The sequence below is a fragment of the Grampus griseus genome (assembly GCF_964374135.1).
Source record: "Grampus griseus genome assembly, chromosome: 1".
Classification (NCBI taxonomy): Eukaryota; Metazoa; Chordata; class Mammalia; order Artiodactyla; family Delphinidae; genus Grampus; species Grampus griseus.
Window position 1 is genome coordinate 23512306 of NC_139017.1, and position 143661 is coordinate 23655966.

General features: G+C 50.3%; 1 protein-coding gene across 2 annotated transcripts; it reads right to left on the bottom strand.

Moving 5' to 3' along the window:
• Nucleotides 1–10807: 10807 nt before the first annotated feature.
• Nucleotides 10808–108034, bottom strand: ITPKB (inositol-trisphosphate 3-kinase B). Of its 2 annotated transcripts, XM_082670829.1 has the most exons (8): nucleotides 107762–108034; nucleotides 104266–106388; nucleotides 25463–25562; nucleotides 23915–24128; nucleotides 19401–19605; nucleotides 17183–17284; nucleotides 15452–15523; nucleotides 10808–14077 (listed from the first exon to the last, which is right to left on the bottom strand). In XM_082670829.1, exons 2-8 carry the CDS (start codon nucleotides 106174–106176, stop codon nucleotides 13862–13864), a joined length of 2820 nt encoding a protein of 939 aa, XP_082526955.1. In that variant the 5' UTR covers nucleotides 106177–106388; nucleotides 107762–108034; the 3' UTR covers nucleotides 10808–13861. The 2 variants fall into 2 exon arrangements, with proteins under 2 accessions (XP_082526955.1, XP_082526956.1); XM_082670830.1 differs by lacking the exons at nucleotides 104266–106388; nucleotides 107762–108034 and adding an exon at nucleotides 59819–59895.
• Between the last annotated feature and the right edge of the window lie 35627 nt (nucleotides 108035–143661).

Sequence of the window (143661 nt, forward strand, 5' to 3'; positions counted from 1 at the left end):
CTTGCTGAACTTGTATATTAGTTCAAATAGTTTGTTTAGTAGATACTTAGGATCTTCCATATGCAAGATCATGCTGCTTGTGAAAAGAAATAGTTCTGCTTCTCCCTTCTCCCTGTATTTTTTTGTGAGATAGGTCAGCTAGCAACATATTTTATTGTCTTTATAACTGAGGATGTCTTTATTTCACCTTCATTTTTCAAAGATAGTTTTGCTGGATATAAGACTCTTTTTTTTTTTTTTTCCTTTCATCACTTTGAAATGTCATGCCAGTACCTTCTGGCCTTCATTGTTTCTAATGAGAAGTTAGCTATAATCTCATTGGGATTCCCTTATATGTGACAAGTCATTTTTCTCTTGCTGCTTTCAATATTTTCTCTTTAGCTTTGTCTTCCAGGATTTATTCTATGAAGTGTTTGTGTTTATACTAAGAGTCTGTTGAGCTTCTTGGATGTGTAGATTAGTGATTTTCATCAAATGTTAAAAGTCTGTCTTTCATACATATCTTCTAATGATTTTTTTCCCCTGCTTCTTTCTCTCTCTCCTCTCCTTCTGGTAGTCTACATACATGTATGTTGGTGCATTTAGTAATGTCCCAAATTTCCCAGTCTGACTCAGCCCTGAGCCCCTGGTGCCCTATAGAAGTACAGGTCTTGGAAACTAAAGCCTGAACAGGCCCCCAAATCACAAATCTCTAACACTTTTCTCTAAAGATCCTGGGTGTTTGCCAGCACAAGGCCTGTGTGAATCACAATGCCCACATCCAGCAGCCAGGGGAGCCAGACCTCCTGGGCCTCAGCAGGGTGGGAGGACAGCCTGGAGGGAGACTCCAGGCAGCGTCTAGGGGAAGAATGTTGAGGACCATCTCTCCTTCTGTTTTGTGGAGTCCAACAAAATTCCCACCTGTGAGCCTGGCCCTTCACTTTTAAGGGGCAGCCTGTCCAGCCCTCACCCAGCATCCAGCAAAACCAGGCCCTCAGCACCTTGCCCTGGACCCCTCCTCTCACGCTCTTGTGCTCCTTTGCTTCTTGACCCCACACTGTTTAAAGTCCTACTCACTCTTTGGTCAGTTTCCTGGATACTGACCTCCCACTCCCCTGGGGACCTAGGACACACTCGTTCCCGCTGATCACACCCCAAGCCACCACCTGGCCAATGTCCACCACAGACACTCAGGGGTGGTTCCTGGGGTTCTCCAGTTGGAATAAAGCCCAAAGGCCCAGGTTGTGGGTTCCAGGGAGCACCATTCACAGGAGATCCAAGGGAATGATGCTCTGGGGCTGGATCCAGAGCTTGTATCCTGCTTGGAAGGTGCAGGGGTTTCCCTCCTTTGTGATCCTTTGAGCCTGAGGTGATGCCTATGTCATAGGGAAGGAAACTGAAGCTCAAGCCCACACAGCTCCGAGCAGTAGTTCCCACCTCTGGACCCTGCAAGGTTCTTCTCACACCAGTTAGCAAATGAGAGGGCCAACAACCTCAGGCAGATGAGGGTCAGGGGCTTTTCCACGTATGGCTCCTCCAACCCACCCGCACCTTCCCAGTAGCCCACCACCATCCTCACAGGCCACCTGCAACCTAATCTGCTCCACGTAGCAGCTGGTAGCTCCTTGAATGACCCTTCATGGGACTGGAAGCAAGAAAAGGGCAGAAAAGTCAGATATGGCACATTCAATCTCATTTTAAAATTATTTATTTATTTATTTTCGGCTGCATTGGGTCTTTGTTGCTGCACACGGGCTTTCTCTAGTTGTGGCGAGAGGGGGCTACTCTCTGTTGTGGTGCATGGGCTTCTCATTGCGGTGGCTTCTCTTGTTGTGGAGCACGGGCTCTAGGCATGCGGGCTTCAGTAGTTGTGGCACGCGGGCTCAGTAGTTGTGGCTTGCGAGGTCTAGAGCGCAGGCTCAGTAGTTGTGGTTCACGGGCTTAGTTGCTCCGTGGCATGTGGGATCTTCCCAGACCAGGGCTCGAACCCTTGTCCCCTGCATTGGCAGGTGGATTCTTAACCATTGTGCCACCAGGGAAGCCCCTCAATCTCATTTTCTAAAGAAACAACCAAACCGGTCCTTCATCTAAACTTTTTTCAAGAGAATCTGTTAAGATACATAGGTAGGAGAGTTGCACTGCCTGAAAATGAGAGAGGTTAGTGTTTCTGAGCAGAACTTTGTCTGAAAAGGGGAAAACAAAATACAACACGCTGTGGTTTAAAATATGTGTTTGCTGGGAATTCCCTGGCGGTCCAGTGGTTAGGACTCCATGCTTTCACTGCGGGGGCTGGGGTTCGATCCCTGGTCGGGGAACTAAGATCCCCACAGGCCGTGTGGCACAACCAAAAAAATTAATAGATAAAATAAAATATGTATTTGCTATAGCTTGGTACTGTGCCTCACTAAATATTTATTTATCTTATTTTATTAATTTTTTCATAGGGGGGTACCTAAACATGGTACAAAACTCAAAGTAACAAAAAGACACACTGCAGTGAGAAGAGGCCCCCTCCCACAGGATCCCACCCACAGCTCTCCCCACCCCCGGAAGCAAGTATTGTTGCCAAGGAGTCTACACAATAACGAACACATGTTGTTATCAGCCTAGCTTTTTTCCAATTAACTATATGCTCTGGAGTGGGTTGCCTCTCAGTACTGATAGAGCCGTTTCGTTCTTTGTAACAGCTGCGTTAGAAGGATGCATGTAGACAGTCCCCACAATGACACGGAGGGCGTTTGCAATCTTTTGCTGTCCTGGAATAAATATACTTGTGTCAGTGTCATCGGACATATGGGCTATGGTATCTATAAGGAAACACCTGGACAGTTTTGCTCAGTCAGAGGGTATGTATGTGCTTTAAAAACTTGGGACTATTTACCACCAAATTTTCCCCTATGAAAGTAGCGTTGCTTTTTTTTTTTTTTTTAACAAGAGAAAAACAGACAGAAGTTTATTAATGTGTGCATTGTGCATACATATGGGAGCACCCGGTGATGAGTACCTTGGAGGAGGTGGTTAGAACCTGGGTTTATATGGCATCTTTTTTTTTTACTATATCTTTACTGGAGTATAATTGCTTTACAATGTCGTGTTGGTTTCTGCTGTACAACAAAGTGCATCAGCTATATGTATACATATATCCCCATATCTCCTCCCTCTTGCATCTCCCTCCCTCCCACCCTCCCTATCCCACCCCTCTAGGTGGTCACAAAGCACCGAGCTGATCTCCCTGTGCTATGTGGCTGCTTCCCACTAGCTATCTATTTTACGTTTTATAGTGTGTATATGTCAATGAGTAGCGTTGCTCTTTATGAGCTCATTTCTGAGTTGATATATTATTCATTACTGATCCTTGTTTCATATTAGCATTTCATTAGCATTTACAAATATATCTTTCTTTATAAACAGATTTTGCCAAGGATTCAGAGCTCCGTAAAAAGCAAGCTCCTGTCCCCTGCCCAAGCCTGTGAACCCTGACAAGGGCACTGTCAAGGCTCTGGGGTACATGCTTTGTGGTAGGCCTTTTAGGTTTTATTTTTCCATTCATGCGACATTTATCATGCCACCTCTGCGTGCCAGGTCCTGGGCTGGAGCTGAGGACATTGGGATGACCAGGACTCAGACCCTCCTGCAGTTCAACAAATACAACAGTGTGTGATAAGCACCAGAAGGGCTGGGGGACTCGGAAAGTGGTGCCCACCGCTGCCGGGAGGGTTCCAGATGATCTGGTTACAGAGGTAGTGACTAAAACAAAATTGCTGATTATGGAAGCAAATTATGCTTGCTGGGAAAGTTTTGATTAAATAGAAAACTGTAAGGAAGGAAATTAAAAGCACTCATGATCCCATCACACAAAAAAAACACCGTTAATAATCTGATGGTTTCCTTTTAACTCCAAAAACCCAGGCTAAATTGCACATACAATTCTGAATTCTGCTTTTCTTACTTCTGGTGATATTGTGCATTCTCCCTGCTCCGGCCTCCCTGGGGAAGCCCACAGTCTATCCCGACGACTCCAGAAGCATCGTTTCCCCCCTGGGCCTGGCTCTTGAACTCCAGGCCCGTGTGCCCAGTTGTCCGAGGACGGCTCCACGTGGATGTGCCCCAGGCACCTCTAACTCAGGACGTCCAAACTAAACTCATCATCAGCTCCCCCTAGCCCGACCCCAATCCTGCTTCTCCTCCCCGCCTTTCCCCTGGGGGAGTGGTGTCACCCTGCCCCAATCTACCAGCTGGTCACTCTTGGGCCCCCCAGGCCCAGCCCTCCTGCGGCCACTCATGGAAGGGCACCCACACTGCGTCTCTCACATCTCTGCAGCCCACAGCCTTCATCTCATTTCAGGACCCCAGTATTTCTCTTCTGGCTTATCCTAACCTCCTCCTAATGAATCCCCTCACCTCGTCCGTCCCCCCAGCGCACCCCCAAGGCACAGGCAGCCAGAGACATCCGCCATGTGCCAATGGCGATCTCGTCACATCCTGGTGTAAGAGCCTATAGAACGGCCCCTTATCGGGGGGCAGGGGGGAAGTCCACGCACTGCACTGGGCTCACCAGCCCTGTGATAGGGCCCTGCCCGTCCCCCAGTCCCATCCGCCACCTCAGCCCCGCACAGACCCTGTGCTCCTGCCACCTGAGTGACAGCTGACCCGTGTCCTCCCATGTGCCTCTGTGGCTTTGCAGGTTCTCTTCCCTCTACCTGCCCTCCCCTTCCAGATAATTCCTACTGAGCCTGTCAACCGACCTTGGTTGGCACCTGCTCTGCAAAGACTCTCTCCAGTGGCCTTCTTGTGCCTCTCCTGGATCAGGCACCCTCCTCTGTGCCCCATGGAGCCCCATGTTCACACTGCATTGCACGTGCCTGCTTATTGCCCACCTCCACACCACGCCTGTACACACTGCATCGCACGTGCCTGCTTACTGCCCACCTCCACGCCACGCCTGTACACCTGGGTCCACAGCTGGTATTTACTTGCAGTGCAAGCTTGGTCAAATTACTTAACCTCTTTAAGCCTCAGTTCCCTGATTTAGACAGCACAGGTAGTAATACTAACAATACCTCCCTCAGCTGGGTGTTTTAAGGATTAAATGAGGTAATGTACGTACTGTGCTCACCGCCATGCCTCCCCACCCGACACTGAACCCTCTGTAATGGTAGTTGGTGATTCCTTCATCATTGCCACGGCCACTGCATCCCCGTTAGTTAAAGATGTAGCTAGGCTTGGAGAAGCCATGAGAGGAAGGGAACTTTCTCTTCCCCAGGGCATTCCTGGGGGACAGCAGAAGAAGGAGTCTCGCTGAGCAGCGGGGCTCCCAGACCTGGAAATTCAACGAACTCTCCACCCATCTTCCTTTTCTTCATGTACCTTGTAATGCACATGACTGTCCAGAAGGGGGCACCCTCCCCTGAAGTGGCCGCATTATTTCAGCAGCCTCTGTAGGCTGCAGTCTTGATTTCACTCCAGCATGTGTTCTCGAAAGCATGACTAAAATTGGGCATTTTTTCCCATTGAAATAAAACAGGGCTGCTGTCGACAGCAAATTGTCTCAGTAAGATGCTGGTTGTCCATGATTTGCAGAAACTATTTTTAAAATAACCCAAATACAGGTTGCAAACCACATTGCAAACCACAGAAACTAGTGTTGCACGCCCCAAACCCACCCCCAAACTGCTTTACTAATTCACCAGTTTGGAAGGTACAGGACTGGAAGATGGAGTTGGAAACAGTCCCTGAAGTTAGGTAGCACAGGAGCTGTGTTATGGACTGTGTCTCTCCCTGCCCCATTCATATGTTGAAGCCCTAATCCCCAGAAGTGATTGTATTTGGAGATGGGGTCTGTGAGGGCCTGATAAAGGTTAAGTGAGGTCATAATGGTGGGGCCCTAATCAGATAGAGCTGGTGCCCTTAGAAGAAGAGGAAGAGACACAGGAGCTGACTCTCCCACTCCCGGCCACTGTGCTGTGTGAGGACACAGTGAGAAGGCAGCATCTGCAAGCCAGGAAGAGAGAAACCCTCACCAGAAACCAAGCCCTGCCAGACCTTCATCGGGGACTTCCACCCTCCGGAAGTGGGAGAAAATTAATTTTTGTTGTTTAAGCCACCCAGTCTGTGACTTTGGGTTGTGTTTTGAGACAGGTACCTAGTCAGGGAAGCACTTCCTTTTCTTATATTATTATTGTTGTCAGTATTATATCAAACTAGTTATTTTCTTCTTAAAAAAAACGAAATAACCACAAGCCCTCACCTCTTGCTAAAGTGTGAAAGCCCTCTTCTCACTCAGCACTTTCCACTCCCTTCCTGACTTCTCTGCTGAATTTGTCACCTCAGGCCTGTACACGGCACACGGAAAGCCAGGAGCAGGCCACAGCTGTCACAGTAAAGAGAGAAAAACGACACACGTGCTGTTTCCTGGTGTTTTTGAAAGCTAGAACGCGTCTTCTGTTTTTCTGTGGAAAGGCGTGTGAGTCAGCCTGTGAACTGGCGAGTGAACTTGGCTCTGCACGGTCTGCTGTGGGTGGGGTAGGGGGAGCAGTGTGAGTCTGAGTGTTGGTGTCACGGTGCTGTGCAGGCTGCACTTCCCTGCAGGGTCCCACAGAGTCTAGAACAAACAGTGCCTCATCAGAGAGCACCTGATCCAGGGTCTCCCTCCACCCCCGACTCCCCCAGGCTGGCTGGAGACCAGGTCCAGCCTGTTGGTCTTAGGGCTTCTGCAGCTCATCCCCCAGCCCCAGGAGAAGGCCATGCTTGGGATTAACATTCCCAGGGCCTGGTCAGGTTTACAGTCACCAAAACCAGGACTCCTGGCTTGACAACGGGCCATTCCAGCAATCCTGTGATGCAGCCAGGTGTAGGGACAAGCCCTGCTGCTTGAGGAAACTCAGTCATGCAGGGTCATGGAAAGATCTCGAGTTTTGGTTCAAAACCTGGTCTGTTGCTTATCGGCTGTGTGATCTTAGATAAGTTACTCACCCCCTCTGTGCCTCTTCTTTCTTGTGTACAAAATGGGGTTAACAAATCTCATTTCATGAAGTTTTTATAAGGATTAAACTATGTAGCCTTAAATTACCTGGTATGGTGCCTGACAGGTAGCAATTCTTCATCAGTGGTCACCGTTATTCCATAAGGCAGGGGTTGGAGGACTTTTCGATAAAGGGTCAGATAGTAAATACTTTAGGCTTTGCAGCCGTTCAGTCTCTGGCAACTACTCAATTCTGCTGTTTAATATGAAAGCAGTCAGAAGCAGTACATAAAGGAATGGACATGGTTATTTCCCATAAAGCTTTGCTTAAAAGCAGGTGGGCCGTAGTTCAAAGGTGGTGCCTGTACAGAAGGCTGCGTGGTTAAGGGAGGGGAAACGGGGGTTGCAGAGGCCGGGCAGGTCTCTGATGCACAGAGATGTCCATGCAGCGAGGGGAGGCGGGCACGTGTCCCTAATGTACTATTAGGAAGGGCTATTACAATCCAAGGGTTCTTAAACCAGGGCCCGTAGACCATCTGGGATATTTTCAAGGGACTTTGGGGGGTGTCTAGGAGTCCCTAAATTTGTACATACGTTTGTTTATGTATATGCTTATGCACATTTTTCTGGGAAAAGGGCTCATAGCTCCCTGTAGATTATCTCAGCCATCTGTGATCCTCAAAAGGTGAAAAACCACTGTGTTAAGGCACGTGACTCCCCAGACTTCAGTATTGGGACCGCTCTTCTCAATGAAGTGTTATCTCATAAGCTTTCACCCCGGGTTCCGTGTTTCAGGGAACCCAGCCGAGGTGGCTGGTGCCAGAAGTGGTCCTGGGATGCAGCAGGGTGACTGACCTTCAGGTTCCCCATGATGCAGGACTGTCCCGCACAGTCTGTCACCCTAGAAAGCGGAAACTCCGGGTGGGGTTGAGAAGTCGGCCTGCCCACCGGTCTGGAGGCAGCGAGGCAGCTGTGTCAGCAGGTGGTCCAGTGGAGCGAGGGGCAGGTGGAAGGCGAGCAGGGCAGGCCCCAGTCAGTGGCCGGGCTCTGTGGGCTGCCCTCCTTCTGGGAGGGCCAGCGCTTTCCCTTTGCACCAGCCGTCAGTCTTCCGGGGGTTGTGCTGACAGGGCTGCCTGGCGCCTGAAAGGCCACCCTGGGCCTCTGCTTAGAGAGGGGCTTATAGAGTCCGTGGGATGAAGGAGTTTGGGCCCCTAGCCATCCCACCGCGAGTCCAGTGGGTCCACAGAGCCAGCCTGGTTCCCAGGGGTATAACTGAAATGGCTTTAATCTGCAGCGGATGGAACCTCACTTCAGCGCCTTGACTGGGGTAGATTCTCCCAATGAAGCAGCATGCACTCAGCTGCTTCCGGCTGTTTTGTGCAGACGCCCAGCCAGCTGAGAACCATGGAGGGAAAGAGGTGGCACTCCTCCCTGCCACTGGGACCTCCCTGCTGGCGGGGCCGCGCTGGAAGGACTCAGAACCCCACTCCCCCGCCGATCCCGTCTCTACCCAGGATGGACGGGGCCTGTAGGCAGCAGGCTCCCTGAGCTCCACCGGTTCCCAGGCTGACTCTCCCTTCCCAGGGCAGGCAGAGCTCGACAGGCCACCTTGGCCAGTGAAGTTTGAAGCAGGAAGAAAGACCCAAGATCCCATTAATTGAGCCAGAGAACAGCTCTTCCCCACCCAGGGGCCCACGCCCTGGTGGTGCCCAGGCTCCTCTAAGGGTCTCCCCATGGCCTGGGGTCTGGTCCTTTCTCTGTGGCCAGAGCCTCTAGGGGATGTGTGGCGTCCACTCCAGGTTAGCAGGATGAGGGGTGCAGAAGCTGAGAAGGACCGTCCTCCGGTGGGTGGCCCAAGTCCCAGGGCGGGCGGGAGTGGGGGACAGTGGCACCACCCCTGAAGGGCTGAAGGAGCATCTCCATCAGCCTGTGCACGGGACACAGGAGGCTGAGCAGGGAAACCCAGGCGGGCACAGGAGGCCGGGGTTTCATGGCCACAGGGGCTCCGCATGGGTTGGGGGTGATCACAAAGCCCTGGGACGGGGGTAACCACAGCAGAAAGGATGAGAAGAGGGAGTGTCGCTCACCCATTCCAGAAAGTACTTGTTGAGTGCCTTTACTGGTCAATTACCGGCAACAGCAAGATCTGGAGAGACACTGAGAACGGCTGGCTGAAAGGGGCGCAGATAAGATCGCAGGAGAGGACCGAGCCCAGAGAAGCCACACGACCTGGGAGTTGTTCTCCTGCCTAAGAAGGGGTGTCTGTGTGCCCCACTGCCATGGTCACGCAGGTGCTCAGGGACCCCATCAACATTCCCTAAGCACCTGTACCTGGCACTGCGAGACACTGAAAACAACAGTTAAAAGGTCAAGTCCCCACGCTCAGGGGCAGTGTCGCAATGGAAGAGACAGACCCCAAGTCCTGTAGATGGTTTTGAACCCTGAGCAACAGTGTGGGAGATGAGACAGGGCACTGAGAGTGCGGCTGGGGTACGCTTGCTTTAGCTGGGGGTTCAGAGACCACTCCAAGGAGGCAACATGTGAGCCAAGATCTACACGATGGTGTATCTCTGTTCAGGTTCCCCAGGGAGAAAAGCCTGAGGAGGAGGCTTATTTCCTGCTGCTCTGTCAGAGCGCAAGCCCCACTAAGTGCAGCTGGTTGCTTGATCTCATAGGACCACTTTCGGGGAAGCCAATCAGGATGCATCCGTCAGGGGGGGGGGGGGTGTGTGGTGAAGGGGCAGGGACCTACTGACCTGTTCTCATCTCCCATTGGGGAAAAGTTTGTACCATAGGGGGATTAAATCCCCCAGACTTCAGGGTTACATGGGCACGGGGCTGGGTACCTCCCGGGGCTCTGGGCTGACAGGGGAGGAAGGGCAGGAAGCAGTTTGCGTGAACCTGTGTAGACAATGGTTGGAGCCCACTGAGCCAGCTGTGGGGCAGGAATGAGATACAGGTGTGAGAATCCGGAATGAGCATAGTTACCACGTGATAACCTGGGGAGAGCAGTCCAGGCAGAAGGGACAGAAGGTGCAAAGGCACTGTGGCCTTTTTGTACTTTTGTCCTATAATTTTTCAGAATGGTAAAGGAAGGAGGCACCAGCCCCCAGATACAGAATTCTGAGTTCTGCAAATGAAGCCACTAGCTATCCAGAGCTGGAGAGGCCTGAAGGCAAGTGCACGGAGAACGTTTGATGTGCTGCAGGGGCTCCTGTTCTCAGCTGTCTTCCTTGGCCATCCCAGCCACACGGCCATTCATGAGTCCATCAAACCCTCGCCGGGCAGCTACTACGTGCCAGGCCCAGTGCTTAGCGCCTGGGATGCAGGGTAAAGATAAGCCAAGCTCTCTGCCGTCTAGATGCTCCCTAGGGAGGGAGGAAGACAACTGGTTTTGAAACCAGACACATTCTGGATCTGAATCCCTGCTTCCCACTTATTACCCAGGTCAAGGTGTTGGTTCTAAGCCTCAGTTTCCGCATCTGTAGACTACACAGCCTTAGTCACGGAGTTAATACAGGGATCAAAGGGGACTACGGATGCAAGCACCCAGTGCCTCGTACAGAGCTCCATAAGCAAAAGTTGCTGGCAGCTCGGCCAGCCCGGGGTGGGGAAGGTGGGGAGCAGTTTGTTGCTTCGTCCCTGAGCTGCTATGTAAAAGTTTTCATGGAGAGAGCAGAAAAGAGCAGTTTTGAAGAGTGTTTAAAATCCTTTGCAGATTAAAATATTACCCAAATCTGACCCCCACCCCTGGGGGTTGTCATAGCCCCCACTGGATCCTCCAGCTACCAAAGACCCCCTCACCCCCAGACACTCCTGGAGGGCTTGGGGTGACAAGGACCACACGCAGACAGCACCCAGCACCGTGGTCTCCAGGGCCTTTATTCAGGAAGGTACAGAGCGTCTGCAGTCTGTTTGCCAGGCACTGTGCGGGGGTTTGTAACAGCTCAGTTTTCTCCAAAGGTGTGGCAGGGAGAGGGGTGCAGGAGGAAGGAGGACGCTCAGGGGAGTTCTCTCCTCCAGAAAAAGGCACTGGCAGGGGGTGAGCACCCTGCTTCTTCCCAAGCAACGGCCTGGGTTATGTACACACGGGGGTTGACCAGACGCAGAGAACCTCAAAGCTAAGTACAGCGAAGCGTGGAAAGAGTCCACGGCGGAGGGTGGTGGGGTAGGGTGGGAGGGCGGCCAGGGCTGCATGCGGCTCCTTCCATTGGGTGGGAAAGGAAGTTCGGAAAGAAGGCAAAGCTTTAAAGGAGAAACAGAATCCAGCCTCTCAGACTTAGTGTTTTGTGCAATTAAAAAAACCCGACAAAATAAATATAACTTAAAAACTTCTTACATGACACTAAAGGCACATCTGGGACAAGCAGTTGAGATACCTCCCTCCACTGCTGAGCAGTGCTGAACCCCAAGGGCCCCGGGGCCCCATGGGGACAGGGCAGAAAGGGCGCCCACTCACCTGTGCGCAGGTGTGCACACCACGTCCCACCCTCCTGGCACCTGCACGGCCGGGACCCAGGGAGTCCCTGCCTGGACCAGGCTGGCTGGGGAAGGTTTTCAGACCGCCTGGGCAGGGGTTCTGGGAAATCACATTCCAGGATCCATCTATCCCGCTCGGTCAAGGGAGTGGGGGGACAGAGGGGAGAATGGGTTGAGAGAGAGAGTAGGTGTGCAAGAGAACTAGCATGGGAACTACAAACCCCCCAAACCCCTAATAGCATTAACCCTAGAAAGATGCCACTTTCTACCATTCACATATATACTGTAACTCAAAGCAAAAGATCGCCAGTAAGAGGCCCTATGGGCCTCCTTTAATGAACAAGTCACTGGCATATTAGCACATTGTTTGCAAACAACTGGTGCCTGCCTAAAGTGCTTGGAAAGTTTGTTCTCTTAAATTGGTTAAGTTGGTCCCCTGTAATTTTTGTTCATAGCATTAATTTGCTTTAGCAAACTCTTTTCATAGATAGAATGAGGGTAACTTGGCCAGCCCACAGTCGTAGAATTTTACATCTGAATTAATGCTGTCCCTTCCCTGCAGACAGGAGCAGCCCAGACCCCCGGGGTCCCTTCTGACCCAGCTGACTACAGCTCCCAAGACCCCGGGCTGACTTTGGTGCTTCTGCCTTCTAGGGTCATGTGGTGTCACAAGGTCTCTCGTGCTCAGCCGGGAGGGGGTGTGACCTTTAGCAAGCCAGCCCACACGGGAGCTCACTGCTGTTTTGAACAAGAGCCAGGAAGTTCAAAAGTGATTTCCATTTTTAAACTCTGTACTTATGCATCCTCACGTGTCCCACCTTCTGCCCCCACCAACCATCACTCACCCAGCATGAAAAGGGAAACGAACGTGTCACGTGGGCAAGTTGACAGTTCCCCCAGAGACCCTGCGGTGACAGGGGGCAGCCCAGGAAGGCTTCCCCCTGGATTGGTCCTCCAGGCACACACCCCTGGGGACACATCATCTCCAAGTGTCCCTGGACCAGCTCCCTGCAGAGCAATGGGTCCAACCTCCGACAGCAAAGGTGAACACCTGGGGCCCAGCTCCAAATGGCCAAAGAGCTGGACTTTTGTTCTTTACAACTCACGCAAATTTACATTCTTCTCAATAATGTAGACCTACTTGCTTTACAATTAAAATAAGGCTTATAGTTGGTTCCTTGTGAATCTTCAAGCAACCTAGAGATCCCAGGAAGAGATGCCTGGCACCCTCCACATACTCTGGAAGCTGCTCACACCGTATCTGGGAAGCGGGTCTAAGCCCTTCAGGCCGTTAAGACTTATTTCGGGGGCGGGGTGGGGGGGGGTGGGGGAATGATGGCAGTAAGCCAGCTTCCTGCCTCCTCCCTGCTTAGCGCTGGCCTGGAGCTCTGCCCCATCACTGCTGGGGACCCTGGGCCTCATGAGCATCCTGGGTGTGCAGCAGGTGGACCACCTGGCACCAGGAAGTTGGGAGGTGAGGGGACAGGAGAGGAATGTCCTTGGCAGGTTCTGTCTTTTTTCCCCTGGGGCTGCCTGGGCCCTGGCCCACTGCCCTCCAGCCCTGAGGACCCTGTCACAGCAAGGTGGGGAGTGGCAGGTATAAGTGGCTCTGGGGGTTGGGTGGCATCCCTGGAAGCTCAGGGTTGCAGAATGTCCCTCTGAATTCATGGGCGAAAATCACAGACGGGAGAACGCAGCTCCTGCCTGCCCCCTCCTGGGAAGGCCAGTGTCAGACAGCACAGTCAGGTTGGGTCTGGACTTCTGGCTCCTGGGTCTGTCCCAATGCTGGAGGGTTTCAATACCGGATGGATGGGGTCTCTGCTTTAGCGGCCCTACAAAGGCCACCACGGCATCTCTCGGAGTCCCCAGGCTGCTAGGCAGAGGGTACTTTATTCATGGCCAACATTCTGTTCCCAGTGGTTTTGTGCCCCAAATACCAGAAAGCCTGGCACCAGGCACCTATTTTTACAGCACCAGCCCATCCCCAGGCTGAGAGGATGGGGCAGGAACCGGCTGTGCCTAACAGTGGTGCCAATAGCGCTGGCCACCAGGGGGCAGCAGGCCTCCACAGGTAACCTGCCCAGAGGCTTGGGGTGGGGGGCTCTTCTGTTAGCTGGAGCCAGGAACCCCACGGCTACCTGAACCTCCCTCCAGGTTTAAACCCTACTGACCTCCCTGCAGGCGGCCAAGCCTGGGTTTGGGCATTTCTCTGCCAGTAGGAGATCCTATTGAGAAAGCAAAACGGAAGCCCCAGCTCCAAACCCTTCAATCAGGCAGTAACTAGAAAATCTCATCTCGTCTACAAAGTGTCTTGTAGTGCCGTTCGGGAGGGTCAGTTCTAGGGCTTGCACCCAGGTGGAAGTGAAGGAAAAATTCAGAAGGAGAAGGGAAGCAAGGGGGAGAAGACGCCAGGGTGGCGACGAGGTGGGGCGGAGGGTGGCCTCAGGAGAGGGGGGCGCCCGGGCACATTTCCGTCAGGATGTCGACGAGGTTGTTCAGACCCGACAGGTAGCCGTCCTCCCGGTTCCCTTCCTGCCACGGGATGTCGTGCTGCAGGGTCTGGCCCTCGGGCAGGGGCGTGGTTTTCCCAAAGTCGATCATCCACACCTTGGCCTGTTCCTTCTTGTCGTGGATGAAGAGGAGGGAGCTGCCGATGACCTGGAGGGGAGTAGGCGGGTGAGGCGGGGAAGGGCTGGGGCCCCGCCCTGCCCTCCAGACAACAAGCCGGCACCTTAGGGGGGCTTGGAAAAGCCTGAGACCTCAGGGAAGTGGAGCGAGCTTTGCTCAGCCGATGGGCTCTGTTCCCCATTCTCACCTGAGCGGCAGAGCCTGCCCGAGTGGCCACGCCTTGGACGGGGGACATGGGACCCAGAACAATGACGGCCCACACTGCCAGGGAGGAATGTCCAGGACGACAGACCCCGTCCCCATCCCCCAGTCCCAACCTGCACACTTTCCTCTATTTCTAGACCACAGCTAACCCATCCCTCAGCACCTCTGAGTGCTACCCAACTGCCCGAGGGGGAGACGCCAAGGAGATGCCACACGCCCGTCTGTGGGGAGACCGGAAAGGACCCTGTCCCAAGGCACTCACAGCCCCTCGGGGACGGCGGACCGCCAGGCTCAGGTCACCCCCAGCCCGGGAGCACACCTGCTGCAAGTCCTGGGCAGACAGGGCTTCTGAGGCTGGTCTTTGCTCACGGTCTCTGCCAGGGACAGCGGGCACCCTCCCTGCTGTGGTCAGAGCACCTGCGCGGGGTAAGGCGCCTTCCCAAATATGAACACACCCTCCGACCCCCTGGGTCACCTGTGTGAGGCCCGAAGGAGACGTGGAGGTGTGGCTGAAGTGTCATTCTAGCTCCCAGGGCCCCGGCCGGGGCAGGGAAGACCCCCTGGACGTGCTGAGCTCAGAGAAGGGGGCTTTCTCTTCCCAGATGGAAAAAAGCAGAAGCCCCAGCTCATCTGGCCTCGGTCTGGACCTGAAGTTTCCAAGTGAAACTCCAGAAAGAGTACAGCAAAACGGTTTTTCAGGAAGTAACAGCAAAGTGCTGAAGAAGGGGGGGCAGAGCCGTGAGACGAAGCCTGGGGCTGCCAAGTGGGCAGCCGCGGGTCCTTCCGTCCACGCAGGAGGTCATGGGCGGCTCTGCGGCCTCAGGTCCTTTCAGCCTCGGCCCCAGGCTGTCCTCCAGAGAAAGCAGGCCAGCTGGAGGAAGCTCTGCCGGCTGCACAAAGCTAAGAAGACAGAGAGACCCCAGGAGAAGCCAAGGACCCAGGGACGCTGGGCTTCAGTGAGGACCAAGGGAGAAGAGGGCATTTCCAGGATGGCCGGACCCAGTGCAGCTACACAGGGCAGAGCCAGGCCGAGCCGGCCCTCCGTATGCCCCACTCCTTCCTTACGGGCGGCCCGTCTAGGAGCAAGCAGGTCTGCTAGCACGGGGGTCAGGCGCACAGCTCAGGCGGGCGTGCCCAGGGGTCGTGGCCAGCCACACGGAACACGGCTCTCTGTCCCCGAGGACAAAGCCCCACACCTACCTCATGGCACATGAAGAAGGGAGAGACTTCCAGGGTGGCCCGAATGTCCTTCAGCCGGTCCCGGTAGGCGATCTGGGAACAGAAAAGATGACCAGATTTTTAAACACGTGGGCGTGGGAGGTGGATTTTAGGTGCTAATTGGCCCATTAGAGTCTCTGAGCGTCAGCGTGAGAGGGCCTTACACCCTGCTTATTCCAACCTCCTCATCTAGAAATGAAGAAACTGAGGCCCAAAGAAGGCGGAGCAGCTGGGGCCCTGGTCCCACACTCCCTCCACTACACACTGCTTTGTGACAGGAGGCGCGGTTTGGGGACGGGGGAGCGGGGGACAGTTCCCGAACAGCCCGGAGGCCTCCAGGAGCCCCTCGCACGGGGGTTAAGTCTATCCTGGAACGCCAGCAGTGTGGAGGCAGCACCCAGAGAGCCCGGTTGCCATGGTGCTTGTCTTCCTGATACAAACTTCAGTGCCCTGAACTCCTGAAAAGGACAGAATACGAGAGCCAGAGCCACAAATATCTCTGCCAGTGGCCTCTCCACAGAGCTGCGCTGGCCCTGGGGGTGCCCGCCCTCCCCAGGGGCTGCGAGGGAAGCCTGTCGCACACAGGCTCATAGGGTCCCTTGATGCCCATTTGAAGCAGCGCCAGCCTGGGGCTCAGGACCAGGAATAACCCCTCTCGTCCGGGCGCAGGCAGCACGCGTTCTGTGGCAAACTCTGCTGAGGAGCCGGAATCCTCCCCGGCCGCTGACCCGGCGTCCAGAGGCTCCAGCTATGGAAGAGTTGGGGTGCCTGCACCGTGACTGAAGCCTCAGCTCTTACCATGGGCCAAGCGAAGTCTCCCAGCTGGAAAAGGGGGGTAGGGAAACTCCCCAGTTCCAGCCAGTGCTGAGTCTCCTTGGAGAAAGGCTGTCTGGGTCCAGCCCTCCCCACTCAGCATCCCGGGAGCCTGTGCAGGGGAAGGTGCCTCTCACAGGGGCTCCAGGGCTCAGGTCCCTGGGGTACCCAGGTCTCTGATTGTCACAGGGCGCCCTGTCCTTGGGGTGTGGGGACTCAATACACCCTACCTCAGCTGATCTCAGTGCTCAGAGCCTCTGTCCAGCAGCCTGCCTGCGGCGAATGAAGTCACTTTGTCGTGAACTTCTGCCACCCACACCTCCAGGCTCAGAGAGCCCATCAGTTCTGGCTGGGGAGGGTGACGTGGCACCTCGCCCCGCAACGCCCACACACCTCCCTCACTCAGTCTCAGCCTGGCGGAGGCCCAGCCAGGCCTAGAAGCGCAGGGACCAGCAGGCTGCCGGCCCACCTGGGTGTGAGCTCCAGCTCCCCCTTTCCTAGCTGTGTGCCCTTGACCTCTCAGTCTCCTCATCTGTAAAATGGGGACAAGGATGCCAACCCGCGGCAGAGGGCTGCTACGAGGGTTTGATGAGCACTTGGCACAATACTTGGCCTTAGAGGAATACTGGCATCGGAAAGGGTTGCTCTGAAGGGGATGGAGACGTTTTTGGGAGCTGAGCTGCTGGCTAAGGGAAAGAGTGAGCGCGTGTTCACCCGCTGGACGGGCTGACAACCACACCACCTCCCTCTTCACCTTCCAAGCAGAAGCTTGGGGCCAGGGTTTTCTGTGTGGGAACCTCGGTTCCGTCTCGGGCTGGGCAAGAACCTCCAGAGGGGATGCAGCTACCCCTGCCCGGAGACCACACGGCCCGACCCCTTCACAGGGGGCACCCAACTCACCAGGATGTTCCGGTTTCCTTTAGTGAATTCTCTGAAGGCCTCAATCACCTGCTCCCTCGTTTTGGTCTTCTTGAAGTCCCGGTTCACGGAGCCATCTTCTTTCTGAGAAGGAGAATGACACAGTGCCTCAGAGCCACGAGCCCCAGGCTGACCCCCGGGCAGCCAGGTGCCTACACGGGGCACAAGGAGGCAGGCGCCGCGTGGTCAATCCGACCGCACGGCACGGGGGAGCCTGTCCTGCGCCCTCGCTGAGGAGAACAAAGCAGGTGGCACCAGCATCCCAGGCAGAGTAAACGGCATTAGGGAGGCCCGGAGGCCCGAGGGGCGCTTGGACCAAGACTGGAGGAGCGAGGCTGCGGGGCCCGCACGTCCATCCTGGGGGTCCTGAGTGTGAGCAACTGGGGGCTGAGGGAGATGCATGGGCCTCTGCTTCCACGAGGGGCCACGTCCCTGGAACCGGGGTGCCTGAAGGTCCCTGCTGCCCAGGGACACCCTCCCTCACCACAGGAGAGAGGCGTTCCTCGCCCCAAGCTCAGCTCGATTCCCTTGTAATGGAAGGTCTCTTACTTAGGCTCCCTGAAAGCGAGGATAAAACACAGCCCATCCCGCTCCCTTCCCCACCCAGCGCACGGAATGGCTCCATTTCCTGAGCCCAGTACTACGTCTGTTCCCGGCTGTTCAGGCAGCACGTGGGGCTCAGCATCTCTACGAGGAAAGCTGTTCTTTAAGATCAAAGGGTGAGAAAGGCTGGCTCTACTAGGCCCCCAGACGTGCATCTGTGCACCACCAGGGTGGCGCTGAGCGCTGTCGCTGCGCGCTATCGCTGCCTCTGCAAGAACAGGCAGGACCCTGGGCAGAGGGAGAAAGCCGAGGGCTGGGCCTTCCCCACAGGGGTCTCTGCAGGGCCTTTCCTGGACCAGGGACGGGGGAGGCGGGGGTGTGCTGGTGAAGGCAGCTGGCTTCTTTCGGAGCTGGTGGCCCGCAGCCCGAGAAGATGGGCTGTCGGCCGTTCCTGCAGCTGGACAGTGGACAGAGACCAGGAGATCCAGCGAGAGACGGAGAGAGAGGTCAAGGGGAAAGCAGACTGTTTCAAACAGATACAGAAAGGAAAGGAGCCTTAAGAGGAAGAGGATGAGCATATAATTTACTCTCCCACTGGATCCAAAAATACAGCAAAAGCTGATTTCAGAAGACAGGGGAGGGGCAGATGGCTTTCTCAGCCTGGAGGTCGTAAAGCAGCTGTCACAGGAGAAGGCGAAAACTTTGCCCCACTCGAAACCATCGGCAGCCAGGCACTGCCCCGCAGGAACTTCCAGCCAATGCCATCGGCAAGGAGGCTGTGCTGGCTTCTCTCGCTCGTGAGTCAGGGCTCCCCGCTGCCCTACTCTGACTCGAGGGCTGGCCAACGTGGGCCAAGAATGGGCAGAGAACAGAAACCCGAGTATGCTCGGACTGTCCTCTGCTTGAGAGGGACGGCTGCCCGAGACCGAGGGGCCAGCGCCTCACAGCCCCGCTCCTTGGGGTGAAGCGTGTGTCTGAGCAGAGGCTCTCACATCTAGCAGCAAAGGAGGCGTGTGGGAGCCTGGGTCTAGGGAGAGCGTTCTCAGGCCCTTCCCGGGAGAGTGAGAGGACAGAAAAGACACTGAGGCGGCCCCGACCCTGGGGGTGGCCTCGGTACAGCCTCCCCAGAGGGGCTTGGTGACCGGAGGAGCAGCGCCTCGTTCTGCCTCCCAGGCAGATGGCTCGGACGTCAGAGGCAGCCGGCGCGCTCCCTCCCTTGGCTGTATCTCACTGCCAGTCCCGATTTTCGGGCCCTGGGCAGAAGGAGCCAGCTCTCGGCACTGGCACGCGGCAAGCCGCCTCCTGGGTGGGTGGGGTTCTGTGCTGGGCATGGTCTGGGCTAGATGTAGGGCCCTCGGCGGAGGGCTCAACGCTGGGTGGGGCTAGAAGCCAGCCCTGCTCCGAGGCCCCAGCCCCCTACGTGGCCATCCCACCCGGACCCAGACCAAGGAGCAGGCCAGTTTCCCCAGATGTCTGTCCCTGGGGCCGGCTGCCCATGCCCTGGGCCCATATGGGGAGGAATCTTACAGCCTCCGTAGGGTCTTGAGAGCATCCAGGACCGCTGGGTGAACGCTGCTGGAGCCCCAGGACCCAGTCGCTTCCCCACCCAGGAGCGGGGCGGCTCAGGCAGCCTCAGGCCACCGCAGGTTGTCCTCACCTTGATGCCCTCGATCCTGAACCCGAGGGTGGCCGTGGAGCTGATGGTCTCCCTCCACTGCATGTACCGCGGCTTGGTCACAGCCCGCTGGGCTTTCTCCTCCTCGGTAGGGGCCTCTGGGTCCACCTCTATCATCTTCTGGTACATGTCCTTCCGGAGGCTGGGCTTCTTCCGGGCCTTGGTGAGTTCCTCCTCCAGGTAGGTCCTGGGAGGGAGGGGAAGCCACGTGAGGGCCAGTGGCCGGAGCGCGGCCCACTGGTGCCTTGCCCGAGGGCTGCAGTCAGCTTAGCCAAGTCAGCCTCGTCCCGGACAGGCGCACATCTGCTTGCGCTGGGCCTGGCTGTCGACCGAGCACGGGCCAGCCATGCCTAACGCGAGCAGCTTCGTTCCAAGGGCGCTGGGAAGGCCCGACAAAGCCCAAGGAGCTCTTCCTTCTGGGCACCTCACAGGACCAGCAGAGGAGCGAGGAAGAGGGGCAGCTTGGCGGCTCGTCCTGCTGGCGTGAGGGTGGCGCAGGGGGCTGAGGGCGGGTCCCCCCAGGATCCAGCTGTCCCCCCGGCTGCCTTCCACGAGGCGAGGGCTTCGTAAGCCAGCACCTGTGTGAGTCGCGGAGTGCGTTTCGTCCACATCTCCCTGGTGCCCCGGCAGCCTAAGGGCTCTCTCCGAAGAGGGGGCACCTTCAGGCCAGAAGGCGGCCTCTGAAGGGGCCCCAGTGCTGGAGGGAGAAGCCCGTGATGCGAGGCAAAGCCTCGGGGCTCTTCTTCTACCACAGAGACGTGCTGGGCTCTTCCTGCCCCTCGGACCCCAGGCCTCAAGACAACGTGGCCAAGTAAACTGTTCACCGCCCTGGCCTCCGCACGGGCTGGTAGGGTCCCCTAGGAACTGGCAGAGGTAACAGGACTGGGGACAGTACAGGATCTGGGCAGCCCGAGACTGGCTTCCCGGCCCCAGGCTGCCTCCCTGGCCCCCTTCGCCAACGGGGTGAGTCACCCCTGCTGCACATCACAGACGCCCACCCTCCTCCCTGCTTCTATTTGAAGCTCCCCTTCTCCCCCACAGTGGGCTCAGCGGCTGCCCGTGACCCTTCCTGAAACAGGAATCCGCAACGTCAGTTGAGTGGAGGGAAGTCTTCTCCCTGGGCCTGTGTGCGTGGGCGTTGCCCACACGGCGGCCTGTGACAGCAGGCCCAGCCTCTACTCTCCATCTGTCCCCGGGGCCTTGCTCTACCACTTCCCACCATACCTCTAACCTGCCGGCTTGGGACCCAGGACAGACTGGTCAAATCCTTTAAAAGATAAGTTTCCAGAACCACTGTAGCAACTCTTTCAAGAAAAAAGCAAATCCTTGGTGGTGAACTTGGGTCTGGTCGTTTAGGACCTTCCAGCGGGTGATGCAGACCATACGGAGGTTCTGTCCTTGGTTGCGCCCCTGCACACGCACACACGCACACACACACACACACACATGCACGCATGCACGCACTACTGTAGGCACGCCCATGCACGCACACGCGCATGTACGAACACGACCGCGTGCAGAGCCCGGTCAGTGCCGATAGCGCGACAGTGCAGAGCTACGAGGCAGGCTGCTTTCGCATGGACTTGTGTCATGCTGGCCCGTGTGTGTATTTGTGTGTGTGTGCTGTGTGGTGGGCAAAGGGTTTGCCATCCCCAGTGCTCCTGAGCGTGCTGCAGGGCCTGCGGATGGATGGGTGCTGCACTTCTGCAGAGACTTCTCAGTAGTTCCGTAAGCAGGAGGCAGCCCTCACCGTCAAATCCCTTTCCACACGGGGCTTGCTCCAGAAAGGGCCCGTGCGGCGCAGTCTGGGCAGAGTTGCTCGCCCTCTGGGAGAGGAAAAGGGCCGGGCAGAGATGCCCACAGGGGTCACGAGCCTGGTGGTGGGGTCAGGGATCCACCGGGAGGTGAGCTGCAAAGCCTCCCCAACCCTGGTGGCCCGGCCCACCTTGCCCACCCCAGCAGGAAGGTCGGCCAGCCCATGGGGAGCCAACAGGTGACACACCAAAGCCATCCACTTCCCACCACGCTCTCTCCAGCCTGCTTCCCACCAGGGCACAGGTGCTACAGACAGCTCTGGTCTCCACCTGCCAGCCCTGGTCCAGAGGTCGGGAAGACACTCCTGATTCTCCACGGCAGGCTACGTGACACACAAGAGATACGGGGTCAAACCTAAGAAAACGCCCTAGAGCAACGTGAGCTCATGTCCATGTGGAACCGGGGTCCCCAGACACCCCTCGTTAGGACACTACGGGTGGCTGCATCACCTTTCCCTCAGGCCTCACCATGGCTGGGTCTGCTGACCAGCCAGCCCTTCCACCACTGTGACAAGTCTGTGACAAGCCTCAACCTCTCATGCCCCGGACTCAGGGCTGGTGGTGGCCCTGGGCTGTGGCCTCCTCCCTCTGGCAAGCACAGAACTCTTGGGGAGTGCCGAGCTGCAGCCCAGTCTCGACCTGGTAGTCAGAGCCCTGGTGTAGAGGCAGGCTGTGTGGCTGCGTGGCCCCGGGGAGTCCCTTAGCCTCTGGTGTCAAAGGGACTGCTCAGACTGGATGGTGGCCCATCCGCCAGGGCGGCTGTAAGGAACACCCAGTGCTCGGAGCACAGAAGGGCCTTCACCCCGTCCTCAGGACCCGTGAGACAGGGAAGGGGGTGCTGGGGTGGGACTGGTCCTGGGGAGACCTACTCCTCCCCTCCGTAGGGGATCCTCACACACGTCCTCCCTCAGCCTCCAGGCGGCCCTGCCCAGGACTGGGTTAAACACGTCCCAGGCTTGCTGGTCACTCTGGGTCTCTCCTGAGAGCCCTGGGTGCAGTGGGACAGAAGCTCCAGGCAGCAGGGGGATGGGGCAGCCTTGGTAAGAGAGGGGGCTCCTGTCCCCAGCAGCCTCCCAGGGAACAGACAGGCACCCCGTCAGCCTTTTAGGACTGGCCACACGTTCCACCCACAGGGTGTACTTTTTCTGGCCCTGGTCTGAGTGAATACCGATCAGAATATTTATGTGTCGCCCCCTGAGAGGGCACATCCTGGTGCACCACGGGAAGGCCTTCCAGGGACAGAAATAAGACTCTGGGGAGAGCAGTGGCCGAGGGGTGGCTGGAGGGACATTCTGTCTTCTCCCTGTGGGCTGGAGATGGTGAGACCCCTGGATGGAGGGAGGGAGAGGCTGGGGACAGCGCAGAGAGTGGGGTCTCTACTTCCCCACCCCTTCGTCCCTGCCCTCGGGGCCAAGCCAAGGGAACACAGCGGGTCTGCCTGCAGGGTCAGGGTCTGATTTTACGACACAATTCCCAGGAGGAACGAGGAAGGAAGGAAAACTGACTGGCTTGGCTTCTTTCCTGCGGGCGCGCGCGCGCACACACACACACACACACACACACACACACACACACACACCCCTTTCTCAAACTCCTCTTATAAGAAATAAAACCGCTTAAACCATCCAAGGTAAACGCAGGCTCCAGCTGTGAGCTCTGCGTCTCGGAGCCTGGTCTCCCCGGAGAGCGGCGGGCCGGATGGAGGAGGCCCGCGCCTGGCCGTCCCGTCTGGGCACCTGCAGTCGGCGGCTCTCTGAGGCTTCAGAGGACTTCACCACCCGCTGACCCGCCGGGGAGGACCTACTCCACGACTCCTGAGACGGAATGGTCAGAGTTTGAGAGGAGATGAGAAAACCCTGCTGCCAAAGCAGGGTCCAGAGCACAGGCGCCTGGGGCTCGGGTCCTCCTGGCTCTGCCCCCCATCCTGTCTTCTCCAGCCCACTCCTCCCGCCTCCTTCCCTCCCGGGTCTTCTCTGGGCGGAGCCTGGTGGTGGTGGGGGGAACACACTCATTTCCACACACATGCCCACATACCCATCTGGCCCTGTGCCCTGGACCACGCAGCCACTGGGCTGGGGTCACCGCCAGCCCCAGTCCAGAAGGCGGCAAGCTGGTGACTTGTCAGGGCCTCTCGCACCCCTCTCTCCTCCACTGCACCCTTATGACAGGCGCGAGTCTCTTTTGGCAAATCAACACAATCTGCTAACCGGCTGCCTCTTTGGCCCGGGTGTTGGGGGGCGGGGGGCGGGGGAGGGTGGGATGAGAACAGCCTCTACTCCAGTCTCCCCCTCGCAGCCCACATTAACGGGAAGTCGCCCCCTGCTCTCCCCAGCAATCCCACCTGACCAGATGGGCAGCTCTCTCTGCCCTCTCCCTGGGGAGGCTCCGCATCCACCAGGTCCCCTTTCTGGTCCCACCGGCTACCGGCTACCGGCCCCTCCCCCGCCGGCCCCTGGCTCACCAGAGAAGGGAGGGGGCCGTCCTGAGCAAAGCCAGCACATATGTGAGATGACCAGAGCGGGGTCCAGCCAGACCCCTGGCCCAGCCTTGTCCACATGAGGCCTCAGGGACAGCCCAGAAAGCCCGGCCTCCTGGAAGCCTGGAATGCCATGCCTGGTATCTGCCGCCCGGCCAGCTGGGGGCTGAGGGGCGGGTGTGCCCCATCTGAGGAGCCTGGCTCACCTGACGCCCATCTTGCAGTCCATCACGCACGGCGAGTCGAAGTCGGCCAGCAGGTCGTCCATCTGGTTGTAGCGCTCCCCGTCCTTCACCACGTCCCCGTGGTAGGCAGGCACGTAGGGTCTCAGCACGTCGGCCATCAGCCGGTCCAGGCAGCGCTGCTCCGACTCACAGTGCTTCTTCAGAATCCTGCCATTGGCAGCCGCCTTGAAGCTCCCTGCACAGCAAGGTGGGAGGAGGCCCTGGGTCCCCAGCCTGAGCCCTCCCCGCTCTGACCCCCGCCCCTGCCAGACACGCCCTCCGTCACAGGGCCCGGGCCGCTCGGGGATGCTGTGGAGCTTGCCAAGCACGGGGCTGAAGGTGTGCCCAGGTCTCCACTGGTGGACCGAGCCCTTTAAGCGGAGTGGGTGCAAGTCCCAGTCCCCGCCCCGCCCCGGCCACGCCCCGTGCCCTGACGGTGGCTCCTGGACTTCCCAGACCCCAGGCTCCTCCTCTGAAGATGGAAGTACACCAGTGCTCACCACTGGAGGGTGAGCAAGACGAAGTGAGAGGTCTGTGTCAGGACCTATTCACCCCTCTCTGTGCGACTACCACCTCCCAACCCCACCATCGACCTTGCTTCCCAGCCACGAAAGTGTCTCCGGTCTCAGTGGAGGAGAAGCCTTGATAGAACCGGATTTAGCGCCAGGAGAGGGAGACCAGCTGAGAAGCCGCGGTCCAAGGCTCTGCAGGGCTGGGTGGTGTTCCTTCTGCGCCACACCCTCAGGTAAGTATTGAGGAAGGGTGTCCATCCACCTGCCTTGGGGTCTGGGCCAACGTGGTTAAGGGTGTAAAAAAAAATGTCAGACCCTGTGCTGGCCTGAAATCCACGGGCGGCCACTGAATTGTCCCCTGGGGACGATGCCCACCAAAGGACCACCATGGTGGGCTAGACAGCTCTAGACATCCTCCCCTGTCACTGAGGGGCCACCTGGAGACCTCATGGCTAGCCCAGGGCATGGCCACTGCAGCCGGTACTCCACTACGTCTTAACACTCTTGGGGCGACCTGCCTGCCTCTCCCACCAGCTACGAGCTCCTTCGGGGCTGACACTATATCTACATACGTATTGTCACCCAGAGGAGCACCCTGATGAGGGGATACAACAGGCACTCAGGGAAACACTTAGCTTTGTCTCTTTGTCCCAGGTGACAAATGGCAGGCAAGCTATAAAGACTGATGACTTCAACTGTTTTATTGAGTTAAAATGGAAGAGAGATTGAAAGAAAGAGATTGAAAGAGACACAGAGACTGAGGGGGGAATGTGTGTGATTTGTGGAGAGGTGGCACAGACTGTGGAGAGGGCGGGTGTCCATGTGCATTTTTGAGGCAGTGTTAAGGCCCGTCTCTCAAGTACGCCTGCGACTGCAGACCATGAAGCCTCTCGGGGAGCACCTGTTCAGATGCTTCATCCCCAGGAGCATCCAGGGCCAGGCCCGTCCCCCACACGCGCTGGACGCCTCCCCAGAGAGCCGGACATCCTGTCAGAAAGTCCGGGAGAGCTGTGGCTACCTGCGTGTCCTGCCAGCTGGATCCAGGGGTACTTCTTCTTGAAGGACATGACAAAGGGAGACCAATGCACCATGTTTTTTATTTTCCTCCATGATTTGCTCTAGAAACAAGCAAACGAAAAGCTCTACATTAGAAACACAACTACTACTTTCTGGTTAGGATGAATTCAAAACCAGGGAACCCCCTGCCTGTGGCACAGGACAAGAGGTGAGTCTGAGGACTTCACCTCCATCAACTACGTGGCATGCATCTATGGGCTTTGTCCCATGCTACAAACAGGCTGAGCAAAACACCCAGAATCAAAGGGACAAGGATCTGACAGGCTCTGGGAACAGAGGAAGGGAAGGACAGAGCGTTCTCCATCCAGGGCTGACCCCATCCCACCCCACTTCCCCATCAGGGGACAGCTAAACCCGCACTGCCTTTCTTTGTGTCCCCTCTCAGTTTCCTCATCTGTCTAGTGAGGGATGGACAGCTGGTCCCCCATGCTCTTTGGATCAGCGGACACTCTAGGACTCTGGAAAATGACCTCTTGCATCCCAACAGCAAGGGCCCCTCAGAGGAAGACCAGAGAGGCCACGATCACCCAGCTGCAGCGTGTCACCTCCTACTGCACTTGCAGATGCGATGCCAGCAGAGGCACCTCTTGCCTGTGAGAGGTTTGAGGAGACTTTAAAGGGAACTCCCCGGGGACAGCAGAGCCTCCAAGGCTTTGGTGCACACAGGGGTGAGCCAGCCCGCAGGACTCTCTCTCCACTGCACTTCTCCTTCTCAAGACATTTCTTAAGTAAAAACTCTGTGTGTGTGTGTGTGTGTGTGTGTGTGTGTGTGTGTGTAGGAGGGGCTCCTTGGACAGAAAGGAGAACTAACATTTATTGAGCACCTTCTTATTTTATTTTCACAGCAAGGATGCAAGGTAATCATTATTTCCATTTGCAGAACCCAAGCCTCAGACAAGCAAGTGATAAAGCCGCGTTTAAACCTTCACCTATATGACTACTTTAAAGAAAATCCTTTTTATCCCCAGCTATAAACATTTCTCTCTATAAAAATATCCCTAAGTTACTTTAATAAGAACGGGCTGTAGACATGAAGATCAAGTGTCCCCAGACATGAGCCCCTGAAGGGAGTGATGAGAAGTGAAGCATTTCAAGCTCCTGAGAACAAAACCAGACAGTAAACCCCCAAGGCTCTGCGCTGGGAAGGAGAAGCTGGGAATTCTACAGAAGAGGGAGGTGAGAGGTGGTCCTGCCTGGACAGTGGACCCCAGGAGAGGCGGGTCCTCATTCTCTGTCCTGCAGCGTCCGCTAGCAGCCACGCTGAGGGTTGCTGGACTGACTCCAGCTGCTGGAGCCTGAGGTTAAATCAGTCTCCTTTGTTTTTTTCTCTCTGGTGAGACTCAGCTGCTTCTGTCATCAAGGTTTCAAGTTAAAATCTGTTTAAGGAGAAGAATTCTTCCCTACCGAGCCTGGCAATGTTTACCCCACCCCAGAAACCCTCACTCCACCGCCAAGACCTAGTCTAAAGCGAGGGCAGCGCTCTGCCAGGCCACGTGACAAAGGACCGGCCTCACCGACAAGGGTGTTTTTCCTAGATCCTTCTGATGCAGATCTCCGAAGAAGGCTAAGGAAAGCCAGCTTTTCTTATCTAAGCACCCAGAAGGCTGCACAAACACTCAGGACAGACAATGCACGGGGGCAGCAATGGGAAAACCTAATTACGTGAGATGACCAACCAAGTGATGGTCTGTCCAGAAGAGAAGCGCACAGCTCTCACCACCTGCTGGTCATACCCCTGCAACAGAGCTCAGAGGGGACGAGGGTCCGACGGGTTCAGAGTGGGGTGGGAGGAGGGGGAGGGCAGAGCGTTTTCCATCCAGGGCGGACCCCATCCCACACCACTCCCCCATCAGGGGACCACTAAACCCACACTGCCCTTCTCCATGCCCCCTTCTCAGGGCCTCAGCTTCCTCATCTGTCTAGTGAGGGATGGACAACTGGTCCCCCCAATGCTCTCTGGATCAGTGGACACTCTAGGACTCTGAAAAATGACCTCTCACATCCCAAGAGCAAGGGCCCCTCAGAGGAAGACCAGAGAGGCCACGATCACCCAGCTGCAGCGTGTCACCTCCTACTGCACTTGCAGATGCGATGCCAGCAGAGGACCCAGGGAGGATGTGTCCCGCTGCCGGGGTCGGGGGCCTGCAAAGTTGGATGCCTGCCGGGGAGGAAGGTCATCACAGAGGCTGACCCCACAGACGCAGGCTGGGGGCACAATCGACGGAGCAGAAGAAGACTACTGCGGGCAGCGGGGCCTGTGGGAACAGAGGTCCGGGACTGGGCTTTGGAGCAGTTGGGCCGGATGTGCTGGGAATGGGAGCCGGAAGCAGTGGCTGATAAGGGTTAGAGGGCGAGGCCAGCTCTGCACGCGGGGCCGAGACGCTGGGACTCTGGGGAGTGTGGTGTTGGGGAGGCAGGCTGCCCTGGGCCTGAGTCCTGGCTGCGTCTGCGAGCCCCAGAGGTAAAGCCATCAGAAGTTCATGGGCACCGGGGTGTTTGTGGAAGAGTCTTAGTGGTCTGAGTTCAAGGAGGGGTGCCCCTGAAGTCATCCCAGGAACAGTCAGTCCGGAGCCAAGTGGCGGTGTTGCCATAGTTACTCAGGAATAAAGGTCACGGAGCCTGCGGCTGGACCAAACCCACCCTGTCAGGATGCAGCTCTCTGGGGATCCACGGGGACACACTGGGCAGTGGGCCTGGGACCCGGGAGGCAGGAGGGAAAAGAGCTGGGCGAGAACAGCCGGGTTCGAGTCCAGCAGGGTCATCTGAGCTGCGAAACCTCTAGTTCCCGGACCGCTCTTCAGGGGTCCAGAAAGGAGAGGGGTGCTCCAGGGCGGGGTCCTCTGATGGCTCGCGGGACCCGAGAGCCTCCCAACACGGCTGAGCTCTGAGTAAATGGGGCATTTTCCCGCGTAGCTTCCTCTTTCCCACACCTCCTCCACAAGGGAGCATTTCTTCAACATGAAAATTGGGCCCCACATGGCCAAGGCCAGAGAGTCCCCCTGCTTCCAAGGTGGAATATTCCACTGGGGCGGGTTTGCACACCACGGGATTTCTCGACTGTGCTGGCAGCAGCAAGCAGGGGGTTTTCCTGTGGTTTTTAAATAGCGGCACCCAGGCAGTGCCTAGAGTCGCTGCCAAACATTAAACAGAAACGCAGGTCCAGGAAAGGCCCAGGAAAGACGGCGGCAGGGTGACCATCGCCCCTACCCCCGGCCACGGGAGTGGAGAGAAACAGAAGGGCAGGAGATGACAGAGAATCGACTTCCTTACGATGCCCGGGAGACCACAGCACCCATTTAAGAACCACCAACTCTAGGCAGAAGCCGCTTCCAGGTGGTCGGTCCCAGAGGGTCAGTTGGGCTAACAGTCTCCCTGCAAGCCCCTCGCTGGAGGAAGACGCAGTCCTCAGGAATGGATACCAGGCCTCTTCCCCACCAAAGACAGCTGACGAGGCAAGAAAGGAGGGCAGCCCAACAACCTGGAAGAATCCCATCCAGAGGAATTGATCCCCTTTTCTCTCCTGGGAGAGTCTCAATTAGCCTCAGTCACTTCTCTGCAATCAGACTACAGTCCCAGGTCTCGAATTTCTCGAGCTGAGCTGTGTCAGACACACAGGCAGCTCTCAAATGCCGTGAACACGGTGTGGCAAAGGGCACCTGGTCCCTCCCCCTCGGCAGCGCTGGCTGCCGGATGATTTCACTGGCCCCGTCCCTCCATCACCTCCCAATCACCAGGGTCATCTGAACACCCTCTGCTGACCCTTCCTGGAACGCCCCCCAGAGCTCCACATGCCTGCCAGGCCCCCTGGCCTCTCTGGGTGGCGGGGTCCTCCTGTGTAAATCTGACGAGTCGGCCAGCTGACTCCGCCAAGCTCTACCCTGGCACGCTCCTTACACGCGGATCTGATAGATAAAATGGCCCACCTAATGGATACGCTGGGGTGTTCTTCCTAAGTCCACTGGGCATGACAGAGCAAAGGGAATGGCTCTTAGAAACTCCCTGCAAGCTGGCATCAGTGGTCATCTCACCGGCAGGGCTCTTTTCCCTAGATGTGCAACAGGACGGATGGATGGCCAGCCTCCCCCAGCACTGGGCCTGGCGTGAGCGTTCACGACTCATCACTACGGGCTCTCACTGTGTGACAGGAGCTGGACCGGGCTCCTTATGGCCTCGTTTCTCATCTTCAAACAACCTGGTGGTAGATAGGATTCTTTTCTCTGTAAGATGAAGAATCTTACAAGCTGAGTTGCTTCCCCAAAGTCATTCCATTCTCCTCCCCGCCAGTAGGTTGCCACATCACCCTGGGAACCTCAAAGCGATTCACCAACTGCTGTGCCTATCAACAAGCAGGGGTCCTTCCAGCCCAGAGCACGCTGGGCAAGGGGATGGGGACAGAAGATCGGGCAGGAAGGACCAGGAGATTCCTTCAAGGAGGTTCCCCTGGGCAGCCAGGCCGCTGGGCCGGCAGGACAGTGCTCCGGGGCAGGGGGTCTTCCGGCTGCTTCTTCAGCAGAGGAGCCCAGAGCCTTCGGGAGAGGCTCCACAGCTGGCCATCAAAACCCCAGATAGGTCTCATTCCAGGGCTGGGCAGGTGCCACTTCCAGCTTAGCTACCAGGTGACACAAGGCTCTACCATGAGTCAGATCAGACCAGCTAATCGCCCCTAGACTGTGGCTGGAATGTTACACTTGGGATGTTCTCGGGCAGCACTTCAAGGGAAAGGCAAGCCCCACACAGCCGATTGCCTCCTGTGCAGGGAAGGAGCCACAGGGCGGGCTGACGACACACAGCCCTCACCTTGATTCTGTGCTGGGTGTAAGCCAACTGCAGACCAGAAGTGAGGTTTTTCAGGTGACACCTCAGGCTCCTGGGCTTGGATGACCCAGCTCCACAAATCCCTAGACGCCTGCACTCCTGGGTGAAATAAGCACTGGTTTTGTTTCGCTGTTTTCTACTTGAGTGAAGGCAGGGCCTTTTTGTTACAGCCCTGACCTCGCTCTGTAAGAGGTGGGGTCATGTTCTCTGCTTCGGCTGCACAGGAAAAGGTAGGGCCCTCATTCACACAGAGGAGCTCAAAAGGATCAGAAAAGAGCCAGGCCTGGGGAGTGGAGGCTGGTCCTTTACGACTCAGAGCGGTTGGAGACTGCCTGGGGCTCTGAAGCCGCTCTGGGCAGTTCCCTCCCTTCATACCTGACTTGACAGGAGCTGAAATATTCAGAGAATGTGGAGAGGGATTTGTAGCAGGAGAAAAAGCCTAGTAACAACAAAACCCCACCCCTCTTTAAGCTTGAGGTGACAGAAGTCACCTGGAAAGGGAGTTTCAGAACCCCAGCTGAGCCCTCTGCAGCCACTGGTGCCCTTGGAAGGCTCGGGGGCTCTCACTTTTCCCTCCTCCTCTTTGCCCGAAGACTTCTGGTCTCACAGCAGACATGCATCTACTCCCTAACGGCCCATACCCCCGTGTGGCGACCTCTCCCCTCAGCACGCAGAGCCTCAGGGCGCCCGGGGCAGCCCTGGCGAGGAAGGGCAGCTTCTCATCCCTCTGGCCTGGACTCACCCAGAGCCCTTGAGAGCCCAGCGTGGAAACGGTCCACTGGCCAGTGGGGCCCAAGGGAGGAAGCCTGGGCAGCGTCTCGGACTCTGTGTTTATCTAAACCGGACTCCAAGCCTCCCAGGGATGCTAATGGCTCCTGGGTAAACGCCACCCTCTGGCTGGTTCCCCCAGCCAGTCATCCGCCTCGTGCTGCAGGGAACACTGCCTTAAATAAAAAGGCTAAGTGGATGACCTCAGAGGCAGGCCTTTCTTTGACTTCCATCAAACAGGCCAAAAGGACTGGTGGAGATGAGGAGAGGAAGGCGGGGAAGCAGGGACCCAGAGCCAAGGCTGGGGGCTGAGGGGGCCTCTAGGCACCCCACTCACAGGACACTTTAGCTGTCATCAGGATCAGCTTCATGATATGCACGGCCCAGAAGGGGTGGTGACGTGGGGGCCAGCTGTTCCTTTGCTGGAGGACTGCCTCACATGCCCTAGGATGTCTGCAGGCCTAGCTCTCCTCCCCCATCCACACACGGAGGTATCTGCAGTTCAGGAAACACATGTTCTCTCAGGCCCAGGAGATTCTGCAGGCGACCCCTGGCTCGCCGCATGTACCCCTGCTCACCCACCCTCAGACACCGCAAGGGTGACACCTTCCGCCACCAGGAATTTTTTGCAAGCAATGGAGTGGAGGCAAAGGACTCCGCTAACCCCCAGGCAGCTCAGAGACCCCGGAGGCCCTTCCTCTGCTCGAGCTGTCCCTCCTGGGTGCTCCCACAGTGCCCGGGGCACGCCTGCACCCCAGCTCTCCTCTGGGCGAGTGTACCCTCCCGACAGCCAGGATCCCCAGCAGCTGGCTCCGCCAGATACTTGGCAACCCCCTGCCGCAGGTCCAGGAGAGGCCACCAGGGCCAGTCAGCTAGGCCTGCAGGCGGGAACCTGGTCAGAGCCTCTGGAAGTAAGCTGAAGTTTCCAGGGCCCTGCGGGCTCTGCTGCCCTCTTGTCGGCCCCAGCAGTGCCTGCACTGTCTCCTGTCCGGAGAAGCAGGCCTCCTGAAGACAGCTCCTGACAAAGCCTCTTTACCCAAGGCAGCCGGCCCTTCCTGCAGCTTCCCTTCCCGCTGGCTTTGCCAGGCTTGCCGCTGTTTCCGCCCTGCAAACTCAGGCTGAAGCGACGCACTCTTCCCCTCCGTCTCGAGTGTGTTTAAAATCCTCTGCCTCTGAGGCAGGCCACAGTGTTGGATTTTGTTTCCAGAAGACAGCACACGACCCAGGCTTTGGAGCTAGAACGATCCCTGGCTCTGCCACCTCCCGGCTGCAGCTGTGAGCAAGCCTTTGAACCTCTCCGACCTCAGCGTTCTCACCTGTAAACTGCGCACGATAACATCACACTTGCCCTGAGGCACACTCTACCTGATCAGTTCTGAGAGAACTGATGAGGTGGTACACATGTACACGGGTGCTCTGTATACCGTCATTGGACAGGTGAACCTTAGATGTTCACTTTGTTTGTACTTCTGTGTCTATTTTGTTTTGTTTTGTTTTAATTGAAACAGTTTTCTCCTCCAAGGCATAGGAGACTGGCAAAAATCCGCTGGGCACTTCCATAGGGTCAGTCATTGCCGGTGGCAAGAAGATGAGCTAATTGTGTGGTTAATTGCTTACAAAACTTCCCTTTGGATGTTCATGGCAACTGCGAACACACAGGGCAGCTCCTGGGGCCTCGAGCTCTGTGACTCAGGGAGAGCAGAGCCGGCCGGCGTCCAGGTGCCTCGACACCAGTTTCTGGTTCAGAAGGTCAGTAAAGTTGCTAAAAGGATAAAGAAGAGTTCCCCAAAGAACGCCATTTCACACGTGTGGAACTCTGCTAGGCACCAGCGAAGTACATAATAAACAGTGAGACTGCTGAACGGATTTCATTTTATACAGAGGGTTTACACACTCTTCTTAACCCCTTTCCCATCTGAGCTGTTCCCCTAATATTCTGCTCTTTCCTCCAGTACTTCCCTTTTTATGTAAATAGTTAGAGCACTTGCCAAACTTTTATTTTTAGATAATTATAAAGAGTATCCTTTTTTTTTTTTTTTGAGTGGAAGAGATGAAGGGAAATCTCTAAAATATCAGAAAAGGGAAATTATCTCTGGACCCTATGACTCTTCCAAGCAATATTGCCAGAATCCTTTGCCTTGCTGCACATGTGTGCATGTGTCTATGATGCCTGTGCATACGTGCTGGTTAGTGGTGATAACCTGGCTTGTCCAGGGAAAGAGGCAGAGAAATCACATATTAAATGCCTAACATGTTGCTAGGTACTATGCTAATATTTCATGTAATCCTCACTCACAGCACTGATGCTTATCTACATTCTGCAAATGATGAAACATGTTCAGAGAGGTTAAGTAACTTGCTCAAGGTCACACAGCTTCCTGGTTTGCTCCGAGGATTTTGTTTTGTTTCAGCCAACAGGGTAACTGGGCCCCCATCGTCTCTCCTCCAGTTAAAAAATAGCCTCAGATAAACAGCAAGTGCTTTGTCAAAAGAGTGACCTTTCAGATGGGGCAGGCTTGAATAATGACCCGCCTTGCCCTCCTTTCCAAGTGGTTCCCAGAACAGCCTCACTGACACCCACTTTGGGAAGACACATTAACAAAGTGCTGAAAGTGGGTGAAGACGCCCGTGCCCGGGAAGGTTCATTCTGTGTCAGTGCCTTTGTTCTGGCCTTGCAGAAGTCTGAGCAAAAGGCACTGAGTTGTCCATGTTTGGAAAAAATGCTTTTTTCTTCCTTCTTTTCTTCTTTTGGTCTTTCTAAAAAAGCAGTTTGGGTTTCCCTAGTGATCGTTCTTTCCTTCGCTGGGGAAAAGGCTGTGCTTCTCCCAGGAGGCAGAGCCAGGGCAAGACAACTTTGTTCATTGTATTCGCCCTGGCAGGGCCCTCCTGTGACGGCAGCTGGGTGCAAGCCCAGGCAGGTAGGGGCCCCTGGCTCAATAGCTCCGTCCTGGAGGCCTGGTTAGAAACCTGGCTGGGGCCAAACCCACCCCTGCCAAAGTGAGCTGGGAGCCTGGAGCGGAGGAGGGAAGGCCTTTCAAAACCAAGACACCAAGGGTAGGAGAAACAAAGCCCAAGGACTTGGCAGGGCAGGTAGCTCTGGCTAAAAATAAGCATCTGGATTTTAAGACTAACCGTCTTTCCCCTTTAACAGACAAGGAAACTCCCCTAAAAACCGAATGCAGAAACACTCTTTGAGAAAGACCTGAGTAACGTTGAATTTCATCCCTACGTCTCTCCCCGCCCCACACGGTGCTCCCACAAGATGAGTGGTTCAGGGTCTACGGCTGGCACAGCGTTTCCTCACCTGTCCTGCACGGAACCCACCCACAGATCACGCTGAGGGCAGTGGGGTGGGCGACGTACCTCCCACAGCATCAGCGGCTGCTCTAGGGCAGGAGGATGAGGACGGCTGGGCCCTCACCAGCCCCTGCAGGCCCGGACCCCTTGGCTACTGAGGGCCTGAGAGGCAGGGACCAGCTCTGTGGTCTCAGGGTGGGTGCTCTGTCCTCTCCACTGCTGGTCGGATCAGAGGGCTGCTCTGCTCCGGGTTTGGAGCGTAGGACCCGGGCAGGGCCCAGAGCGCCTGTTGAAAAATGGGAGCTCCTGATGCAAGTGTTCGGCTCGGGCTGGCCCTTCCTGAGGGCCAGGAAAACCCTGAGCAGCTGCCTTCTTCCTGTCGCAACCAGAGGCCCAGTTTCTGGGACAAGGGTAGCACCCAGATTGGCACACAGGGGTCCATCCCTCATTGCCATTCTCCCTCCCCTACCATCCTCCAGAATCCCTGCCTGAGGAGTCCACCCAGGCCCAGCTGGCCCGACTGGCCACCAAGAGTTCCCTGACCACCTACAGGCGGGATCAAGGCCCCCACCAGGGACAGAGGGCCGCCCCAGACACCTGCCCACCCTCCTCTCCTACGCTCACGCTCTCGGACGCCCCCTCTGATCCTGCAGGGCTGGCCACCTTCTTGTCCCATGCCCACCCCACCTCTAGGTCCCCGCTCCCGCAGGTGTTCTACCTGCAGTGTTCTCCCCCCTCCTTTTCTTCATCCACACCCCAGCTGTCCCCACAGCTGATGGTGCTGGAGTCCGTGACCTGGCCCTACCGTCCCCATAAAGCTTCTCAGACCAGCCACAGGCCATTCCAAGAACCCTCCCCGCTGGCAGGAGAGGCTTTGAGAACTTCGTGATCCCTGTGTCCTGTGCTGTGTCTCCCATCAGAGGGTAAGCTTCTGGAGAACCGGAATTTGTCCAGAATTTGTTCTGGACTCCCCTCCAGGCTGGACACACAGTGGGGGCACAATACTACCAGCTGCGTGACCGACGAGAAAATTTTACGGGTCCGTCACACGGCCGGGGCTCAGGCCCTGCTGCGTGCCATCTCCTGGGAATTGATTCCACCTCCTGGAATCTCCACCAGCTCGTACCTCTTTATGCTGGCACGCTCAAGCTTGGAGCTTTCCAGAGACATCTCCAGGGGGAAGACTTGGGGGGATTTCCTGTCCAATCTGCCTGGGGCTCACTGCACACCACCAGCCTCCAGGACAGTGGGCCCCGGCCCCAGGGCCTTTGCACATGCACACATAAGGGTCTGGAGGACACTCGTTCACTCTGGTTAGTCAACCCAGCAAAGAAAGCACTTCTCCCAATGACTGTTCCAGATCCGCCCTCCTCCCCTCTTCCTAACTTTACAGGAGCTGGCAACAAAGGGGCTCACAGTCTTGCCAAACCAGCCTTTTTTTCTGGTTACCAAGGAATGGAGGTATCCTTCACCCAAAATGGAAATGCTCCAAATGCCCCCACCAGGAGGGCCCGGCAAATGCTCCATCTCTGATCTAGAAGGTCACAGGCTTGGCTTCTCCTTCCTCCTCCCTCCTGGACTTCATCTCCTTAAGAACTAAAAATAATGGAGCGCTAGAAGAAAGAGGCCAGGGAGGGGAAGCAGCTGAAAGCAAAGGAAATGCTTTGGTGCGCAGGGGCCTAGCCTACCTCTCACACCAGGAGCCTGCCGGGGCCGCTGGAGCCGAGGCTGGGGGGGAGGCAACAATTGCAGGAAACAGGGAGTGGCCAGGGGGCTGAGGAAGAGCCCTGGGGGATGGGGAATGGCAGCCTCTAGCAGCTGACTTCCTAACGGACAAAGCTCACAGGACAGAAAGGCTCAGCCTTTCCTCTGGGAAAGGGCATCTAGAGCCCTGCCCAGCTGGTGGAGGCGGCCCCTGCGACACACACCAGGTCCCTTCCCTCCCTCCGCTTCGTCCACCCCTCCCCAGAGATTTTATTTTTACTTTGGTTAAAATGCAAAAAACAAGGCCGAGTTACAGAGGGTGGAAATTTACTGAAGGTCTTCACTGGTCAACAGACAATTGGCACCGAAGGCCTGGAACGGCTGAGCACCCCCAGTGCCCCTCCTGGGCGACTTCCTCACAGGGGCCGGTCATGACACCCCCAGCCCCAACACAGCTCCTGCAGCTCAATCTCTCCTTCTCAGCTCGCAAGACGTAAGGCCAGGCGGGCAGTGCGGTGGAGCCAATAGCACTGTGGGCTGTTCTAGTAATAAATAGGTGACATGTCTCGACTGTTTTCTAGAGCCAGACACGATGCCAAGTGCTTGATAAGTATTATGTATGCATGATACAAATATCTCAACCTGTCACACAGGTCATCTCATTAGCCCATTTTACAGGTGGGGACACTGAGGCACAGAGACATTAAGCAACTTGCCCAAGGTTCTACACATGATAAGTGGCAAAGCCAAGATTTGAACCCAGGCAGTCTGGCTCCAGGGTCCAAGCTCTCCATCACTCTGCTAGGCTGCCTCATTGGTCATTTGTAACATGTAAACTTATAGCCGGATAAACCTAGGTTTAGATCCTGTTATTCTTGGCTGGTGGTATTAGGCAAGTTACCAAACCTCTCCGAGTTTCAGTTTCCTCCTTATCTGTAAAATGGGAACACCACCTACCCTACAAACCTCTCATGTGTCCAGTCTGGTCTGTAAGCCCCCTGAGGGCATGAGACTGTCTGTGGGATGAAACACACAGGAGGAGACTGCGTTGGCTCAGCAGAATTAGCAGCAGGGTCTGATCACCTCCTCCTCTATCCCAGCCCTGGCCTTCAGGGGCCACTTTTCCAAGAGGAAAGGGCAGAGGGTGAAGGCCACAGACGGCAGGCAGTGGGTCCCCAGGAACTAGCCGATTCCTTGCCATGAAATGAACCCTGGAGGAGCTGGGGGCTGGCCTTAAACAGAGACTTTCTGGAAGTCCAGAATGCCCAGGAGCCCTTCTAGGATGGGTGTGAGAGGCGGCACATAAGGAGGCGGCCTTGCACGGAAGCCACCAGCGGTCCTTCTGTTTCCTGCAGACCCTCCCCTCCCACCGCCCCAGTCCACCCCACGGACCCGAAGTCTGAAGGAAGTAACTCTGCCTGTTCCCAGGGAGGCTCAACCCAGCAACAGGACTCATGGGCTCTGACAGGTGGCCCATGTGGAAACAGACTGCTTCATCCCATGCTGGAAGATGACATTTAAATTAAGCCAGCAATCTGAAATGAAGTTTTCTGCAAAATGAGGCAGAATCAGAAAAGTCCTCTTCTCTGCCCCCAGCTCTTACAAGCACAGCCCTGCTTACGGAAACAAGCTTCTCCTGTGTTAGCAGCTCCTGTATTTTCTCCGAGATTCTCTGAGATTGAAAATCTTCTGGTTGTAAATTTGAGAACCTAAGGATCCTACTGTGTACATAGTAGAAGGGACAAGATTTCCTCAATCTCCAGTTTGCTGAAAGCTTACTTCTCCGGGCCAAGAACATTCACAGACAAAATACTACCTTTTAAGTAGTTTCGGAGAACCCAGAAAGCACTTGTAAGGGATTTGGTAAGGGGCTTACTCTGGACTAACTCCAAAGTCAGATTTGGGGGGAACTCCCACCAAAGGAATTTCTAACAAGGAAACTTTTCAGGAAGAGCATGAATACCACATGAGAACAAATCATGTGCAGTATCAAATATTTAGCTATATTTAGAAAATATTTCCCAGCAAGACATACTGGTGCAATTCATATTTCTGACAGATTACACTGATTTGCCTGTGGCTAAACGGCGCTCAGCAAATGGGAAGGCAGACTCGCAGAGGCTCAGAAACCCAGCTGCTGCAGCCCTGCCCACCAGAGGCTGAGGAACAACTCTAATGCCGGCTCTGAGTCACCCGGCCTCCCTCTCCGGACCAGGGCTGTTCAGGGCACAGGTCTGTTTCAGCGAGGCGGCCATGCATCTGTTCACGTGTAGACTGCTGGAGGCCAAAAAGACACACCAGTGAACCCCCAAGTATAAGCAAGACTTGTCAGCTCTCAGCACAGCTGTGAGATGACCCCGGGGGCGGGGGTGGTCATCCTGACGTCTGTGTCAATATGTGTGATTTTCATAAACAGATTGACTCATCGCCCGTCCCCGTGCACCTCTGTCAACTGGGGCCCTGAGTGCTTACTTAGCACTTTCCTGTGTAGCAGGAGCCTCCCGGGGCCCTGAGAAACAGGCAGCGGACTCACCTCTCATTCCCTGAGCAGCAGGGGCCAAGGGGCTCAGCCAGGCTTGGGTCCCAATCAGGGGACAGACCTGGGGCTCCCGCCCCAAGCCCTATCCCTGGCAGCCTGCATGCCCAACTGCAAGGGGGTCTCCCACACCCTGGCACCCTGGAAGCAAGGACACCCCATCCCTGTCTCCATCACCTTTTGGCTTTAGGCTACGATGCATTAACATCTAATTCATACTGAGGTATTCTACAGCAGCTCCTGGGGTAACTACATGGGGGACGGACCTTCACAGCACTGTGGTGGGGTCTCCTGTGTTAGAGATGGGCAAAGCCGGCTTCCGCTGCAGTCCCTCCTGTCCTCTCCCTCGGATTTAAAGAGAAGCTAACCCACAACCCAGCATCAGCACCTGCGTATGGGTGGTACCTTTTCTATCTAAGGTACACACCACCCTCTACCTCACAGCTTGACCCACAGAAGTCCCCCTCTTGCCTGTGCAGCTTATGGAATGCTTCTGCTTCTCTTAGACGTGTTTCATCCCCTTCCTACTGAGTTAGAGGAAGTGAAACATTATTGAGAGATGCGAGTGGGTTGTCTGGAAAATGTATTCTGGAATGGGAGGGGCTGAGGTAGGGGCTTAATGACTGAGGGTCCTTCCGGCCAGTGGCCCTGAACCAAAGGAACTGGAGAGACCCTTTGGAGGACTGGACTGCTCGAGACAGACTGGGTTTAGGTGTCACCAAGCTCCGGGACTCTGGGCACAGGGAAAAGGCAGGAGCTGAGTGAGAGCTTTGTCTGCCAATCTGTGACAAGTGCAAACCACCTTTGCGATGTCCACCTGCCGTGTGCCGGCAGACCGGGAGCTAAGCTGGAAGCCCGGACGAGACGTGAGCGCTGCCCTCCTGGGTGAACAGAGCCGCAGGGACTCTGTCCCAGAGGGAGGGACACTCCGGAGTCTCACAATGACCGTGGCCCTGTCGCAGGCTCCGCCCGCACCCCTGGGTCTCTGGGGATGGCCCACATTTAGGAACTGTAAGATCACTTCTAGGGAACAGAACCAGCTGGCTGATTTATTCCCTTCAACTTTCAATGCTATTATTAGGGCACATCTGTCTCTGAATGAGGTCACCAAGGAAAAACCCAAATGAAGAAAATATTTTCAAGCCATCGTCATTTCAATCTTTGGAAAAGGAAGTGAGGCGATAAACCTCCAAAGAACCCCAGAATTCAGGGTGACCCAAGAGGAAAATGCAAAGTATTTGCCCTGCGAACGCAGGCGGCTGAGCTGTTTACACGGTGCTTGGACAGCATGACGCGAAGGCACCGGCAGCTCCTGGGACCGTTTCCTCTTCCCTTACTTCCCAAGTTCAGTTCTCCCCTGCCCTTCACCAGGGAAGTCAGTCAGTGGAGTTCCCCCTCAACCCTGAATCAGACCCAGAGGAAAGCCACTTAGTGACCAATGATGCAGGGCTGAGTTTCCGGCCAGTGGCCAGCAGACTTATTTTCTTTGGCAACAATTTTTTTTTGTTGTTCTAAATTAGTTGCCAACACTTAAAAATCGGGACATTTCACAGAAACATCCACATCTCCAGAGTTCTTTGAAATGCTGGGCCCACATTCCCGGTAGCGACCGTCTGTGGGCTGGAGCTAAACTGCACACCTTGAGACATGCCTTCCGCCCCTGTCACCAGGCCCTGTTCATGTGCGTCACCTGCCCGGCCCCCGACGGCATTCGAGGACAGATGAAGGGGACGGAGTGCCAAGGACAGCCTTAGGACCCCAACTGGTCGTAAGCAGGCTACTCACTGCCATGTAACATGGACAAGTCGCCTCCTTCCCTGAGCTTCTGTTTCTCCAGCTGCAGACAGTGCTCAGAACCTCCCCCCACCTCTCAGACCATAGGGAGGATGACGTGGGGAAACAAAAGGAGTGCTTTGAACACCTGCCCACCCCACAGGCAAGGTGAGATGGCCATTTAGGTCTAAAGGATAAAATAAAACACTCAGAGAAAGTTGGCCTCTATGAATGGATTAGTAGCCGGGGAGGGGGAGACAACAGGTGACTCAGTGGTCGCTTACAGGAGCTGAAATAGAACCGGGGGCTTCTGAACCCCTGCCTGCTCACCAGAGAGGTGGGACATCGCGCGGTCACGGCCGAACAGAACAGGCTCTGATGGGCCTCGAGTCAGTTAGAGCAGAATTTAGAACTGGGGGTGCCTGGCCCTTGGGATTGGCAGCTGTGGCCAAGCCTTGGAGAGGTGACACGCACCATGGCATCTGAAGCGGGTCAGGAGGAACCCTCACATCCTGGCTATGAAACTTAACACTCAAATGCTAGGGGAAAACCAGAGGGTCCCACGGCCTCTGAGTATTTCACAGGACAGTCGCCACGCCAGAGCCAGAGCCCCTGCCCCATCCTCTCTCTTCCCCCAAACCTGCCGAAAATAAGAACGAAATGACAGACTCGAAGGTAGAGGGCTAGCCGCCAAAGGGCTTCTCCCAGGCGAGGAGAGCTCTCAGTGGTAAATGCCCTGGTCCCACCTCCATCCTTTAGTCCTCCCGAAGGCAACGCACGAGGGAAGGCTGGGGAGAGAGCGACTGTGAAACGAGAAGAGCAGGGAGCACGGGATGGGATCCCATGGCTTGCGTGCCTGTGGCTAGGGGCTGGGGACTCGGCGATGGGCCACCCAATCAGGGCGCCTCCCCAAAAGCCAGAGGCGCTCAGAGGGCGGGGCCCAAGTGCTCACTGCTCCTGGCATTACCAGCTCCTTCCCAGAGCATCCAGAGGGGAGGAGCCCCACTGCTTGTCCTCACCCCCAACCGGTTTCCTGGTGGCTGGGGGCTCTAGGGGCTCTGGGGGCTCTAGGGGCTCCTGCTCCAATGCCCGGCCTTGTCGCTCCCGCCCAGCAGGCCTGATGCAACTATGAGAATCACAACTTACGTGGGGGACCCTGGAATCTCCCCTCAGGGGAGCTAAGGAGACCCTGGTACTGTGTTTCCAGGACATCCAGGAGATGGCCAAAGGCCCCCGATTCTACCACACTGACACCTCTCCCGTCCCTACCTGGGCCACCCCTTTGCTCCTCCCATCTCTCCTGGATCTGACAGCCTTCCCGTTCGTTCTCCAGGTGTGCCCTCCTGCAGGCCCCGCTCCACACCTCTGCCTTGGAGATCTTTCTAAAATGTAAAGCTCATCACACCAATTCCAGCAGACCCATCCCTGCTGTTTTGTTTGTTTTTTTTTGCGGTACGCGGGTCTTTCACCGTTGTGGCCCCTCCCACCGCAGAGCACAAGCTCCGGACGCGCAGGCTCAGCGGCCAGGGCCCACGGGCCCAGCCGCTCCGCGGCATGTGGGATCTTCCCGGACCGGGGCACGAACCCGTGTCCCCTGCATCGGCAGGCGGACTCTCAACCACTGCGCCACCAGGGAAGCCCACCCCGCCCTGCTTTAAACCTTCATTCAATAGCTTCCCCAAAGCCTTCAGGACAAAGACCAAACTCTTTCAGATGGACTCTCAAGCGCTCCTGCCCAGCCAGGCCCTTTACCCCCTATGCTGAAGAAAAACTGACCGATCCTCCAAGACACATCCTGCTGCTTCACGCTTCTGAGCCTTTTGTGCGGTTCCCTCTGGCTGGAGAGCCCTCCGCTAACCTGCCCAGAGAGTTCTCCTCCATTCTCTCAAACCATGCTCACTTATCACCTGCTCCTTGCCCTTCCCCAGACCCCACTTCCCCTTGCCCAGCGCATGAAAAAGCTCACTGCTTCCTCCTCTGCAGACCTGCTACTCCGTACCTTGTACATGCATTCGCTGCTCCTCTTAGAGTGTATTCAACTCACCTGATTGTACCCCGGCTCTCACCCCCACTACAGAGAGCCATCCTTGAGGGCAGCGAACAGCTGAACCCCTAGGCCCTAGCACACTACTTTCCCAGGGTCAGGAAGCAGTACGTGCCCGTAACACTAAACTGCTGGGAGCCCCCTAGACTCAGAGCCTGGGTGGGAAGGCAGGAGGGAGATGTGCCCGGAATCCCCAGCCCTCACTAAGGAGTCTGGCTGAAGGCTGGAGGTTCCTAAACCAGGAAGGGGCGCCTGACACTCACGCAGAGGTCAAGAACTAGAGGCAGCAGCCTCTGAGGCCTGCTTGAGGTCCCGCCACCAGGGCCAGCCCCTCAGGGAGAGCCCCAGACCCCGGAACCAGGCAGGTATCCCTGGGTGGGCCCCCAGGCCTCCCCGCTGTCAGAGGCTGGTCCTGGCCTGCACACAACACACTGTGGTCGGCTTCCTCCCGCAGACCTAGGGCAGGGCCGCCTGGGGACTAGGACACACAAGGAAAGCAGATCCCCCAAAGGCACCTTGTGTGATGCTCTGACCATTGGAGCAAGAAGCAGCCACCGTTCAGGCCACCCTGTGCAGGTCCATCACGCAGAGGATGCCCAGAGGGAAGGGACCTGCCCAGATCACAAGCTCAGCAGAGAAGAATCCAGGTCTCTCCGTACCCAGGCCAAAGCTGGTTCCACAAGTATGTCTGTCACCTCTCTTTGTCAGCCCTCCTCTCCAGAAGGGTCTATCCTTACTGAGAGCAAACAGTCCAGCTGTGCTCCCTCCACTACTAATCCCCAGCCCCCCACCAAACACACAGCTTTTATTTACTGCCATGATCATATACACAAAATTCAGTAAGAGAAAAGTTTCACTGTCTGCAATTCTTTTCTAGCCATTTTCATTATTTGTTTTCTCTCTTAATTATCACTGAAAATAACTCTGTCATACAGAAGAGAGGAGTGTTAAAAAAAAATCATCCACGCCAGGTGCCAAATATGCTAGATATGCGACTGATTCAGCTTCCTGACAAGAAGGTGTCAAGAAGAGAGCAGAAGGTGAGGCTTTGGCATAGGAGAACGAAGCCAAGATCACCAAGGCCTGGACTGCCAGGCTAATGAACTTGGACGACAGTCTCTAGGGAAATAGGTAGAACCGATGGAGGAAATTAACAAGAGCTTTGACTATCCAAACTGTAAGATTTCTAAGTATCAAGGGCAAAGAAACCCCCAAATCAAAATAAAAGTCAAATCAACTGGAAAAAATATTTTACAAAATACATTATGGTGGAAGGGTTAACACATTTTGTCCATAAAGAACTTAAAGAAATGGGTGAAAAAAACCCTCTTAGATGCCAACAGATAACTTGGCAACATACACAAAATTCAACAAACACATAATGAAAAGAACAATATACGATTTCCCTATGAAATGAGCAAAAAAACAGAAAAATAATCAATACGAGTGATTGTGAAGACCAGGACACCACAGAAGTCTGCTGGAGACATCCCAAGTGCACAGGACCCTCGGGGAAAGCAACCCTCGAATATGTTTCAAAGGCAATAGAAATGTCTGAACTTTGCATTAATTATTTTACCTCTGGAAATCTCCTTAAGGAAATACTCTAAAATATGGAAAAACTTACAAGCACAAAGATGTTAATTAGGCCATTGTTATTTAACAATAGCATTGAAAATAACCCAAGATCCAACAATAGAGGAATGATTAAATAAATTAGGGGTCTGTCCTTGGGAGTTATCATTCAGTCCTGAACAATAAGACTTAGAAGAAAACATGGAAAATTTGGTAAAATGTTAAGCGGGGGCGAAAGCAGAAGAGACTGTGAAGAATGTGCACATTTAAAAGGCCAGGAGGGGGAAAATTTCCTGGCGGTCCAGTGGTTAGGACTCTGCGCTCTCACTGCTGAGGGCACGGGTTCGATCTCAGTTGGGGAACTAAGATCCCGCAAGCCGTGTGGTGCGCCAAAAATAAAAAAAAAAAAAACAAAAAAGGCCAGGAAGAACTATACCAATTTATATGAATAGTTGCATTCGTACGCATTTCTGCATATTAAATTTATACTGACTTCTATAAACGTATTTAACCCTTTGATTTCTTAGCTATTTATTATATTCTATTGCACTACATATGTTTGTAAGCATCCTCAAACCTTTTTGAATTAAGATGGAATATAAAGTAACCAATTAATAATCAACAGAATCAATAGATTTAGTTAAGATTTTAGGGTTATGATGATAGTACGGTTATAGGCCCTTTTGCTTTATTTTTTAAATGTCTGCGTGTGGTTAGTCTGCTTTTATAATTTAAAAAAGTGTACGGATCAAACACACACACACACACACACACACACACACACACACACACACACACACACACTAAACAGGCGACATGAATACGCTGCTGCTATATCTCCTCCAGCACCTTCAGTGCTTCTCCCTGCATTTGATCTGAGAACACAGCTCCCTCCAAAACGCCTCTTCATCTGAGCGAGAAGCAGCCTTCCTTCCCCTCTGGGTAGGCTCCTCAAGGTCGAGACTGAACACAGTTCCCTGAATGGGACCCCGTGGAACTCTGGAAGCCCAGGAACATTAGCAGAGGATAACAAACAGCTAGAAGCACATGGTGAGTGGCCTTCCCAATATTCAAAAAGCACAGGCAAGAACAGGAATGGGGAACAGAATTATGTGTGAAACCCTCCCACAGAGAAGAGATCAAGGTTGTGCAACGAGCAGGGCTATGAGATTCATCCTTGCGCCCCTTGCTACAAACACGACGCCCAAGCAAGAGCTCCATAAATGCTACAGCTTGTGGGTGCATTTCTTTGCTGGCCTTTGGACAAATATTTATAGAGTACCTACCACATGCAGGGCCCTAGGCATGGGGGACGCAGCAGTGGACACAGCAAAGCCCCTCCCTTCCAAGTAGAAAAAGGCATAAATATATAAATAGTACATCATGTAAATACATACACAGTACCTTGGATGGCAGCAAGTGTTTTGAAGAAAGAGAACGGGAGGTGGAGGAAAGGGTATGGCGGAGGGCAGGGGGAGGGTGTGCCATCTGGGCTGGACGCTGAGGAAGCCCTTCCTGCAGGAAGTGAGGGGCTGAGCCCTGCACACCTCCTGGTCCTGGCCAAGGGAACAGCCAAGTACAGAGGCCTGGGACAGGGCGTGCTGGGCAGGTTCAAAGGCCAGCAAGAGCAACAGAGTGGCCGAATGGAGTGAGCAAAGGGGGGTGTGGAATGAAACCAGGTCCACTCAGGCAGAGCTCTTCAGGCTGCATTGAGGATCTTGGATTTTATGTGAGTGAGACAGGAAGGCACTGGAGGGTTTTGGGAGAGGAGTGTCAAAATCAGGCTCAGGGGCTTCCCTGGTGGTGCAGTGGTTGAGAGTCCGCCTGCCGATGCAGGGGACACGGGTTCGTGCCCCGGTCTGGGAAGATCTCACGTGCCGCGGAGCGGCTGGGCCCGTGAGCCATGGCCGCTGAGCCTGCGCGTCCGGAGCCTGTGCTCCGCAACGGGAGAGGCCACAACAGTGAGAGGCCCGCGTACCGCAAAAAAAAAAAAAAAAAAAAAAAATCAGGCTCACTCAGCCTGTGAAGAGCAGACCTGGGGAATAGAAAGAAGGGCAGAGAAGAGAGATCAGTTTTGAGGCTGCTGTAATCGTCCAGGTAAGAGAGGAAGACAGACTTTTAAGAAAACCAACAGCTCTCTGCTTTGGACCATGACTGTTGGTCTCTGGGTGTGAGAGCACAGCTCCTTCACATGCCCACTCTAGCCTGGAGGCGAGATCCCTGTTCAAAGTAGGTGCTTCCAAAGACCTTGGGATCCTGACAACAGGGAAGTGGGAAGGAATCCTGTGCCAGAGATATGAGCCTGTCTGTGGGCAGGTGAGGGGTGCTGCCCTGGGTGGGCATCGGTGGGAGGTGAAGCCTGGAAGGAATTCCATGTTTGATTAGGGGCGCAGTAATCTCACTCCAGACTTCAGCTCCTAAGAGAGGTGTGAACTTGGGCAGACAAACAGGAAGTAGGTCCCAGGTGCAGAACCTGCACTTGGTTTCTGTCCCCCAATTCCAGGGATGAGAAATCCCCACCACGTTCAGAACACTGGCCCTTCCTAACCAGAATCCTGCTTCTGACAAGTGGAGAACATGCTTTAAACTGTACCAAGTGTAACGACAAGAATCTTCTTCTAGATATTCCCATGTTTAAAAAAAGGGATGCATGGGAGAAATTGTGGAAACAGGTTCGGTTTTGCTCAGGAGCGGAGATGATGTGAAGAAGGCCAACACAGACGTCTCGGTCCGTCTAAACACAAGCACAGCAACCAGGGGCGGTACTAGTAACGAGTTCAGCCGACACCCAACCCGTAGCCAGTCTCAACTCCTACCTATCAGGGGACCCTCCTAAATTCTCTAGACATACGGAAATATTTGATAGGTCTTCTGGAGCCTGTAGAGTACACAGTATAGCGTAGCTATAGATGGATACATAATACATCATATACATTAGATATACGTCATATATTTTTGTTTCTTGGCCTTTCAGCCTTATTATCTATCTGCGCGAAGTGAGAAACGTTACAAGCCTGTGTGCAATTTAAGTTTCTATATCTGGACTGCCCTGCGACCCTGCCAGAGTTGCAGGAAGCTCCTTCTTGTTCTGTCGAGAGATCTCTCGGAGATCTGCTCTTGTACTGTTCCATTTAATAACGCATAAAGATTAAGCACAAACTACACAAAGAGTGGCTTTACTTGTTTTCCCCCTCCTTTGGCTCAGTGACCGCATAACTGGAGGACAGAGTCAGGAGGTTTTACAGCCCATACATGCCTCAAACTCCTCCACTTCCTCGTCGACCTCAGTTGCCACCCTCCAAAGGGTGATCTACATCATAAGCATTTTCTGGTGATGGGATTTCACGGTCTTCAAGGCTCTAAGAAAGACGGGTGGGTTCAGAAGTTCTTGTAACCCCAAACCAGCAATTACAATTTTTTTTTCATTATTAAAGTACTTGAAAAATATCTAAAATCAACAGTATCTTCAGACATTTTACTCATCCTTTACTGACCCTTTCCTTATATTCCCCACACCCTTTTAATTTCTCTAGAATCCCTATTTGCTTCCTTTTCATCATTACCTAACCACCAAGTCCTGCTCTGCTCCCCTTGCCAATTTCAAAAGAACCACTGTTCCTTATCCTCTCTAACAACCTGACCATCAAGTCTGCGATGTGATGCAGTGTGTCCCCCTCCACCCCTGATAATTAACGGCTCCGTATTCCTACTAAGTTGCCTCCAACCCAGTTCCCTCCAACATGAAGCAGGATGACAAAGCACCTCGGCAGACCTGCACCTGACTTGTGTGTGGGTTTTCTGTGTTCCGAAAACCCTACACCCGAGGGGAAAGGGACCTATCCTTCACAGCCCTGTGTGTGTATTTAAAGACAAAAGGAAAAAAAGGAACCCGATGAGGCTCTCAGAAGGGAATACTCTTCTGTAACTGGTGTTTACCATGTTCCACTGGGTGCTGAGGAGGAAGTGGTTACTATAACCCCAAGGGGGAAATGCTCGCTTGAAACAGGAAAATGGAACTCTTACTACTTTCCACTAGCAGCGTGCAAGAAACCGGCCACACCTGGAAACGCTTGCACAGCACTCTCCAGCGCTGAGTGTCTAAGACTCAGTCCTATTACCCTAAACCTTAAAAAGCACAGATCAGGACACAGATACAGCTCCACTTTTTTCCAGAAACATCTCAGCACTGGAAAAATTCTCACGATCACTTCCCTTACCTCTAAGCAGAGGGATGGCCAGGACCCCCTGGGCAGCTGAGGGGAGGAGAAGGGGAAGAAGCCTGGAAAGCGGATTGGAAAGAACACTCAAGAAAGCAAGGGTCGGAAGACCCGGGTTTAGTCCCAGCTCTGCCATTTACTAGCTGTGGAACCTTCGGCAAGTTACTCAGCCTCCCTGCTTCTCGGTTTCTACTTCCTCTATAAAACGGGGATATTATTAACTCCTCTGCTCACATCCTTGGCTGTTGTGAGATTGATATGGCATAAGGCATAAAGGTGAAAGCATAAAGGACGCTCCAACGTGCTATGCCCATGCAGGCTGTTACCATCAACAAGATTCAAGTCTTTACAAAGCTTTCCTGAGTGCTGAGCTTCGGCTCCTCCAGTCCATCCCCTCAGCTACATTTCCACTTGAGTACCTGCCCAACTCATCCTTTTGAGCCTTGTTTAATATTCTGCCCACAGTTCTTTAGAGTTTTGGTAGAATACCCTATAGAGTCTCGTCAGGGGATCTAAGCAAGACCAAACAGAAAAAGTGGGGAGAAAGAAACAAAACTACCTAACTCTGGGCCCCTGCTCCCACATCTTCTACAATCAATCCAAAGACAAAGACTTCATCCTCAATGGCTAATTTGCCTGCTTGGTGGGTCAGGGTGGCCCCAGTTCAGAGTCATATTTTCCATTTATTAAAATGAACATCTGGCTGCTGCCTGATGCCTTTGTGTATGGCCTTTTAACTCACGATTACCTGCAGAGCAATTCTGATGTGTAAAGCAATGCAGAGAAAAGAATCATGGACACCCCCATGCTAATCCACGCCACTGTGCATGGTGCGAAAGCAGGCTGGGTCTGGCACAGAAGTCAGCCATCTTTGTTTACGTGCAAATTCTAATGAAGAAAAGCCACAACCAGCAGGTCCACACACTCATAAAGAACTGTGGGGACTTCTCTGGTGGCGCAGTGGTTAAGAATCCGCCTGCCAATACAGGGGACAAGGGTTCAAGCCCTGGTACGGGAAGATCCCGCATGCGGCGGAGCAACTAAGCCCGTGCACCACAACTACTGAGCCTGCGCTCTAGAGCCCGCGAGCCACAACTACTGAAGCCCGTGCGCCTAGAGCCCGTGCTCCGCAACAAGAGAAGCCACCGCAGTGAGAAGCCTGCGCACCACAACGAAGAGTAGCCCCCGCTCGCCGCAACCAAAGAAAGCCCGCGCACATTAACAAAGACCCAATGCAGCCAAAAATAAATTTATTTTTGAAAGAACTGTGAATTAATTTAATCCAAGAACACCCCCACCCCACCCCCAGATCTTGGGTCCCAGGAACCATCCTGCTGTTTCATCTCAGTGGGAGGCAGGCCAGTTAAGGAAAGCCTGGGCTCCAGGGCCCTCTCCGCTCCCCGTGTGACCTTGAGCAGGCCACTGAACCCTCCAAAACCTTGGCTTCCTTATCTGTGAAACAGGGATGATAACAAGACATGCCCTGCCTGGCTCCCAAGGTTATTGTGACAACTAAGTGAGAAAACAGATGTGAAAGTGCTTTGCAAACCACAAAACATCATCCAAGTGCGAGGTATTACCTAGCAGAAGTGCCTGGAGAATAACCCCCAAATCTGGAAGTGTTTTATTGAATCCATTAATGGACATATATCCTGCATTCATTTAACAAGAATTTAAGGTAGTTGCCCGGAGGGATGCTTAAACAATTTCTAAAGGAGTTCATACAAGCAAGTTACAAAAACCACCACATGAACTGGACAGTAGGCTTCGGGGATTTTTTTTAATAGGAAAACTGGAAATCTTTTACTTTTCTTCTTTCACTCTGATTTCTGCTTTAGAGCCTTGAAAAGGACTACCATAAGCATATTGTGTTGCCTTTTAGGTAGAACTATGCAGCGTAGCCGCCTCACATTTACACACACACACACACACACACACGCACACGCACACACACACACACACACACCGCCTTCCCACTTCTTCCCCCAGCACCTGGGGCAGCAATTTGGCCAAACCTGCAAGCCCTCCCTTCCCAGACCCCAGCTGGGTTGGAAGTCTAGGGCTATTTGAAACTAGGTTTCCCTAAGATCTCCAGGCCAAAGGCATCCCCATCACACTTCCAGGAGGGTGTTGCCCTCAGGGAGGGACAGCACGAGTTTCCAGGACACACAAAGGCTTATTCTGCTCACAAAGGCTATTTACCAAGTCAGCCCAGCAAGTTTGCCAGAGCAGAGCTGGGACAGCCTCCTGAATACACTGCCTGGCAAGATACCCCTCTCTATTATTAGCACCAGGCAAGATGCCACCGGGCTGGGGAGAGACCTGTGTGTCAAGGTGGAGAAGGCAGGAAGAGGTGTGTGTGCAGGGGAGTAGCATGAAGAGCTGCTTGAGGTTTGAGGGGGAGGGAGGGGGCATTAAGGCTGTCTCTCCTTCCTCCTCAGTTCTCTAACCTCATCTGAACCTCAGACAAGCCCAGGCCCAGGATCAGAAGGCCTGGAACTCAGACCCAGACCCAGACCCACTCTGGCTGGAGTGGAGAGGTGAGCTCCCACCCGCCTTCTGGGCCTCGCTGGGAGTCACCAGCCGCCGCTGCCCACTCCCCCCGAGCTCCGGGCTGTGCCAGAGGCTGCGAGACGGAGGAGCCTGGAAAAACAGAGCGAGTGGGAAAGCTAGCGAGCCCCTCTTTCCACGGCAAAAACGCAACTTACTGCAGCCTAACGGACATATGTTCCCACTGCGTAACAACTACCATTTTATTTATTTATTTTTATTGAAGTATAGTTGCTTACAATGTTTCAGGTGTATAGAAAAGTGATTCAGGTATACATATATATATCTATTCTTTTTCAGACTCTTTTCCATTATAGGTTATTACAAGATAGTGAATATAGTTCCCTGTGCTCTACAGTAGGCCCTTGTTGTTTACCTATTTTATATACAGTAGTGTCTATCTGTTAATCCCAAACTCCTAATTTATCCCCCTTCCCACCCCCGCTTTCCCCTGTGGTAACCATAAGTTTGTTTTCTGTGTCTGTGAATCTGTTTCTGTTTTGTAAATAAATTCCTTCATATCTTTTTTTTGGGGGTTCCACAAACAACTACCATTTGAAGAGAACCTTCTAGGGACTTCCCTGGCAGTCCAGTGGTTAAGACTTCACCTTCCAATGCAGGGGGTGCGGGTTCGATCCCTGGTCGGGGAGCTAAGATCCCACACGCCTCACAGCCAAAAAATCAAAACATAAAACAGAAGCAATATCATAACAAATTCAATACAGACTTGAAAAATGGTCCACATCAAAAAAATCTTAAATAAATAAAGATGACCTTCTACATAAATCACGCTCAGTCCTTCACAAAGTGGGGCATCATGCTCACATTATAGACAAGAAAACAAGCTTGGAGAGGCTAAGTAAATTGCCCAGGAGAAGAAAGTGTCTAACACTGATGAAGACGGACAGCGTTGAAGGGGGAGATGACTAACTTCACTTCTATACATCTTGTAATGTATTATCCCGCCTGTACGGGTATTTCACTTATATTATTTCACTTGCTGTATCAAGCTTGTATAGGCATTACTTGAACATCAAATGAAGGAATTTTTTTAGAAGATATGTTGCCAGTCAGTGGTGATCTATATTTAAACAGATTTGTCCAATTCCAGAATATGATCTCTGGTCACACATCTACACTTGTCCAAACCCAAACCAGGACATGGAAGCTGACCAAGATTATTTTTCTAACATTATTGCTATGAAAAATTTTACAAAAGAACCAGTTACTAAATGACAATTTGTTATTAAACATGACAAAAATGGCCTGGTGGAAAGAAAAGAAAATGACACAAAATGAAAACTGGTTGCCATGCAAACTTAGGACAGAGCATAGGAACCAAGGCTTCTACCTAGTGTTCAAGACCTCAGACTCTGGCTCAGGAGAGAAGAAAATAAAATCCCTGCGTAGCTGGCTGCAGACCTCTTATAGTATGCTGTCACACAGGCAAAGGGCTGAGCCCCTGTAGGAAACCAATTAGTCTAGTCTAGTGGTTAGAAACATGATCTCTGGAGCCAGGCCAAGTGTGAATTCTGGCTCTGCCATCTACTAGCCCTATGACTCCCGGTAAGCTTGTCTGTGCCCCATCCGTTTCCTCATCTGTGAAATGAGCATGGGACACAGTGAGATAGCATTAAATGCTCTCTAGGTGTTGTAGGAAAAAATGGGGTGCGAGAGGATGGTCACGTCCCAGGTATCGCGTGAGTCCCCGGGATGGGCCGCCAAGTGAGGGTCCTTGGCTTCGTGCAGGAAAGAATTCAAGAGCAAGCCATAGTTAAGTGAAAACAGGTTTATTTAGAGAGATACCTACTCCACAGACAGAGTGCAGGCCGTCCCAGGGCATGGGGTTGGAAAGGGCACTAGGAGAAACACATTCCACAGACAGAATGCATTCTGGTCTATCTCAAAAGGCCCCGAGGTGTGGGGTGGTTAGTTTTCACGGGTGGGGTAATTTCATAGGCTAATGAGGGGGAGGAATATTCTAACTATACTGGAGAAGGGGTGGGAATTTCTAGGAATTGGGCACCACCCACTTTTTGGCCTTTTATGGTCGGCCTTGGAACTGTCAAGGCACCTGTGGGTGTGTCATTTAGCATATGCTGATGTATTACAATGAGTGTATAATGAGGCTCAAGGTCTACTGGAAGTCAAGTCTTCTGCCATTTTGGGCCTAGTAGGTTCTAACCAGTTTTTGTGGTATCCTGTTCTTTTTAATGGTTGTGTCATTCTTTTAATGATTGTGCCCTGCCCCCTTCCTTCCTGTCTCATAGGTGTCCATTTTTATTATCATTACCGTCCCAGTCAGAGAGAAAAAGAGTGAATTATCTATTCCAAAAAGAGCCAAGCTGCGCTAAGGCTTTGGTTGGGATTTTACATGGTCTTGACAACCCTGTTCACAAGAGGCTTACTCTAGGCTGCTCTCAGGAAAGAGGTTTCCTGTGTGAAGAGAGAGGCCTCCCAGGAAGTGACAAGGAGTGTCAATGAATTCTCCCAGGAAGAGAAACAGGGCAGGCACAGAGCGGATGCCAGGAAGTGGAGCATCCCCAAGGGGCAGGCCCCAGAGAAGGTGCTAGTAATGGGCGAATGGAGAATGGTGGCAGCCCAGAGGACAGACCAGCAGGAGAAAGCACACAGCCTCCAGGATTTTGGCTAGAGGATTTGGGGGCTGACTTCTTCATAGATACGGCCATGTATCCCAAAGAAATGGGTGCCTCTCTAAGACAGAGACCTCTGTCTCTCTATGTATCCATCTCCTTGCTGGTGTTTTCTTCCAATGGGGACAGCATCTATTTACAATTTTAGAAAACGTCATTTTATTTCCATTTGTGAAAAGAAATTAGAATGTATCAAAATTCCAAAGAAAATTGTCTCTCTCTAACTTGACTGCCTACTTCCCCTGTACCCTTCTCTGCCGTTCTTAGTTTAGATTTCCAACCTGAAAATGAGTTGCCATATTCCGTGTTCTTGGAGTTTGGGGAGATCTGCAGCTAAATCGGCAACCCCAAGCTTGTCATGTCACTTCTGAGTCTCAGTCCACAAAACGGAAGGGTTAACCACATAAACTGAAAAACAATAGCTGGCTCTGAAATTCCGTGGTCTTGGGATAATCTCAAAAAAGGCCAAATTGTGGTTACTGACCTGCATTAATATTCTGCTTCCCTTTTGAAGTGATTTTTAAGAGAGAAAGCAGATAAGAGAATGGAAAATTTGTACTTTATCAGAGTAACCCAAGAGTATACTTAAAATTGCATTTTGACAGTATGAAAGCAATTTTTTAAAAAAATGCTTAAAAATGTCTAACACGATAAATATAGGTGATTTTCATTTCTTTATAGTTTTCTGGATTTATCCAATTGTCTACAACGGACGTATAACGTTTTCAAGAAACTTAAACGTTCCTGTTCCATATTATATTTCCTGAGACAGGGTTAAGAAAGAATCTGACTTCAGAAATATCCCTCTTCACCACTGTGAACTGCCCTCACTCCCAACCAGGCAGAAACCTGACAAGAGTTAACGCGATGCCGGGCGTGGGAGAAAGTGAAATGCGAAAAGCCCCTGACAACCTGTTGTTTTCCTACTGATGTGGGCACCTTGGCCCCGCGTCTACGCCTCTAACCTGCTTACGGAGACCACCTCCAAGCCTAAGACACATCTCTGGGCGGGTAGTGAATTTCCCGGGACGCCCCGGCCCCAGCAGGGGGTTGAAACTTAACCCAAAAGTCAGAAGGCCGAGCCTCCCAGCCTCACGCCGACCACGTGACCGCGGCCCCGCCCCTGCCTTGAAGAGTCGCGGCGCTGGAGGGCGGGGCCGGAGCGCAGGGACCGGCGCACTGGGCTCACGAGCCGCCCAAATCAGCGCGACCCGGAAAGAGCGCCACGCTTTTGGAAATTTAATTCGCATTCCTTTGAGATTTGAGGTTCTAAATCCCTTTTGGCCGCGAGGTGGAAGGCAGGAAAGCGCGAGGGCAGCTGAGTACCGACAGGAGGAACGGAAACTCTTCCCCTAAAGAGATAAGACTGAACGTTTCAGGGTCCTTGTCTAAGAACAGCGGGTGGACGAGTTACTGGACAGTTGACTTTACCGTGATTAATTGTATTAAGTTAGCCACGATTTGTATTAAAAAGGAAAGCAAAGTCTCGCAATCTGGGGAGGAAGCAAGGGGACCCTGGCTTTTCAGCTTAGCTGGGATGCAACTCAAGCCAAAGAAAAGTCAGATCAAGGGAACTTAAGCCAAGAACTGTTGTCCAGGAGACATTTTAAATGCCTTCTGTCATCACAGGGATTTATGCTACCCTCTTGCCTTGAAGCCCACTGGACATAAGAGCGCTAGCCTGTCCCTGCGATAAACAGGGAAGAATGTTCCACCTCATGCTGGGTGAATGTGAGGCCACACCACACTCCAACACACACACACACACACTCCAACACACACACACACACACACACACACACACACACACACACACACACGCCTTGTGATGGCTAGGTGGGTGTGCTTCTTCATATGCTGAGAAAATGTCCCCAAATGGGAAATGGTCAGCCTGTGAGGTGAAGTCCTTGTGCCTGACAGTGCCTTTGAGAGGTACTGTCCTCTGAAACCAAAATTCACCAGGGATGGCAGAATCATTAGTGCCACCTCCGGTGGCCTTTCAGCTGAGCACCTTGGTCAGAAAGTTAACCATCCGCTTTCTTCTACCATGTCAGACCGGGTGGTCTTGAGAGAAGATCTAACACTGTGTGGTGGGCTGTTGCCAGTTCCCACGGAGAAGCCAAATAGCTCCTTTCTTCCCAGCCTGTGGATCCTGCCTAGACCAGGCCTTCGGCTCTTGAGGGGTTTTACTTCACTTAACATTGGGTTGACCGGCAGGTTCACTACTGCAGAGCAGCAGACATCCCCGTCTTTAAAATGGGGCAGAGAAGGAAGGGGAAAGGATTCATATGCATCGGGTGTGCGTTCCATGCCTGGCACTGTGTGAGAGAGACTGTGTCCGTTCTCTCAGGCTTATCCGCCACGCTGGCAAGGGCACAGAGTGAGTAAGTGTAGAAATTTTGATAAATCCAGAGCCCAGATCTAACCCAGGTCTGCTAGATGTCAGGCTGCCTTCCTGCAATTGCCTGGGGCACCTACATCAAGGTAGAAGATTTGATTTAAAAATTAAATATAGTATTTTATTTTAAAACCCAATTTGCATATTTTTGCATTGTACAGATTTGGATCTGTGCTTAGCGTTTCCCACCTGCAACATTTACATGCCTCAACCCGAGTGCTGAAAAAGGGAGTGAATGCAGGTCTACTAGCTGGCCATCTTTTTGGCATCCCTGCAGGACACAGTTCTCCTGACAATACCTCACCTCCCTCTTCAAAACAAATACCTTCATTCCCACATCTGTCTTGAGAAACCCAGACTAGGAGTTTTCATGCTGCTTATAAAGCTTATAGGCTGGGACTTCCCTGGCAGCTCAGTGGTTAAGAATCAGCCTGCCAGTGCAGGGTACACAGGTTTGAGCCCTGGTCCGGGAAGATCCCACATGCCGCGGAGCAACTAAGCCTGTGCACCACAACTACTGAGCCTGCGCTCTAGAGCCCGCGAGCCACAACTACTGAAGCCCGCATGCCACAACCACTGAAGCCTGTGCACCTAGAGCCTGTGGTCCGCAACAAGAGAAGCCACCGCAATGAGACGTCCGCGTGCAGCGCAACGAAGACCCAACGCAGCCAAAAATAAATAAATTAAAAAAAAAAAGCTTATAGGCTGTCTGACACCATTAAATGAAAAGTCAGTGGCAGAGCTATCTGGAAAGAGTGTAGCAGCCGTGGAGGTGGGCCACCTAAAGGGCGGGCTGAAGAACTTCTTGGCCTCCTGAAGGATCCCAGGCAGCTGCCACCACCTAACTTCCGTTACTCAGAGGAGCACCGCCGGCTAGAGGCCTGGTGGGCGAGTGCAGTGGTCCTTACTCCTGGCTGCACAGCACCACCTGGGAGCATTACAGCCATTGTTGCCTGGGTCCCACTCCCAGAGAGTCTGACTTATTTGGTTTGGACTGCAGTCTGGCATCGGGATTGCTTAACGCTCCCACGTTTCCAGTGTGCAGCCTAGGGAAGAACCATTGGGCTAGTGTTTGGTCATAGTGGCCCCAAAGAGCTGGGAAAACAGAAGTAACATTCAGCAAGCCATTCGGGGTTCCTGAGGACTTCTGTTGACCAGCAGTGAAGGTGAGTTGGCAAGGTAGAGCATAGGTTTCAGAGCCAAGCAAGCCGAAATCAGAACCCTAGCTCCAGCATGTTGCCCACTGTGTGACCCAGGCCAAGCCACTGAATGGTTCTGAGCCTTAGTTTCCTGGTCTGTAAAGTGGAGGTGTTAATAATAATACTTCCCTCACGGGGCTGTTTTAAGGACTAGCTGTACTAGGACATTGCCTGGCACGTATTAGGTCCTCGGTAGGTGATGCCCTGTTAACAAACCACCTAGGATTAACTCGCACTTGGTATGAAGAGAAGGGATGCTGTGGGCTGATGGCAGTCTTCAGCGGAGCCCCCTTGAGTGAGTGAGATTCATACCTCTTTGGGGAGGAGATCCATGAAGCTCTGAAGTGGCATGGGAGACAGGCAGGGCAGCCCTCCAAGCCTCCAGGACACCTCCCACTTTGGTTCCCCACCTCCAGTCCCCTTTTCACTTCCAAATTCAGCCTCAGGAGGAGGTGTGTACTCAGGGGAGAATCCAAATGCATCTGGCTACAGCTCTACCTCCCAAAGTGCGTGGCCATCAGACTGGATTGTGTCACCCTGGGTTATGTCACCCGAGGCAGCTCTGCCCAGGACAAGTCTGTCCGCCCAGGGACCCACGCCTGCTCCCTCCCTCCTACTTGATGCCATGACGTCATGACGCTCCGAGGGGAGCCAGGCCCCAGGGGGGCGGCCACACCACAGCAAACTGTCACCTGTCCTGTACAGACGTGTGCAGACCTGGGTGGAAGAGACAGAGCTTGGGAATCTGTGACAGGTGTCCGAAGGCAGAGAGGAAGGGGGGAATCCCACTCCGGAACAACAGTTCCCCATTCATGCTCTGAGCAGCCCAGCATAAAAGACCCTGCTGCCAACATGGTGATGTCTCCTTTTCCTCTCCTCTCCTTCCTCCACATCCGCAGAGTTGATGGAGCTCTTCTGCATATACTATGTCACTTGATGCTCAAAACAGACCTGTGAGGCAGGCAACGCAGGGACTAAATTACCCTTGTTCATCAATAAGAAAACAGAAGCTCAGCAGATCCCATGATTTGCTCAAGGTCACAGAACTCATCAGGGGGCATAACCAGGACTTGAGTCCATGTCTGTGTACTGAGAACCCATTTCTCTCCACCACGCTATGTCCCCTTGCCCCTACCCATTTCAAAATCCCTCCCACTAGCTGTGTAGTGTAAGTCAATTGTGAAATATGGGGGGCAGGGGATAAGGAGAGGTGGCAGGCTTGATTTTCAATTCCAAAACTGTAAATGTGGGCAACACATCATTCCTTGTTTTCTATGCCTGTCTCCTATCTTCAACTGACAAATGGCCAAGCCACCTACCCAAGGCCAGGTTATAGGAGGACTAAAAAACCAGTCACCAAGCCCCTTACAAGATCTATGCCCCAGAGCAGAGCTTTAATCTTACCAAACTTCATTTTAAAAAATTAAGGAAATAAGGATAGTGCAAGGTATTTTGCAAAGAGAGTTTATTAGTTGCTGATCCCAAGTGGGAAATGTTAAGTTCCAGCCAAAGAAGGCACAGATATCCTGCTAATTCCCCAAGGCGTGCTCCATACTGACAAACCATCTGGCTTGATGGGTCTCAGGGAAATGTCCAATACAAACAGTAAATGAACTTGAAACAGTAGAAAAATAGCCCCTGTACAGCACCCAATTCTCACCAACAGAATTCTCTCCTGCCCTTAGCGTGAAGTAGTGATGTGGCGCTATTAGGAACAAAACCGAGGGGAATGAGATGGAACCCGCACAAGCGTTACCAGAAGGGAATGTGGGAGAAGTACAGACTCATCCCCAAAGGACTCAGGGCAGGAGAAACTCCTGCTCACCTGTTACCAGGCCCTCTCCAACCGGCCCGCCTGGCACAAGGCTTCCAGTAGGAAATGAGCACCACCCAGGCAGCAGAGCAGCCAGCCCTTAGACCCCACCAACCTCCTTCAAAAGCCTGTGCGGAATGCCTACACTTGGATTCACGGAGCAGCCCTTTTGTCGGTGAGCGGGGAGGGGTGGACGAAAGGTAGCTCTTTTTTTTTTAAAACCAAAAAGGGACATGCACAGGTACAGTCCCTACAAACCCGAAATCACACGTGACCCAGACTGGGGTCTCTAAGAGCCCTTCTCCTCAGGCAGAAAGTCGTTTCCACAATGGAGGAAGCCAGTGAAAGCCCTTGCGGGGGCCAGGTACAGGACCACAAATGCACGCATGCAGGGTTATCATTTGCCATTCAGGGAGAATCCAGAAAGTGTGCAGTCATTCACATCTACAGATAAGAACACCCAGGCACAGGGGCCTAAATGACTCGCCCAGAGGGACACAGGGGGGTTCAGAGGCCACTGTGCTGTCCTCTCCATCCTGGCACCCTGCCTCCTGCCCTCCGCCACTCATGCCCAGGGGTCAGCATTCCCGGGGCAGCAGAATATAGAACTCAGGATCAGACTGATCGACCGGTCCATCGAAAGAAACCAAGGTGGGGAATGAAGGAGGTAGCCTTCCATGCACCAGGAGGGAAACAGTCCATCAACGGGAACAACATGGTCGGAGAGTCATCCCAAAGTCCCTGTCGTCGGAGTTGCCTCTCCACACCTAGATGTGTTGTTGCCGTTTTCAAACCTCGACATGTCCTCTTGTCACTCACAGGATATCTGAATCTGCTGAGAGTGATGCCCGTCAAAATTCAGCCTCCGTTGAGCTCAATGTTCAGTACCCTCGGTACAGACACTCCAGCACTTCCCCACCCCCGCCCCACAGTCCTGGGACGCCGCTCACTCACCATTTCCCGGTCCCACCACACTCTCTCAAGTCTCTTGGTTGCTGGCTCTTTTGACATGGACTCTTCCCTCCCTGTCCAGCCACCGATGTCCAGCTCACCAGTGAAGACGTGGCTCCACTGACCCCGCGTCCGGGAAGCCTTCACGGATGGCTCTGGGCTGGAGGCTTCCCAGTGTGCCCCACGGCCCTGCCCTGCCCCTCCCAGGCTCTGGATCTGATTGCACCCCTGTGACCAGCTACACCTCCAGCTCCTCCAGGGCAGGCACTGGGTCTCGCTCAGCTGGAATGCTTAGCATGTGACAAGTGTTTAGTTCAGTGTTTATAAAATGAACTAATGAAAAGTCCAAACACACTGCAGAAGGAAAAAGAAAAATCCCCTTTCTTGATTACAAAGCTCTTGATCTGGGGAAGTGAAGTGGCTTCTGAGTGCCAGGAGGGCAGGGGACTGACTGATGGGCAGTCTTTGGGAAGAGGCCTTCCCTGAGCAGATAAACGTGGAGCAACACAGGAGCTGCTGATGGGTGTAAGCAGCTGAGTGAAGAGTCGGGGGAGGATGACGATACCCACCCCCGATTAACGGGACAAGTTGCCACAGGAAAGTGAATAGCTCGTCCAGCATGGTAGATAAGGTCCATGCCCACAGGACTCCCAGGGAACTTCAGGAGAACCCAGTGGAAAGCCATGTGGGCTAGCAGGCTTCCCAACTGGTTTTGTCTGCTGCAAGGAAGCAGTGGAGGTGAGTAAGCTGGGGGCAGGTCACAGAAACATTTGCCCTTAGATCAGCAGCGAGGCTCTGATTGGCTGGAGAACGTCTCCAATCCCTTAGCCGCCCAGTGAGCCTAATTCCACTTCTGGGCATGCCTGGTATTGACTGAAAAGGAGGGCATGGTTAGTTACCAAAGGACATGGAAAAATTCCCTCGGGTTCACACAGATACCATTACTGGACTCGGGTCCCCTCCAGCATTTTGCAGTCCAGAGCTGGGAATCCACCTTGGGCTTTGGGAAAATGGGATAAATTCAGAAGGATCGGACCATTCAAGCAAGGCTCCTTGGGAAAACACACCCAGTGGGAAAACACGAAGCTCCTGCACCGCCCCTCCCCAGCCTCTGAGAGGCCCCGCCTCCTCCAGCCTGAGCTGTGAGCGCCCTCCACCCAGCACAGACCAACCCAGCGCTAAAAGTGCCTCCTGCCCACCTAGGATTCCCTTCTGTAGCATTAGCTACGCACAGTGTTGGAAAAGGGCACCCAAAGGGTTTGGGTGTATGTGCCTGGGGGCTACTTGGGGCTGGTTTATGGCGATGGACGGGGCTGGAGCAGAACATGAGGTGCAGGAGGACGCGTGGGGAGAGGAAAGGTGCCGCTGGGGAGGATCTGACTGTGACAACAAAAGCCCCCAGAGGGCTCGCCTGGCTGGGTGCACGGCCCGAACCTCCAGGGAGTGCTGCGGCCCTGGACCAACCCCTGCCTCACTGATGTGGTACAAGTCATCTGCTGCCTTGAGTTTCGAGTTCTGTAGTTGGTGAGCAAAAAGGAATACCTAAAAAAGGAATCTTTCTATAGCGTCATTTACACGTGGGCTGAAGTTAAGTTCAGGGTGGAGCAAAGTAAACTCCGGTTAAGAGGAGAAAGCAGAAACAGAGCATAGGGATAGGAAATAGGAATGCTGCCGAATATCTAGCCCATGAGGGACGGAACCATAAATTATTCGTGAAGAGAGCTCTTTCAGGGTCATGGGTCCACGGCTCTCATCCTTGGATGGAAACAAAAACCTCACCCACTGCCCACACAGAACCGCCAAAAGTGGGCCTTTTTAGGGGCCACCGGAGGGTTTCAGCTGCCGTCTGCTGCGTTCCATGTCCCCCAAAGCTCCCTGGTTTCTGTTCTCCAGCCCAGGGGTCAGCCTGGAAAAGAGCCTCTGCCTTTTGTCCCTGTAAACTGCTTCCTCCAGCATAAAGGAACGTGAGCGAGCTCTGACACAAAGTCTGCTTCTGAGCCTGCAGACTTGAAGCCAGTGAAACCGAGGAGTTCCCTGAAATCCTGGTCCTAGCAGCTCCACTCCCGTGGAGGCGCAGTGCCTCCTGCCCTCCTTCGGCCCTGCATGGAGCAGAGACAGCCAAGCAGATGCCGCTGAGGGCCAGGGCAGCTCCGTGATCGATCCGCACCTTCAAGGGCCCCTTACACGTGGCCCTCTGCGAGGCAACAGAGGCTGAGGTCAAAAGACAGCATCCCACACCTCCTCAGGGAGCTCACCAGCTCCTGCAGGCATCTGGGGAGAGGGTAGAGCTGCCCCTGGGAACCAGGACCAGCCAAGGGTGTCTGCAACAACCTTTTCCCCCTGTTTTTTTTTTTTTTAAACAAGAAACAGGAGAAAGCACCCAATCTTCCTAAATTTTCCTTAGGATAAGGAAAAGTGGAAGCTTATATACCAAGTCTGGCCCAAATCCAAGGCAAGGGAAAAAAACCCTGGGCCTAACCCGTCTTATAGAGCTAAGCACCGATTGCAAGTCCCTCTGAAATGACAAACTAGACTAGTGATATTACTGTAAAGAAGATCCCTGCAGCCCTGAAGGGCTCAGAAGAGAAGAGTGCTCCCTTGATCACCGCAGCCCTCTATGGGACAGCTGCCATGTTGGGCAGAGCTGTTCCTGGAGACCCAGAATGTAAACCCCCGGCTCTGCCAGGACGGCCCCATCTGTTTAGCGTCTCCTGTAAGACAAAGAGAAGAGCCACCCCCATCCCGCTATATTTGGCATTAGGTAATCATGAAGGTCACGAGGAGAAAGGAGGAAGGGAGGCCTCGTCACCAAAGCAACCCTGACGGCAGACACACTGCTGGGCCCATGGCCCGATGCTAACGAGGCCCATGGCAATTAGGGGGAGGCTCAGAGCCACGGGATCTCAGAGCCAGTGCAACATTCCCATGTGTGGGAGGAGCCCATCCAGCCCAGGACAGAGCTTTTATGCCAGAACTTTCTCCTCTGCCTTCCACCTGGCGTCTGGAACACCACCAACAATCCCTGCATCCTCCTCTCTGCCCAAGTCACCAACTACCCACGGAGGCTGGTATGATTCACTGGTCAAACCAAAGACACACACCCTTGGTGGGGGGAGGGGAGGGTGGTGGTCGGATTTGGACCCTTTATGCTCCAGTCACCCATCCTTCGGCCCCCAACGCCAACACACAAGCCTTCCCCACTTTACTGATATCCAGATTCCACGCCACTAGCTTGGGACAGACGGAGTTTGTTCTCCCACTTCCTCAGGGTATTCAGTGATCCTTCATCCAAAGAGCTCTCTCCAAGGAGAGATGTTTAGCTTTACGAAAATACCTAAAGCTACTGTGGTATGTTTTCTTGCCAAGATATCTGACAACTGGCCTATTTTTAAAGTCCCAACCAATAATCTTTGAGAGGCACCCTACACACAGACAAGGAGGCGATGAGCAAAAAAGTCATGAGACCAGTATCAGGTTTTTGTTTTTCAATCAAGCCAGAATCTACCCAACCAAATAAACAATATTTTCTTCAAAGGGGTCTCCTTAGGGGGCCCTGCCCTCATTGCACTGATGCTTTGTTTGTTCAGAACACTTTTGGGAAGTCCTGTCGTAGCAGAGCCTCTGTTTTGCATATAGTCCAGCATAATATTACAAGCACTGAACTAGCGCTGCTACTGTGAGCCAGGCACTGTTTAGGCCCCGAGGCCATCCAGGTAAATAAAACAAGGCCCGTCCCAGCAAGGTGCTCACTACCTGGTGGAGAAGGGAGGAGAAAGGGAACAAAGATTTTGGGGGGAATGCACACCATAAGCCAGGTACTGGGCTAACAGCTTTTGCTACGTTGCCTTTAATACACGCACACCAAAAACAAGGTCCTCTTAAATGCAAAGACTGAGACTGAGTGAGGTTCAGCGATTTAGCCAAAGTCACACAACCCGGGAATTACAGGACCGGTGCTGGCCCCAGGCTGCCAGGCTCCCAGCTGGATCTCCCACCACTGCAGCACCCGGCAGTAAACAGGCCATCCTAGTACAGGAGGTGAGGTGGGGCTGGTCAGAAGAGGCTGCTCAGAGCAGGGAAACTCCACCTGGGCCCAGGGGAGGAGCTTGCCACGCGTGTCTCCTCTCGTGTCGAGAGCTTGCCTTGCACGCGCCTACTGTTTATCCTCTCGTCAGGACTCTGTGACAAGCCAGGTGGGCAGGGAGAGTTTCTCCAGATATTAAACAGGACTCTTATACCCTAATAATGTATGTACACGTAGACAGACAGACGGACACTCAGGCACATCCAGATGTGCCTCACTCACTCACACAGAGTACCATCCACGCAACTTGTCAACCTCACAGGGAGGCAGGGAAAGCAGGCCTTCGTCCCAACATGTCAAAACTAGTTTCTCACAATAGCCAAAAGGTGGAAACCACCCAAGTATCCATCAATGGATGAATGCATGAACGAAACGTGCGCTACACTCACAATGGAATGTTATTCAGCCCTGAACAGGAAGGAAATTCTGACTCGTGGATGAACCTTGAAGATATTATGCTAAGTGAAATAAGTCAGTCACAAAAAGACAAATACTACATGTCTCCACTGATATGAGGGACCTAGAGTGGTCCAATTCCTAGAGACAGAAAGTGGGATGGTGGCTGCCGGGGGCTGGGAGGGAGGGATGGGGAGTTAGTGTTTAATGGGTATGGAGTTTCAGTTCGGGAAGGTGAAAAGGTTCTGGAGATGGAAGGCTCTGGTGTTGGTTACACAACAATGTGAATGTACTTAGTGCCACAGAAATGCACACTTAGAAACGGTTAAAATGGTAAATTTTATGCTGGAGAGGATGTGGAGAAAAGGGAACCCTCCTACACTTTTGGTGGTAATGTAAACTGATGCAGTCTCTATGGCAAACAGTATGGAAGTTCCTCAAAAAACTAAAAATAGAGTTACCATATGATCCAGCAATCCCACTCCTGGGCATATATCTGGAGAAAACTCTAATTCGAAAAGATACATGCACACCAATGTTCATAGCAGCACTATTTACAATAGCCAAGACATGGAAGCAACCTAAATGTCCACCTATGTATGAATGGATACAGAAGATGTGGTGTGTATATATAATGGAATACTACTCAGCCATAAAAAAGAATGAAACAATGCCATTTGCAGCAACATGGATGGACCTAGAGATTATCACACTAAGTGAGGTAAGTCAGACAGAGAAAGACAAATATATCACTTATATGTGGAATCTAAAATATGACACAAATGGACTTATTTACAAAACAGAAACAGACTCACAGACATAGAAAACAAACTTATGGTTACCAAAGGGGAAAGGGGGTGGTGGAGGGATAAATTAGGATTTGGGATTAGCAGGTACAAACTACTCTATATCAAATAGATAAACAACAAGGTCCTACAGTATAGCACAGGAAACTATATTCAATATCTTGTAATAACCTATAATGAAAAAGGATATATATATATCTGAATCACTGTGCTGTATACCGGAATCTAACACAACATTGTAAATCAGCTATACTTCAATTTTTTTTTTTAAAAAAGTAAATTTTCCACACTTAAAAAAAAATTTGTTTATTCTCCTTGGGAGTAAGATGCATATTCTTTTCCTCAAATTAACCACAGACACATTCATAAGATCAGTTTCTTCTATTCTCTTCCCAACCTCAGGCCGTAAGGCTTCCAGTGTCAGCAGCAGGCAGGGGCCGAATGCAACTGCACACACAGTAAGCAGACGTTCTAGAATGAGCCCCAGAAAAAGCCCCCAAATGTATATAAATGCCTTAGCTCGAGCCTGAATCAACAGGAGGAAACGGAGGACCTAGAATTCGCAGACACATGCCCCCTCCCAATTTGCAAAACAGTATTTTGGCTCGTGTGGTTGGCCCAATACAGAGCACAGCAAATAATTTTGATGCAGGAACAATAAAAAGAGACTTCTGGTACTAAGACTGATGTGTTAAGGAAAACTTTGTTCTCTGACCAATTTCAACTTTCCCTGATAAATAATAATGTTGTAATGCCCAGGAGTCTGTCCTGTCACCTCAACAGCTGTGTACTCTGCTTCCAAATATTTCTTCTGTGTTGCTTCCATCTCTCCCCATGGAGTCTTTGTACGTGATGAGTTCAATTTTAAATGACCCCAAACTAAAAATAAACACAGAAGAGCTCTGGGAGCAGTTCTAGATTGTATCAGCCCTAATCCCCAAGGCAAGTTGCAGTGGGTCCCGGGAGGCCCAACCACGACCCACCCAGAGTCCATAGCGGCTACTTTTTGTCCTGGGCTCCCAGGTACCGGCTGGAGTCCACACGGTGACTTATGAAGGGCCAGTAATGAAACATAACAGCTCTGGGAAAACAAGGATAAAAGGCCTGGGGTGGGAAGATGGGGGGGTGGGGTCAGTATTTATCAGGGGCCTACTATGAGCACGATGCTAGACCTTAATTTTTCATGAGCCTTCACAACCGTATAGTTGTCCAGTTTAATGAAGGAGAAGAAATTCAGCAATCTGCCCAAAAAGAAGGGCTAGAATTCAACTCCAAGTCATCTGACTCCGCAGTTTACACTCTTTCCATTACGCTCAGCTGCCTCTCACAATGCCTTTTATATATTTTTTTAAATCTCACTTGTCTGTATTCTAAGCTTTCCCAAGTTTTCTGTAGGCCCCAGCCCAGTCCAACTTTCCATTTGAGTTAAAAGAACATCTTCCCAGCTGCTGTGTCCCAAGTCACGTGAAATGGCGGGAAGAGGTTTCAAAAACCCAAGTCCAAAAGCCTCTTCAAATAAATAGGAAACTGGAACTTATTTTTAAAGGGGTAAGCTTCTAAAGAAAGCACCCTCATTCTGCAGCCCTGAAATCCTCCACAGAAACCAGGGCCGATCTCCACTCTACCCGGCCCCAAAGGAGCTGAGGCTGAACTTGGCCTCTAGAGAGCCTGGGGGTCTGGGCCACGCTGGCTAGTTCTGAGCCACCGCTTTAAGGAAAAGTCACATCACACCACCACCCGGCTGAACCCCAAAGAAAGAGCTGGAGGGCATATGGTGTTCCAGAGACTTAGCTCCACCTGCATAACTATTAATGTCCAGAATATAAATACTGAAGTTTGAGGAACACGCCAACTTCTTAAGAGATGGAAAGAACGAAAGAGACAGGCCAACTCACCATGCAACAGCACCTTGTGGAAGTATTTTTGCCAATGCGAACGCTGTCTCTCATTTCTCCTCCTCCTCTTTTCCTAACACGTACCAACAACCAGCAGACAATAAAATCTCAACATCTGGCCCTAAGTCCACAGCTTTGGTCTCCTGGCCCGGCTACTTCGGACCCGACTGGAACAGAGCTCGCTGGTCAGGGAACAAAGCAGGCATTTCGGTCCAGTTCTGCTTTTGTCCGAGGACCAAAGAGCCCTTCAAGGCCACACCGTTACAACAGACCTTCTGGTCAACTGCTGGGAGCAGACAGCACAGAGCTTTTCCAGAAGCTGGATTAAAGTTACTGCGTGGAATGGGAGGCCCAGGAGCCCAAAAGCAGAGTGCGGAAGACACTGAGCTAAGTTTGCCTCGGGCTTCCGGAAGGAGTCAGGGCCCTCCATCACCCCCTTCCACCTCTCCTGCCTTTTCCTGGCTGGTCTAAACCGAATACCATCAAGCAATGCTGAGAACCTCTTTACACACAGAGATTAGGGAAACGCTTGTCTAAGAGTCATGGTTTTAAGAACTTAATTTCTAGACTTTAGAACCACTTTCTATGTCCATAGCAGGCAGTCCTCCCATTCTGAGTTCACATCACGTGCTGACACCATGGGTCAGACGGAAGGGCTACGTCGGGGGCTGATGTGTATCTTATTCCCCTTTCCTGGATGACCCCAATTTCCCCACAAAGCCTCATGTGGTTCTTTTAAGAGAACTCAAGTTATCCAAGGGCCCCAGCCACAGGGGATCTCCCAGCGCACTTTGCTTACTATACTTGTCTTCAGGGACAGCCCAAAAGAACTCCACTGCGCGTTCACAGAACCGCTACCAGTAACCCTTAAGATAGCACAGAGAGTATGAGAAGGCTCAGAGGACTACAGACAGGTCAATATGTATTTGCCTAATGTTCTGCCAACCTGGATTCTGGAAGCTGCCAACTGGCAAACAAAGGGCTGGATTATAGAACAAGTGATTTGTGAACAAACAGAGAAAAGTAGACATTGCTAACAGTCTAATGCATTCAGTAAGAAAAAAATCTCAACAAACCACTCTCATTTCTTCTTTGGATGCAGGCTACAAAACCAGGAAGAATGCCACAGAGAATGTGTTTATATCTCACCAAGTTGCATGAAGAAGCAGAGAAATAAAATCTGCACGAGAGCGTGGTTGAATAGTTTTGAAGCTGTTTGAACTACATCCTGGGGACTATTGACAACAGACCTTTAAGAACCTTGAGGGGTGCTTCTGTTAGGACCCCACAGTGTTCTTTCCTGAGTCTAACCCTAGACGACCTTTTCACTGATATCAATGACTTCTTATAACTGGTGAATACAGCAGGACTAACTGGTCTGGAATGCCTTCCATCATAACTGACCAGATGAACTGGACGCCCATATTGCATATCACAGTTTTATCAAGTACTTTCACGTATCTTATCTCATTTGAGCCTCCCAAGTGAGGGAGCCTGGGATCAGGACACTCATTTTGCAGCTGAAGAAACTCAGACTCAGTCATCAGGGTTTCTCAACCTCTACCATACTGACAGTTCGGATGGAGTAACTCTTTGTTCTGCTGTGCGTGTAGGTTGTTGAGCAGCGTTCATGACCTCTACCCATAAAATACCAGTAGCACCCCCTCCCTTGTAGTTGTGACAGACAAAAAATGTCTCTAGGTCCAGAGTTAAAAAGTTGCCAGGGCTGTATTTGCATTCAAGTCTCCTTATTCTTCCTACCCTTGCAAAAAGTTGGGCGGGACAGTGAATAGGATAAATCACAGAAATTCACAGGAGTCAGAATTACCTTGAGTGAAATGTTAGGCCAAAATCAATAATAAAAGAGAATGGAGTCCGTATTTTGGTGTTAAAAATACCCATTGTGCAGTAAGGCTGATGCCGGTTTAACAGCAGTTATATGCGGCAGACCAGGGGCGGGGGCCGAGCTCGTGAAGTGCAGGTGTCTCCCGCCCTTCAGTCCAGCTCCGCTGCCCCAGCACCGCCCCGTGGTCCTGTCTCCCCTCCCCACCCATGGCAGAGGACCCTGAGACACTGCAGAGCCCCCGCTGCCCCTGGAGAACTTGCCTCCACCCCATCCTCACCCTGCCCTTCCGAGGAGTTCGGCGTGCCGTAAAACTGGCAGACAGACAGCAAGAAGGAAGGGAGGTGGGGGAAATGGCTAGAAGTGGAGGAGGGCAATGGAGAAAATATGGCAAGGCCCACACCACCAATGGAACCCCCAGTGCGGGGGCATTGCAGGAGGATGCGGGCAGGGAGAGGGCAGAAGGGCCCTAGGCCCAGGACCAAGAAGAAAAGAGAAAAAGGCGGAGCAGGGGAAAAGACTCATGGTCCCCAGGCCTCCTCCCCAGCCCTCCAACTGTCATTCCCACTTTCATTTTCCCTCGTCCCTCCAGCTCCTGCCTGCCCCTCACCTAGGACACCCAGCTTCGCCCACTACCCACTCACTAATGCCCTACCTGAGAGTCTTTGGAATTCAATATAATTGGTTAAAATCCTGGCTTTACCAATTACTAGCTGTATGATTTGGTCCAATTATTTAATCTCTCTAAGCCTCAGTTGCCTTATCTGTGAAATGGGGATAATAGTTTTGCTCATAGTTTTGCTATGGGATTAAATGAGAATTAGGTTGGCCCACAAAAAGTGCTCCTGGTACCTAGAATTAGATGTAATGGACAACCCTGGCAGGTAGATAGTAACCTTATTCTACTACCCCAAATGCCAGCTCCCACCTCTGACGAGGCCACAGCTGAGAGAGGAAACGGTGGTGGGCCAGGCCCTGCACCTTCTCCTCCGTTTCCTGAGGACATCGTCTTCCAGTTGGAGCATTAGCTGCTCCTGTTTCTCAGGGTCCCTTCAGAGACAAAGTGACCACTAAGATGACCGATTTTCTCCGGAGAAGTCACTGCTGGCATTAGCAGTGAGAAAAACAACACGCAACGCCTTGACATCCAGTGAGGGCTCTGCATAGTTTCTAAGTGCTTCATCACACTTAGTAAGGTCACAGAATCTCAGAGCTGAGACACTGCAGAGGTGACACGGTCCCAGCCTCCCCCTTAGGCTTGAGTCCCCCGTAGGGATTGCAGGGAGCTCGGCACAACCCTTCCCCACTCCCAGGAAACATCCCCAGCACGGATCACACTCAGGGACGCCAGCTTCCTACATAAGGACAGGTGGAGTGTCCCTAATTAAAAAGAGGACACACCCTGACGTTCATTCATCCAGGCTTCTTGGGAACAAACCATACCAGGAACCACTAAACAAACTGGTTCGCTTGAATTTGGAGTGGTAATCATCTGAGAATAATAACCATATAGTTCACTGAACCAGAAAACATGGGCAAGCGTCGACTACAAGTTGGTAGGTCCAGGAGGAAATCCACTGATTCAGGCTACGTGCCTGTCGCAGGGTGGTTAACCTTTCTGCATCTGTTTCTTTGGCTGAGAGATGGCGGAAATAATCACTGTGGGGTGTGATGAAGGATTAACGCATTTAAGGGCACGGTGCAGTGTTTGGCGAATATTCAACAGAGGTGAACTTTCTTTCCCTTTTCTCCACCAGTAAGCAAATCTGAAAAGATCACGAACACACAGTACAGCGAACACGAGAAACAGAATCCCCGCCTTGGAGATGAGCGAGCACAGGAGACAGAGCTCTGGCACGAGCCCGTGAAGGCACCGGTTCCTCTTCTTGGCACCCTCCCTGCTCGGACATCGGGTCCGGGATCCCTTTGCTCCGGTTCTCCAACTCTGCAATTGACATCTAGCCACTTCCACGCTGAGGGGGAAGCTGAAATGGAGCACATCTTACATGAAGACGGGCTGCACGTGGTTCCCAGCACTCTAATCAGGGCTCAGTCACTTCTCAGCACAACTGCCGGGGCTGGAGGGTGGGTGATTACAGGGGAAGACGCCGGCACCCCGCTCCGGGTGGCATGAGTGAGAGAGACAGAACTCTCAGCATCTTTGCCCAGAACCCTGAGCTCTCCCAGCAAGGGCTGCCCCAGCGAGGCCACGGGTCTCCGGCCTCGCCTGGCACATTGGGCCCCAGCCACGCCCCAGGCCAGGGCCCTTAGCTAGGATTGGTGGTGTCTCCTGGGAGACCACACAGAGGTGGGTGAGGGCCTGAGGGGTTAGGACTGAGGGGCAACGGGCTCTCGAGCCTTCCTTTCCCAAGCCAAGCCCTCAAAGGGAAAAGTAACTTCCAAAGCCGAACCCTAAAAGGAGGGCAGAATTTGGTGATGTGGCCGGTTCTCTGCTACACGTTATCCCCCAAAAGTGCCTTTCCACGTGCATGAAGGCTGAAGCAGCTCCTCAGAGATCATTCCAGGGAAGGGCCCTGTCAGAGTGGGCAAGGACAGCCAGCAACACAAAGGGCCCCAGAGAGGAGCAAACAGCCTCTTGGGACAGTGCTGGTCAAAGCTACCAGGCCCAGAGGCACATGTGTCACACTGCCCCCTCCAGACAGATGGTGTGGCACTGTCCCGCGGCAGGACAGCACCACAGGCTGAAGGGCAGCTTTGGGTTTCTCTGCCCAACCCGTTCAAACCTTGTTTTCTGTTCCCTAAATGTCATGGATGTGACTGTCAAGGGGCCAAGAGGAATCACTCATACTGGACAGTTTCCTAAGGGCAGAAGATCTGTTGAATTTCTGCTTCTGCAGCACCTAGCATGGTGTCTGGCATGGCGTGGATGTTCAGGAAATCTCTGTTGATGTGAAAGATGAGAAAGGTCACTGACTCCTTAAGGCTTCTAAAGCAGCGGTTACAGCTCATTTCTGGACTGCACACGGCTGGCCTCAGGGCAGAGGGGCAGGGCTCGGGATGCTGAATGCATGGGTGACGAGAAACCTCGCTTAACTGAGAATGTGGACGCTCTGAGCTAATTAGAGGAGGAGCGCCTTTCAGAATCATAAGGCTGGAAAGTGCGTGTCTTTTCACTTCATTTTGCCTCTCCCCAAGCTCAGAGCAGGGCCCAACCAAACCACACCTGGAAAGACAGAGGCTCGGGGACAGGTACTGTTCACTCACGTTTGAATGGGTCATAACTCCATAACTCCAGCAGCTGGAGACAAACAGAAAAGACAGACTCCTCCTGCACGTGGCTGATCCCGAAGCTCGGGAGCTGCTGACTGAGGCCAGAGCATCAGGAAGAGGAGAGGCATCATCTGCAGGAGGTTCTGGAAGGCTGCATCCTGGATGGGGCAACCCTCTCCCCGCCAGGCCACTGAGCTCGAGCTCAGCCCTGCACCTGGCTTCTCCTCCCCTGCTGCTGACTCAGCACTCACAGATCTGCTGATGAGCTCCAGGAAGAGCCCTGGGCACCACCCGCTCTGCTATGCTGGTCACAGCTCAGGCCTCTCCAACCTGCTGCACTTACTTGCTTAAAATGAAGAAGATTGAAGCCTGGCAGCTCAAGAAAGAGCTGGAAAACTCATATCAAACCAGGGTCATCTGGAAACCCCAACAAACTGCTGGGGAGGACCCAGGGAGCAGCTGATGGCCAAGGAACAATGCTTTAAGTTTCCCTCGGGTTTCTTGAACTCTCCATGGCCCTGTGGCCTCCTCTCCCCCCGTGGCCTCCTCTCCCCCCAACCATCTTCCATAAAGAACAGGCTTGACTTTCTAACACATTGATAATAAGGGTCTATCAGGCCAAGAGAGAGGGAAAGGTCTCAGCCAAAAGGGAAGCATTCAGTGGGCCATTTGTTTAGTAGGAAAGCTGAGTAGGCGGCCTCCCAGTCACAGTGGCACTGGGACAGAGTAAGGAAAGGTTCAAGGGCAGGATGCCTGGAGGATGACCTCTGAGGGTCTCAGCACCACCAGGCACCCACTGGCTGCTGACCACACTGGTTCCCTAGTCTAACAGCCTATACTGAGAGGCAGGGGAGAGCAGAGTGGTTCAGAGCCCAGACCCCAGAGCCAGGCTGCCTATTTTCACATACTAGAACTTTCTCTGAGACTTGGGAAGTTACTTAACCTGTGTCTCAGTTTCATCATCTGCAAAACAGATATATTAACAGCCTTACCTCCCAGGGCCATCATGAGGATTAAATAAGCCAAGAGACTGAAAACGCCAAGAACAACGCCTGGCCCATAGTAAACCCACAGTAGTTAACTATTATCATCTTTACCGTCAGCTTTCTGAGAACAGTCCTCACTCAGATAGTCTCCGCAGTGCCCAGTGTAGCACGGCCTCATCAATGTAAAACAAAAACAATTAGTACCATTTACCACGTATGCACCATGGAGACTTACATCACTCACTCCCCACATAAGCCCAATGCAGGAAGTATTTTCACAGAAGGTAAATATCTTGCCTAAGATGAAACCAGTAACTGTCCAGGCTGGGATTGAAACTCAGCCTCTGACTACAGAGCCTGCTTCTTCTTCCCACAGGCTACACTGCCTGAATGCTAACCACCACCTGCTCAGCACAGAGCAAGACGGGAACGGAAGCCCAAACAGAAGTCTAGCAAGAGAAGAAGAGAATATAAAAAGAGATGCTGTGGACCTCAGAAGAAATTCACTGTCTCGTAAAGGTCTGTGTCTTTCTCTGGACCTAGGTTTGTCATCATTTGAGCTTTCCCTTGGACTCTGGATTTCAGATCACACAGGGCATTGCACGGCAGTACACAGTGCCTTCCATTCTTCGTGTGAACACACTTCCAAGAGTTTCAGATACTCTTGGCACTCTGATCAGAAGCCAGCCATGCAGGGTCAGTGTGAGCTCCAGGTGAGGCTCGCTGCTATATTAGCCGGGAACTTCCTGCTTTTGGAAGTACCATTTCTACAGAACAGAAAGTACAATCCCAACAGGAGAATTCCTGTAAGGCTCTGAGGACACTAACATCTTCTAACAAGAGCCCTACTTCGAAAACTTGACTTTCCCCATCTCCTCTAAGGACCTCATCTTTTAAGCGCCACGGAAACATGGGAGACCTGCTCAGTGAACTGTCAGCACGGCAGGGAGTAGAAGAGGTGGGGATTCCGCCCACTGCTGACTGGGCCTGAAATGAGCACACTTCAGGGACCCTCACTAACGTACCCGCTTGTGATGAGAAGGCTCCTGGTCATGAACTGAATGCTTCTCACTGACCTCACAGCATCAGCACCATAGACACTCCCTACTTCTGCAGAACACCCAGTACCAAATAGCCATTTCCTGCTCACCAGCTGCTCCCTTATCAGAAATCTTCCTCCTCCTTCCTCCTCTAACACCCCTGCACACACACTGAGAGGATCAGAAAAAGCAGGAAATGCTTGCCTAAGGCCAGAGAAAATACCAGAGAACAGAAAGAGACAAGAAAACTGCACCAGGTATTTGTTGAGCAGGGCAACTAGTTCCCTAACAGAAAGATCAACTTGAGACTCCCCCTCTATCTCGTGACAGTGAGGTACCACGAGTTACCTTCTGCCGTGCTGCCTGTCATCTTCCTGGGGCCTCACTGTATCTCTGTTAAAAAGGCAGGAAACAACAGGCACTATGCCTAGAGAGAGAAGAGCTGAGGCAGCGACTACACTTACACATAGATAAGAGCATAGATTTAATTCCCATCATTTGGCTCTAAGAAACCCATGGAACAACTGCTCAGTCTCTTTACTGGGCAGGTGGTAATGCAGACCCATTAACAGGGCGCCTTCCCACTTCATCGGTCTAGAACTCTCTAAGACTCGAGCGGAGTAAGAACAGGGAAACCCAGAGCCAGGGAACCTGGGGCCACGTGCTGTGAGCCAGAAAGCAAAGTTAAGGCGAGTCCATCACCAGGAGCCAACAGACGTTGCATTTCAACAGGGGTTTCTTTAGTCCCTGGTATGTTTTGTACTCATCTGTGTAACTGCTCCTTGCCTTAGCTCCCCCCAGTCTCAAGGAACCAGGAGTTAGAATAATTTCATTCCTTTCTAATTAAACATTTTTTCCTCCAGTAGATAATCTACATTGACCCTAACGAGGAAAAATCTGAGCTGGTGAGACTGCAGGAGGTGGTTTATTTTCACAACAGTAAAATATCTAAACCAAATATGCCCTGCGTTTCAGCAGCTTAAACATTGAGGTCTGACAAGGACCCAAGATTCCACTTCGCTTGCCAAGGGCTAAGTGTGTATGTTTAAGTAGGAGAAAGTGATTATGAAGAAACACGGGAATGTCTGAGTAGGTGAAGGGGAAAAGAGGTGCAGACATCTCTAGAAAAATGAGATTGCACACAAAGTCCTATCGCCTAAGCATGAGAAAAAGCGAGGGGCAGCGCCCCTGGGTGTGAAGGTCTGAGCTTCCCTTGAAACCAGCGAAGCCTGCACCAGGGACCCAGGGGGCCAAGCCTGACTTCATTTCCCACTCGAGCTGTTTACAATTAAGCGACGGAGCGCCGGGCCTTCCGCCCTCCGCTCTGGTTCGCCCTGCCAGGGAGGTCGGAAGAGAGCCGGCACTCGGAGGGGCTTGGCCGCCCAGCGGCTCCTCCTCGCGCCCGGCCCCAACCACCCAGCGCGCGCTCCTCCGGGGCGCGCCGCCCGCCGCCCACTCGCGGAAGCCCGCGGCCTGGAAGGGGCCACCGTCTCCCGGCATGCTCGGCGGCGGGGCGCGCGCCCGCGGCGGTCACGTGACGGCAGGGGCGGGTCCGCGCTTCTGCCCGCAGCCGGGTTAAGGGGACCTAACAGGCTCTCCTGGGCGTTTGCTTGGTGCCCTGGCGGTGGGAAAGTCTGGGGTCCGCCACTGCACCGTTTGGGAAGGAATCTCAGTGCCGCTATCTGCCAGCTCCGTGGTCTTGGGAGGATTTATCGAAGTCTCGGTTTCCGCATTTGTAAAATGGGTAGAATAGCTCTTTTGTAGGGATTTTGTGAGAACCGAAAGGGACAATCTAGGTCTGCTGACCTAATTTACTGAGTTAGCAATAACTTGTAATTGGTATTTTATGGCACGCTAAACAGGTTTTTCTAAAGTGTTTGTACTGTTACTATTTATATGACTCATTAGTTGAGCAGTCCCCGTTTTTCATACCGCCAAGTATGTTGAATTCAGCCCACACTGAATTACCGAACTTACCGGCTCTTATGTCTTCCCCATCCCTCTCACACCCCAGGAGCAACAACTTCTGGTCTCACTGTTGGTTAACTTTTGTGTAAGGGCTGATACCCCAAAACCCACAAAGAAACAAAACCCTTCATTTATTCATAAAACACTGTGCCCAACGCCACGGACAGCTTGCGAAGGGTACTGACCGGTTGCGAAGGGTACTAACCAGTTCCGCAAACGAAACCGACAGACTTAAGCTTGTATTTCCCTAGACCTCAAACACTGAGAGGGTCAGGCTCTAATACTATTTATTCACAGCCCAGAGAACCTGGGATAATTCAGTCTTAGGCTGAATTCAATATGTATGAAAAAAGAGGGCTGCTAAACTAAGAGTTTAGAGCAGAATAAACATTAACAGTACAAGCACTTAAGAAAAATCTATTTAGCATGCCATAAAATATCATTTACAAATTATTAACTGTTACAAAATTAGGTCCCCGATGTAATTGTACATGACTAAGAAAGTAATAAAAATGACTTATCTTTTTAAAAATTGTTATATGATCCAGGCTAGCCACACACCCACCCCGCAACAGCCAACATAACTGGTCAAAGTTGTGAGAATTTCCTGTATAAAACTTGTGTGTGCTGATGAAAATGTATGAGACTGGAGAAAAACCCAGCTAGTTTCTTTCCTGGGTCATTATGAAGAACTGAACTGAGCAGGCAACAATGAAAACTGTCTTTCTGGGAGATTTTCTTGGGGAATGCAACATTTTCTCACTCCGCAGAAACAAACAGAAAAAGACCTTGACCAAAGCACTGGAGATAAAAATGACATGGGGAAAGAGAGTTTACAGTGGCTTGAAACAAAGCAGTGCATCATTTTGGCAACTCTACAGGAAGGCTTTTTTCAGGGATCACTGGCTACTTAAACAGTAAGTGATGGACGTTCAACAATGCAGTGCCCAGTCTAGGAGTAAGAGGCTTTCGCCTCCTCAGCTGATACGGGAAGAACTGTGACTTCACACAATTTCAGCTTCATTTGAAATCTTGTGCTGGAATGAACTTTCTTAAAGTTATAGGCTCTCTTGCACTGTGAAAAAACTCCTCAAAACTTAGAACTGGAAGGGAGAACTACTGGCAAAATCGTGTGTGTGCTTTTTAGAAGAATCACAGCATTGCTCCTGCTTGGTTAAAAGTGCTAAATGTTCAGAGGTGAGTTCCAGAATACGCAGGAAACAAAAAAAGTACCAGTAACTATGGTAGAACCAGGTCCATAGGTTCCCCACACTCAGGCCACTCTCCCACACAGCAAAATCATCCTAAAATTTTGTAAAATATTTAGGGGCTGATTCCTTTATCACTTGCCCCACATTTTACGTAAACATTCTGACGGCCAGTGGGAGGGAAGAGATCCCAGAAACATAAAATCGGGGTTGAAGATTCTGATTCTCTCCCTCCTGCCCCAAGTCCTGTCAATTTCCTGGGTCGAATCCAAATACTGAGAAGCAGCTGTGTGCACACGTATGCACACATACCTTCAACCTCCAACCAGAAAGACTTGTATCTGTGACTGTCTCCGTCCCACTGCAGGAGGCTGGGCTGGCCTGGACAGTTGGAGGCCCAGCTGGTGACTGTGGGCATCTCCCCTCCAGCTAACACCAAATTACACTGGGACTTTTCTCCTGACCCCTGAGAACAGATCTCTGAGACCCGAGTCATTCCCTTCAGCTCCCTCTCAGGCAGGTCATTTGAGGAATTAGAAAAGTCCCTGGGAACTGAAGCAAAGCCTCTTAACCAAGCAGGCCCAGAGGTGCTGGGAAAGCACTCTGATGAACCCGAAGAAATTTTCCTCCCCCTCTTCCAACTCCCAAGGACCCATCTGCTCACAAAAACATCAATGCAACCAGCCCGTTCTCTCATGTCCCAAGCTGCTAAAGGCGAAGGGTCAGCAGGCAAAGGCTAATAGCTGCTGGGAGTTGCCAGGAACATCTGGGCAGATGTTCCCCTCCCCCTTCCTGTGATAGGAATGTCAAAAAGCATTCGGAACCCATCTCCACCCCCAAAACCCTAAAAGATTTCAATAGTTTCAGAGGCACTACAAAATTTTGAAAGAATAAGATAAAAGAACATGGTATCACAAAGTTGAACTCAACCCTGGAAAATAACAAACAACACAAAACAAACAAACCAACAAACCAGATAGTAAAACCCTTCGGGCTGGACAGTTGCTTCCTCCAAGTACATACAAGAGGCTCTCCTTTGCCCACTTCAAATCCCAGGTTCCTTGACCGGAAACTTTCTGGAACTTGGACTTTCTGAGCTAAAAAGGGACCTCAGAGATCAACAAGTCTTTGGGTTCTAAACCTGCAGACTGTGGAATGAAGTTGAGGTGGGCTTCTAGCTGCACACGTCCTTAAAGAGCATGCAAAATGGTTTTTGAAATGTGCATTTTTCCAGGGAAAGGGTACACTGCTTTCAACCACTTTCCAAAAGCACAAGACGCAAAAAGGGGTTAAAAACCACCGATTTAGTCCAACTCCTGGACTTCAAAGACCCAGAAACTCAACTGAGTGCTCCAGGTGACAGAGCAAATTACAAGCCACCTTCTAAAGCTGGTTGGGCCTGTGGGAGGGGAGGACACCACATGCGCTAACAGGCTCTTTCCCTTTCTAATTACAAGGATTCCGTGAAGTCTCCAGCCGCCACTCTGTCTGGCTTTCTGGGCCTGGGTGTGTCGGTCGCCACTCGGTTGCCAAGGTGTACAGATGGCCCGGGGGGCTGGGGATGGCTGGATATGGCCAGCCGCCAGCTAGCCAGCACCCAGGCACCAGCTCTCCACCAAAATGCCTCCTGGGAGTTCAAAAGGGGGTTTTCAAAAAACGGGGTGAGACACAGTTCAGTCCTCCAAGGACCCATCACCAAGGTTGGCTGCATAAGAAAAATCAGTAAAAATCATTGCCCTCAAGTACCACATGGTCCCTATTTCCAGACCAGGACAATTAAGAACAGTTTCACACGGGGGAAAAAAAAGAGAGATTAGAATAAATCGGAATGAAACACTGTTGCAAAATAAAGTATGCTTTTCAGAGAAAACCACAGAATAGAAAGACATTTGTAAATAATATACTGATCACTTACTATAGAAAAATGCTATCAACACGGGCCATTAATACCGCAATTCAATTACATGGTTGCTCAATGGGGACAAGCAGCCAGTTTGCATAATTAAAGGCATCATCACAAGGAAACATGTAGGGTCTCACTTTAACTAAAGAATTACAAATTAAAATTTTAGGGGAAAAAAAATTTTAAGGGACAATTAGACAATACCAAACTAGAAAGAAAACCCACTGGTGACAGGGAAGCCAGAGCATTTAGACCTTGCAGATGACCCTGAATTGGTTCAGTTTTTCCAGAGGGTAAGGCGGAAAGATGACACAGCCATATGTTCTTGGGCTCTGACCGACAATACCACTAAGAGGAACATTTTCCAAATTAGTTACTAAAGGGAGTAGACAGAGGGTAATTTTTACGAAAATGCTCATTGCTGCTACATTAAAGGCATGACCGTGTAAATTACATAGCGGTTCAAAGCTGAGACTCAGGAATCAGGCTGCAGTACCTTTCTAGATACTGTGTGCCTCAGTTTCCTCATCTGAAAATAGGCTGCTATGAGGATTAAGTAAAATAATCCATAGAAAACACTTAGAACAGTGCCTGCTCTACAGTAAGTACTTGATAAAAGTTAGGTGCTATCACTATTATATTCACTTAAAATGACAAGCAGATGACCCCATGTCAATTCATGAAAATGAAAATGTGAGATGACATTAAAATGATAAAATCGAAAGATAAAACTATCAATACTACAATCAGATTACACGTATGTAAAACAAAACTATGCAGCTTATCGAAGTACACTCAGAATGAGTGAAATCACTCGTTTGATCATGGTTATCATTAGAGTCTTTCTCCCTAATGTTTATGTTAAAAATAAAAAAGAACAAAGGAAATAATCAACACTGCCTCAAACGCTTTGCAGGATGAGGCAGGGAACAGAGCAAGGGACCTGATATTGTTTGGGTGTCTACATCCGCCCTGAAGGAACCCAGCAAAACGTGTGCTGGGTGAAGCTTTCCAAGAGTAAACACGTACTAATGGTTTTAAGTCACTTCCAGGCCACAGGCGGACTTGGGCACAAGCTTGTGACACATTCTGTTCAGCGAGACGGGGCTATCTGCCAGCCATCTTCTGAGAAAGATGCCTCAGACACAAGGAAGAGTCATCCCCCTTTTCCCTCCACACAGGACACTTGGACCTGCACCAGCCGTCCTGCCACCCAGAGAAGAGGGGCATCACCGTGCTGTGGGGACGGAGCAGATCGATGTAAAGGACATGAGTGACTCTGCTGCTCTAGTGAATTACCCAGCACTGCAGCTGCCTATGCTGGAGCTAATTAATTAAGGTGAAACGTTGTATTTTCCTTACTGTTCAAGCCCGCAGAATTGCAGTTTTCTGATACTTGCAGCGAGAGCATCTTAACTAATGAGGCAGGGAGCCTGTGCAGCCCCCTCGAAGCCCCGGGCCCTGCGGATTCTGCCAGGAGGCCTCATTGTAGCCCATCCAGGGAGAGAGGTCAGGGGAGGTGGAAGAAGAGAAGACACTGGCTTTTCTATCCCCATCTTACAAAAGAGGCCTAAGGACAACTCCAGGTGGCACAGTAAGCAGGTGACAGCACTGGGCAGCAGAGCCCCAGACGTCTGGCCCCTTAAGAGGGGACCTCCAGAGGCCTCCTGGCCTCCAACGCTCATTTCTGGATTCACACATTTCACAAAGCCTAGGACAAAACTGCCCTCTGGAGTAGGGCTGCCAGGAAAAGTACAGGACATCCAGCTAAGTTTGAGTCAGATAAAGAACGGTAACTTTTTAGTATAAGTATATCCCATATGTGAGGCTTCCATGCCTCTGCTCCAGCTCTCCCCCCTCTTCCAGGCATCAGATTAGGAACAAAGGCCTTCGTCTGCACACTGGACATGGAGATGGCCCCCCTGACCCCCGGTCGTCATCTGGGCTGCCCTGGGTGTGTCTGGCCCATGGGTAGGAGGATGGTCTGCGTCTGGCCTCACGAGGTCTCCGATGAGTCTGGGAAGGTCTGATGAGCATGATATAGTAACAGACAAGAAGCGGCTGAGCTTCAAATGCAGGGATGGGGCAGGCGTTGCTATGGTCCTGGGAGGTCTGGCAGCTATGCAGCAGGCGGTAGAGGACCTGGAGAAACACAGAGGCTCCTGACCTCCAGCTTCCCCCAGAAGAGCTTCACTGATGAAGCAGAAACTTCCCTGAGCCTGCCCTGTCTGAATATGACTCCCCTGCCTCTGGGCAGCGCCGGTACACTGTCTATAGACTCACCTCATCTGTGGTCACGTCGGCCGCATGGTCTCTCTCCAGCAGGCCATGTCTTACGGCACAGTCCCCCAGGCCGAGCACGAGGTGTGTGTAATTTGCTTGGTGCGACACTATCTACACCTGCTCACAGACAATCCCTTAATACAGCTTGCCGATGAGAGGGGAGCCTCATTTCCTGGAACCTGGCTTTATGGTTCCTGTCTGGTATCCCTCCAGTGTCCTGCCCAGGCCAGTACTGGCCCAGAACTGGCACACAGTAAGAGCCTGTGAAGAAACAGCTCACCGACTAAGGAAGATCTGACTGACTGATTGAAAACTCCAGCCACGTTCCAGCGACAGACAGATCTCCCTTCCCCTCCCCTCTCTCTTCTCTTCCCCGTTTGCTGCTTCCTGTAGAAGCTGCTGTGCCAACAGGTATTGTTAGAAAAGTTTGAGGCTGGTGACCATGACCTTCAGAAGGACAGAGGGAGAAAACACATGGAATCTCCTACATTCACAGTGATCCCTTTTAATTACTTGTCTTTTTTCCTTCCAGAAACGGGAAGGAGAGCTAAACAGAAGTGGCAGGTAAGAATGCTATATAATTTGCAGGGCCCAGGGCAAAGTGAAAACAGTAGCACCTGTTGTTCAAAATGCAGGGAAAAGGGCCAGGAAAGGTAGTAAAATATAAAACTTTTTTTCTTTCTTCCACAGTCTCTCTTTCTCTACCGGAGGTAGTGTTGATTCTCTGCTGTTTAACATCTCTGGGCTAATGCAGACCCTCACGGGACCCAGGCGTCTCACCCCATGACTCTGGCCACTCAAGGGGGCTGCTGGGTCCCCTCCCACCAGCCGCCAGGTCAGGGGCAGAGAGGTCTCCTCTCCCCACAGGCTCGCCTGCCCCAGGATGGGAGCACCCAAAGGATCACAACCTCCGTGTGGGACACTCTTGGTACCTGGATGGGGAGGGAGAGTGAGGCTCGACCCAATAAGTTGTCGCTTTGCGGCGTTGCCAGCCTGGAGTGGGGATGGCCACCACGCCCCACCTTGCGACACCAGTGGCATAGACCCTGGCCCTCCCTGACCCCTCCCCCAGACCCCTGGTGCGACGTCAGCAATTGCTGGGGGGTGGGGAAAGGAGGCAGGTGGTGCCCCAGCCCAGGGGACCCAGGCTCCATTGTCTCACAGGACTTCATTTACAAAACACAACTCAAAGACAGAATTATTAAGCATTTCAAGATGGTGACTGCAGAGCATTAAGCCCAAGGGTGGGGACTTTGCAGGGACCACGGGGCCCTGTGTGACTGCACCGCTCACGCACCCATGAAGCCGGCCCTGAGGTAACAGTGCTGATTCAGAGAAGATGGAATGAAAATGTAAAATAGATAGCTAGTGGGAAGCAGCCGCATAGCACAGGGAGATCAGCGCGGTGCTTTGTGACCACCTAGAGGGGTGGGATAGGGAGGGTGGGAGGGAGATGCAAGAGGGAGGGGATATGGGGATATATGTATATGTATAGCTGATTCACTTTGTTATACAGCGGAAACTAACACAACATTGTAAAGCAATTATACTCCAATAAAGATGTTAAAAAATAAATAAATGACCAAAACCAAAAAATATATATATGAGGCCCATAGCCGGCTCAAGCTAGCAAGGTGTTTGCCTAATATCCCACCCCTGTCTTCTCCCCACCTCTCCAAAATCCTTTGGCTGTGACTGGTGTCCTTCTGAGATGCTGCCCAAGTAACTAATTCCTTGTAGTGGTTCCTAACCAGACACAGTATGTGGCCTGGCCCCAGGGGGTGTCTGGAAGGGGAGGTGCACAGTGGACAGGGGAGTTACTACTGGCAAATACTGCCCAGTGGTGGAAAATACTAGATGGCCAGCAGTGTGCTGGCAGTCCCAAACTATGAGACGGGTCCTACCCAGCATATGCCAGCAACGCCCCAGGAAGAAAAACCACGCAGGGGAATTTCGAGTCACCGAAGCTTCAGTGGAAACCTGCCCTTCCGGACCTCCTCTCCCTTGTCATGGAGGCGACAACAGAAATAGCTCAGGAGTCCGTTGTCTCTTCCAGGTTTGAGCTGAACTGCTGGGGTGTCTGCCAGTACTTAGCATCCCTCACACACCACGCCGGTCCCTGGCCTCAAGGCCCCACGTGAAGGGCGAGAAAGAGGGGTTTCACAGCAGGCTGGGGCCATGTGGGGCCCCAAGTCAGTTAGCAGGAGCTTGAGCGTGAGGTTAATCATTCTTCTAGATGCCCTTCGTTCCCTTCCACTCTCCTCCCAAGCAAACCCTGCAATGCCCTCGCGGGGAGAGTCCCCCAGCCCCTGGGACTGGGAGGAGGGCTTCAGGAAATCTCCCTGCGGTGGCTACAGTGAGCCAAGCCAGGGTGGAAACTTAGCAAGAGTGAGATAATCGCTGAGTTTTATATATAGCACCTGTGTCTTCCGGAGACCTCAGAGCGGGGAAGGACAGGTTTAACCACCTTCCACCTCCCCAGGGGTGGGTAGGGCTCACCAGGAAGCAGCCCTTCTCGGAGCCCTGCTGGGAGGGGTCGGGCCCTTGTGGGGTCCACAGCAGTCTGGGTCCCCTGCACTCTTGATCTCTGTGGGCACAGTGCCAATCCGAGGATGAGTGAAGGGTTAGCAAGAGTTCACAGCTTCCCCACACTAAGTGGGCAACTGAGAAAGACGGCAAAGGCAGCTGGGCTACAGGCCTCCTCTGCCCAAACAGGTCCCCAGAGCCCGTGCACTTGCAAACAGCTCCTGCTTGGCTACCTGCAGCATGCCCACTTTACAGCCGAGAAAAAGGTGTTGAAGGGACGCTGGTCCTGACTGGGGAGGCCTGGCCTGGGCGGAGGGGGAGCTGGCCTGGCCCTGGCCCTGCACCCCACAGGCCCACCTGTCTGTTCCCGTCTGGTCCTGCATAACCTGCTGAGGGGCACCATCGGCTTTGATGCTCTCAGAGGGAGAAAGCACAGGACAGGCTGGGGGTGTGAAAAATGGAAGGGAGCCACCGTGCATCACGGAGCACCCTGGGGTATCCGACAGCAGAGGGAGGAAGCCCGTGCAACCCAGGTTAGGCAGCTGTCAGCAAACCGCAGGACGGTCAGGAACGCTACCCCACTGCACACCTGGCATCGCAGCCCTCCCTTGGGTACAGGCAGCCCACGCGCCCCTACAGCTGCACACACGGGCGCACACACACTCACACTCACGCTCACACTCACACACGCTCCAGCAAGACCCCAGAGGTAAGGAGACTCTGGACCTAGCTTGCTGTTCTCAGCTCTTCTGGTGCCTGGAGTCCCTACCTCCAAGTTCCCAGATTGTGACTCATCCTGTCTCCCTGTGGGTCGATGCCTGTGTGTCGCCCCCGCCCTCCCCATTTCTGTCCACCTCACTTGCCCTGTCTCCCTACACGCCACGGGGAGAAACAGTTTGGAAACAGAGTGGAAACCAGGTTTGGAGAGAGCACTTCATTGGGGAGGGAAGTGGCCAACGATTGCTATCTTTATTTCTATTTTTCTAAGACCTCTGTGCCCCCTCTGCCTAGGGGTGACAAGGACTGCATCCTCCCCACAGGTTTCCGGTTTTTTCCCATTTTAGATCCACTGCAGCCAGTCTCTGTCTCTATCTCCTCACCCCAGGGCCTGGGACAGAGGCGCGGTCTGAGCGAGTTTCCAGCAAGGAAAATGCTCCTGGGTTATTTATAAGGCATCGGTTGAGACTTTCTAAAATCATCCCAAATGCTCTCAGTGGCTCCTGCTCTCATCCAGGGCTTCCTTTTGTCTCTGAACAGCCCCATAAATTTACAGTCCACAAAGGACACCATCTTGCTACTTGGCTCGGGCTTGAAAGCTGTTCTACTTACTACAGGACCAGCCAGGGAAAGCCTCCTGGGTGGGTGTTGAGATAACTACCAGTGTCCTGAACAACTACACCCACTTCCATAAAACAACCTACGGCATCCAGGTCTTATTTTCTCCACTCCTTCCTCCCACTCCCACCCCCAACGTCCAAACTCTAAAATGAGGGCCTGTGACTTGGTCCTAACCCACAAGGACCTCTCTGGCTTATTCAGAGTATTAAAATTTTTTGGAATCTTAATAGTTTAATTTTCTCTTTTTGCTCAGCGATTTCACACTGGCTTTGGCAATAGGCCATCACTGAAAGCCAAGCTAGGAGGCCCTCAAAGAGAGGATGAGGTGTCCGTGGTCGCGCATCCCAGGTGAAGACCTTTGACACCTGTGGTAGACGTGAGTGCTGTCTCCAGCACACTTCCGGTTCTTTCCCCGGGCACGTGGTAGGACCCGAATCCCCTGCCGCCTTAAAGTTGAGGACATGAGACTCGCTTGGCCAATTAAATATGAGCAGAAGTGATAGATGCTACTTCTGGGCTGAAGCTCTACGAGCCAGGATGGGATACGCCACATTCTCGTTCCCTCTGCCCTGGTGCCCAGCAGTGTTCCAGACAGTGGCTGCACCACCAGCCTGGGTCACAGTGAAGACGACAAGCAGTAGAGCCCACAGCTGACCCAGATCAGGCAGGAGGCATGAGCAAGAAACAAACGTTTGATGTTTTAAACCGCTGACTGCGAGGTTGTTATGCAACAAAACCTAGCTCATCCTGACTGATACAACACCTTGGATTGAAAGTAAGAATTATACGGCTGCTGTGAACACAGCCTGATGCTGAGGAAACAAGACAACATCAAGAGAGGGAAGTGAAGGGTCTAGAGTGAACGGTCATCCCTTAAACCCGCCTTGTCTTCTCACGCTTTCATGCTTTTGTGCCTGTGGGTCCTTCTACTACGAATATCCTTCCCCTTTCTCCACCTAAGTGAATTCCTCCAAAATTGAACTCAAACAGCACTATCTTGGAGACTTCTCTTCCCGATGACCCCAGACAGAGTGGCATCTGTCCTCTGCTTCCGACAGGACTCTGCATGGACTTATCGTTCTAAACACATGGATACTGTGCTAAGCACTTATTACCTGGGTAGGCAGTATAGAGCCATGGTTACTAGGACAAGCTCTAGAGCAGTGGCTCAACCAGAGGTGATTTGCCCCTCGGAGGACATTTGGCAATGGCTGAAGATATTTTGGGTTGACACAACCTGAGGGAGTGCTATTGGTCAGGGATACTGTTAAACACCCTACAGTGCACAGAACAGTCCCCCAAACTATATATATATATATCTGGCCCCAAATGTCAATAGTGCCAAAGTTGAGAAAACTTATTCTAGAATAAGAATGTCTGGATTCATACTCTGACTCTTCTACTACTGTGATTTTAGGCAGGTCACTTAAGTCCTCATTCAATGCCCACCACATAATAAATGCGTAATAGGGACTTCCCTGGCGGTCCAGTGGTTAAGACTCCGAGCTTCCACTGCAGGGAGCACGGGTTCGATCCCTGGTCAGGGAACTAAGTTCCCACATGCTGCGTGGCATGGCCATAAAAACCAAAAGACAAAACAAAACAAAAAAATGAAATAAATAAACGCATGATAGATGTTAGGTATTGTCAATTGCCTCCTCGATTGAACTGAAAATTCCTAGAGGGTAGGAACTAAGCTTCACTAATATACAGATCCCTACCTGTCAGCACAACTTGGATGCAGTCAGCACACAATAAATGTTTGTGGGCCGTAGGAATAAAGAGTTAGTTCACCCTTCCCTGAAAGTTAGCTAGTTGCAAATAGTAGATAAAACCCTCCGCCTGGTCCCAAGAAAACCAAGTCTCTGCATTTAGCAAAACCTCTGCTGGTTTTAATGTTAAGTATTTTATTACTTCTAGTTCATTGCAAAGTACTAATGCAAGTATAGTAACTCTCATTATCCAGAATATTTAAGAAATGAGGTCAACACACACACCATCCTGGAAGAATGCAAGTTCATGGGAAATGAGTTTTATAACAGTGATGCTATCTGGAGAAGTGACTTGAATCAAAATGAACTTCTCACCAATAGCCATAATACGTTTGATTTATTCAACCTCAAACCAAGTGCAAATATAAAATTTTAATTTGAACGAGGAACGTAACAAGAGAGTTTTTTTTTCTTTCTTAACTCTATTGAACAAGTTCAAACCAGAAATAAACCTAGATTTTCAAAAAGTACCAAACCAGAAAAGTATTCTGAACCAAACCGTCATGTGATTCAGCTCTATGTTTGGTCTTGGACCCAATCAAATGACCACTACAATGTGCTGGAATATTCTAACGGGCCACGGGGAAAAGCCCGTGACCATCTACGTTCAGGAGACTATCTCCACCGCCCGGGCCGGGCTCAAGGGACACTCCTCTGCTCTTTTTCTGAAACTCCTCTAAGCCCACACAGAAAACAAGTCGTTCTTTATGATAGATTGTTTGTACAATTTCACCAAAGGAGATTTTGCAAATATTATACTTCATTATACCGAGGGAGAAACAACCATGTCTTTTCATTTATGACTCACTGACGCTAAGATCAAGGATGCTTATTTCACGCGCTGTAAAGTCCCATATACATCATTAGGCAGAAGAACAAAAATAAATACATTCTTAAGCAGATGTCATCTACCCTGCTTCCCAGTGGAGACCAAACCCTCCAGCAGGCCCTCAAACTGGTAGCAATTCCATTAACACTCAAGACCACTTCCGGCTGCCCCTACTCCTGACACAGGAGGCAAGAGGAGAAAAATCAACAACACTGCCAAGCAGCGGAGGCTGAGAGGGTGCGAGTCAGTGCACCCTGAAAAGTGACTTCAGTGCACCCTGAAAAGTGACTTCAGCCACCACTGTCCTTAGCCGTTTTAAATGACACAGACACATTTTTTGTTTAATTAACATAAAAAGGGAAGCACTGCTGGGACCTTCAGCATGACCCTGTTGCAAAACTAAACCGCACAGCACAGGCCCCGCTGAGGAGACGCAGAGGAAAGGAGCATCGGGGGGCCGGGGGCCTGCTGGGCCGCAGCCTTCCAGGAGGCCCAGAGGGGGCACGGAGACACTCGACAGTTCTTCCTTTGTTTTTCCTTTTATTTCCAGGCCCAACGACACCTTTCCTTAAATATAGCACCCATGAGTCAGCCTGGGCGGGATCCTGAGGACACAAGAGCTGACGGTGTGTGGGTGCGGACGCCCGGGACCTCCCTCCTGCACACCGCGGTCCCGCCAAGGAGGCGCTGCTCTAGGTCACCACGCTATTTTGGAGTCAGAGAAGCTTGGGGGCATGAAGGGACCTCAGAGACGACCAATCACCCCCAACCTGAAGCCCTGAGAGGGGAAGCTCATGCGGGGGCAGGGTACCAATGCCCAAGGCTTTTGACCCCTGCCCATGGTTTCACAGCAGCTCTGTGGAATTTTTTTATTTTTCTAAGTCAGGTGATTTCACCAAAGAGGGTATACAGATGGCAAATAAGCACATGGGAAGATGTTGAACACCATCAGGCCACAAAGAGACAGCCCTGCATAGCTATCAGAGTGGCTAGAATAAAAACTAGTACCACCACCACGTGCTGGCGAGGATGCGGGGAAACGGCATCACTGCTGGTGGGAACGTACAAGGGTGTGGGCACTCTGGAAACAGCTTTGCAGTTTCTTTTAAAAACGTAATAAATATGCAACAGCCTATGGCCCAGCGCCTGCATTCCTGGACATTCAGCTCAGAGAAATGAGAGCTTATGGTCTCATAAACACCTGTACGTGAAGGTTCGCAGCAACTCTATCTAAAGAACCAAAAACTGGAAACCACCTAGATGTCCCCTCCTAAAAGTGAGACTTTCTTCAGAGTCTCAGAAGGCCACGCCGAGGCTGAGAATCCCAACTGACAAGCTGAGGGACCCCGTGAGAGGCTGGCGGTCCCTCCGCCCCGGCCTGCCTTTGCCCTGTGGCACTGCTCGCTGCCCCACGTGGCCCCTACATGGTGCTCAGCGGAGGTCACCTTCACGTGGTGACGGTGCTGTGCTCCTCTCTAAGGAGACGCACGGCATCCTCGGAGCTCACACCCTCAGGTCTCAGCTCTGCCCACTGAGGCTATGCACAGAAAAGTCTCTTCTTGTAGGTCAGGAGCCCCAAGGCAACCATCCTATGGGAAGCCTGGGCCTCCCGGCCACCTGCCCCTTTGGAATAAACTTCCTCCCTTAGCTCATCCAGTGTCTCCTAATTTATCTGAAGTCTGTAGGCAGGTGATGCAACCTGATGCACCCACTTCCAAGTGAGGTGCTAATACTGTGTTTGAAATATAAACCCAGGACAGGCTTTCACCTGTGCCATTTGAAAGGAGCCAGAATGCCTGGGGCTGTGCCGTATAACTGAATCCAGGGACCCATGAAACGAAGAGACCCGTGATGCCCCTCTGGGTGGCCTGAGGAAACGGGACACGTACAAATCATTGCTCTGCGGAGACCCCTGTCCTCGGGCGTCACTGCTCTCTCTCTCCTATGGGAGGGGGCAGGCGAGTCCCCAGGGCCCCTGGGGGCTGCAGGACGAATGCCTGATGCCCTCCCCTCCCGCCACGGTGAGGGGCTCACAGCCCAGCTCTGTCCGAGCAGTGAGGAGCTTTCACTTTTCACTGCCCTTTTGGGTTAGGAGTTCTCCACTTTTCCACTCCACCAGGCCGGGGGCCGAGAGGCAGCTCCAGAAGCTCGCTTCTGCTGCGGTTCCATCTGCCGATCTGTGTTTCCGTACAAAGGCCCATTGATTTAGAAGGAAAAGAATCCCCTCTCAGTTCCACCCCTGTGAACAGAAAACTGATCTTGCACCAGACTAAAATGCTACTCCAAGGCAACCATGTGAAGGCAACTCTCCTGCCCCCCTCCAGATGTAATATGTCCACGGCAACAAGCAACTCTAGTTCCCTCAACCATCTCCAAGGCCTGTGGTGCAGACCGCTCGTCAGCCCAGCATCTTCCTCTGCACTCAGTACAATTAGTCCCCATATTCCTAAAGCACGGAGCCCAGAACTACACTCAGCATCCCTCTGCGCAGAGCTCCATCCCCTTCCTCTCTCCTCCAGGTGACAGACAACGGAAGGAGCAGGGAGCTGGGAGATACCCATGAGCTCAGATTGCAGCCCTGCCGATGCCCAGCTGTGCCCCTGGGACTGGCAACCTCATCTGCCTGATCCCTAGTCTGCTCGCTGTAAAAGGAGGAAGGTAATATACACCTTACAGAAATTGAATGACGTAACTTATGGAACGTGCCTGGCACAGAACAGATACTTCTGAAATCCTAGCCACTGTTATTTGATTATTGTTGTGCGGCCTAAAACTGCTGGGCGTTTGTAACAGCTGCACCGCCAGCTAATGCACGCTGAATTTTTGTTAACATTATAACTCGAATTTCATAAGAAATTCATAAGAAATTTCATAAGAATTATTGCTGAATTTCATAAGAAATATTGCTGAGCTGGATCCCCTCCATCCCATCCTTCGTGCAGCTGACTTTGCAAAACCTCTACTCAGGACTTACATCCTCTTTTACAATACCTGGTCATGGAGTCATACTGAACTATTTTCTGAAATTCTTGAAATCTTATGTCCAAAGTCAGTGTAACAGGTCTGCAAACCACGGTCGGAGGTCAAGCTAATGATCCCCAGCAGTGTGCCACCTGGGACATTCAGGGCACTTCCCGCCAGGCTCACCCCCATCGACCCTTAGGGCCAGCTCCCTTCCTCTGCAGCTCCTGGTGAGACACTCCTGCCTTCCCCTGGGGATGTGGTACTTGAGGCCAATGGTGACAGATCAGAAAATCTAGGCCAGTGCAGAATGCCAAAGAAAGGATGCCAGGAAGAACCTCTGACCTGCAAGACTGTTCAGCTTCTCAGCGTGAACCAGCAGCCGGCCCACAGTGAGGGGGCAGGCGGCTCTCCGGAGGGAGCGGGCTGATTTTTGATGTGCAGCGTGATACTGCAATGTAAACAGCATCCCAGATGCTGCTCCATATGGCTTTAGCCTGGGATGGAAACTAATTACCGTCCTGTGTATATTTCCAGGTCCGGGCAATAGGGAGTTACTGTCCTGTGCACTCACTCTCCAGACCGCCTCTGAGGTTGAGGCTGCCACATACTAACAAGTTCCTTTCGTGGTTTCATTCCTTCCAGACATCAGCCCCTCCATCCCTGCAAAGGACAGGAGGAGACTGGGGCTCGGGGGAGGGGGGATGTTAGCACAGGCCAGCCCTGAGACCCATCTCTCCAGAAAGGTGCGTGGCCCAGTAACGTCACGTGAAGGACCCAACAGTTTAGGGCCTGGAAACTCTGCCCGGATGCCTAGTGGCCGTCTTGGGGTGGGAAGGTGAGCGTGGACCAGCGGCAGACAGGAAGGATGCGAACCCCAAGGGTGCACACCACAGGCTGCCACCCCATATTACAGCCAAGAAGGAAAGAGGGATTTCCACATCACACATCGAGTGTGCAGCAAAGTAGAAGCCCGTGTTTGGCAGGCAGGGCGCCCAAGACTATGGTGATGTCTGGCCCCGGAACAGTCTGTGCTGCTCGGCGGGGACTTGTGGCCACAGAGCCCCAGCTCCCGCCAGGGTCTGCACAGACTCCCACAGGCCCTCCTGGAACTCCGAAGCATGCTGGTATGCCCAGGTCAGCCCAGCTGAGCCCGGCCGCCTGACTGCGTTCTCCCTCCGTACCACCGTCCACCCTCCCAGCCCTGAGAACAGGCCAGCAGGCCGGGTCTGCTCAGCCAGGACAAAGGCAAAAAGCAGCCGTGTGGCTAGGAAGCGCTGCGCAGGCTCTCCTTTGCTCACTCTCCTTTGGGGTGTGCAAAGCGTGCTGCGGAGACCACCAGCCTCAAGACCTCAACTGGGTCTGCAGTGGAAGAAAGCAACTCCTTATCCTAAGAAAGAGAATAAGAAACATCTTCATAAGCCTGTGTCCAGCCCGCCACCAGACACGGCACAGGAAAGCAATGAAGGCCAGTGAAATCACGTACAAGTTCAAAGACCTCCCTGGCAGGAAGAGCCACAGCTACACAAAGCGGTGATGTTTCTCATACACATGTATATATATTTCATTCTCTCTCTTAAGAGCAATGGTGACTCTAAAAGACACACCAAGAAAGCAGAGGCGTGAGGGGAGGGGAGAGAAGAGATGGAGGCTTCCTCACCTGCAAAGGCTGGGCCTCCCGGGCCTGGGTGACCTCAGCCAGTTTCCACCTCCAAAACAGAATAAAAAGAGGCTGGTCCCCGGTGAGTAACCTGACACCTCTTGCCAAGCTACTGAATAAAATGGATTGTTTTTTAAACATTAAGCTCTGAGCCCTGGTGACAAAGTGAGGCCTCTCCTGCAACTGAGAAACCTTCTTGGAAAAATAAGTCCTGCTGCCTATTTTGTCATCATCCTTGACAAGTAACTGCACTTTGGGATGAGGTGGTTGAGGCCACTCAGTGAAGGCAAGTTAGCGTCACAACTGGGGGGTGCAGGTGCAGAAGAAGGGCTGCCTCTATCCCTGCCTGTTCTGTGCCAGGTCCTCGGGCCGCACGGTCTCAGTTCATCTTCACAACAGCGCGTGACAGAGGGTTGTCACCCTCACATGGGAAATGAAGAAACCAAGGCTCAAAGAACTGAAGTCCCTGCCGAGGTCTGGGACGGAGTGAGGGCGTGGCTTCAGGTGTGGCTGGCCGGAGCCCCCTCTCCAGCAGACCCTCTCACTTCCTCCCCACTCTAGCACAGACCTCCTACTAACCTCAGCATCAAAGAGCCCCCAGGCCCCATTTTTTCTGCTAGGGGAAGAAGGGCACCAGCAAGCAATACTCCCTTGGTTACCCTCGTCACTTTCACCTAAACAAAGAGAACGGTGGCCATTGCAGGTTCAGCATAATACGCTCAGCAACGAGAGCATGGCTGCCTCTAAGTCCTCGTAGTTGCTGTTTATTGAGCATTTATAGTATGTCCAGTCGCTGTGCCAGGCACTTCACACATGACCTCGTTTAAGGCTCACAACCTTACGGCTGGTATTAGCCCCACTGCACGGATGGTGAAACTGAGGGACAGAAAGGTAAAACCTTTCTCTAGGGTCACACAGTCAGGAAGTGGCAGAGCTTAGACTCAAACCCAGGACTGTCCTGACGCCACGCCAGGGTTCTCTCCCTGGAAGGGTCTACACAACCCCCAGCCCAGCCACCCCCAGGGCTCTTCCAAAGCTTCAGACTGAGGAGACACTCACTGAGCAGAAGTCCTTCCCAAGTTTTCCTGACCATGTCCCTCTGGTCGATTGGGGTGGGGATGGGGGTTCTCCCGAGGCCCCATTTTAGCCGTCCAAGCACTACATCCTTTATCTGCTGAGCATCAATTTGTGTGGTGTTCAACGCAGGGCGTTAAGGCTTGCGGAGGGAGGGGCGTGCCCTCTTCCCTTCCAACCTCGCAGAGTCTTTGGATCCAGAATAGTCCCTTTGCTTGACCACTTCTAACAGAGGCAGCAAACCCCTCAAGGCCTTGACTGTCTTCAGTGGCTGTCGCCCAAATTCAATTCCCCTACTCCCTGTTCCACGACACGCACTGAAGCCTCCTGCGTTTCCCACGCCAACACTGGTTCATTATTTATCAACTCATATTTAATGAATGTGCTCGTTTAATGGCTAGACAACTTGTTCTTGAGTTTCACAAATCTCAAGTCTGTCTGTTGGCATCCACTCTGCCTTAGAGGGTACATCCCCAAGGACAGGGATAGCATCAATTAAGCCATTCTCCGATGCACAGGTATCTGCAGACGGTGGATAAATGCCTGCTGCTTGGCAGCCACGGGGGTGCCACGTCCGCCTCTCAACGTGGGCAGCCACCAGAAGGGAGGTCCAGCCCTGTGAAAGGGTTTCGGGATCTAGCCCAGGGCCCGGCCATACTTAGGAAGTGCCCAGGAAACAGCTGCTGAATGTAATGTCTGCTTTAAAAAAACCCAAGACTGCCGAATTCCTCCCTTTCACTTTCCAGGACACGGAAGGGAAAACCACAACTCGGTATTGGAAAAATCAATGCTCCCGTTAAGCATCCTCGGACTCTGGATGGAGCGGAGTCTGCTCTCAATTATTCAGGAGCTGACAGACCTGCTCCAGGAACATCAGACCCCTGCTCTGTGGCCCCTCCTCGCTCCCTCCAGCCTTTCCTCAGGTCCATCACATTCGCATCTCCATGGACCAGTTAGCAAACCACAGGGGCATGAAGCTTCGTCCACAGTCAGCACTGGCTTCGATGGTCCCTTGGGCAGGAGGCGGCGCTACTGAGCAGCTGCAGTGTGGAAATAGGATGTAATTCCGAACGTCTACTCATCCCTGCTCCCCGGGCCCACTGCCACGCCCACGTCAGAACTGGCTCTGCTGTGGACATAGAGGTTGTTTCTGACAGAGTCCTTAGCAATTTCTCTTTCAGCAACACAGATGTGGGAATATCTTGCACTGGTGCAGTGATTGCCCTGGTCCATCCTCTTCTGGGAAAGCTTTAAAAACAACATCACAGTTGTACACCTGAAACTAATATAATATTATAAGGCAATATTACACGTCAATTACAAAAATAAAATAGATCACTGTTTATTAAAAAACAACAAGTATACTTAGAGTGTGCATGACAGAAATAAACAAATGAGTACTGTAGAAATCAAGAGAAAATCTGGGGGGAAAAGGCAACATCATAGTACTCGTGAAAAAAAAATTTAAGTGGGAAAGAATACACCCTCAAAATGACTCTACAAACACGATCTCATTTAAGACTCACAAAGTCCACATGATGTAGGAAGATTATCGATGCACCCATTTTACAGATGAGGACACCAAAGCCCAAAGAGGCCAAGCACCGAATCTGAGAGTCCTAGTCTTCCCAGCACACTGCACTCCTAGAGTATGCCCAGGAAAGTTCTCAGAGAAGGTCTTACATGTCCTAAATTACTTGGAATTAGCAAGATGCTGAATACTAATGAGTACTTAAATGCTGTGACAATGATGATGACAACGGTGAAGAGGAGGAAAAGGTTTCAATGGCCTCATACAGACTAAAATATCAATTATAACGCATTCAAAATGTCTCCGACGTTAGCATAGTTTTGTATCCGTAAGGATTTTTCAGTAGTTTCTCAAACCAGTGTCTTCCCAACCTCCCAGCTTGAACATACAGCAACCAATTTTCCTACCCTTGGCTTAGCAACCTGGGTCTCAGGATCTGCTGTCCCAACAAAACCTCCTAGCCATTTCTTAAGTTACTGGCTGCGGCTGGATTTTCCACTTGACATTGTTAATAGATTAAACTGTTTATCTCATTGTCATACACAGGCCTTTTCAGTTTCCTGCTAATAGATTCACGTTAGATAAGGATTACAGAAGTGATACTCCCTGAGTTCCTCTCCATACCCCAGCCGGTCTCCTTTCCCCATAGTTATGAGATGTATTGTATTAAACCTACTCTCCAGATAGCTAACTTGCAAAAAGAAAATCTTACACACCCATGTATAGCAGAGGATTAGCCAAACACCAGCTCCTGCACGACTGTGGAAGAAGCACTTAACACAAGATCCTGCTGAATTATACATTTTACGACTCAGTCATCAATTACCATAGAGAAGAAGAAAACAAATTGAGCTGAGCCTGGAAAGAATGTCAGTGCAATTGGAAAAACACTCGCTGGGAACCGCCTGGGGGTGCAGGGACCTCCCCGGTAACTGCCGGGGTCCCACCAACTCTCAGCATACCAAGAGAAGTTGCCAGGTGAGCCGGTGGATAGCAAATCCCTCCGTCCCAGGGCACACGGAAGACTCCCCATAGTGAATGAAAATATTGAGCACTGCTAATATAAAATGTATTACAGCTTCTTCTTGGAAGAACAATAAACAATCAGTTTATTTCTCCTGATTAAATGGAATGGGGGGGCAGGATGCAGAGGACCCATTAAGAAGGGTAAAGAAAGAAAACAACTGTCACAGCCCCCAAAGCCCAAGGCCAAAGTACCTCATTCCTGCCCTCCGGATGCATTAAGACCAATTTTATAAACATGAGCGAATGGACCAGACCACCCTTTCGGCAAGCTCTCCAAGGACAGAGCCTTACCAGGCCTCACAATACATATATCATCTCTGGGTTAGGCGAACCCTAATCTTAGTCACCAGGTCAATGGAAATGATCTCAATGTCTTTGTCTGAGATGCTGTATCATTTTATTTTCCCTTTCCACCCAGAATCTTACCACAAAGTTAAAATGCTAGATTCACAGGATAACAGTGACCTTCAAGAGGGTGGAGTCTCTTCAGTTGAATACTGGTTACCACCAGGTCGAATGAGAAGTTTTTTCCTACTCATTCTGAGATGGGAAAATAAAAACATAAAAAACAACAAGTATACTTAGAGTGTACAACAAGTATACTCCCCCTCCACGCTCCCCCCTACCCCATCAAATCATACATACATATGAACTACAGAGGTTCATCCCGCTTTTGCTTACTGTCTGGAAAATTCGTTGGGTCCCTTGGAAGAAATTCTTGGTAGCAACTCTAGGATTTTGTTGAGGTGCCACTTTCACCACTTTTACTGTCTGCAGCTCCTACTTTTGGTTACTTATAAAACTTATCAGCTGGTTTGGAGCAAAATAGAAATACACATTTCAGGAAATAAAACATGTAGTATTGACTAGCGGCCTGAAGAGATACCTTTTGTTGAATGGGTTTCCATAAAGTGATATCAAGTAAATAAAATGCCCAAGTAAAGCTCAATGGAGGGGAAAGATCAGATCTCTAGGAGTGAATTCTTTTTTGTGTGTGTGTTGTTTTTTTTTTTTGCGGTACGCGGGCCTCTCGCTGTTGTGGCCTCTCCCGATGTGGAGCACAGGCTCCGGACACACAGGCTCAGCAGCCATGGCTCACGGGCCCAGCCGCTCCACGGCATGTGGGATCTTCCCGGACCGGGTCACGAACCCGCGTCCCCTGCATCGGCAGGCGGACTCTCAACCACTGCGCCACCAGGGAAGCCCTAGGAGTGAATTCTTAATGGAACTGCTGAGAAACACACCAGACAAGTTAGTCAAAAGCCTGCGCGTCTTGGCTTACCAGGGAAATGATGATCATAAATCATTCCTCATCAGAGAAAGCCTGGAGGGCCCTGCCTTCCCATGCAGAGCGGTCTTCCCTGCACACACACTGTGAGAAGGTATCGTCCCTGACCTTGTTCCCTGAGGCTTGTATTGGTCTTTGATCCCCAGCCCCATAACTGAACCAAAGGAAACTACACTAGGAAACAGAGACAGAGGGTAAGACCAGCCTTCTTCTCAATGTTCCATGAAATACACTTCAGGAAGCTGTTGTGGTCCCACAATAGCGTGTGAATTCACGGGTAGCCTGTGAATACCGGTCTTTGAGAAATCCATTTCATTGCAGCCTTATTGGGTGAGGCAGAATCATCTTCCAGGACGGTACTGGGTGAAAGTGGCACCTCAACAAAATCCTGGAGTTGCTACCAAGAATTTCTTCCCAGGGACCCCGTGAATTTTCCAGACAGACACTGCCTCACCAGTACTTAAGATGTCTCCTAATTCCACCTCCACTAACATTGATTGAGCCTGTACCATGTGCCAGGAGCCATCCGAGGCACTTTTAGAACACTGCGTCCCTGAACTCTCATCCCCCACCCCGTGAGGTCATGCCTCCTCTCTCCATTTTTCAGAGGGCTTGCAGGCCATGTGCAGACTGGGATTTCACCCAGGTCTCCTAAACCCCAGTCTGGCACCCCTACTCCTATGGCAGGAAGGTCACAGGAATAAGCAATGAGCCTGCCTTAATTGTTCTTTTTTCCCTTTTTTTGTTCCTCCTCTCCCGGATGACTCGACAGTTCTTTTATGGGTAGATAATGCCGCAGAGCTACTGTCTATCATTCATTCATTCATCCATTCCTTTAACAAACATTTTAAAAACACGTCCTATGTTTAAAGCCAAGGTGGATCTCCCCAGGTGAGTAAGGACTTTATCCACTAATGAAGTTTTTTAAGGGAAAAGAAAAATGTAAACATGACTGTATTGAATACGCTCTGGCCTCGCTTTCCTCACCTGTAAAATGTGGGTATTGGAGAAAATGAGTTCTAAAACCTCTCCCAGACTCAGATTTATCTTATGATACTTATGTAGGTTATAGAAAAGAAATTGTTATTTTTTAAATTCTAAGAACAGAGGCCTAATTCCCTAATGAGATCATATTTATATCTATAGTGTCTTTTAGCCCAGGAGACCTGAATTGTCTTTAAAATAATAATACACCCCTGGAAAAATGAACGACCAGGTGTCTTGGGGGAACCACAACGAGATAGTTGATGGCAGAACTACAGTAAGTCATGTCTGACTACAGGATCATGGGACCAGGTTGGACCAGATTCTTCCAGACCCCCAGGGTGGCCTCCACAGTCTAGCAGACTGGACCCATCGGTCTGAGGGAATGCTACAATGCTGAGTGTTTCCATGTTGTTGGGGCCACCTGTAGTACCACACTCCTTAGTTAACTAAGATAACAGTATGCAACCACAGGAGGGCACACAGTCTCAAGAGAACTGGACATACAAAATCCCAAATATTCCAATGAGACAATGGAGGTTGGCACTCTAACTGGCTTTTCACATTACAAGAGAGTTCACAGTTGGGTTTGTTGCGATTTGTAAACAATGAGCTCCCAATTCATGAAAAATACATCATTCACAACGTCAATTCCACCCAGTCAGGAAAAAATCATTGCAAGGCACATTTGTCACGGACTGGAGGGAACAATGTGTATAGCTTACAATGCCAAGATCTCGTCTCTTATCAAAACCCATAGACCAGGACTTCCCTGGTGGTCCAGTGAATAAGACTCCACGCTCCCAATGCAGGGGCCCCAGGTTCGATTCCTGGTCGTGGAACTAGATCCAGCATGCATGCTGCAACTAAGAGTTGTCATGCCACAACTGAAGATCCCGAGTGCCGCAACTAAGACCTGGTGCAACCTAAATAAATTAAAAATATATATATATATAGATCCTTCCATGCTGACAGTGTGTCCACAACACAATTTAGAAGAGTTCGTGAGTTAATCCTGAATCACTGATGACCTGAAGTCTACAAGTTTTTTCAATCAAGATATAAAACTCTTACCATTAAATATTTTAAAATTCTGCCTTTAGACAACTACATTGAAACCCGACAAAATAAAATAAGCCTAAACAATGTTATCAATGCTCCCAGGAATATAAATAAACTACAGAGAACTAATCTAATCTGTAACTACATTTAACTGGCATGTGCCACCAAAATCAGAAAAGTGGCTCGGTAGCAATTTGGCGCTAAAAAGCAAAGTTCTGAAAATGCTTTCTGTAACACCTGAAATACATTTCTCTAAAAGCAGAAGCCGTCCAGTTTAATATGTTTTTTCTTGTTAAACCTAAAAGCCTGGTAAATCTTGAGCTGTGTTTTTGTGATGCCTCAACACCAATCTCTCTTTTTCTCTATGCCCCACCTTTATTTGAAAGGATTCAAGCTGGATGAATTACTTTTATCTTTGATAAAACGAGGTCTTTGAAGTGACGTTTTGGCTCTGCAGAGGCAAAGCCTCAGTTTCCAAACTGAACTATCTGAGGAGGCCGAAGCCCTCAGAGAACAATGCATTTTTCACTTGTCAGGTTAATGTGCTGGCATCCTACCAGCACAGCCTCTAATATCAATCAGTCTAACCATTAACGAGAATCTTGGGTATTGTACTCATTTATTTTGATGATACTTTTTCAATGTGAAATTACAAAGAACCATTCTTCCAGTTAAGAGAGATGAGAGGCAGATAATTAATGGATCTTAAGGAAAAGCACACAATTAAATGTGCCCAGTTTCGGCCTCGACTGCCCAAGGTCCACACCAAAGAAATCTTGTCACATTTCCAGACACCATGATACGTACTTCACATACAGCAGGTTTTGAATCAAATGTCTGGAATTACATAGTCACAGAGAGTTAGAACTCTACAGGCCCCCATGAGCTCGCCCTCACGCAGAATGCATATTTTAAAAGGAGGAATCTGAGCCAGAGCTGCAGCCCTTGGGTCCCTTTGCCCCTCTGAGTCTTGGTTTCCTCCTTCTTAAACAGATCAGGGTAACACCCAGAACCTCACGTAAATGACTAGGGGTTCTCCCAGATCTGAAAAGTCCTGAAGCCTTTCCAGAAAGATCCTGGCTGCACACCTGAGGGGGAAGGGTGCCCCATCTTAAGAAAACAGCATATGCAACCCGAACTCGTGACCCGATAAATCTGGACCTTCCATATTCTCTTCCAGATAAGAATTTCCCACTTAAAAGTACTTACCACCATATTCTTTTTTTTTTTTTTAAGTAAGTATCCCACTAAGGCTTTTAAATTTTAATTGGGTTTACCCTCAGATAAAAATTTCACACTTTTAAAAACCACATAAAACCATTTTAAACTGCTCGAATTTTTTTACCATATATATTAGTTAGTTTTTTACTTTAAAAAAGGCAACAAAACTAGTCAACACACAAAAAACTAAAGGAAACAAAATTCCAATGGCCCTGAAAAAATAGTGAGCACCAAGAAGGCAAGGATTTTGTATTATAATTCCTTAAATGTCCCCCAGGTAACTAGACCAGCGTTTTGTTTTGGTTTTTGTACACATGATTGCTAGTACAATTTTGGAATAAATCAAGAAAACCTATTTTTGGAAGATGCATGCTTATTTTAATTTAGCACTTTAAACCTGGTGTTTCAATGGCCCAGTTACTTTTAAATGGCATAACACAGGGAGGTCAAGAACTGTTGATTAATTTCTAGTTGTCTTAAAGAACAAGAGAGAACACCCTTCTTCCCCAGTGCAATTCGCTTCTGTTCAGATCTCAGAAAACCGTAAATGTGAACACGCCTGAATTTAAGCCATTGAACGCAAAGCACGTGATACAACTACCTGTGAGCAAATTTCAAGCGCCTGCTCCTTTACAAACAGACACAGAGGAGCAAAAACTCTGGAACACTCTATTTCAGAGACAGGCACATCTGAAGCCTGAGCTGTAGGAAAGGCCTGAAGCACTTTGCATACAGCTCCTACCCATGGAAGCAAATAAGCAGAGGCGCTTCTCAACACATTCCCTTTCAGTAAAAAGGCCTCTGCGAATTTGCATAATCTAAATGGCTAAATACGTTTCAGAGTGCATTTCCAAACAACCTGCTTTGCACTTTGTTTTTAACTACAGGGACATCTTCGAATTCCCCTACACTGGCGCTGGGACTTCTCACAGTGATGAACTGGCAGGGAGGCCACACAGCAGGAGAGCTAACCCAGCAGCCAGGCTCCAGGCTTTGCGGGGCTGTCACCTCTGCCTGCGCACCTCGTCACACAGTCATGCCTCCGCAGAAGCAAAGAACCGCCCGCGCACACGAGGCATGAAAGGTCTAACTCTGCTCAAAGACACAGCAGCACACTAAAAAAGTGTTCTCAGTATGGGTCTGAAGGTCAGGGGTTGGTTGTGTGACCGGAGGCTGAACATGCAATTTCCAACCTGTGTGTGTGAACGGGCTGCTGGGAGTGTATGTGTGAGGGTGCGTACAGGTGAGGACGGGGGCCCCTGAGTGCGGTGCTGCAGCGTAGACAGAAGCAGCACAGTCCGAGGAGAGGACCGAGTATCGATACTGTAGAGCCTCAAACAGCGCCGGCTGGGGTTTTATCTATAAAACACTGAACAGCCAAGCCAAAAGGCCCCGTCAATCAAGTTGTCTGGCCTTCTGTAGACAAAATATCAATCTCAGGTAATCAAGTGATTTTTGACTCAAGGAGCAGATGTTTTGGTGTCACAGATAAGGCTCCGCCGCAACAATCTGTATGTGAAAAAGAAAACTGAGCGTATCGTGCAAGCAATCAACCAAAAGCTCAAAAGTCCCTAGGATCCCATAATTTCCAGTTGGTTACCCACCCTTCCCCCACAGACACTCCCTATCAGCCGCACATGACCAGAGAGTGAGGCTGGCAGGGACTTTTTCCCTGGCCCTTCTCTGTGGGTGTCTGAAACCTTGTTTAAAGAAGGGAGGTAGGCTGGACCACAGGCAGGCCTCGTTGCCACCTCTGGACCTGTTCGCTACCTTGACACCACTCAACCCTCTGGTTTCTCAGCTGGCATCCCTCTGGCAAATGAAAAAAAGAAAATTGTCATCTATCATTATTTATCTCCCCTTTAACTCACTTCCAGACAAGAGCCCTTTTCAAACATCGGGACACACAAAATACTTTGAGAGCCAGCCAGTAGGAGCTGCTAATCCACCACTAGAAAGGGCAAATGGAAAGTTGGAGAACAAGTTAAAACAACTTGGCTATGCTGGCTACGCTCCAGGGTATAAAAAGCCAAAGGGAGGACTGGAACAGAGGACCATCTCATAGACCTTTAATTGTGGGCAAGAAGGCCGAGAAACCTGAGCCATTCCTTCAGTGAGAAGCATTTTCCACCTGCCCTTCACCACCATCCGTCCCCTTCCAGGTGGACCATACCTCCTCTAAAGGTGGTGTGCCCGTGCCAGATGCCCTGTGCTGGCCACAAAATGCCAGGCTGATTGGGGCCAGATTCTGCGTACATATTTGCCTCCCCATCATCAGCAGAAGGCGGAGTCTCATGAAAAGAAATGCCTCGTCTACAAAGATTCAGACTGTGATTTCTGAAGTGGGAGTATGACAGACACATGCTTTGGAGCCCAGAATAACTTAGAGCAGCATGTAGAGTAGAAATATAAAGTTCTCAGTTGCTGTGGTTTAAGTTACTGAGGTACAGCGAATAGTACTTGATAGTCAAGATTAAATCGGAAGACTACCTACTACAATAAAATGCAGACTTTCGCCCAAGGTAGCACAAGAACCCCTTACACGCCGAACTAGGAAATTCCCCAGACTCTGGAAAAGCTAAGAGAAAGTCCAGACCTTTTCAGAAGTGCTAGCTTCAACTCTTACATCTTTCATACGATGCTCTGATCCTCCTAAGAGTGAAAACAGCCTAGGACTGAGATGAACTGTGTACAGAAATAAACCCGTCTACCGCCATAGCCAGAACAAGATGTCAGTGTGCTGAATCACAACAGATGCACTTGAAAACGTACTTGAAATGTACCTGTACCAGCCAATGAGCATATCCATGAGGACGTATCTACCTTAGGGATATCACCCAGATGCAATTCAACCTAATGAAATGTAATATCCTGTTATTAAAGAAACTATCTGCTTAGCTCAAAGCCTAGTTTTCATTTTAATTCATACATCAAACTGTATCTTCTGCTGACCCCACAAATATTGCAATGTCCTGACAATTTCCTGAGGCTAGGTGATTGTTCACCCAAAAGACCAGCCAATGCCACATCTGCAGGTTTCAGCGCCCTGTTCCAGAATCACGTCACTCATTTTCCTAGCCTATTAGTAGAGTCTGAGTTAATTCGATGACATCCTTGTCAGTTCTCCTCTGCCTAAATGAAGCACAGAATTAAGTGTTTCACCTGATCAGACAAAAGCTACACTCAGCAGCTCTGTTCACTATCTTTGGAGATTCACCAGGAAGCTTTATGGTAACACTCACGAATATTATCTTCCCCAAAAATGAGTGGTGACCTACCAGAGATACCTTAAAAAATGTCTTTTAAGATGTACATGGAAATAACAACAGAAATGACTCCGGTTCACTGTCCAAGCTACAAAGTGCATGGCCAGTGCCTAGGTACCTCCCCAGCAAACACACCTGGAGAGGATTATAAGTTGTGACTGCCCCAGGGCCCTGGTCAGAGTCTTTCTGACTCAGTAGAAGGTAAGAAAAAGGGACACGTGGGCATGAAAGCAGCACAAGTTCTAGAAAAATCTCAGGGCAAGACCTACCACTCTGGGCTTCTGCTGGTCCAGGGTATGCAGGAAGGCAGAGTTGGGGTCCAGGCAGCGCTCGGGGTCACTGGAGATGTCCTCCTCCGAGTCCTCATAGGAGGAGGAGAAGCCAGTGGAAGACGCAGAGGAAGAGGACAGTTTCCTCAGCGGCAGGCCGCCCAGAGGGCTTCCCTGCACCTCCTCCAAGGCACCATCCTCCTGGGCACCCATGTCTGTAATGATGACGGCGGGGATATTGCTTCGGCTGCAGGCCTCTCCCCCGGAAGGCTTGTCCTTCTGATCTGGGGAGAGCTGCTCTGGGCTGGGGTGAGCATCTCTGCCCTGAGGCTGGCTTCCCCAAGTCCCCTCGGATTGTACCCCTGTGACACACGTCCAGGCCAGACCCGCTTCTTCCATGGAGCCCAGCCAAACCCTGGAGCTCCCAGGCTGCACACCCACCCTGTCCCCAGGAAGGCACTGAGGTTCTTTCAGATCTTTTGCTTCCCAACAGGGCAAAGGCTCCAGCATTCCGCCAGAGGGAATCCCCGCCTCCAACTCCCCCGGGCCTGGCTGTGCTGAGCTGCTGCCCCCAAGCAAGCCCAGCGACACAGACCCTTCATCCACTCTGTTGGAGCGCGGCCGTGCCTCCCTGGCCACTAGGGCCCCACTCTGGGTCCCCTCGGAGCCTACTGAGCCCCAGTCTCTGGGCTGCCTGAACCAGCCCGGGGCCTCAGAGGAGTCCGCTGGACTCTGCGCGTTCACAGTCCTCTCCTCTGGCCTTTTGTCCGCTTCAGGCGCCCCGGAGCCCGGCATGCCACCGGGCAGATTTCCTCTCCCCACCTTCCCAGGGGACTCTCCACTGCGGGGCCCGCCCCTCTCTGGGGCCGGACTTGTCTCACTGCCCAAAGACTGCCCCTGACTCTTGGACAGGGCCTCTCGAGGGTACACACCCCCAAGCTCGCGGGCCCTCTCAGACAGCTCAGTGAGGGCTGGGTCCTGTGGATGGTGTGGCCCAGTGGATGTGGCTCTCGCTGCCACTTCTGCGGCCATCGTTATGTTCACTCCGACCAGCCCCAACGGGGGAGCTTGGTAATTCTGAGTTCCCAAAGGAGGAGAAACCCTCTTGTCAACTTCCATAGCAATGGGTGAGCCACAGTGGCGTCCGGCCGGGACCGGCTTTCTCATTTTCACCGAAGCGCCTGGACCCTGAGCCGCTGATCCTGCCGGGGCAGCAGGGCCGGGGAAAGGTGCTACTCCCTCTTTGTCTTTCGAGAGGCGTTGGCTGGGCGTCCCTCCTCTTCTCCGGGAGTCGGCCTCTGAAGTCTCCGGACATTGTTCCCCCCAGGACTTTGTCCTCCGCCCCTCACTCGGAGCCAGGACCCTTCCTCGGGGCTGACTGATGCTGCGGAAGGGGCACGGGGAGGGCGATCGAGCCCTGCCCAAACGCGGGCTGCGGGGCGCTTGAGCGGCGGAGCTCTGCGCCTGGATGTGTGCCTCGAACATGCCCACTTTCTGGTTCACCTGCACGTTCTGCAGCTCGCGCTGTAGGATTCGAAGCTTCCTTTTGGCCTCCTCCGGCCCCGGAGGGGAGAGGGTACCGGTGGTCACCACCTGCTGCCCGTCGCCTCTTAGGCGACCCGCCCAACTCGGGCTGCCCACGCTGCTGCCGCTGCCGCTGCTACTATTCAGCCTGCGCCGGCCACTCCGCCAGCCCAGGGGGCTCCCGGGCTCCTCCGGCGACGACTCGGCTGCGGGGAAGAGGAAAGAGGAGCCACTCCCGGGGCTGAAAACGCTGCCGGGGCTCAACACGGCCCTCCTCGGCGGCGGGGGCGTCTCGCTGCTGCTGGGCCGAGGGCCGCCGCCGCTCTTCACCTGGTTGGCGCTATTCATGATCACCAGGCTGTTGAGTGCATAGCAGTACATAGCCATAGTACTGGGTCCGCCGCGCTGCCCGCCGCCGCCGCTCCTGTTCCGGCTCCGCCGCCGGCGCCTCCTCCTCCCGAGGCTCTCGGCTCCCGGCTCAGCCCCAGAGGCCCGGCGGCCGCGGCTCCGCGCGCGGATGGGGTGGCATGGCCTGGGCGTTGGGCGGGGGGCAAGACCGCGGGCTCAGCCCCCGCCGAGTTCCGTAAACAACAGCGCCGCTGTGGAGACACAAGGAGAAAAGTCAGGACCCTAGAGGGCGGGTGCGGGGGACGGCTAGGGGACTAGGACTGGGATTGGGATCCCCCAATCTGTCGGGGATCGGTGCCACTGGACATCTTATCTACAGGGGCTGTGCGGCACGGCGAGGACACAAACCCCGGGGGCCCTCGGTCGCCAGCTAGGTTGTGGGTGTGTTTTCCGAGTGCGCTCCCACCCTTCGCCCCAGACTGTGATGCGCTTGAAGGTCCCTTCAAATTCCAAGTTCTAAGAGTTGCCTCCAGAGCCGCGCGGACGGGCGGGAGACTGTACAACCACTTGATTGCTAAGCGGGCTATGTGCGGGGCGCGGCAGATTCCGAGCTCTCCGAGAGTGAGGACACCCCCTCCACCGTCTCTGGGTCCCCTCGGCTTTGCAAACACTGGTTGCATCGGGTATAACGGGGCAGCTCCCCCCACCCGCCTTGGGCTTCAGGATCTCCTCGCTCCACCCTCTCTGGCCATCAGGGACCGACTCGGAGGGAACCTGAGCTGGACCTGCCTTCCCCGGTCGCTGCCTGAGCCCGGATCTAGGAAGACCCCTGCGTGCCTGCCTTTTACCTTCCTGACCCTGGCCTTGGTGCTGTGTCCCTCGGCCTACGACGGCCTGGGCGCGCGGCGGGGCCGCAGCCTAGGCATTTTTCAGCACTGGCTTTGTCGCCAGTCCCCAAACAAGTGTGTATTGTGAGTGTGGGTGCGTCTGCGCGCGCCCGGGGCCGAGGCGCTGCTCGTCCCCTGTACCGGAACCAATACACGCCGCCCCCCCGCACGCTGTCGCCCCCCGCGTAGGGGTGTGTGTGTGTGTGTGTGTGTGTGTGTGTGTGTGTGTGTGTACGCGCGCGGACAGCGAGTCCGCACTCCGCACACCCTGTGCCGGAGGACGCGGCTGCCTCTGCGGGCTCCGGGACCCTTGCCCACTCGGAAGGACTCCAGGGTGTGCATGGCTGCAGCCAGGCGGAAGCCCGGGCTCTGCAAACCTCCCGGGGCCCCGCTCTAAGCCCGGAGGCGGCGCGGCCGAGTGCAGGGCTTCTCCGTATCCTGGGCAGCCTCGCCCGGCGCCAAGCCGGCTGCCCGGCGGCCGGAGCCCGTGGACGCCTGCAGCGCGCCGAGGTAGGCGGCGGGGAGTCAGCGGCCCGGAAGGCGAGCACGGGAAACGCCGAAAACTCGCTTCTCCCTCCTCTCCACGCCACCCTCCCCAATCAAACCCCCTTGCCCGTCTCCCTGGCCCACCTCTCTGCGCCTTTTCAGAACCCGGAACCCTCAGATTCGCTCCAGAGCAGAGAGAGAGGGGAAAGAGGGTTCGGAGGCGAGAACCATTAAAAAGCCGCCAAACTTACCTACAATTGCTCAAGATTCCCGCGTCCTGTGCAGACTACATGGCCCGGGGAAGCAGACCTCGAAGGAGAAAGATGGCTTTAAAAGTAAAAAAGCTCGTAAATGGTTTCCTCACTTCTTTTGGAAGACAAAAAAAAAGGGGGGAATGGGAAAAAAGAGGGAAAGCTCCTTGGCCGGGGCGGGAGATCCGGGCGGTGGCGACGCCGGCCGGCCCTGCACGCCCTTGTGGGCTGTTGAGATACTACCCCTGTCAGTGTCTGCTCCCTGCTACTTCAGTGTTTGTTCAATGTGCGATTAAAAAAAAAAAGTTGGGGCGGGGGGGTTTGGGGTGGAGGAGGGAGGAGGGAGAAAGGCGGGGGCTTGGGGGAGGAAAGCAGGAAGGAAGTTGTGAGCCTGTCTGGGGTTGAACTCAGCGGAACAAGTTTTTCTTTTCTTCTTTTTTTTCTATTGCTTGGCAAGACCGAGGGAGGGAAACACTTAAAAAAAAAAAGTTTCCATTGTTAGCTAACAACCAAAAAAAAAAAAAAAAAAACCTTTTAACTTCTGCGGGTTAAAGATATACGATCCATTTTCCACACCCTCCAGTGAGCCTCGCTGACGGCTAGCTTTATGAAACATTTTTTGAAAAATGTTTTTAATAAAGTTTGAGCGTGCATTTTAAGCAAAGCAAATCATGGGGACTTTTTTAACATTTAAAACGGGCTAAAGCCTTATATAAACGGTTTGTGTTCTTGTACACAAATATGCAAATTCGAAGAAGGTACTTTGTGGGCACCTCGTTGCAGAGTTGCAGATTTTAAATGCTTCACACTTGTATTTTGGAAGACTGGTTGGGCTGTGAGCTGTTGATGGTTTTGCAGTACAATTGCTAGTTGTATAAACACGCCTTCGCACTGCACAGTTTTCTGTTACTAAATGCAAATGTGACATTGGCATATTTTTGCACTCAGTTCTCAAGGGTATTTTAAGAAAAAGGATAGTCCTGGAACTGAGAAGGCCTGAGACCCCTTGCTCAGTCTCCTGCAGCTGGATGATTTTCAAGAGACTTTTTCCCCCAACATCAGCAATTACTACTGGGCAGGGATCTTACCCCATTTAAGCTCTGGTGCTGCAAGTGTGTTTTCCATAATTCCCTAAATTCTACACTACAGAATTTAGTGGAAAGAGGGAAAACACAGCTGCCAGGCTCAGGAAATGTAAAACTCCAAAGCCTGAATCAGTCCTAATAGTCTTATTAGCTAAAATTTAGATGGAAATTTTGACTTTGCTTGTGGCAAACCCATCTCTTGCTTGTTTATGTAACAATACTCTGTGAGAAAAGCTGCCTGCTGCTGCATCAGAAAAAAGACTCATGTTAAATCTGAAACTGAGATCTTCTAGCTAAGAATTCCCAGGAATGAGACACTTTTGAGTCCTACTTGTTTTTTTAACGTGCCATGTTGAAAAGACTGAGCCTGGATCCTCTCCCATCCCCAATGGGGCTAAATAAAAAGAGCCCAGAGTTTATTCAGGTGTTGACTCAGGATCTGGGCAGTTGCTAAGGCAGAGAAGCCAGCTCTACCCTTGCCCCTAATTCGCTTCCCCAGTGACAAGAAACAGGAGCTGCCAGTTCCCAGGAGACCCACTCCATGGAGCTTATTTCTATCATAGGAGATGCAAACACCCATGCCAGGTGTCATGGTGGAAACAACTGGAGGACCTAGCAGTGCATACAGTGAACACAGAATCTTAGCTTTCCAGCCTCTGGGAACTCTCACTGTCACCTCAGACATCATTGGCATTCCGAAGAATTGAGAAATTCAGGCTTCCTGAATGAAGAGTTCTTGCTCAGAACGCAGCCAGCAACTGGTCAGGTGTGGCATGCTGAAGGGATTCCTGCCTTGGGCTGGCGGTAGAACTAAATGATAGTTCTACCAGTCTGAAGTTCTAACTGTGCTACCAAGGACGGCAGGGATTAGGGAAAAGATGGAGCAAAAGCCATATCTGGAAGCCAGCATTGTTGGCTTGCATCTTGAAGCAGAATCTGGTAGCCTTCCATGATTTTAAATGAACAAAGAAAAAAAGTTATATAGCACTTATTATCCAGGCACTGTTCTAAGCACATTATAAATATTTACACATTTCAATCCTTATAACGACCGTATGAGATACATACTGTTATTACCCCCATTTTATAGGTGAAGAAATTAAAGCACAAAGTGGTAAGCCATTTGCCACATCTATTCAATATTGTACTGGAAGTCCTAGTCAGAGCAACTAGACGAGAAAAAGAAATAAAAGGCATCCAGATTGGACAGGAAGAAGTAAAAGTGTATTTATTGATAATATGATTGCCTATATAGACTATCCTATGGAGTCTACAAAGAAGCTACTAGAACTAATAAGTGAGTTTAACAAGTGTATTAGTTGCAAGGGCTGCTGTAACAAAGTACCATAGACTGAGTGGCTTAGACAATAGAAATTTATTTTCTCACAATTCTGGCGGCAAGAAGTCTGAGATCAAGGTGTTGGTCGGTTTGGCTTCTTATAAGGCCTCTCTCCTTGGCTTTTAGATGGCCATCTTCCCCCTATGTCTTCACATGGTCTTCTCTCTGTGTGTCTGTGTTCTAGTTTCCTCCTCTTGTAAGAACATCAGTCATATTGCATTAGGACCCGCCTAATTTTAACTAAATTACCTCTTTAAGGACCCTATCTCAAAATACAGTCACATTCTAAGATACTGGGAATTAGAACTTCAACATGTAAATTTTGGGGTAACTATTCAGCCCATAGCAACAAGGTTGCTGGATTCAAGACCAATATACCATAATCAATTGGTTTCCACATATTAGCAATGAACAATCAGAAATCAAAACTTAAAAAATAATATTTATAATATCATCAAAAACTATAAAATATATAGGGATAAACATGAAAAAAGATGTATAAAACCACAGAGTAAAAACTACAAGACACTACTGAAAAAATTAAAGAAGACCTAAATAAATGGAGAGATATACCATGTTCATGAATTGGAGGACTCAATATTGTTAAGATGTCAATTCTTCCCAAATTGATCTATAGAGCCAGTGCAATCAAAATCAGTATCCCAGCAAGTTTTTATTTTTGTAGAAGTTGACAAGCTTATTCGAAATTTCATTGGAAACTGCAAAGGATCTAGAAGAGCCAAAACAGCTTTGAAAAAGAACAAAGTGGAAGGACTATTTGATTTCAAGACTTATCATAAAGTTACAATAATCAGGAACATGTGGTATTAACATAAAGTTAGACAAATAGATCAATGTGACAGAATATGAGTCTAGAAATAGGCCAACATATATACATATGGACAATTGATTTTTTTTAAAGATCTTTATTGGAGTATAATTGCTTTACAATGGTGTGTTAGTTTCTGCTTTATAACAAAGTAAATCAGCTATACATATACATATGTCCCCATATCTCCTCCCTCTTGCATCTCCCTCCCACCCTCCCTATCCCACCCCTCTAGGTGGTCATTTGACAATTGATTTTTGATACAGGTGCAGAAAAGTTGAGAAAGGAATCTTTTTGACAAGTAGTGCTGTAACAATTGGATACCCATGTGCAAAAAAAAAAAAAAAAAGAACTTCAATCCATATCTTGCACCACATACAAAAAATTAAATCAAAATGGCTCATAGATCTAACTGTAAAAGCTAAAACCATAAAACTTTTATAAGAAAACATAAGAGAATATCTTTGGGATCTTCAGTTAAGCAACTATTTCTTAGATACAATACTGAAAGCATGATCCACAAAAAGAATTTTGGCAGGTTGGACTATATTAAAATTTAAAACTTCTGCTCTTCTGAAAAGAATGAAAAGACAAGTTGCAGACTAGAAGAAAATGTATGCAAAATGCATATTTGATAAAGGACTTGTATCTAGAAAGAGAACTCTTAAAACTCAATAATAAGAGAACACTCAATTTAAAAAAACGGGCAGAAGATTTGAGCAGACACTTCAACAAAGAAGTATAGGAGTGGCAAACATGCATATGAAAAGATGCTCAACATCATTAGTCGGTAGGGAAGTGCAAGTTAAACCACAATTAAACACCATTACACACCTATTAGAGTGGTTAAAAACGTAAAACCTTACTTGGTAAAAATATGGGGGAACAGAGCTCTCATACACTGCTAGTAGGAATATAAAATGACATAACCACTTTGGAAAACAGCTTGACAGTTTCTTAAAAAGTTAAACATATACCTATCATACGACCCAAGCATTCCACTCTTAGGTATTTACTGTAGAGAAATGAAAGCGTATGTCTATACAAAGATATGTACACCAATGTTCATAGCTGCTTTATTTGAATTAGTCATAAACAGGAAACTACCCAAACGTTCATCAACATGTGAATGAGCAGACAAATCGTGATATGTCTATACAATGGAATACTATTCATCAACAAAAAGAAATGAACCATTGATATACATACAACATGGATGAGTCTCAATGTAATTATGCTGAGTGAAAGAAGCTAGACTGACAAGAATATCTACTGCATAATTCCTTTTATAGAAAATTCTAGAAAACACAAATTAATCTATAATAACAGAAAGCAGATTGGTGGCAGTCTAAAAATGGGGGGCTGTGGGGAGGAATGGGAGACAGGGAAGACAAAGGGGCGTGAGGAAACTTTTGGAGGTGAGGGATACGTTCACTATCTTAATTGTAAGGAAATGTATACACCAGGGAAAACTTATCAAATTATGAAATGTTAGATATGTGCGTTATTGGACTGTATATCAATTATAACTTAATAAATACTTTTTAAAAATAGCTATGGACAGCTACAGCCTTTGATAAGGATGTTATGGGCCCCCATCCTAGTGCCAAGCAGAGCGCCTGACATATGATATACTCTCTGGGTAAAATATGAAATCATTCATCACTCAAGAACTTCATGGAATAATTCTGTGTCCCCTCTCCCCATCATATATAACTCTGTTATTTGCTGCACTGTAAAAATCTTCAAGCTTACTATCTTTCCTGTTCTTTCCTAGATAGTGAGCTCTTGAAGGGAAGGACCCTGATGTATTTATTTTTCTAGCCTTAGGTTTTAGCCCCACACAGAATGGATCTATCCATGTTTTAATTTATTTTTAATATGTTTTTATTGAAGTATAGTTGATTTACAATGTTGTGGCAATCTTACATGTTTTTAAATTTTAAAAAAAATAGATGAATCAAGCAATCGAATCATTATGCAAAAGGACCAAGGAATCAGCACCATCAGGAAAGCTGCCCCTCCTATTTCCCATATTTCCCAGACAGAAGGAAGTACTTCCCACCGCCATGCTTGGCTGCTGCGAGCAGGCAGTGGAGGGGGTGATGATGGAGGTCTCCGTCAGTCTTCCCCTTCTCCTACACTTCTTGCTTGAAATCTTAGTTCTAAAGGTCCCAAAACAGCATTAGCCTGAGCCATGGCTGAGGTCAAGGCTTGTCTCTAAGGGAGATCACCACACCCTCTCCTGTCCAGCACAGACCAAGGCCACAAACAAAGAAGCAGCCTTCTACTGCCTTTCACCTCTGCCCTGGACCCTCTGACCCCTTCTTCACTTGTTTCCCTCACCTTCCCCCTGATCTGGGTAAGGCAGTAGATGATTCCCTCATTCCTTAGGTATTGGACTACTGAGTGAGAGCTGTGCATCTGGCCTGCAGCAGCTACTAAACACAAGATGATGAAGACTATCCCTGCCCCCCACTCTAGGGGGAGACCAGCAGGTGCATCAAGAATAGGCTGTACCCTTCTTTCAGCTGCTGCCAAGGAGAGAGGGAGGGAGACACAGCTCAGTTAGAGCTGAGGGTCTTATAGGCTCCTTCATTTCCCATAGCTGTGTGTCCTTAGGCAAGTAACTGAAACTCTCTGAGCCTCAGTTTTGAGCTCTGTAAAGTAGCAAGCATTCTAATACCCTTCTCCACAGTGTTCTTATGAAGATCTATTAGATAAAGCACAGTTAAGCACTCCAAAAGATACGCTTTCTTTAAAAAGTAGCTCTCAACCCGTTAGCCTCTCACACCAAAAAGATCCAAGACTTAGTGAATCTAAGAATCTGCCTTACACAAAGCAGGTACTCAATAAATAGTTGCTTCTAGAATAAGATTCTTTAGTACCCAGGTACCCTTCCTTCCTATGCTGATGCTACTCCGATCTCCTGGTGGGAGCACCAAGGGTGGAGGGGTTTGAGCAGTTTCTCTTTGCTCTATCTTGAGAAACTCTGAGGTCTAATGACACCTAGATTGGCTACGCCCGCGCTCAGGCATGTAATACTACATGAGAGATGCCTGTTCCCAGGCCACATCCCCTTCTAAGTGAATCTGCCTGCCTGTTCCTGATTAGAAATGCTGGGTTATCAAAGGGCCATGCTGGGCCCACAGCTAATTAGACCAAGATGGACAAGCCTCCCAAAGACAGCTAATCCACCGGCTAGCTAATGACCTGGCATGAAAATATGAGGCAGTCAGTTGGATTCTCCTCACGGGACTTTGGAAGCCTTATTACAGGAATGAGCAAAAGGATCATGTAGTAACCGTGGGGCTAGTGAAGCATGTATGAGAGGAACCAGGAATGAGCAAAAGATTTCTCGGGAAGTGGGGAGTGCGGAACAGGTGTGGAGACCAGAGAAACTACAGCTCCGGATGAAAGCCAGGGAGAGAGAAAGGAGTTGCCTCACCAACTGGTGGCATCCCAGATCCCATGCCCATGAGGCTGGCAGGTTCTGTGTCTGCCCTTAGGTATGTGAACAGCTGTGGCATTTCTATGAATAACTCCACCCTCTCCCAGCCACCTAATACCTTACCTTACACAGAAATATTTATTCGCGATTAATTCCTTAATCTTAAAAAAATAAAAAGATTTTTAAAAAGACACACACACAGAGTCTTGCTGCTCTCTGCTACTACTAATAGGCCACAGAATCTGGAGGAGCAAAATGCAAATAGCACAGGTTGTGATTCTAGGTTGATAGGAAGCAGAAAAAGCCCATCTTGTCCCCGCCCACCCCCAGTCTTATTATTTTCCTGTGTACAGCCGTTAGCATCGGGGCTTCCCTGTGTTATGATAGCTTATTCTTTATTTCTTCCATTCATTCATCAAACATTTACTAAACACCACTCGCTACACATCTTTTGTAATCTGCTCCCTTTGTCTCCTTCTCTTTGAGACAGGGAATAATAATGCCTCATTCCCATCTGCAGCTTCAGGGCCTGATGTAGAGAAGGTACTTGATAAATGTTTGTTGAATGATCACTGTCCTCACCTCAGGTAGGGGCACGAAGCAGAAGGATTTTTTCTACCTTCTATTTTGAGGTGGTGCTGGAAAATCAAACTGGCTGGAAATATTCCTGCCGCAAAGCGTAAATAGGTAGACCCTACTTACATGTGGAATAATGAGTTTCAAATAGACTTTTCAACCACTTGAATAACAGATTTCTGCACAGTTGGATTGGATGTGTTACAGATCTGATTCAAGCATGGACATGCAAATGCCGTGGATCAGCCATTATCTAAGCTATGTGGTTCATATATATAAATATATTTTTTTCATTGTCTGCAAGCAACCATGAACTGATACGAGATGGATTGAAAAGATGTGCTCCTGCTTTTCATTTGTGAACTTAGCCAACTTCAACACTCAAGATGAAATGTGGTGTCAAGACTTCGCTGAAATTTAAACCAAGTCGTTTGTTATCAGTTTAAGATACTGGTAGGGACTTCCCTGGTGGTGCAGTGGTTAAGATTCCACACTCCCAATGCAGGGGGCCCCAGTTTGATTCCTGTTTGGGGAACTAGATCCCACATGCATGCCGCAACTAAGAGTTTGCATGCCACAACTGAGGCACCTGCATGTCACAACTAAGGAGTCCACATGCCGTGACCAAGACCCAGAGCAAGCAAATAAATAAGTAAAAAAAAAAAAGATACTGGGTCTATGGTTTTGTACCACATACACCCCTTCTCCAGGGATCCCCTCCCACTCACTGAGCCTGTTTGTGACTGAAAAAGCTGCTCTTATTGTAAGGTTTAAAAAGTGAAGCAATGAGGAGCAGCCTCAGCGTCTACAGCCCTTCCATAATGCCTTCTCTAGATAACTGGGTTTGTGTGGTATCTGTGGACCCCCTGCGACAAAAAGAAGTGACGAGAAAGAGCATGGAGGACATGTAAGTTACATGAAATTTAAAGTATTTCCTTTGAAGTTATGATATAGTCTGCTTTGGGCTTTAGTGATCTCAATCAGCAAGTCCAAGAGAGCCAGAGAGAGCCTTTGAGTCAAACCTGTCCCATCATCTAATATTTTAGGAAGAGGAAGGAAGTGTAAAGTTTACATACAGAGTCTTTAAGGACAAAGTCTCAGAAAAGGTCACTGTGTAATGTTCTAATACAAAATAGACAGCTATCTCCAGCAGAAAGAGGAAGTTTCTTAGGCCTCTCATTTCTCCTGTTCCCCACAATGAAGGAACAGTATCAGCTACATGAGATCATATCTCTCGTGCTTGCAAACCACCGTCCATCAACACTGTAGGTGTCTAGAGCTTTCCCTGTGTACCCATGCATGCAGCCTATTCAGCTCTTATTTGACCCATGAGCACCTTGTTTCAGCCTTGGGTATTATCATTAATGCCATTCGTTCACGCATCAATCCATTCCGGAGTTTTCCAGGCAGGGAGAGCGGGAGAGAAGGACAGGAGGAGGTATATGAAGAAGACTAGAAGTCTAGGAAGTTCTTCAGAGAACTCATAGACTAGCAGGGAAGTCGAGTTTGAAAACAAGGATAACTCAGTGTAATCCGTGTTATAACAGCATTCAAAGTACCAGGAGAGCACAGTGGCGGGCTGCTCTTGGGCTGGAGGAAGAGGTGGGAAGGCTCCAGGAAAGGGCACTATTTGAGCTGGGCCATAAAGGATAAGTAGGAACTCACCGGGCAAAGAAGAAAGAGTCTTCTAGGCAGGGAGGGACCCAGCATGTGCTAGGGCCCTGAGCTATGGAGGAGCAGGTGGAAGAATGGTAGGTGAGAGGGTGGGAGCAGAGGGTGGGAGAGGCTCAGTACTGGGGGAGAAGAGCCTGGAAAAGCAGTTTAGGGACATGTAGTGAAGTTCCTTGATTGCTATGCTAATAGGACTTTTATTAAAAATAATAAGGCGCTTTGAGGAGTCTGAAGCAGAGAGTGACACAATTACGTTAGCATTTTAGAACAATCTCCTTGAGGCAATGTGGAGGATACATTAGAGGGGAGACAGAGGCCAGTTCAGTGGGGCCACATTCTTAGAGCACCTGTGCTGGGTACTAGGACTTCAAAGATGAATAGAACTCCATCCCTGCCTTTCAGGAGCTTGCAACTGAGGGAGTATACCAATTGCCTATTGCCATAAATATTACCAGAAACGTAGTGCCTTAAAACAACACATATTTATTATCCCACAGTTTGTGTGAGATGCAGTGTGGCTTAGCTGAGTCCTCTGCTTCTGGCCACAGTTAAGGTGTTGGTCAGGGCTGAGGTTTCATCTGAGGCTCAACTGGGGAAGGATCCTCTTCCAAGCTTATGTTGTTGATGGTGGGATTCAGCTGCTTGCTGGCTTTGGCCAGAGGCAGTCCTCCGTTCTTTGCCATGTGGACCTCCTCAGCATGGCCACTGACTTCATCAAAACATGTGAGCTGAGAAGGCAATAGAGAGAGACTGCTAACAAGACAGAAGTGGTGCTCTTATATAACAATCATGGAAGTGATAGCTCATCATCTTCTCCATATTCTATTGTTTAGATGCAAGTTCCAGATGCCACCCACGCTCAAGAGAAAGGGATTACACAGGGGTATGAACATCTGTAAGCAGGAATACTTCGGGGTCATTTTCAAGTCTGTCTCTAGGGAGGGAGACAGATCTTAAACTATTTCAGAATAATCAGGGGAAGACAAGATAGGAATACTCTTGGGGGCTGTGAATCCAAAGACAGGTTATCTGGACCAATCTGGCAACTGTGGGGATGCTTCCTTGAGGAGGTCGATTAGGAAGCCATTGCTGTGAGCCTATGAAATGTCGAATATCTGAACTTTTCCTGTTATTTTTTCTTATTGCCCATAAGGTCCTTTGTTTTAAAAGTCTGTGATGAATAAAGGTTGGGACTCCTGATCTGCCATTTAGAGCTGTGTTAATTTGGAAGTTAGGTAGCCTCTCTGAGCATCAGTTTCCTCATTTGCAAAACAAGGATACTGCTGCTCACCTCACAGGGATCTTGAGGGATTAAATGAGATGGCGTATACAGAAGAACCTGGCACAGGGCTTGCCACATCCAGGTTTAGCCAGTAACTAAGGCCAATAGTACAGACCCAGATGGACATTAGGCCTTGTTCAAGGTCACACACAAAGCAAGCCCCAGCTATGAGAGAGCCTGGGTTCCAGGCTTCTCCTGAGAGGACTGTGATCAAGACTGTCACAGACACACCCAACACCAAGATCACCTCAGTGGTAAAAGTAGGAGGCCCTTGCGTCTTGTGGCATGGACATTCCATCCATTTGGTAACTACCTGATAAATACTTGTTGACTGCCCTCTAAGATGTGGACTCCAGGGCCACATCCTCCTCTCCAGATGTTCTGCCAGACCCTGAAATAAGCAGGTTCCCTCCACCCTTAAGGTCCAGCATTCATTCGATGGCATGGCACTGCCAGGCACAGAGGGGATGTGAAGCCAGATGCAACACAGTGGACTTAGAGACAACAGAAATCCCTCAAGGTCATTACATCTTTCTCTCCCTGAACAGTAGTAACCAAAATGACAGATGAGCTCCTACTGCCCCATCCCAGTTTCTAGAGTCCACAGCCTCCGACACTGGACTTGACTTCCATGCATCCCTCAGTTTTACTTATCAATTACCTACTTAAAACTGTCTCCATTTACTCTTTTTTTTTAATATTTTTTTTAATTTATTTTCCTTATTTTATTTTATTTTTTTCGGCTGTGTCGGGTCTTAGTTGTGGCACACGGGATCTTTGCTGAGGCACGTGGGACCTTTTCGTTACGGTGCACGGTCTGTTGGGGTTTCTCTCTAGTTGTGGCATGCGGGCTTCTTTCTGGTTGTGGTGTGCAGGTTTTTCTCTCTCTAGTTATGGCATGAGAGCTCCAGGGTGCGTGGGCTTTAGAGTTTGCGGCATGCTGGCTCTCTCGTTGAGGCGCACTAGCTCAATAGTTGTGGCGTGTGGGCTTAGTTGCCCCACGGCATGTAGAATCTTATTCCCCTACGAGGGATCGAACCCACATTCCCTGCATTGGAAGGTGGATTCTTTACCACTGGACCACCAGGGAAGTCCCTGTCTCCATTTACTCTTATCTGCAGTCCACAGACCAGCCGAAGAGAAAGCCTTGGATTGCTTTTTTTTTTTTTATTTTTTTTTATTTTTGTCTGCATTGGGTCTTTGCTGCGTGCGGGCCTTCTCTAGTTGTGGCGAGCAGGGGCTACTCTTGGTTACAGTGCACAGGTTTCTCATTGTGGTGGCTTCTCTCATTGCGGAGCACGGGCTCTAGGCGCACGGGCTTCAGTAGTTGTGGCACGCGGGCTCAGCAGTTGTGGCTCGCGGCGTCTAGAGCGCAGACTTAGTAGTTGTGGCGCACGGGCTTAGTTGCTCCACGGCATGCGGGATCTTCCCGGACCAGGGCTCGAACCCATGTCCCCTGCATTGACAGGCGGATTCTTAACCACTGCGCCACCAGGGAAGCCCTGGATTGCTTTTTAAAGTTATTTATTATGTGCCTACCTCTGTACTAAACTAAGATGCATGATTAAGGATAGAAGGCTGGGGTAAACGGGGCTGACATGGGGTGGGGTAGCTCCCAACTAAGGCAGAGCTCAGAAAAAGGAGCTAGGGATAGGCGCGAAACCTCTTCCTCAGTCAGGTCTCCTGAGCACAGCTGCAGTGGTTGTGATGCTAAAATGGGATATACGGGCTTCCCTGGTGGCGCAGTGGTTGAGAGTCCGCCTGCCAATGCAGGGGACGTGGGTTCGTGTCCCGGTCCGGGAAGATCCCACATGCCGTGGAGCACCTGGGCCCGTGAGCCGTGGCCTCTGAGCCTGCGCGTCCGGTGCCTGTGCTCCGCAACGGGAGAGGCTACAACAGTGAGAGGCCCACGTACCGCAAAAAAATAAAAAAATAAAATAAGATATGCAAATATCCTGGAAATGGACCTCTAGAAGAATATCCCCCAGAGGAGTCCTGGGTCACAAATGCTCGGGTTGAAAGCTTCCCATCCAAATTCTGCCTCCATGTGGTGAAATTGCCACCAGCTTGGATAGCTCACGTCATGTGCAGGAAATCCATCTGAAGAAGGCTTCAGAATGCCCAGATGCATAATAACTTCAAATATAGACATCTTTTCCAAAGACCACAGACGCTCTGAAAAAGCACGGAGATGAACGACTTCAAAGTGTGAGATGCAAAGAATACTAAATTGCCCACATTTGGGAAGCTAGGTTGTGAGAGGTTAGGAAGGCTTATATGAGGCTACTGCTTTCCCAGTCGTCCCTCTGATCTCAGTGGTCCCTGAACGTCCCCACCCTCTGTTGGTGCTGGTGCTTATTGCTATGGAGTATCACAGAGCAGAGCCCTGTAGTAGTCAGGTTCCTAATGGCAAGCAACAGAAGCCTGAGTTTAGCCTCTATAAGCAGAAGACAAATTTATAGTAAAGGATATTGAAGGACCCGAGGCAGGAACACACCTAAGTGTTCAAGGAACAACTGTGGCTGGGACAGAGAGAGAGGGAGGGGAAAGTCAGAGGAAATAAGAGCAAGGAGACGGGAGAGGTTTTATCCAGCACAAGGAGGGGTGCTGTTGGAAGGTTTTGAACAGAGAAGTGAAATTATCTGACTCACATTTTAGAAGGAGCCCTCTTACTCTGGTGGAGAACAGACTGTTGAGGAGAAAGAGTGCAGGCAGGGAGAGATTAAGTGGCTACTGCACTAATGCAGGCGGGAGGGCGGAAGTGGGACCCGGTGGGAGGGTGGTGGTGATGGGAAAGAGACAGATTCTGGATGTATTCTGAAGGTAGAGTCATCTCCCGATGGATTCGATGTTTCATACTTTCTTTTTCACATATACACATGTACATCTATATGCATATACACGTGTGTGTGTGTTTAGGCAAAACAAGAAAACTCTCATCCTAATCAGAGTTTTGTTCAAAAGTTAACATAGTAAAATAAATATAAGAAAGGAAAGAGAGATCAGTTCAGTTTTGAAGCTGAGAATCGATTAGCACAAGCTCCCAATTCCTTGCCACTGGGTAATAATAATCATAATGATATTTGTATTGAGTGCTTACTGGGTTCCAGTCACCGTGCTAAGCACCTTACGCATGTCATTTCCATGTATTACTCATTTCATTATCACAGTTATGCCATAAGGTAGGTAATATTATTATTCCCTCTTCAAAGGCAAGGACATTGAGTAACAGAAAGGTTAAATAAGTTAGATAAGGACCACTTACAGAGAAATGCAGTTTGGATCTTTTTTAAAATTAATTAATTAATTTTAAAATTTTTGGCTGCATCGGGTCTTCATTGCTGTGTGCAGGCTTTCTCTGGTTGCGTCAAGCAGGGGCTACTCTCCGTTGCGGTGCACGGGCTTCTCCTTGCAGTGGCTTCTCTTGCTGCGGAGCACGGGCTCTAGGCGTGCAGGCTTCAGTAGTTGTGGTGCACGGGCTTAGTTGCTCCATAGCATGTGGGATCTTCCCCGGCCAGGGCTTGAACCCATGTCCCCTGCATTGGCAGGCAGATTCTTAACCACTACACCACCAGGGAAGCCCGAGAAACGAAGTTTTGTCTTTAGTGAAAGATGGAATAATTATTAAATAACCATGTAAACATACACATTCCTCACTGGGGCCCGATTACCCATCTACAAAATGAAGGTATTGGAAGGGATAATTGCTAAAGTCCTTTAGCTGTGACTGTCCGTGAATCCTTCGTTGCTAACAAAGGAAATATTGTCCTGTTTGCCTCCCTCGCATTATAAACAGTAAAAAATCAAGTCACGTTTTCTCAATGCCTACAATGATCATTTAAAGAGTAACCTGATTTCATGAAGTATTTGTTTTTGCTTAAAAATTGTCATTGATGGGCTTCCCTGGTGGCGCAGTGGTTGAGAGTCCGCCTGCCGATGCAGGGGACACGGGTTCGTGCCCTGGTCCGGGAAGATCCCACATGCCGCGGAGCGGCTGGGCCCGTGAGCCATGGCCGCTGAGCCTGCGCGTCCGGAGCCTGTGCTCCGCAACGGGAGAGGCCACAACAGTGAGAGGCCCGCGTACCGCAAAAAAAAAAAAAAAAAAATTGTCATTGATGCTAATTAGTTTGATGAATAGTGTGTCTTCATTCAGAAAAATTGTACCTTTCACATATACAGAGCCAAATATTCTCCAACACAGGTGAAAAGTCAACAAAGGGCTGGAGTTCAAGGGACAGCTGCTTGTGGCACCCCAAACCGTCCCACCCATCTGTCCATCTGTTCGTTCATACAAAAAGTATTTATTGAGTCCCTATTATATGCTGAACTGTTCATTGCAAGTTAAGATGTTACAAGACAGCAACATACTCAAGGATGGACAGTGTAGGAGGATGCATTTTGGAGTCAGGTATGCTTGGCTTCAAATACTGCCTCAGCAATTACTGTGTAACTTTGGGCAAAGCAGTAAGCTTCTCTGAGCCTCAAATTCCTCATCTGGACAATGAAGATAATAATATCTAACTGTCCATGTTATTGTAAGGATTTGATGCTACATATGTAAAGCCCATGTAGCCTGTGCTTGGCTTGTAGTAAACTCTCTGTAAAGGTGTCCCTTGGTGGTCAACCTCTCCTGGACAGCACTTTGATCCTTTGAATTCTTTGAACCCCAAGGCCCAGCATCCTTGGGTGTGCTGTGATCCACACACACTCCTTCAGGGCCCCCAACCTGCTGCCACTGTACATCATCAGTGAGCAGTCCAAGGCCCCTTCAGGCAAGCTCGCCGCAGTGGAGGAAGCCGGGTGGAAGAATCCCAGAGCAGGGTGGCGTTGAGAGCAAGACGAAGGGATAGAAGAGTCGCAGAACCTGCTCTCTCACAACATGCATTTTCGTCTCTATTTTCCCAGTGTAGAGTCTAATGTTAAAGTTTATTGCCAGGAGGAAGGAATGAAGATTAAATTAGTAGTATTATTTCAACTCTTAAAAACTGATAAAGACATTAGGACTCAGAGAGGTTAATTGACTTGCCTAAGATTACACAGCCACACAGATATATTTGAACTCAGGTCTGTCTGAAACAAAAGCCTATGCTCATTCTGCTGCCCAGCTGTGGTAGGTGGGCCCACCAGAAATAGAGCCTGAGACACCAGTGCACATCACTTACATATGAAGTGTTCACAAGAGAAAGGGGGTGAGGACGGGAAAGGATGTGAAAGGAAGGATATAGTCTTAGCTGGAAACTAGGTAATTTCTTCAGCCTAGTCCCATGGGGAGCTCTAGAGCATGAATTACACCACAGGGTTTGTCCATCTTGAGGTGAGAAGGGAGCCAGCTTTTTGCTCCTCTATGTGCAGGTGAATCATGGGCTGCAGGGGAGCAGGCCGGGGAGCCTCCCAGTTGAAGCAGCTCCCTTTTGGTCAAGGGCAATTCTGTGAGGCACTAGCAGCCAATGGTCAGAGCCACTGGAGACAGGCCCACCTGCCCAGTGAAGGGATTTGGGCGAGCCATCAACAGTGAAACAGCATCCGTTTCGTTCACATTGCATCCCTAACCATCGACTGAATGAATGAATGAGTGAATGTGTTTTCTCGGTAATAAAACAGAAATGATAACGTGTACTTCAGGGGTCGTTAGGAAGCCTAAATGAGCTCATGTGCATAAGTTAATCGGTCTAGCATTGTGAGTGCATAATAAATGAGAATAATTATTAGCCACAGTAAAATTAGTATTAATTTAGCAATAATCAGCCAATTAGGTTATTAATGGTCATAATTTTATTTTTGTGACCATTGGCAGTAGCCCTTACTCTGAAGCCTCAGCTAGTTGACTGAAGAAGGATGAAAATTTGCAAAACAGGAACTCCTTCCTTCCTGACAACACCTGGCTCAGATCTGCACGTGGCAATTTAGTAGCTAAAGCCCTTTGGAGTCCAAGGTGACTCCACTTCAACCCAATTCCTGTGAGGATGCCTAGGGAGGGCACTGGTCAGCATGGCCTTGGGTATAGCCCTCAGAAATTGGACTCATCACCCCAGCCCTAAATACGCTGTAGGGTAGAGGGGGTGCGGGCAGGGAAGATGAGGTAGGCTGGGAGATGATGGGAAGTGTCCCCAGCCCTGGGTCTCAGACCCAAGCAAAAGGAGAACTGGCTCAATCACAGCGTTGCTGCTTGTAGTGATGTCATTGTTTCCAGACCCAGAGTCGTCACTGAAGGGAAACCTTCTTGGGATCTTCCCTTGTGTGACACTCAGCATTTCCTGCCTGGTGCTTGTCTACCCCCACTGCCCTTCCCCCACTGATTAGAGAATTAAAAAGCCCAGGTTCTGCTGAATTTTCAGAACCTCAAATGACTCATACTGTGCACTTTAGTGAACGCGAAAAGAAACGAGCCATTCCTGTTCCAAATGCTGTGGTTTCCCTCTTCTTGAGGTTATGCAAATCTGCATTTTCTTTTTTGTACCTTGGAAACACTTGATGGAGGCTGAAGGATGGTAGGGAAGCCTGGGGGAGAAGGTGGACTCTGGAGGAAGTCAAATTGGGCACATATGTGATATACGTCTGCATGACCGTTTTTTTTTCTACTTCTAGAAACATTTCGTAGGCTCTGGAGCTTCATGAATTGGATTTCTTTGCCCCTCATTCCTCCCCCACCTTAAATGTAGATAAGTTGTTCACTCCTGTGCCCCATTCTCTTCTCTAACTCCGCCGCCTCAAACTCCACCTTTGCCGATGACACTGCAGACTGCCCAGACCTGTTCTCTCCCAAACATCAGCCTCGTATCTAAGCAGCCAGATGAAATCAGACGTGAGTCCACATCGAACCAGTATCTTCTGTTCCTTTGGTGGTCCCTCTCTCAGTTGAGGACCTAATGACACCACCCGGTCATCCAAGCTAGAAACCCTAGAGCCTTCAGTTTACCTTAAGGAATTGACTTGGCTTCTTCCTCAGTGCCCCTCACCCCAACTGAAACTCAGTTCTACTCCAACTTGTGACTCAAATCCACCCCTACCTCCCCATTTCTGCTTCTACTTCTCAGGTGCACGTCATCCCTGCATGAAACTAAGGTGATAGACTTCTAGTTGATTTCTTTGTTTCTCCATCCCTCTCTCTGTCCATCAGTCTGTCCATTCTACACATTTTATTGAGCACCTACTATAAGCCAATCACTCTTCCAGACCTGGGAACACAGGGCTAAACCAAACAAGATCCCTCCCCCGTGGAATTTACATTCCAGTGGGGTTACCAGGTAATATACAACAAATAAAAGACCTTTGGACTAAGATATCAGATTGAAACTTTCTCATAGAGTTTTATTCTGCCAGTACCTCAACAAATAGCCAAAACAATAAAGAAGTAAAAGTAAGCAGAAGAAATTCACCAACAGCAATTAAATAAGGAAAGAGCCATACCCTGTACAATAAATTTCAAAAACTGTTAACCAAGAAAGGAAATAAAATTGGGGAGTAAAGTAGAGAAGGCCAACAAGGCTTGGCTCCTAACCTGGTCCCTGCTGCCCTAGCAGCTGCAATGGAGAGTCTGCAAAGTCCTGGGAATTTTCACTAATACCCCCAAAGCCAAGAGAAGCCAAGCATGTAGGTGTCCACATCCATTTCCTCCACTGACTGAAAAGTAGTAGAAATAGCTATTAGGGAGAAATGGGTAAAACTGGGCGAGTGAACAATGGGGCTGATTCTGACCAAAGTAAAGTCTTCAGGGCAACAAACCAAATTTGGGCAACAATGAAAACTTGAAGTTCTACCCACCAGGGAACGATGTATACTATCCAAACCTGAGGATTAAATCCTGACACATCTCCAAAATCGCAGCAGAAAGAGCAGAGCCCAGACATTCCAACCACCAACACTCTGCCCGCTGAGCTTCCCTTCTGGTGCCACCACCCCGCAGTGAAACAGAGAGAAAAACAAACTGATCTCAAATACAACGGGGAAGGAATAAAGAAGTCACCCACACTCTATCAGAACAAATAAACTGAATGGATGTAATTCCCTATACGTGAGCAAAATGAAAGAATAAGCATGACAACAATAAAACCATACTATAGGGCTGAGGGCTAGGGAGAAGCAACATGCAAAAGACCAGGAACCCAGATGAGAAGAAATAGTAAATCAAGCAACAGAAGGAAACTCCTCTCAGTATCTTCATGCTATACGGCTTAATTAGAGCATGAATCCAGTGAAAGAAGAACTCAAAGATGAGACGGTAAAACGACAGAAATGAGATGAAAAGGGAGATTTCAGATTTAAGGACATACACGGAGGGCAATATTATAGAATGAAAACATAAATTAGAAATAAGAAGAACAGAATAAGAAGAAACACAATAGATACTGTTGAAATGTGAATTATGATGCAGAGGTAAAGCTTAAGATGATCACTGTGAATGTAACTGAGAAAGAAATAGGTATGGAAGAGAGAGATTGGGAGAGAAATAGGTATGGAAGAGAGAAAAAATGATTAAATATAAAGATAACTGATGGCCCTTAAGTAGAGGGCCCAACACATGGGACAAAAGATGTATTCAAATGTAAATATGATCGAGTGAGTTTCCATGAAAGGAAGGGCTAAATATATAAAAAAGCAGAATACACTGTTCCAAGGAAACATGATGCAGAATGTTAAATACCAACATATAGTCTAATGAAATTATGAACTTTGATGATAAAGAAAAAATTCTTCAGGCATTTGAGAGAAAAAGCAAATCATTCCAGGGAAGCAAAACCCAGCAGGACTCAGCCCTCTTCACAAGTGACATTCAAGGCCAGAAAACAGTGGACACAAAGCACCTAGCGGAGACAAGTTCAGCCCCCCACAGGGGGAGTGGACGTTTGTTTAACGGCTCTATTTGACATTAGATTATAAAGGTGAAAATGCACATCCCCTATAATCATACCCATTCCACCTTTGGATATATATCCTAAATTTTTATTTGCAATAAAAATTATTGCAAATATACTAGGAAACAAGCATAAGAATGTTCATGACAGCATTGCTCAATATAGAAAACAACTAGAAACAACCTGTCAGTTGACAACAGAATGGATACATTGTATTATATTCATGAAACTGAATACTTTACTTCAGTGATGACAAATGTGCTACAGCTACACACAGCAATGTGATCAGATCTTAAGAAACATGCCGCACGTTTCATGTTAAAGAACAATTATGTACTACGTAAGGAAAATTTCGTGGTAAATCTATAAAGAAAGTTTAGGATCATGACTTTCTCTGAGGGTTGTCCGGGGAACTCAGCTTGGGGAGGTGCCCAAAGGGAGCTTCACCAGTAGCAATAATGTATCCATTATGAGGTTAGCTGATGAATTCATGCATGTTCATTTTATCATGAAGATTTATAATATATAGTTTATGCACATTCTTTAATAGGTATCAATATTTCATAAGAATAAAGGAAACAAAATCCATCATGTTGCTCCAAATGGCAGAATTTCATTCTTTTTTACAGTTGAGTAATGTTCCATTATATATATACACCATATCTTTATCCATTCGTCTGTTCATGGGCACTTGGGTTGCTTCCACATCTTGGCTATTGTAAATAGTGCCTCTGTGGACACTGTGGTGCATGTATCTTTTTGAATTAGTGTTTTCATTTTTTCCAGTTATATACCACAGGAGTAGGATTGCTATGGTAGTTCTATTTTTAGATTTTTGAGGAACCTCCATACTGATTTCCATAGTGGCTGCACCAATTTACATTCCCACTGACAGTGTGGAAGGTTTCCTTTTTCTCCACACCCTCTCCAACATTTGTTATTTGTAGATTTTTTATGGTAACCATTCTCACAGGTGTGAGATGATATTGTTGTTTGACATTTTAAAGATTCTTTTAGTCACTAGGAAAATAATTAAGGAAGAAAATAGAGCAGTATAAAGAAAAATATATATAGTACTATAAACAAAGCATGACTGAGAAAATGATACTCAGACAAGATGCCATTTCAGTATAAAGACAAAAGGCAGACATTCTCAAACTTGAAAGAGCTCAGGAATGTAGCACCTATCAGTCTTTTTTGAAAAACAAGAACCTATTTGTTATAAAATCAAAGCTTTAGGGGAATGAATCAAATGAAGAACTCAAGAATAGAGAGAACTTTGTAAAAATTACATTTAGGGAATTAGGGAGAATATCGAATCTATTTAAATATAGTATTATTGCTAAAAAGAAAAGAAAAGAAAGGGGTGGAATTATGGCTACAAACCCAGAACAGACGTGTTATAAACTTGGACAATGTAATAATAAACATGATCATAATAGCAATTTTCTACTGAAAATCAAGGATGGGTTTTTGTATCTGGCCATCTTGGAGTAACTGGTACTGAATATACTGTCCTGCTTAAATGACTATAAAAATGGGCAAAACAGATGAAACAACTGTTTCCAGGAACTGGAGCATGAGCAGCACAGGGCTGCGATCCTTGAGAGCTGGGATACACACAGGTGACCGCACATCCACCCCAGCTTCCTGTCCCTGGGAGCCTTCTCTGAACCACAGCAAGGAGATGCAGAGAGAGGCGGTCTTACGGAGCCGAGGAGGAAGAGCTGAAGCCCCCGGAATGTGTGGGGTGGGAAAGTGGAGAGAAGGGAGCCCAGGAGTTTGAGTGTGGTGGTCCTTGGCAGAGGGCTGGACAGAGAGCTCTGAGGTTATGAGGCTGCAAGCTGCCTGGAGACCCCAGAAGCCAAGCAGTACCGTGAGTAGCTGGCCTGCCCCAGAGCCAGAGTGGGCAAGCCCTGCTGAGCACCTGGGGTGCCCAGCTGGACCCTAGAAAAGAAGAAACCCCATGAGAAGATGACATAAAGTCAGGCACAGTCTGAAGTCTACACTAGCAAAAGAGATACTGATTGCAAAGGCAAAATCAAAATCAGGGCAAGGAGACGAAATATTTTCATCATTACATAGGAAATGAGCTTACATGAAACAACGTGGACCCTCTGGCCCAACTTAAAGACGGTTTGGGATGCACTTCCAACAATTCAACCTGTGTCAACACAAATTGAAAGGTCTTTTTCTACCTCTGGAACACTTGTCATGAAACAAAGATCAAGACCATTGTTTAGGCCAATTGATGCTTTCTGTGTTTAAACATTTCATTTTAAGAACAATAGCTTTCAGGGGCTCCCTGGTGGCGCAGTGATTAAGAATCCGCCTGCCAATGCAGGGGACACGGGTTCAATCCCTGGTCCGGGAAGATCCCACATGCCGCAGAGCAACTAAGCCAGTGCACCACAACTACTGAGCCTGTGCTCTAGAGCCCGTGAGCCACAACTACTGAAGCCCGCGCGCTTAGAGCCCGTGCTCCCCAACAAAGAGAAACCACCGCAATGAGAAGCCCTCGCACCGCAATGAAGAGTAGCCCCCGCTCACTGCAACTGGAGAAAGCCCGCGTGCAGCAACGAAGACCCAACGCAGCCAAAAATAAAGAAATAAATTTTTTAAAACTTAAAAAAAAGAACAATGACTTTCAGTATCTATGATAATATCTTTCAATTTTAATGACTTTTATTTGGTATTTATTTTGTTCTTCTGGTATAACTTTTATTGTTTTCTACTGTCAAATGTCTATATCAGGTAGAGATTATTCGTGTTATTGAAATATATAATCTACAAGCACTATATATTTCTTCATAACAATAATAAATTATACATTTATTATTATGTCTTTTTAAAAATGGAAAACCTCTGAAACATTTATTATAGCCCTATCACAGAAACATGATCATGATTTTTATTATGGTCACCCATTATTTTTTGAAAACAACTACATAAAGTGTTGTAAAATATAGAATAATTTATGATCTGGGGGGAAATTTCAAGAATTCCAGGGAGTTATGATCTATTACTGAATCTCAAAGACTCATGTTACTTTTTTTGCCTCATGATCATGCTCATATATCCCCTCTACTGTAAAACTTTCTATAATTGGAAAAAAGACACCTTTCTGTATTAGCCAAGGCTGACGGTTGCAAATGTCAGAAATCCAATACAATCTAGCTTAGGCAAAGGGGTACTTTACTGGCTCATGTGACGGAGTGGTTGTAGCTTCAGGTTCAACTGGATACAGAGGTTCAGAATGCCATGATTGCTCTCTGTCTCTGCCTCTCTGTCTCTCCTTCCCTCCAAGCTCTTCCTCGACTTAGGTTCAGTTTCTCTCCACCTAAAGTTATAGATGGTCACTGGGAGCTCCAGGCATGCATTATCTTTAAAGCTCGGGACCCCAGACAAAAAGACAATGAATGCTTTTCTAATAGGTTTGATAAAAGTCTTCAGTAGCTGATTGTCCTTGTGTGTGCTCCATGGTCATCCTTGAGCAATGACTGTCATCAGGGAGGTAGATATTCTGATTGGCCAGACTTGGATCACCTGCCCTCATCACCCTACCTGACTACATGGAACGAATTCCCCACAAGTAAGACGGCTTCTCCTATCTGAAGATGGGAGGGATGCGATGCCGGGTATACAGAAGCCACAGATCTCCACCTTACCGTCCATTCTTCTTTCCTACGCCAGAAAGAATCAGTACCTCCCTGTCTGTACTCCCATAAGTTTTATTTCTTCCTGCTGCATTGCTTCTCACGGTGTGCTCTTGTTCTGCCCATGTCCATCCCCTCGGTGCACTGCTCAGGGAGCTGGTCTAACTCCTTTTGGCATTCCGGTGCCTAGCCCGTGCCTGGTACATAGTAGATACTCAATAGCTAACGTTTATTGGAATGTGTTAGGCATAGTCCGTTCTATATGAATTTGTTTACTTTTCACAGAAATACTACAAAGTAGATATTATTATCCCCCAAATAAATATTTATTGAATGAAATAATAAGGATAAATCATGGTTTAAGGAAGCTACAGACTGAACCCCATTAGAGAGCCCGAGGGCTGTCTGTCGCAATTGGAAGGATGTGGTGCTGTCAAAGGGAGCTATTGCCTTGTGGGTACTTCCCTGAAGGTAGCCAGGCTGACCACATAACAAGGGTGGGATGACCCCCACCAAAGAGCCTGGGCCGGTGCCAAGGACGGGGGCCCCCGAGGCAGAGGGAAACCTGCCAGTCACTCACTGCCACCCCCGCTCCCTTATAACATCATAAAATATCTGGGTTCCCCCTGAGGACAGCAAACAAAAGAACAACTGCCTTTTGGAATAAGTAATCCTTAAACTGGACGTCGTCCAAGACACACAGAAGGAATCCCTCTGGCAGATAAATCGTGGAGTTGCAAAGCACGAGGGACCTTAAAAATCAACTAGGACTATGCTTTTGTTTTCAAGATGAGGAAACAGAGGCCTGCAGAGGTTAAAAAAAATTGTCCCAGGTCGCACAGGTAGTTAGGATCGAAACTAGAAACTGGAAGTAGAACCCAGGTCACTTTCTGTGTCCCCTGAAGTTTCACATATGCTGAATCTTTCCTCACATGATTTACAGCCCTAACTTTAATATCTGGGCAGATGGCATTGTCTTCAGTTTCTTAGAGAGGGAAGGATTTTTTTTTTTTTTTGGCTGTGTTGGATCTTCGTTTCGTGAGAGGGCTTTCTCTAGTCGCGGCAAGAGGGGGCCACTCTTCATCGCGGTGCGCGGGCCTTTCACTATCGCGGCCTCTCTTGTTGCGGGGCACAGACTCCAGACGCGCAAGCTCAGTAGTTGTGGCTCGCAGGCCTAGTTGCTCTGCGGCATGTGGGATCTTCCCAGACCAGGGCTCGAACCCGTGTCCCCTGCATCGGCAGGCGGATTCTCAACCACTGCGCCACCAGGGAAGCCCCTCAGTTTCTTATAAACATGCTCTGGAGGAGCCTTGGTTTGGGGCTAATCTGAGGTGGGAGCCCCAGGACACAGTTCTGTTGCCTGGAACCTTCCATGCTCAGGGAGGACGGGGTCTTGGTCCCATTGGAGACCTCCTTCAGGGCTGGATGGTGAAGTGTATTGATTTCTTGTTCTGATCAGCAGAACAAACAACTCTCTGAGGATCCTTTCCCTGCTGTTGGCATCGCGGCCCTGCATTTTCTGAACCCCTCCCCTTCTGGCTTCCAGGCTGCCAGGGTGGACTTTTTCAGCCCTGCGACGATGTTTAGCACTATTATTGGGGAGTTTCTAGCTTGGTTCGATGCTGTTGCTGTCTCTTGTTCTGAGATTTGGGGCAAGGCCTGATCAGAATATCAGAATATCTGCTGGGCTGAGCTGCTGCTCTTCTTGAATGCAGACTCCAAAACGCCCCTAAAACCGCTGATCTCCATAGTAACAGGCCCACCCCAGAGCAAGAGCTCCACATACACTATGTCTAAAAAGTAAGAAGAGATAAAGCAAACCAATAAACTGTAAAATAACACATGCTCCCTCCTCCTACCTTGATAAATTTATCTTTCTAACAATTTATCTGTTTAGAATAGATATTTATGTATCTATTTATTATTATATATAAATATAAATTTATTTATAGGATACGTCTGGTCTTCAGTTGATAGACTTGCAATATCTAGATGAGTAACAAAATAAAGACATACAGAATTCACATATTATCATATTATTTATTCCATAAAATTAATTTTCCTTATCTTTATTTTAGCAACGTTATTAATTATGGTATTGTAATAAAGATATTTGGATAACTTGTTTTCCATTAACAATAATGATCTAAAGAATTAAATAATAAAAAAATCATATTCAGGGCTTCCCTGGTGGCGCAGTGGTTGAGAGCCTGCCTGCCGATGCAGGGGACACGGGTTCGTGCCCCGGTCCGGGAAGATCCCACATGCCACGGAGCAACTAGGCCCGTGAGCCACAGCTGCTGAGCCTGCGCGTCTGGAGCCTGTGCTCCGCAACAAGAGAGGCCGCGACAGTGAGAGGCCCGCGCACCGCGATGAAGAGTGGCCCCCGCTCACCGCAGCTAGAGAAAGCCCTCGCACAGAAATGAAGACCCAACACAGCCAAAAAAAATAAAATAAAATAAATTAATTAATAAAAAAAAATCATATTCAAAGTACACATTTCAAAATATTTTCACAAAAATATAAAGAAAATGCAATAGATTAAAATTATAATTTTTTTTTTTTTTGGCCACTCCCTGCAGTATGCGGGATCTTAGTTCCCTGACCAGGAATCAAACCCATGCTCTCTGCATTGGGAACGTGGAGTCTTAACCACTGGACCGCCAGGGAAGTCTTTATGCCTTCTTAAAAGTTATTTTTCTTTAAAAATACTTAAACTTACCTAATAAAATTAAAAGCCAAATTATAAATTAATAAATATAAATATTTTGATCAAAATTATTTAAAGATGAAATTTTTAATTTACTTTATTGAAAGTTTAATTAAATCTTATTACTTTTTTTTTTTTTTTTTGCGGTACGCGGGCCTCTCACTGTTGTGGCCTCTCCCGTTGCGGAGCACAGGCTCCGGACGTGCAGGCTTAGCAGCCATGGCTCACGGGCCCAGCCGCTCCGCGGCATGTGGGATCTTCCCGGACCGGGGCACGAACCCGTGTCCCCTGCATCGGCAGGCGGACTCTCAATCACTGCGCCACCAGGGAAGCCCCAACATTTTTTTAATAAGAATAGAAGTGTTTGCATTCTGGCATTCCATGCCCAACTAGCTAATATAGTGTAAAAAATTGGTATCTTTCTTCACACGGGTTACATATAGATCATATACCGTTGTCCCTCTTTATGCATGGATTCTGTATTTAAGAATTCACCTACTTGCTAAAATTGATTTGTCACCCCCAAATCAATATTTGCAGGGCTTTTTAGGTCATTGGGGACTATGGTGAAAAATTTGAGCCACGTGACACACATGCTCCCAGCTGAGGTGGAACAAGGGACACCCTCCCTTCTTGTTTCATACTGTAAATAAGCATCCTTTTTGTGGTCTATTTAGAGCCACTCTTTTCGAATTTTTGTGCTTTTTGGGGTGACTTTGCTGTTCAGAATGTCCCCTTGCATAGTGCTGCGGTGCTGTCTAGAGTCCTAAGTCCGAGAAGCTGTGCTGGGCCTATGAAGGAGATACGTGTGTTATATAAGCTTTGTTCGGGCATCAGTTACAGCACTGTCGCCATGAGTTCAATGTCAATGAATCAGCGATACTTATTAAATAGGGTGTTTTTAAACAGGAGCACACATAAAACAAGGTCATGTATAGATCAATTGACAAAAATGTTGTGACCAGAGACTCTCGGGAACCTAATTCTGTGTTTCTTGTAGGAACAGTGGTTCAGTATTCATTAATTCAGGGTTTGTGGTGATTTTATAGAACATAACTACTTCGAATAATAAGAACTGACTGTCTATCCAAATCTAAGAGTGATGTTTAACATTGCAAAGTATTCCAAGGTTGGCATGTGCAACTGAGACAGACACTGCACTAGTGAGGGCCCCCGGAACCACAAGTGGGAATCCAAGGATAAGGAAGAAAATGCATGTTTGAACCCCCTGGGAAATGATGCTTCATTGTACAAGGATCTATTGAATTCGTGCTGAGAAGAGGACTTAACAAGTTAATTAATTTGTCTTTTATCTAAATTCTTCCACTGCTCAAATCTTTCCACACTCCAGAAACAGTGTCCTTCTCCAAAGTTGGCAGTGATACAACCCACAAACTTCATGGCACTCAGAGGCAGTCACTTTTTGTCTTGAAAATATGGGGCAATAGATGTAGAGAAGCATGTTTCTTGGGCCTGAATGGTGTTAGTTAATAGAGTAGATGCGTACGGTTACCAGCCTCTCTGTACTCAACGTTGAGCACCAGATCCCAGTGACAAAGCCATCTGCGTGTGACTTGATACATTTATTTCTGGTGCACACGTGTGATATCCAGAGTGCCGAAGGCCCAGGCCCAGGGCAGAACAAAGGGCTACAGAAGGCTTGTAGAGGCAACCTGAGTTCTGTCCAGGAGGTGTCCAAGCCAAACACTGTATCGATCTGGATCTTCATCCACTCTTTTAACACAATCCAACTCTGTATGCTCCGAAGTTCCAGTAGGATAGTGAAATGTTGTATGAGAGTTTTCCAGAATAACGTGTTTGTGTGAAATTGTCATCCATGACCACTTGTCATAAGAGGAAGTTTCTTTATTTGTTTGGAGAAGAGACAAAAGATAGGTCTCTTTGGCCACCCAGTCAATGTATTCAAAAATCCAACATAGTTTTTTAAAAAATGTGCCTAGCTTGGTACATAATTCTTTGTACTAGCTCTTTGCCCCAGATTCTAGAAGATCAGGATTTCCAGGAGGTGTTGTTCTGCCACTCAATAACATTTCCCTCCTTCTTCCCTCGTTCTCCTTTTTCCTCCTGTCCTTCAGGGCTTAGCATCTAAGACTGCCTGTCGCTAGCTGTGTGACCTTTGGAAAGTCTTGTCAAGGAACCGTTGACTCAAACCTTGGCCAGGCATGATGCTAACTGCTTGCCTGAGTTGTCTCACAACAGGAGGTCTTGATAAAGAACGCAGTGCTGCCGCCGAAAACTAACCGGGAGAATTCGGCAGGGGCCGAAAGGACGTCCTACCAACCTCCCAGAATCCTCCTCACCGGAATGCATCTTGGCTGAGGGATGGACACACCACCAGGAAGGACCCTGAGTCAGACCAAATATGGGCCAACAAAGATGATTGGCCAGAGACAACCCGGAAACTAATCCCATCACCACAAAACCTGAGACTGTGAGCCACGTGGCAGAGCGGTTCTCCCGGGGTCCGTCACCCTGCTGCTCTCCACCCGGGCACCCCTTCCCGATAAAGTCTTTTGCTTTGTCAGCACGTGTGTCTCCTCGGACAATTCCTTTCCGAGCGTTAGACAAGAGCCCACTCTCGGGCCCTGGAAGGGACACAGTCCCTCTGTGCCTCCGCTTCTGCAGTGACAGCGTGTGGGTGCTTGCGCTCCCACCACCAGCACGGAATTGCTGTCACACTGAGTGACATCCTCTCTGCCGTAAGTTGAGGGCTGGGCTGAGCAGGATACTTGGTCCGACGCTTTCGTTAGTCATCATTCTCGTTATTGTGGCAGGAGGATCTGATTACCCTCCACACGCCTCCATCAGAAGAATTTCATTGAACTTGGAGCTCTTCCCGGGGTAACAAATCAAGGAGTCATTAAAGATTAATGTGGCAGGCTTCCCTGGTAGCGCAGTGGTTGGGAGTCCGCCTGCTGATGCAGGGGACGCGGGTTCGTGCCCCGGTCCGGGAAGATCCCACATGCCGCGGAGCGGCTGCGCCCGTGAGCCATGGCCGCTAAGCCTGTGCGTCCGGAGCCTGTGCTCCGCAACGGGAGAGGCCACAGCAGTGAGAGGCCCGTGTACCGCAAAAAAAAAAAGAAAAAAAAAAAAGATTAATGTTGCTCTTTTATGACCCAGGTAGGGCCCTGGGTGGAGCAAGAAGAAACCAAAGCTGCTCGTCCCGGCGATGCGGTTTCATTGGCAACAAGGGCTGGTCAGGCACCTTCTGCACTAAGAAAAGAATTCGTCTTAAATACGGAGTTGGACAATGAAAATGAAATATACGAACATATGAAAAATGAACATGAGTTTTCATGGAAGAGCTTCTGTAGATTTTGGATCCGCCTCTCACGTGTGGGAATTCCCAGATTCTAGAGGATCAGGATTTCCAGGAGGCGTTGTTCTGCCACTCAGTAACATCGCCCTCATTCTTCCCTCGTTCCTCTGGTTGGAAATTCCCACCGGAGCACCCGCATCCATGCTTTCCCAGGGCGGGCAGCTGGCCTCGCTCCTCTCCTTGAGAATGAGGGCCACATCCCAGTGCAGCCGCAGAGTTGGGAGGACAGGGGACTGAGATCTGAGGTGTGCTGGGGGCAGGATGGAGGTTGAGGTTGAAGATTTGGCGGGAGACGCAGGAAGAAAGAAGCTGTGGAGAAAGCAGCGGGAATCTGGGACAAGCTTGAGGACAGGGGCTCTCTGGGAACTCACGTAATTGACAGGAGAACGAGTCTCGGACAGAGCTAAACAAGACACGGTCTCGTCAAGACTCCCCAGGAGCCATCTGTTTAGGCCACTGCTGTCCTCATCACCATGCACATTTACTACTGCTCTTCTGGACCCCAGACACTCACCAGCATCCTACAGGATGCTGCAGCCCCTGAACTCCCCCCACCCCCAGTTCTGGGCTGTAGGGTCCACCACGGCTGTGCCGGCGGCTCTGACTGACTCTGTGTCTTAGTGCCCCTCCCTCAAGAGTCTAAGTCCTGGGTAAGAGCACCTGCCTGATGCTTCAGGCCTCGTGCCTGCACTTCCCTCCCACTGGGGCTGGGATTCTCCCAACCGAGGGCTGTTTGGCAGGTGGGTGGCTGAAATGACACAGGTTCTTCACAGGCCCCCAGCTTTACTGCAGACTGATGGAATCTATTAGCACCTCTAAATTAAAAATCATCAGTCAGAAGGGAATTAGTAAGTCTCGGGAGAATAGGAAATAGAAAATTTGAAGGCAGGCGCTGGTTGTGTCGATTTGCGTGCCTGATTTGAAAAGAGATTTATTGAGTTCCGAGTCCCTACCAGGCACTATGTTAAGTGCAAGGGATGTGTCACAGCTCCTGTTCTCAAGGAGCCTGCATTTAGACGGGGAGAGAGAAATCAGCAGGCCCTTTGCAAGCTGGGAGATGGGTGGGATGACCCAGGAGAACACAGGAGCCACGGGAAAGCCAAGGGCAGACTCCTGTCCGGGGGTGGGGGTGGGGGGTGGGGGGGGGCGTGCCTCCTGAGGAGGAGGTGTCTAAAGGCCAGGAATGGCCTTCGGGCAGGAAGAGCGTATCTCAGGCCAAGGCACCTGCCGGCTTTGGATGAAAGGACAGCCCTTGACTCTAGCCAATGAGCTGCTTAGAGCACTCAGGGGAGCAGAATTTGTAGCCGAAATCACTCTCAGTGGAAAAGAATGCTGTACTGAACTAATACGTCTGCTATAGGTGAGGGAGTGGGGACCGGCAGGACACTGTATAACGTCAGGCCAGTCTTAGAAAAAAGGAGGGTAGACGTGATTACTTAGAAAATGGATGCATGTAACAACAGCAAAATTTGAGAGCCGTCATTATCAGCTCTAGGTGACCCAAAGTCCTATTTTCTAACAAACAGTTTATATCTCCTGGAAGGGAACAAGTGCATAATATAACCTACATGCATACATATGTTTTAAAAAAAAGCAATATCAGGCCCTAACTAGGTCACAGAGGTCATATCGAGGAAGAAAAAAAGGAACATATTTATAACAAAATAATGTGTATTTCAATATGTGAATTTGGGGACACAACTACTCTAGAAGACATAGTGAGATGCTGGCATCTGCACCTAGAATCTCCATAAAGGGGACCATGACAAACACAGGCGGATATACGTCTGTGGATTTGGCGACTCAGCCATCACAGGTAGCTTTGCCTGAAGTGGGGAACGACTCTCGGTGAACTTCTGAGTAGTGGCCCCCAGTCTTCCCTAGAAAATCTGGTATATTCTAAAACTGTGAAAAATGTGCCCTGGGTTTGTACATAAAACAGACTCAGGTTTTAGGCTCAATTAATTATAACCAGATGTATCGGCTGCCTCAGGTCCCCTCCGACACACCTTCGTGTATTAGTTTCCTATGGTTGCTGTAACAAGTTACCACCACCTTAGTGGTTTGAAACAACTCCGATTTATTCTCTTACAGGTCTAGAAGCCAGAAGTCCAAAGACAATTTCTGTGCTAAAGTCAAGATGTTACCAAGGCTGGTTCCTTCTAGGGGCTCTGAAAGGAAAATCCACATCCTTACCTTTTTCAGCTTCTCGTGGCCACCTGCTTTCGGCCCCTCTGTCCACCTTCAGAGTGCATCACTCCAATCTCTGTTTCATCATCACACGCCCTTTTTCTCTGACTCTGACTTCTGCCGTGTCCTTCTTATAAGGAGTGCTGTGATTACATCAGGCCCAACTGGATAATCCTGGTTAATACTTTCTCCTTGAGATTCTTAACTTATCACATCTGCAGAGTCCCTTTTGCTGGGAGGTAGCATTCACAGGCTCGGGGGATTAGGATGCAGGCATACCTGTGGGCTAGTATTCTGCCTACCAGACACTGAGTCCAGCTGTTGCTGCAGTATGCAGTCCAGGCAGACTCCCACCTTCGGGAAAGGGAGGCTTGCCTCAAGTGCACCCCAAGCATGTTGGCTTCCTGCCCCAGGCATCTCCCACCCTGGGTACCAGTGGGGCACACATAACAGCACCTGCACAACTGGGAAGTGGAGGCGTGTGTAGCGTCTGGGACACTCCTGGCCAACAAGGAACCCTGGATAGATGCCTCTCATTCTTCACGTGGGATTGAGCCCCAGTCACTATTAGTTTTTTCTCTTTCCTTGCTTCACTTTCTGTATTAGTCAGGGTTCTCTAGAGAAACAGAATCAATAGGAGAATATATATGTCATATATATATATATATATATATATATACATACATATATATAATTATATAATATGTAATTATAAAATATATACTAGAAAATAGATGATTTTATATTATGTATTATATAATAATTTATACAATCGAATATATATTAAATATATATATATATATAGAGAGAGAGAGAGAGAGAGAGAAAGAAAGAGATTATTTATTATAAGAGATTATTTATTATGGTGGCTGAGAAGTTCCAAGGTCTGCAGTCAGTAAGCTGGAGTCCTGGGAGAGCCAATGGTGCAGTTCCATCCAAGTCTGAAGGCTGAGAGGCAGGAGAGCTGATGGTGTTTCGGTTTGAATCCAAGTCCAAAAGGAGCAGAAGACCAATGTTCCAGCTCAAAGATAGGCAGAGAGAGAGTTGGACTCAACCAACTCAGCCTTTGTTCTCTTCAGGCCTTCAACAGATTAGATGAGGCCCACCCACACTGAGGAGGGCAATCTGCTTTCCTCAGTCAACCAGTTCAAATGTTAATCTCATCCAGAAGCACCCTCACAGACACACTCAGAATAATGTTTAACCACATATCTGGACACTCCATGGCCCAGTCAAGTTGACACATAAAATTAACCATCACATACTCTTTGCTTCCTGAAATCACCTCCTAAATAAACCACACATAAGCCTATACTTCAAGATCTGCTCTGGGGGCAACTCAAACTAAAAGAACAGGATTTTTACCAACACTGATGTCAGATAAGACATACACAGGTCTTACAGGACTATGGACAGTCCTCTGCTGTGTGCAATGGTCTACACATCGCAGAATATCTAGCGTTCCCGGCATCTACAAACTGAATTCCGGTAACACCTAACATTCCCAAGCACTATGACAGCTAAAAGGGCCTTATACGTTTCTAAAATGCCGCAAGGGGTAGTATTACCCAATCACTCCCACAAATTGAGAACAATTTGTCTGGAGGATGTGAGCTTCAGCTAAACTTTTCTGCCCCAATTGATGCTTTGTTTGGAGTATGGAGTTTTTAATGGAGTTTTGGGGGGCCAGTCATGGTTCAGTTTGGATAGGGAACTGCAGATGGAGTCGGTCTCCCTGTAGCCCATGGGGTGTGCGTGGCTGATACTGTGATAACAGTTTGAGCCTTAGGAGGGGAAAGGATCCTGGATGGGGAACCAACAAATGCACACAATAGGCAATGTGCCACTTCCGTGGAACCACAAGTTGTTTGGTGTGACTGTGGTGTGGGGAACAGGAGTGAGCAGATAATAGACCATTTAAGTTAATGAATGTGATCTGTTCCCCTTGTTCCTCAGCCATGTTTACCAAGCAAAGTCCCAGTGACACTTTCATTTCCCACATTACTCACCCATCAACTGGGAATGCTCTGACTGGTCCTCCCAGTGACTGTATTCTCACTTTGAATCAGGGCACTCTGGTCTATACATCAGTCTCTGTGAGCCAGGTTAGTGTTAATTGGCCCTTGAGAAAATGGGCACACTCATTGTGAGTGACATTAGATTCTTGAGCCTGAAGGATTGAAGCTGACCTGTGGCGAATTTGCCAAGTTAACTGTGACCCCAGGAGACCTCCTGCTGTACACTCACACCCACAGGGACACATGCACACACCACCTATCACACCCCTGGATGCGGGAGCCTATTAACAAGTAGGGGAGGGGGAGGCTGACTCGGCCTGTGTCTAGGTGCCTGTGAAGGGCCTCAAGCAAGCCCTGACTGCACTGGGCAAGTTGGTCTGAGAAGCTCTGGTCTTCATCAGGTGGCATCCATCCATGCCACAGCGCCTGCCATAAACCGTCCAGCTGTCTTTACCCCTAAGCCGGAACAAGCGGGGTCACGAATCTCTCTCTCAGTCCCTTAAAAACAAGAGCTGTCTCCTAGGCACTTACTTATAACAACACCAGGAGGATTCTGGAGAAGAAAAGACTGCCCAGGGTGGTGAAATCCATCGATGGACATCCTCGTAATTTGGAGGCTCTCCGGACACAAAGCCATCTCCTGCCTTCCTGCCTCTGTCAGAGACACCACAGAGCAGGCTCCGTCCCCAGGCCCAGCAGCTGAGCCAGCCTCCCCCACAGCTGTGATAAGGGCTCCAGCGACTCTGAGGACCAGGCTGGGACGGCAGAGCCCCTCAGACTTCACGCTTCCACAAGACGAGGTTCAGCTTTCTCCGTTTTATTCTCCAAAAGCTCCGCTGCCCAGACTGTGGAAATGTTGATTCCATTTCCTGCAGCTTCTTGCTCATCTCATCCTAAGAAGGTGCTATGGACTATCTCAACAGTGTCAAGACGTGAAATAAATTTTCATGCAAGCAAAAGACCAAAAACCCCAGGGCTGGGGGTGGAGGGGGGGGATCGGAGAGGGAGAGGAGAGGGAAATGGAAAGTCTGAGGCCTGTATTTTGCAGACCAAAGAAGCATCGTTTGCTCTTTTCCGGCCCTAAGAGTCAAAACTCCCTTAAAGGGCCACTCTCCGCTTCCCTATTATGGAGTTTGGGCTGGAGGAACAGTGTTCCCAATAAACAGATGGACAGACCGGCTCTCCCTTTCTTTTCCTCTGGGACTCATTTAGGCTCTGTCTGTGGCCCTTGAACCCCTCCCTGCCACGGATTACACTGTTTAAATTCACAAAACCTTGAGGGGTTTATTGCTGTTTTGAGGGCCCAGCTCCTTTTCTGGTCTTTGGAAGAAGAGTTTTCCTGAGGATTCACAGCCCTCCCATCGTTCTGGTACAAGGAGGAAGCTGTGAACGAGGGGACACAGACTCGCTGAAGCAAAGGCTTGAGATGGGCACGCGTGTCCGACCTCTGTCCTTGTGTTGTCCAGCACGGTCGCTCATGTGAACACAACTTCTTTCACGGGAAGGGGGCTTGGGAGCCTCAGAGTTTGTCCTGTTAAGGCATTGCTCATGTCAGGAGAGGCAGGGTGGTGATGATGGGAGATTTATGTGGTCGGACACGTTTGGACTCAACTCTTGGCTTCTCGCCTATTGACTGTGTGCCCCAGGACAGTCGTTTAACTTCTCTGAGCCTCGTTTTCTTTACCGGCAGAATTAGACAAAGACCACAGCACAAGGTGGATGGCCAATGAAACATGGCAGTTTGGAGAGGGGTCACGAGGTAGTAGGGAGAGAGCAAGCATGTGTGTGAATTGATCTATCCTCGCTTTCTTCCGGGCGCATGGCTAAACTGTATTTCCCCACCTCCCTTGCAGTTAGTATGCTCATGGGATGAAGTTCTTGCCGATAGAATTGAGCAGAAGTAATGTGTGCAACTCCTGCTAGGCCTCAAGACAGCAGGGTCTCCTCCTGCGTGCTTTTTCTCTCTTTCCACCAGCTGGCCAGTTGGAACTTGTAGCAACTAAGCTCTGACATGCAGATGACAACAATGTCTCAGTGATGACACAGCAATGACTAGGAAGGAGCCTGGGTCTTTTTTTTTTTTTTGTAAATTAATTTTTATTGGAGTACAGTCGATTTACAATGTTGTATTAATTTCTACTGTACAGCAAGGTGAATCAGTCATACATATACATATATCCACTCTTTTTTAGATTCTTTTCCCATGTAGGTCTTTACAGAGTATTGAGTAGAGTTCCCTGTGCTATACAGTAGGTCCCTGTTTGTTATCTATTTTATATATAGTAGTGTGTATACGTCAATCCAGTTCTCCCAATTTGTCCCTCCCCCCAGCTCTCCCCCCTTGGTAAAACCGTAAGTTTGTTTTCTACATCTGTGACTCTCTTCCTGTTTTGTAAATAGGTTCATTTGTACCATTTTTCTTTGAAGGACCAGGCAAAACAGAGCTGCCCACCAGCCTAGAATGCTCGCGTGAAACTGTACAGGAGAGAGATCTAAATGTATTTGTTCTTTTTAATTTTTAAATTTTTAGAAATTTTCTTTTTATACCTCCTACTCCCTCACCCCTATACTGCCTCTCCGCCCCTCCCCACTGGTAACTACAAGATTGTTCTCTATATCTGTGAGTCTGCTTCTTTTTTTGTTATATTCACTAGTTTGTTGTATTTTTTAGTTTCCACATATAAGTGATATCATACAGTATTTGTCTTCCTCTGTCTGACTTACTTCAGTTAGCACAATGCCCTCCAAACCCATCCATGTTGCTGCAAATGGCAAAATTTCGTTCTTTTTTATGGCTGAGTAATATTGCATTGTATATATGTACCATGTCCTCGTTATCCATTCATCTGTTGATGGAAACTTAGGTTGCTTCCATATCTTGGCTATTGTGAATAATGCTGC

Excerpts from the sequence above, each read along its gene's own strand:
- ITPKB (XM_082670829.1), bottom strand. The coding sequence starts at position 106,176 with ATGGCTATGTACTGCTATGCACTCAACAGCCTGGTGATCATGAATAGC. Across the intron at positions 15,524-17,182 it reads AAGGAAACCGGAACATCCTG|ATCGCCTACCGGGACCGGCT; the intron begins GTGAGTTGGGTG and ends TTCTGTTCCCAG. Across the intron at positions 14,078-15,451 it reads CCTTCTTCATGTGCCATGAG|GTCATCGGCAGCTCCCTCCT; the intron begins GTAGGTGTGGGG and ends ACTCCCCTCCAG.